General features: G+C 39.8%; 1 protein-coding gene across 6 annotated transcripts; it reads left to right on the top strand.

Moving 5' to 3' along the window:
- Positions 1 to 3998: 3998 nt before the first annotated feature.
- Positions 3999 to 102470, top strand: col11a1a (collagen, type XI, alpha 1a). Of its 6 annotated transcripts, none has more exons than XM_032551616.1 (67): positions 3999 to 4435; positions 12074 to 12235; positions 12461 to 12674; positions 17033 to 17195; positions 25933 to 26058; positions 27443 to 27535; positions 29958 to 30056; positions 33215 to 33496; positions 35051 to 35116; positions 35910 to 35951; positions 36040 to 36102; positions 37441 to 37515; positions 37604 to 37687; positions 38842 to 38898; positions 39899 to 39952; positions 40071 to 40124; positions 42988 to 43041; positions 43143 to 43196; positions 44588 to 44641; positions 45971 to 46015; positions 46117 to 46170; positions 46258 to 46302; positions 47222 to 47275; positions 48199 to 48243; positions 48368 to 48421; positions 50460 to 50504; positions 50791 to 50844; positions 50937 to 50981; positions 52785 to 52838; positions 53374 to 53481; positions 53558 to 53611; positions 55079 to 55132; positions 57716 to 57760; positions 57878 to 57931; positions 58078 to 58122; positions 60804 to 60857; positions 61051 to 61104; positions 65213 to 65266; positions 65756 to 65863; positions 68543 to 68632; positions 71178 to 71231; positions 74925 to 75032; positions 75117 to 75224; positions 76238 to 76291; positions 76820 to 76873; positions 77019 to 77126; positions 80987 to 81040; positions 81127 to 81180; positions 82040 to 82093; positions 83767 to 83820; positions 85399 to 85506; positions 85913 to 85966; positions 86121 to 86174; positions 87516 to 87569; positions 91391 to 91444; positions 92470 to 92577; positions 93444 to 93497; positions 93853 to 93906; positions 94635 to 94742; positions 96182 to 96235; positions 96324 to 96359; positions 96475 to 96528; positions 96625 to 96871; positions 97969 to 98081; positions 98642 to 98710; positions 99545 to 99778; positions 101018 to 102470. In XM_032551616.1, exons 1-67 carry the CDS (start codon positions 4321 to 4323, stop codon positions 101162 to 101164), a joined length of 5430 nt encoding a protein of 1809 aa, XP_032407507.1. In that variant the 5' UTR covers positions 3999 to 4320; the 3' UTR covers positions 101165 to 102470. The 6 variants fall into 6 exon arrangements, with proteins under 6 accessions (XP_032407507.1, XP_032407506.1, XP_032407508.1 ...); XM_032551615.1 differs by having other exon boundaries at positions 12071 to 12235; XM_032551617.1 differs by lacking the exon at positions 27443 to 27535 and having other exon boundaries at positions 12071 to 12235.
- Positions 102471 to 103960: the final 1490 nt, after the last annotated feature.

Here is a 103960-nt window from a genome sequence, read left to right as displayed (position 1 = left end):
CTGCAATTTTGGAAATGTTCAAAAGGCCCTATTAACAAAATACTAATTGTGTGGTTTAACATTTTTAATGTGACTTTTTCTCGTTTTATGAATAGAGAAATTATCTCTTCAAAATCCAGCTGAAGGGCCAAAGGGCTTTCATACAAATCCTGACGCATGAGTCTAAATAACGGCGCTCTGCAGTTGATGCGGCGCATAATTATAAAGCCATCTCGCATCCGAACATCCCAGAAGTCTTGACGTGAAACTTTTAACTTTTATCAAAGTAAGCCATCATTTTGGATGCCTCAAAGCGAGAGTGTGCCCAGACAGGAGAACATTCCTGCCTTCTCAGATGTTATGCTAAAGCAGAGTGTTGAGAGTCTGGTTGCCATATTGCTGCTTTCTGATTCCTTCTGCTGAATGAAGCCACTTCCTATTATAAACACCTGTAGTCCGCACCAAGCTACCCTCACTGAATGGCAAGTGATTTTTACTCTGTTGAAAGCTTTTTTTTTAAATGCGGAGTTATACATGGCCTGATGAGAGTCTGTTGAAATCAGAGCTTTGGCTACATATTTGCATAGATTTACATGTACGATTTATGATGGCTGTCAAAGAGGCCCATGGGAACTCTGGAAGAGATGCAGAAATCAACATCTCAGGTGGGAGATTTCTCCACAGGACAACTATTAATTGTTGTCCTGTATCAAAATACACAATTTTGATCTAAACTAAGTCATTATTTTAAAGAATGATCTATAATTTATCTTCTTTCTCTGTCACAAGTCATGAAGGAGGCAAACCTTTAAAGAAATGTGCTCTGCTCTGATGAAACCAAAAATGTCACACATAGTGGTGGCAGCATCAGGCAGGCTGTGGTATGTTTATTTATTTTTTTTATTTTAATTTATTTTATTTTTTCTTCTTAACAGCGTTAACAGCTAGTCAAAGTTGCTGGTGATTGTAGGGCAGCCCTAAACTTAGAACCGATGCTGCAATTAAAGAGTTCAGGTCAGGGTTCCATCAAGCAAATTATGGAACTTTTATCAACGTATTCATGTGTTTATGCCCAGAAAATGACTCTTGTAGTGAATGTTACCTTTAAATTTGGCCTCAATTCACATACATATTTGTTTTTATATCAGATTTCTGTACGCATATCATGCAACATGCTACCACACTAACCCGAGAGACCACACAGTGAACACAAACGTTGCTACAGGTATGGTTACAAAAAAACACAATATAAAGAGGTTTCCCCGCCTCGCAAGCTAAATCTCTAAACCTCCTTACTAAAAAAAAAAAAGTGTGAAGATTATTCACGTTTTCTGAATACAGTAGCAGCCAAAAATAATGTTGGTGAGAAGTTTGGTTGTATTAGAGGCAGGGGCAAGCCTGAGCGTACAGAAAGAGCCTTTTGTGCTCAGCCTCTGCGCAGTGTGTAAACAGTAACAAACAGTGTGCCTCTGAAAATGCTCAAGTTAAAACTGCTGTTTCAGGCAGAACTGATTACAAATATGAAATCCTATTTTCCTATTTCAATCAAAGCAGTAATAAAAAGAACACCCCGAATGTTACATCAGTCTTCTATATAGCATAAAACGAACATAACTGAGTCTTTTCCCTTAGATGCGTATGTGTTGCCTGGTAACCGCACGCTGACCGCTAAACACGTGTGTGTGTGTGTGTGTGTGGGCTGTAGTTTTACTTTTCAAAGAAGAAAAATGCAATTGATGTAGGTTTAAGTGCACAAAAGCATTTAGGAAGTTGTTTTAACAGCGGTGAAGCAAACAATCCAACAATACTCTATTTTATGTTGAATAACAATTTAGCTGAATTCTGTTTTAATCAGTTTCCAAATAGACCAATATTATTACCGTTCAACTTTTCATCAGTACTCCTAAGTTCTCAGTGCTTTATTCAGACGTGGTTTTTTTTATATATATATATGTGGTATTTTTGTGTCTTTAATAAAGATGATGAAGAGTGATTATTACATGTCAACTGCAGGTCTCCCAACACGTTGAAGAAACACTTTATATCATTAATTTGTAAAACTTCTTGAGGAAATATTTAAAATTACCTCTAGTTTTTTTTTTTCTTCCTATTTCATCCAAAAAGTCAAACTTTGACCTGTTATGATCTTGACCTATATTCTTCAACCTTCCACCTGTTTTGCTTTTTTCATACATACAATTCCTAAAAAAAAAAGTCAAAAATCTAATAATTTACTGGATGTTTTTTTTTTTTTTTTAGCAAGTTGGACATTGGCCACACTTTCAGTCATTAGCATACTCTTGGCACCATTCTGAATACTTTGGCTCAAACAAAAATACGTTGAAGTAGTGCTACTTTTACTTGAGTAAAGTTTTTACGTACTCTACTAACCTCTGGTTGTGAATGCCGTAGAAGAATTTGTGAATGAAAGCTGAATGCGTTCCACCCATTGTCTCAGTCTTTTTCCCCAACAGGATATCTGTCCAGCAAACTTCCAGTTGTGAGCCAAGCGTAGCATTCCTGAGGCTACCATCTGCTTTAGTCTGCCTGGCATCTTTCAGTCACATCCATTTTTGCCGACTCATCCCTCAAAGACTAAACAAAAATGCTTGATTCAAAATATCACTTATGAATTAGTACATTAACACCGAAGTGCAAAGCATAAAATTTGCTCTTAAGTCTTTTTTTTTTCTTCTTCTTCTTGAATTCCTTATTATTTTTCAAATTATTAAAGTATAAAAAGAATTTCTAGCAATTAGGCTTTGCTCTTGATGACAGGAAGCAAACGTTGCTAATGTGCTCCCCTGGAGCGCGGTGCATTTTGCCAGACAGCAGTCGTAGCGTCTGGACGAGGTGGAGGAAATTGATCTTTTTACAGATTATCTGCCTCATAGCAAACTATCACGAGATGGTAGTTTTAACAAACATGTTAAAAACATATTCTTTATAAGAGTTACACACTGCACCTTTTATTGAGTTGTTTGTCCAACATTTATTGATGTTTTTATACCTAAAAAGGCAGGCATATTTATTGGCACCTCTGGCAAAGATGAGTGAAACGCTTTAGTATTAAAAAAACCCAGGAAGTATCATTATTATTATTTTTTTTTAATCCAACCTTTTAACTTGGATTTAAAAGTTAAAAGACTTTGAAAGGTTCAAAGGTCGGATTTAAAAATGGTTGATTAGTAGTCCAGACATCGATACTTTTTGAAACATCCTTACTTATGTGTTAATATGCTGTATATTTTTTTATATTTTCAGTTTTCTGACAGAGTCCAACAGATTTCTATTTGAAATGTTCTATTATTACAGAAAATGCATGATGCCATGCAGTTGTAGCAGGTTTACATGGCTATTATTAAATGAAACAGACCCGCAGCATTACAGATCCTCTACCATGCTTAACAATGGCCGTGAAGTGCTTTTGTGCTTTTTTTTTTTTTCAGTTTTTGTTTTATTCCAATTCCACTTGGAGGATTTTATTTTATTTTTGGCAAGAAATAAATAAACAAATAAATAAATCTGTTCAGCCAACTTGAGCAAACTATATTTGTTCTGACCTTTCATACAGAAACGGGGGCTTAATGGCAAGTTTGTTTTAAGTTTTATTAATCCTGGAAGGAGCTGATAAAAAATAAATAAATTAACAATTCTCATAGTAATAATTAGGTGGAAGTCATTATGAGTGACACGGATTTTTCGTAATGTATACAAACTGATTTAAAGAGTGATTTATGCAGTCCATAAACAATAATGTAGGGCAGAAACTGATAAATGCATCAGTCTGTGCCATATATGTTTAATGAAATCCTTCAACACTTTGTCTGTTTGTTTGTTTTTTTGTTTTATGGACTTTGCCACTTTTTATTGCACACGCACTCGGATAAGACTACTGGGGGCGCATTACGGAGCTAATGGGTGGACCCGGAGGAGAACCTCCAGCCCCGTGATTTGTTAATCGGGGGCTGGTCGACTTGTCAGTCCCCCTGTAAACGTTGCACTGGTTTGCGGAGCTTGTCCAACCCTCCCTGTCCTGGGGGACGCACGAAGTGGAGCGGCTGCGCTTGGTGTGCGTTTTTTTGTTAAAGCCCTGATACCTTCACTGTGAAGGCTGGGCGCCGGGAAAGAGGATCTGGCCCCTCTTTGTGGTGGAGAGAAGAGGCTCAACTCCCCCCTCCTCCCCTCAACTTCCCCCCCTACACACACACATATGGCTCCTCTGTAGGACAGTTTCCATTTTTCATTCGGGATCGTGGAAGGGACGCCGGGAAAAAAAAAAAAAAAAAAGAGGGACAAAAAGGTCACCTGAAGTCGCGCTCACTTTGTGGGACCCCGAACATGGAGATGCAAAGGTGGTCCACAAGGTGGAAAACGAAACGTTGGCTTATGGATTCCACTAGAACTGCATTCGTCACTTTAACACTGCTTCTGCAGGCTGCTTGTGTCAGAGCAGGTAAGGAACAACGAGAGGCGAAGTGTAATGAAGTGTGAGCGGGGCTGAGACGGAGCGCCGGCTGGATGAGGAGGAAAGGGTTGAGCGGGGTAGTGGGGGGGCAGAGTCGGACTTTGCCTGAGCGCAACAGGAACAGGTTTGGATCCTCGTAGCGCGAGTTTTATTGTGGACACCTGCGGAAAGTTTGCACTGTAGCAGACAGCAGAGCGCTCTTCTGCCGGAGACGACAAGTGCGTTAAAGTGTTCTGTCTCGGTGTCCAAAAAAAAAAAAGCAACCAAAAACTCATATTTACGCAGGAATGGAAGCGTCTGCCCAGAGGATGAAACATTTCATTCTGTTAAATTGATCCTAAGCCGCTGGTATGCGCTTAGAAAGACCCGGGAGCAGAGCAGCTTTCTCCTTTTCTTCTTCTTCTTCTTTTTTTTTTTTAAAGATTCACTTCATCTCAAAGACACCTTTTTGTTTAGAGTGGCGGTCCTCTGGGTGGATGTGGACGCGGTTAGCTGGGTGGATATTTGTTGGACCTTTCATTTTGATGACATTTTCCATGTATTTGTGAAGGACTGCTTGGATGCAGTACTTGATAGGGTCCTGATATTTCGGGTGCCATACGCATTAAAACTTTGCTTCTTAATAAGATATTTGGCCACTTGGGTGGCCAAACATCCCCAAGTGGGATATTTGGGGATATTTTGGGGATATTTGGGGGCCACATCCCTTGTAGCGTGTACAGTGCTCAAGATAGTAAGGGGAGCGGTGTGGTCGTCCTGATGTTGGGAAAGGAAGAGAAGCTTGATGAGAATGCAGGTGAACTGGAATCAGCTGGTGATATTTAACAGCATCCATGCTTTCCTGATAATGTCCGTATGGAGTGGCAAGAATGTCACCCCATCCGTCGAGTTGCAGGGATGTGAAATTGCAAGTCCAGACTCACTTTAATTGACAGTAGCTCCATATAATGCTTCAGTGGGTGTAATGCCATGACCCGAAGAGGAGATGGGCCCGACTGGATGGGTGATTAATTGAAGGCTGTGATGCAACCTGCAATTTTTGTTGGCCCACACGGCAGGCAGTCTGTTGGCACATGGCGCTGGGATAACTCCAAACTTCTGGGATGAGGTTTATTCTTTTTATTTGTCAGAGGGGTTACACAAGGTCAGGCAGACGAACCCTATCTCCATGCTGCCCTGGTCCACACTAAAGGCCCAGTCACTGGTGTGTGGCCCGCTACCCTACCTTCACCCCCCACCCCTCGTCTCTCTCCAACTTCTAGCTTTGCACTCTGATGCTTGGTAGGCTGCAGGACAAGGCTGGGTTGTGTGATCGGTGGGACCGCTTCCCCTCTAAGTACTGAGCGCTTATTTGATGAGGGTCCTTGTTGCACTTCCCTATGATTTCAGAGCCTTCAAAGGGCAGGGCCTGCATGAAGAGCTAGCCCACAGTCATAATAGGCACTGTAGTCACATGGCTCAAGATTATTCAGGCCTCACACATTGGACAATGGACAACTGAGGTTTAATTTTGCGGAACATATGACGCAACCACTGGTTAATTCATTGTACTTTTAAAGGATCTCAAAGGAAATTGCGACAATAGCTCGACCAATTGGAGTCGGTTTCACTTAACATCGAGTTAAATTAGGTGTAACATCTAATTTAGCTTGCTGCTGACGCATCCTGCTGGATGACTGCTGAAACTGCACGCCGGATTTGCATAGTCTCACCTTTCCTGTTAACTCCTCTCCAGGTCCTGTCTCTTCATACATACGTTTTCAAGTATGCCGCTGCAGGGCCCATCTGTGTTCCTCTGTCTCAGTCAGTCAGTCCCTTCAGAGCTGTTTATAGCAGCCAGAGCGGTTTCTGCAGGGCGCTCCAGCAGTGTACAGACACGTTTTCTCAGCCCCCGGGGCACAAGCTCAGATGTGCATTCCAACAAAAAGAAGAAAAAAAAAAGGTTTGCATTTTAAGAGGACTTTGCTTAATATGTTCAACTGGAAAGTTCAGAGCTTTGTCCACTGAAGCGTCGATGGATTTATAGCCTTTGACCTACCGGTCGGAGACAATCTGTTTGTCCGCCAGAGAAAGGAGAAATAGATGTCTTGGGTCAGAATTTGAAACAAAAATCATCACTGTCTTCTTTATAGCCATGACAACTAAGGTTTTTGCTTTACCATATACATGAATGATGATTTTCTTTTTATTATTTGTTTTTTTTTTCCAAAGGGAGGCATACATTAGCATGAGTTGATGTGAGGAAAACCTAAGTAGGGGAGAGTGGAGAGAAGGAATGCTTTGAAAAACTGGGTAGGTCTGAGTGAAATTTCCTTGGTATGACACTCAGCATAAAGCCGTCTTGTTTTAGCCGGCAGCGTGATGGAAGCCGAAGGAAGCCAGAGGAGAGGAGGGAGAGCTGGGGGAAGAGGGCGGGGGTGGTAGGGGGTAATATATGAAGGGAGAGACATTCTGACGGAAGACAGTGTTAGAGTCTCAGGGAGCTGCAGGTGAAAAGGTTTCACCTGCGTTTTTTCTTTTCTTTTCTTTTTTTTGCTACTGATTTACCTTGCTGTAAAGGCGTAAAAACAACATCAGCGCTTCCTGTTTGTTTTGGTTTTGTCGATCTCGGGTTTCTTTGGCTTCATCCCAGAGAAATGCCCTTGTGTTATCTCTAAGAAGATAGGGGTTTTACCGTGAACACGGCGCAGGTGTTGTCCAATCTCAAGTTGAAGTAAAGCTGCTCCTCCCATTGTTCCACACCTCCCAAGTCTGCATACGCTTGGACAGAAGAGACAGTCTAATATTTGAATCCTTCCTACTGTGTAGGCTGGAGAGTTTTCCTTCAGTTATGCGGCCTGTTTGCTTGTCCCTAAGGGCAAACACACCGACTCATCAGGTGCAGCCTTTCAAAGCCTGCACACACTCATTTGGGCCGCCTTAATGGATTGGCCTGTGCTTGTGTTTTCTCAACACCTCTGTGTGAGGGTCGCAGGCTGGACAAGCTGCAGCATCTGGACTGTTTGCATCTGTGCACAAACTCAGAGTGAGGTCGCCATTTTTCTAAGAAACACGCTGGTTCTAGGCCTATCACGATAACAAACCTTCCTGGACGATAAATTGTCCCAGAAGTTATCGCGATAAACGATAACATTGTTGTTTTGAGACCTTTTTCAGGGAATATAATGGTAATGGCATAGAAATAAAAGAACACTCTCTAGAAGATCAATAAACCTTAAATTTTAAAGAATATTTAACAATGGAAGTGGGCAACATTTTACATATCCAAAGTAAATAAGCAAAACAACAAATAAAATGAATTGTGAACTCTCTGTAGACAAAAAGGGCTAGTTGAGACCAGACTGAAGACTGGAGACTTTTGTTGAACAGTTTTTGGTAGAAAGAGAAAAATGATTAATTGTGCAAATGGAAATTATTGAGCTCGTTTTGATTTATCATGCAGTTAATTGCTTTATTGCTTATAGCGGCAGACCTAACTGACTCATCCTGAAGTTGTTATTGCCTCTGTTAATATTTCAGCATTCAAACAGACTGGAAGTAATGTTGCTTTGACTTAAATGCATGTTATGATTACTTGCTGTAATCTGCTTACATGGAGGTTAACTCAATGTGGGTATATGTAGGTGATTCTCATTTTTAGTAGCTGAGAGGAAAAGGCTTAAGAGACTACAGTCATGTCTGCCTTTGACAAAATGCAGCCTAATGCTGATCGGCTTGCAGGGTTTTGCATGGTGCATGATGTATTGGCTGAAGCAGGTCTGTTCTTGTCGCATGCAGTTATGCGATGAACGCAGACGATGAAACATACGGTGCTGTAATGTGTTTGGCCTTTTATGTCCTCTATTTTTGCTTTTTTTATTGTCACAATTGAATATATGAGATCATCAAACAAATTTTTGTACAGAAAGAGATGCAGAGCAAGTTCAAAAAGAAGTTTTATTTCGATAAATAGGGCCAACTTGGTCTGGATACTCTACTATGTCAAAAACTAGCTACCCTCTGAGATTAGCAATGATCAGCGTCACCCTATGCAACAACTGCTTTATTACAATATATTTACTTTTTTAGAATTCAGTTAAAATGGAGGGATTTCAGGCCTGGACTTGCTGTTTAAAGTCATGCCAGATCAGCCCAGTGAGGTTGAAGTCTGGACTTTGACTAGGACTCTGCAAAAATTAGCTTCTTGTTGTCACCCAGAGGTGTACGTCGCCATGTGTTCGTCTACATGAACTGAATGCGCTTGAGCTGAAGTTCACAAACTGATGACTGGATGTTCTCTTTCAGGATTTTTTGCTCAAGAGCAGAGTTACTGGTTCCCTCAATTATCAGCAAATCGTCCATGTTCGGAAGTAGCCAAAGAAACCCAGATCATTACACCACCACCACCAATTTTGAATGTCAGCATAATGATTTAAAAATAAGAAAGTTTTTAATGCGTGTGTTATACCTGATGTAACAGAATGCACACATTCCAAAGAGTTCCACTTTGTTTTTCCTTCAGCACACAGAATATTTATTCAAAAGCATCAAGATGTCTTTTAGTAAATGTGAAACAGACCTTTTGTTGTTGGCGGCAGTTTTGGATCTCTCCAATAGATTCCCAGTTTCTTAATATTGAATAATAAAAATAGATTTTCTCAGAAGCAGACGAGGCCTGCAGAACTTTAGGTCTTACTATGAGTTCTTTTGTGACCTTCTGACTAGGCCTGTCGTGGTAAATGATAAATCAATTAATTGTACGATAAATTAAAACTATCGACATCATTTTAATTATCGACTTTATCGCCTTTTTCTCTTTCTGTTGTTGACACTGAATGAAAAAAGGCTCAACTCCGTGCTCTCCACTGACCCTTCCTTCCTCATTTCCTTAGTGTGATGCCCAGCGCACCCTACATGATCTTAAGGCTGTCGGCCGATTGTCGGCCCATTTTCAAAACCTGAGAAACCACACATTAGCCGACAGAAATCCTAGTTATAATGGTTCAATTGGGTTCGATCCTGCCCTGTGGTGTCCAACAATCTGCACAAAATAATGGCTACAAGTTCAGTTAACTAATTTTAAAACCAGGCATTAATCAATGCTTTACTACAATCTACCTGCAATGCATGTGGCTAGTGTCAGTCCTGACTGAATGAAAATCATTAGAACCTATCAGGTAGTCGATGTGCCCATTTTCTCTATTTAAATCTGATAATTTCTGAAGGGCAACATAATATACAGACTTCATAATCTGCACTCTCTTGGCAGTATTTATTTCCACTTTGGCTTTATGTTGTTTAGTTTTTATTCAAGTACATTTTTTGTTAGAATCCATTTTATTTTTGTCTTTAGTTGTTTTGTTTATTTTGTTTATCAGCTCCAGTGTTAAATGTTCTTCTGAAAATAAAGTGTATCTATCTTTGGCAGGAAATCGCATGCATTATTACGTCATTTCCATTAAATCAGTGTAAAAAGGTCTTCAAACAATATTATCGTTTATCGCAATCATTTTTGAGACAATTAATCGCTCAGCAAAATTTGTTATCGTGACAGGCCTACTTCTGAATGAGTTTTTGATGGGTTTGCCACTAATGGGAATGTTCACTACTGTTCAGTGTTCTCTCTAATTGTTTACAATGACATGTAAACCTTTTCAGTCATCGGACAGATGTCATTTGGTTTTTTCTTACAGTTTTCAGAATTGCTTTGAAGTGAGGCACGATACTGTTGCTTGTTGACAGACATATTTGTTCTGAGTGGTTTGTACTGCATTCGTTCAACTAACTGTCCTCAGCTGTAGGGGGAAAAAATTGAGGTAATTACAGTTATTTTATGAACTAACAGAGAGGGGGATTACTTTTTTTTGTTTTTGCATAGGGCCAGGTAGGCTTGAATGCTTTTTTAATAAATAACCCTAATCATGTTTTAAAAAACTGCATTGTAAAAATAATTTTATTTATTTATCTTTTTCTGATATTAAAATTTGTTTGACATTCTGAAACATTCTGGTGTGAAAACAATGGAAGTAGGCAGAAACTTTGTTAGCTTTTAAAGATGGAGGCCATGTTGGTTATAGCAGCTGGAGGAGAAGGTTTGCTAATGCTAATGTAGAAAGGAAACACTGCCTTTTTCTTTGCTGTTGCTGTTTTGTTTTTTTACATAATATTGCTTTATTCTTTGTACATGGCAAGCCTTTTTGTTTTGCTTCGGAGTGGATTGTTGACCAAAGCTAGTTAGCATTAGCATGTGTCCACTATTTTGAACTTAAACAGCTGATATTGGCTTAAGCAGTAAGCTTAACAGGCTAATAATAGCTTAAGCAGCCAACAAACGTTTGCTAGTATGAATTAAAGTGATTGAGACCATCCACTGACACACATTAAAATTATCAGCATCATTCTACCTTCTTATGACGTTTTACGTCAAGTCTGATCAGGTTGTTGTATAGTTCCAAGTCATGGAAGTGAAACCTGCAGCAAGTGTTGTTTTAGTTTGTTTGGCTCAGCTATTTCCCAGACAGTAATGGGCCTCGTCACACCGAGTCAGTGCTTTAGCTTGTCTTCAAGCTAACGCGTTATACTGAGAGGTTATTCTGACAGGAAGAAGAATGATGATGATGCTTCCTAGGGGATTTTGTGGGAACACACAGAGGCTTCTTTATGTGAAGTGCACCAGACTGAAGAGCCTTATCAAAGTAAACCTACCCAGGTGTGATACAATTCCAACTCTGTTGCTACTTTGTTCATTATGGTGGTTGGTATGCTCAGTTATTTCCCATCTAGGGAGCCTGTAAAACCGGGTCCCTGCAGCACTTCCTAGCACAGCTGTTTAGATATGTATGAGTGATTTGCCTCAACACTTTATCAGGATGCTATTCAAATTTTCACTTGGCAAGATAATGTTATTATTAATAGTCTTCATGCCATTTAAAATTTGTTTTCTAGTAAAGAAATAAAAATGGTCAGTTCACTCTTTTATCCATTATTCACTTTTGACATTTGGGTTGATTGTATCCGGCCTTTTTGTTCTATGAACTGTGTCAGGTACCAACCACAAGGTCATATTCTGTCACAAGGCATATTAGTCGTCTTGGTCTGAACAATGATTAGAACAACAGTCAACAGAAATTGAACTGAATCTAAACTATTCAGAAAAAGAAAACGCCTATTTTATTTGAAAACTTTCATAGCTGTTGTTAATTGACAGAAAATACTAATTTACCAAGAAAAGTAAACTGCAATGGCTATCTAGATGTGTGGTTTGTTTACAGGTACAAAGTGGAAGTAGAGCATGACAAAAAAAAGTAACGCATAGTCACAGAATCGGGGTATGAATCGGCACAGAGACAAACTGATCCATGACTGGCTCAGACAAAAACATATTACCTTCACTATATACATAAAAAACAACTCTTCATATTCCGACCTAAAAAATGCTCACTCATGCTAACCAACGTGTTTTCAACATCTTTCCTCCACTGTTGTTTGAACCTGTAGGTTTGGTATGTTGTAAATGTTGTATGTTGTCTCTTGTGGCAAAAAATGAGAACTTGAAGTGAAAATTGTTCATTTTATTTATACAGTCTAATGAAATCAGAAAGTCTCGAGTACAATGAACTGATGTTCCATTGTCTTTTTGAACAGCAGAGCCAGTGGACGTCTTAAAAGCGTTAGGATTTCAAAATTACCCCGAAGGAGTGACAAAAGTAACGGGATTTTGTGCAAACCGAAGAGCATCAAAGTCAGACTCAGCCTACAGAATCGCCAGGCAGATCCAGATCAGCGCCCCCACCTCACAGTTATTCCCTGGTAAGATGAACCGCTTTGTTACTAGTTCGTTTTGGATATGTTGGTGTGCAGTCTGATGAAAGCATAGTTACTCACTGTTTACTGTTTAGTAGAAATCCGACCACAAGGTACAAAACTTTCATATAAATCATCATAAAACTTGAACTACCTTAGTTGGTTGCAGTTACCCAACAAGCTCCTGTAAAAACTTCACCTGCCTGTTCCATCCTTCTGTTTTTCATCCAGGCGGCGTTTTTCCTGAGGATTTCTCCATCCTGACCACCGTGCGCCCCGAGTCTGGCCTCCAGTCCTTCTTGCTGTCCATTTACAATGAGCAAGGAGTTCAGCAGCTGGGTGTAGAGGTGGGACGCTCACCTGCTTTCCTGTATGAGGATCAAACCGGCAAGCCAGCCCCGGAGGACTACCCCCTGTTCACCTCTCTCAACCTTTCTAATGGAAAGTAAGTACATTTTCTTTATTCGATTATGTTTATGCTCAGAAAGATTGGTCTGGACTTACGGATGACAGTCGTACAGAGAAATTTGCATAACATCAACTCGAGCCAATTGAGGGGTCTGAGATTTTGCACGGGAAACAGCGCAAGAAATAACATTTATGTTTCAATGCTGTTTTTTACGGCTGCTTCAGAATGACCATGGCTCCAGATGTTTTACAGATGTTCTTCAGTTATTTCTTCCTTTGATGCATTACTCATTTGATCATAAATGTGTTTTCATGCTACATCTCACAAAGGCAAGACAAGACATGATCATTGCAGTATTTTTGGTTAAACTAAGACTTAACTTTTGTATTTATTCATTTATTTTTTACAAATTGTGAAGGGTGTTTCAATGAATCTCTCATAAGACCAGTTCAAACATTGCAGTGCTTCTGCTCCAAGTTGGTTCTAATGCTCACAAATGCATCAGCAATGCCCTTTTTGTTTTTACAAACAGTTCAGTTTACAATTAAGCACCATCGGTTTGATCAGTATAGCTATTTTTAAAGTTAATCCAATACATTACAGCCGAAAAGCTATGTTAGCATCGTTAGCGGGCAAAAGTTAGCATTTTTCACTGCCTTGTTTTGCTCTGAAGATTTTCCTACATAAACAATTGGAGTTTTGAGGCTTTTTAATGCTATAGGAGCTAGCTTGCCTGATGAGAAATCTTCATGAATTGACATTGTTGACACAACAGGGAAACTCAAGCACTGCTACTTCCTTATTTCAAAATAAGGAGGGATTTCTCAAATAAATTAGATAAAGCTCAAACTGGCATATCTGTAGTTCTTGTAGTTCTCTACATGAAAACGATTCACATTCTGGCAAAAGCTGAAAAGTGCTTACAATGACAAAAATCCACATTCATTCGTAATAAATTTATCATAGTGTTTGTACTTCTTTTTTTTTTTTTAGATTTACAGTAAGTCTTTATTTAAAGCAGGAAGCCAATCCAGTTGCAGTTGTCATGACTTTAATATCTGTCTCGTCTGTGTTCTGTGGGTACAAAACAAGTCAGAGACAAGAAGACGTTGGATTACTGAGCCTCAGCAGTGCTGTTATGGGCAAACTGACCTCATCCATGAACTCCCTGCCTCTGTTATTTTAGAGCGGGGGAAGCAAGGAGGGGATAGAAGAAGCTCTACAGTTCCTTTCTGCCCCCTTAGATTACCTTACCCAAACCAGAAACAGTTCTTCTAACTCTTGGGAGAAAACCTGATTATCCACTCCCAGCTGAGTTGTCACTCAGATCTTTGAAGCTGAAAAAAGGCCCACATACAGGTGCAGGATGAAATGACTTAGCACACTGGACCTTTTGGGAATCGTAAAACTACAAATAGAACTATTAGCCCATTCTGTCTTTTTTTTTTTGGTTTTTAAAATCTGTGTTCATGTCTATTGCTATTATAATCTAAAGTGTTAAAATGTTATTTAAAAGCCTTGGAAATGTTGTTCTTTTCAGCTCGTTTTTTTTTAGTAAATTATACAACGTTTATGAATTTCTGTCTATGAAATCATGTCCTCAGCAGAGGATTTTACCAATTCTTGTTTTGGAGGCAGTCCAAGACTAGATCCTCAGTGACTCAGACTGTGTATTGTCTGCAGTTCCTGTGGAGTCTTGTGTGCTGAGAAATAATAGACACAGCAAATATTCTGACAAAGAGAAAAATACATTACTCTTTTAAAATCTCTATGTAAAGTTAATTTTCACATTAACAGAGATAAAATTGATCAAATCAGTTTTTATCATCTCAAAATTCTACATAAACGATTTGCAAAATACTGATTTGCAATATTTATTGTTTCATATAAGACGTTGCTGTACTGATCTCTTCTGTATTTGTGGACACCGTCAAGTAATACTTTGGTATTTTTGAACTGAGGAAGCAGACGAGCAGTTCATAACTTACTAAGAGGAGTTAACTGTTCATTCTCATTTAGCTCAAATTCAGAATAATTGGTCTCAGATGCTAATGCTAACAGTTAATCTGAGAGAGGCCCAGACCAAAATCTACACCCTTAAAATTACTCTAAACCCCCCAGATACCTCAGTGATTACAGATAGCACTGTTTTATGAACCAGTATCATTTGTCTCAGATGCTAATGCTAGTCTGAGGAGGGCCTTGATCAAAATCTACGGTCCTAAAAAAACTACATCCAAAAAGGTGATTGCGGCTAACACTATTTAATGAACCTTTACACTGTTGACACATTTGCGTTGGGTGTTTATTTACACAGAAGTTGAGGATTATTTACACAGAAAATTGTAGGTTAGAAGCAGTGCAGCCCCACTGATGTTCTTGTGTGAAACGGGCAACATAACAATATAATACAAATGTAAACCGGTATATTTTAGCAACATTTTATTGATTTTTACACATTTTTAATATGGCATTATTAGTAAATGTTTCACACATGAAGATCATTGGTGGTGCACTGCCTCCGAACCTTTCTTTAGAGTGTGCAAATGCTAAAGGGTCATGCTAGTTAGCATGAACCTATGATGCGTTGGTCTCTGTTATGCGAACAGTTAGTTTCAATCTTCAGGTCCAACTTATCTGGATGTATACTAAAATTAAGAGTTACCAACTGCAGGTAAAATTTTATCTGCTTACCTTTTAATAGAACACCCCTTTAAGAAGTCCTGAACTGTTCCTTTAAGTCAGCATTTGTTTGCCTGCTGTATAGGTGACAAGTAATCCTTTGTGCAGCAGTGTTGAGCTTACAGGGTATTGCACGTTTATTTCTCCCTAAGCTCCATTGCCTGCCCTGGAATGTGTCTGCATGGTTTACCAAATGAATGAATGACTATCAGATCAGAAATGCTACTTTTTGGAATCTAAGCTTTCTAAGTTCTCATCCTAAACCATGGCATGGCAAGGGTCTCATCCTTGGCCTTAGGAGAGTGTTTTGACTGCACCTCCTGTTCTGTCAGGAAAAAGGCCTTCCTGGATCTTGACACACACTTTCCACAATGTTCACCACGTCTGTCATGCCGAGTAACCCAGAAGGAGGATTAAGTTTGGAGTTTAATGAGTGTAATCCTGTGCTAAACGGGGCAAAAGTGTGGGGCCAAGAATGTGGTCCGCTATTGCCTGGAATGCAATAGCTCCTGAACGTAGTGACGAATGGTGGAACCGCAGCGGAGGTGTCGGACTCACATGCGACCCTAGGCAACCATTTGAGCTCATGAATAATTTCTACTCTGGTGCTTGAGGATTCTTGAGCCACAATGTTTTTTGTATGTAAAATTAAATTATTCATTCAGTATGTTTCAATACCAGCCCCTGCTGGGAAGCTGGAACCGAGCCCACCAGTCAGAGATCTGGAGGCGTACAGTCTGGACAGACTGCCAGTCTATCACACAGCCAACATGCCTGGTTTTAGACTAGGGGAGGAAGTGTTAGAGTGCCTGAAAAGTTCATATAGAATGGCTCCTGCCAAGATTTAAAGCGGCACTACGTAACTTTTACAAACAAATGTGTTTTATTTTTTACATATTCGTTAAAACTCTCATGTTGTGACAGTAAGTTATGAGACTGATAATCTATGAAAGAAGTCAAGCTCCTCCACTTCCTCCGTGTGCTGCTATTGCTGTCTGAAGAAGTACATTGCTCCCAGTCAAAAACAACCAATCAGAGCCAACGGCAATGTTAATGGCAGGGAAATCACTCACAGTTGCAGGAAAACCGTTTATCCGTTGTCATCGGTGGCTATGCTAACTAGCATTAGCATCCAGGACAGACCCTACTGATGGGGAGGAGCTCACATGACCATGATTGACAGTGCTAAGAAATCTTTAGGTCTAGTTAAACAATAACTAGACTTAAGAATCATAATTAAACTAGAGTAACAAAGAATAACTAGACACAAGACATAAACATAATAAGCTAGAATCACTAAGAAAGGACTGAACCAGAGTAGAACAGAAACACGGCTGATCTAATCACAGAAAAGGAACCAAGGAAGACAGAAATTAACAAAACCTCAAACCAACTCAAACCCAAGATTGTGACACTCCAGTAGTCTTATGGCCTGACTCGCTGTCTTGACTTGATTTCCGTTAAATTTTTTGTTCACAAAAATTGGTCAGACGTTTTCTTTTTTGGGGTTTTGCTCTTGGATCCTTTGTCAACCACACTTTGTAAACACACTGCGGTGACCCCAAGCATTTAATCAGTAGCTTTCAGATTTGTTTTGAAGATTTAGAAGGGCTCTCTAAATGCATTATTATTCTTATTACCACAGTGGTTTATGGAGCTGAACTTTATCTTTTCTGTTTGAGTAACTTCTGCTTCCCCTTGACTTTGATCAGGTGGCGCCGTGTGGCCATCAGTGTTGAGAAGAAGACGGTCACCATCATTGTGGATTGTACGAGGAAGATCACCAAGCCTCTGCTCAGGAGTGACCAAGGCTCCATCAGCACCAACGGCATTACAGTGTTTGGCACCAGGATCCTGGATGAGGATGTTTTCCAGGTAAAGCTTTCAGAGGTGGACTGTCTCAAAGCGTTTCTAGTGAGTTCCTTCGACTTTTAGCAAATCTGCTGAGATAATTTATTCTCTACATGATTTAGGTTTATCTTTTCCTGCCGGTGTGGGTGAGATATCGTACCAATGGATCTTGGAAGCCTGCCTGGCTATACAACAATGAGTTGGTTTTGAGAAACGAGCACTAAAGAACCCTGAACCTTTTTAATTTGTTCTTGCGACCTGGTATAAAAATACAAAACGGTAACAAGTTGGCGAGTAAGACTTGTGTTGTTTATTTATATTTTGTCAAAACTTCTCTCAATTTGAGAAAATCCTAAAAAAGGATTCAAGGTTTCCCCAAGAAAACTTGCTTAGCAGTGATTCATCCAGCAGCCCGTCATGTTTTTGAGTGACAAAATGTTTAAAGTTGACAGGAAATTTTAAAATATCACTTGATAATTATGCGTTATTGAAAGATTAATACCTGATCACCATCTATAAAGTTTTAAAACATGCAAGCATTTTAAAAAGACTTAAATAAATGAGCAATGCTTAGCCTGGCGGGGGCACAAGTAAAGCCTGGTGACCCTCCCAGGCTTATAATACACTGAGGGAAACCCTGTGGTGATGTCATTGCTTTTTTTTACCCAGTTGCTAAAGCGGGGTACACTGTTTAAACTTTCTCATTCAGCACAAAAGGTTTGTTTTACTGATTTTTAAGGATTATCTAAAATACTTTGCTGGCCAAAAATGAAATGGGTATATATGTTTTTTTAACATCTAAAAAAAACAGATCTCTGAAGACCCATCGTTGCTCTTTTTAGGGATCGAGTCCTGCTTGAAAAGTGCAGTAATTACAGGAAGTATTATTACAGGAAGTACAGGCTCAGTAAAACAATTTATGGTTAGAACAACGTTTCTATTTTTCATGAAAAAAATATTGTCTTACAGAAAAACCGCTAAAATCTGTATCCTGTGTTAATCGCAATGTTTTGCTTTTTTTAAAATGGTTTCCAATAATGTTGTCATGTTTGCACACCAAATGCAAATCTGAGACACTTTCACATATTGACAAAACACTGGCTCTCATTTAAAGTAATATGAAAGTGTTTCTATTAAAAACAAAAGAACAAAGAACATACAGAGTTGACGTTTAATGTCGATCTCGAAGACAGAAAGTTATTCCATAATTAAACACGAAAGGCTCTTTCTCTTCAATTTAAAGATCCCCGTAACCGCACAACACTGGGTCAATGGATTTTGATGTAGCTTACGTTTTACACATTTGTCTAACTTGTTGCAGATGCAAAATAATCTGCGAGGATTGTACATGTCTTGATGCAGCTAGGATTAATTTGGTCACCCACCTGTCATGAGACGCACATACTGATAGACTATTGTTGTTCTCTCAGCTATTGCTTCTGACTTTTCTTTGCCGGACACAAATGTAAAGCTATGATTTGTTGATTTTTTTTAATGGGTTTTGTCTCTTACGAAGCACTTAAAGTCAGTAAATATTCCAAATATTGGAGGTTTTGGATTGTAGTTTACCGTATTTTATCACATTGCTTTTTTTTAATAGTTGGTTTGGAATCAGCCCATTTCCCCCCCGCAACCCTTCCTTCTCTGATTGGTGACCATCAGGTTCGGTTCTGAAACATCAGACCATTTTTTCTGTTCATTTAATGCATCACAATTTAAAAAAAAAACTCCAACCATTTTCAGTCTGTAAAGGCATCAACTGAAAGCGTGCGCAAGAAAACTATTAAAAATGAAGTAAAGGATTGTGACATATAGACGTAGTTGGTAACACCGTTGCCTTGCAGCAAGAAAGTCATGGGTTCGAATCCCAGCCTGGGATGCATACATTGGTTCTAATTTGGCTTCTTAACACAGCTGACATCACTGTTAGGCTATTTGGTCTTTATAAATTGTCTTTTGGTGTGTGTATGTGTGTGTGTGCACCCCTGTTTGCCCCATGTGTGTCTGTGTTGCCCTGTGACGGACTGGCAACCTCTCACCCAATGACCGCCTCGGTGACCCATATAGATGATGAATGGATGGATTGTGACATACAGTATGCTCAGATATTTGTGTGTGGCACTTTCATTTTTCATTTTTTATGTATTATTGTCTATACCCATAAGTGTGTTAGGTCAGTAGAACGGCAAAAGCTTTGAAGCTGGAAGTGTAACTGATGATTTCTTTTATTTTCTGTGTCTATTTTTTGTTTCTGCTCTTCTCTGTGATCCACAAAACCTCTTTGTATTCGTGCACATTTTACGGCATTTCAAAGAGAAGCTATGCTGAGACATGACGTCAAATTATTCAATAATTTAACAATGTAGAAAAACCACAACTCTTCAGTGCGATAACGGAACTGATTGACTAGATATTACAAGCTGTACTTTTTTTTAGGAGATGACATTTCTCCTTTTGTTTTTAATCATTTCTCAATTCTTGATTTAATCATTTTGACTAAATATGTGTAATATTTAAAAGCACAACAACATCATCTTTATTGGAAGTAAAGTTTTTTGTGTGTATGTTTGGGATCCATGCTTCATTTTTCATAAACATCCATTCATGCCCTACCTGTCTCAGGTTGGAAGTGACCACCGAAGGGACCTTGCTGGGATGAATGGAGGTCTTTCATTCCGGCTATCAGGCCTCCTTTATTTCCTCAAATATTCCCGTCACTCTCTCTCTCTCTCTCCCCATGCGTACCTCCTCCTCCCTCCGTACCCTTGCTACCTTGAGGCCTTCCCCCGTGTGCCTAACGCATGAGACCGTCTATTCATGCCCAGCGGACACGGCCTGTCTGAGTTGGGCTCACATGTAGAGACATACCTGGGCCTTTACCTGCTGCCTTTCAGTCATCTGAGCTGAAGGAGTACATTGTGCTGAAAGCCTCAGCCACCAGCGTTGCCTGGAGACACATCCGACATACATGCGCTATGGTTTGTGTTCGGAGTTGTCTGCTTGTGATCAGTGAATTCTTATTGAAGTAGTCGCAGTGAAGGATGTTTCCTGACAGTTTTTTCTCCCCCCACGTGTGCATGTTTGTTGATTTTAGACAGCAGATTGCCTACTTTTCACTTCAGTTTAGATCTGTTTCCGCTTGTTTTGTCTACCTGTCCCTATTAACCGTTAGAATTGTATAGCATGCAAAAAGAGACAGCATTTGTAAAAATGTTCTGGTGTCTTGACTGGTTATATATTCATAACTTTTTGGGCAAGAAAGCAATGACAAATTCAGTTTGCTGTTTTCCGGTCAGGAAGGTACCAAAGGCCGAAAATGAACATGCAGGACGTCATAGAAAACATACATTACAAGGTTTCCCCCAGAAAACTTGCTAAGCCCGGTGGTTGGGTGCTAAGGCAGTCATTCATTCAGCGGGCTGTCATGTTTTTGAGTTAAAACATGTTTAAAGTTGACTGAAATTTTGAAAATATCACTTGATAATCATGTGTTATTGAAAGATTGGAAGATTAACACCTGAAGACCAACTATAAAGTCTTATAAAATGCAAATATTTTTAAAAAACTGATATAAATATGCAATGCTTAGCCTGGTGGGGGCACAAGTAATGCCTGGTGGCCCGCCAGGCTTATAATACACTGGGGGAAACCCTGCATTGCACCTCATCCAGCTTGATTATGGCAGCATCGTTTTGTCAGGGAAGGTGGTCAGAGTTTATAAAAAGATTCACACATGTCAATGGAGGCCATTTCTGAAAGACAAAGGCTAAAAGATTGAGAGCCGAAGGTTTGGCAACATTAAACTAGGAACAGATTGGCATTAACGTTGTTATTGTCCATTTTGGGTCATTTTTTATATTGTATTGTGTCGGTCAGATAAGTAGAGTTAGTCTGATATTAACAACCAAAGTTTATTTACACCTTGTTGCTGTTTGTGTTTCTGGAGGTGGAGGGGAGGAATTTTGCCATAATGTTCTTTGTTTGGTCATTTGACAATGACAGTGACACAAAAGTGTAAGTGCTTAGATGAAACGATGTTGATGGTGATCTAATCTTTTCCAGTTTAGAAAAGAAAAATAGATATAATCATGTTATATCGTATTGGTAAATGTTGCTTATCAGCCATAACAGAAATAAAAATATCAGCGATGCACCGACTTTTTTCATTTACGTTACCGATACATATTTCTAAGTTTTAGTTTGGGCCGATACCGATCTCATATTGAAAAAGAGTGCTGACTTGACCTAAATCATTTCTTTTTTTATAAATGCAGATATAAATGTACTGAATTCTAAATTTGTTTGTTAACTCTCCAGCAGTACAGCACACTGAAATACACCAGTAGCTTCACAAGCTTGGTCAAAAACAATGTAAAAACAACACAATCTTAATTTGTAGATAGTTGGAATTAGGAGTATAAGAGCCAACATGGAATAAACAACACAGCATGATGTTGTTTAAAGCACAAAGCTTAGGATGACTAGATCCGCCCTTATGATTCTGGCACATTGTCACCGATACCCAATCCAGAACTTTTTTCAACCCTGGGACTGATACAGCTAATAATTCCGGATCAGTGCATTTGTAATTAACATCGGATATCAATATCAGCCCAAATTTTTAGATCATTACATCCCTAAATACACATTTAGTTCTATAAGGATGCAGTTAGGTAAAAGCATATTCATCTGTTACAGATTAGCCCAATCAAAGACCAGATCCAATTTCAATTTTGACTACTTGGCAAGACTCTTAAAGTGCCGTTCACGTGACCCGTCTGTCCAGTCCAACTGTTCTTGAGCTTTTTTTTTTTTTTTTACAAAAAGGCATAGACAAACATTTTAGTCTCTAGACATAAACCAAAGGATTTGCAGCTGCAGGTTTTTCCAATTTTTATTTTACATTTCGAAAAACCATGCATTTTTTCCCCCCCTTCCACTTTGCGATCATGTGCTGCTTCATGTTGGTCTGTCCCATAAAAATCCCACTGAAACACATTGATTTCTATGGCAATTTTGTCAAAATGTCAAAACAAGTTCAAGGGCTATAATTACACGAAAGAACAGCATGGTGTAGGCACTGTTTTGTCTTCTCTTGGTTTGTTGGTTTTCATGGCCTTCCTCGTTGATGTGGAGACCGCATGGACGTGTCTGATTATAAGTGGCTGTGGCTTTTTGGAGCCATGCTGATTAGTGTGTGGCTTTGATTTAACCAGTTAATCTCCGCTCTACGGCTACAACATGCAGGAGGAATTTAGCGGAGATGTACTGCTGGTTTGTGGATTACTCCTTTTGTGGAGTAATCCAACATTTCCACACTTGCACAGCTGCAACCTTTGACCTTTGTTGCGTACCGTAAGCTGCGATTCCATTACAAATGCGCGTTAAAAAAAAGTACAGCAGAACACATGCAAAACGTAAAAAAAAAAAAAAGCCACAATTTTGTAAATGGGGTGTTTTCATTAAATAAGATATTTAATAATTAAGCACATTTATAAAGTGACGCAGATTTGTCCAACAGTTTTAAGAGTCTCCATTGTCTACTTTAAAGTTGCTCCTCATTTTCACCCCGTCTTTTCACTGACCCCTGTCAGTAGAGCCATTAAGGCTCGCTCGCCTGCACAGCGCTGTTTTCTGGTGAGGAGTATTTTTGAAGTGAGGTGAGGCTTCTTTTTTCAGCAACCCACAATAAAACGATAGACCGACAATCTCAGTGTAATGAACCCCAGGTGTCTTCCTTCACAAAACATCTTTTACCATTTCAGCTGCTTGGTTTTAATCTCTTTTCTGGTTTCTGTGTACTTGTTAATGTTCCTTTCATGAATTTACTGGGGTTTTTTCCCTCTTTAGTCTTTGTGGCTTTGTGAGATGATTCTCATTAACTATGCGTCCTAAGTTGTTGTGACAATCTTGGCAGGTGTGGCAGTGAGTGTTTTATTAACCCGTCAGTCTTATTTTGTGGAAGAGAAACTATTAGTTTTATTTTTATGCATCATGAACACGTACGGCACAGTTTATAAACCTTTGTTTTGACTCCTTCATGATCATTTTTCATTTCTGTTGTTCAATGTTGTCCAGTGAAACCGAGAAGCTTCAGAGATGTAATCATCTGATTACGGACTTTGTCCACTTTGTCCACCGGCGCAAACGTGTGGCTCTCAGATGTGTCCTAGTTAAAGTCGACTCTTTTCAGGGTTCAAGCACTCATGTTGGACGTATGCGGGATAAGCTCGCTCAAAGTGAGTCTTGATCTTTTCTTTTTGGCTTGAGGCCTGTTAACAGCATTTTCTCGTCATAGAATCATAGTCAGTTGGGCCGTTCTAGCACATATGCTTTGATTTATACCATTCATATTCTGGCTTTATGATTGGGGTTGTTGTCCTGCTCAAAAGCGTCTCAAGCCTTTTGCAGTCTCTGACAGGTTTTCGACCAGGATTGCTCCATCTTTTGCTACATCCATTATTCCATTAATACCGGGTCTCAGATTAATACTCCACTTGCATGACTTTTAAATTTAGGGGGATGTCAAAGTCAGATTGCAGTTGGCCTCTTTCCCTTAGAGGGCGATGGATCAGTAAGATATGTTTGTATTGGCACTTGTTATGCTAATTAGGTGTTCAGAGTAAACTTTTTAGATATGTTTTGATTAAAGAAATACACCAGAAATGTATTTATTATTTCTCTTGCACTTCATGGTTGTCCATTAATTTGTGTAGGATTATTATGTATAATCCAAGAGAAGACCAGAGCTGTTTGAGGCTGTAACAGGACAAGAGGTTTTGAATGCTTGTGTAAGTCACTGTATATCATCATTGTGTAATTATTAATTACACAAATTTATTTAAGTTTTGTAATATGTCTTGATTCGGACCTTGACGCTGCCATAACATGTAAGATGTTTTGATCTAGAAGGGGAACTCTTTCAAAACTCATGTTAGAACAAACTGTACATAGGTTGATCATTCTGGGTGGAGTCTTTGGGCTGTCAAAGTAAAGATGTTTATGGATATGTTCACAGAGAAAGTTTTAGGGAATACTGCCTATTTTCTCTTGGAACATGCCTAAGTAACTTGGTTGTTACGCTAAAGTGCATAGTAGACATCCATAAAATATTTTTCTCCTGTACAAAGAGAGGATATACACACTCATACATATACACACACGTTCACACGTCGTTTCGGCATGCTGCAGCCTGCTTCGTTTCTCATGTGTTTCATCCAGATACTCTTCTCCGTCCTCCCGCTTAACGCGAGTCAGGATTTTGTCCTTCTGCAAGAGCAGCTGTGTATGTGTTCTCACCTGCCAGCGGCCTCAACCAAACACCAGCTCGTAACTCCACCTCATCAGCTGTCTGCGAGGAAACGACGACTCAAACACCAGCCTTCAGGAATTCGGTTCAACCAATTACAGACTCCAAAGACGGTTGACATGCGTTCACTACTGTGTTTACTGTCTGACAGAGGAGCTGTGTACTTTGGCTGAAGTAACAAAGCCACACTTTGCTCGAGTGGTGTCATGCATAATGGTGCAACGTTTTAGTAATAAAGAATATGGACGCTGTTCTGAAATAGCGTCCATAAACAGTAAACAGTGTTGTGCAGTTGTGAAATATAAAATATGATTACATAAGTCATATCATATTGCCATTATCAATTTCTTGGGAAATTTGTGCACATTTGCACAAAGTGCAGATGCAAAAATGCTAAAATGCAGGCTTTTAATTAAACACAGTAATAGGATGTATTACTGTTATGTTAATGTGTTTAATATTCAGTTTCTAGTTTTGTAAAGGTTTTACTTGACAGTACATTTATGAAGTTATTTCTTTAGAAATGGAGATATTATGAATTAAAAATAATTGAAATATTGTAAGTTTGATTCTAGCTTTCCCCACCACTGAGTGAATGTGTTTATTATTTTAGAACAAATTTCCAAGAGTTTGTGAATTTAGGTTTTTAAGATCCCGCTAGGATCTTCTGCTAGCAGTTAGCACTGCTACTGTTTCTAAAACAGCAGCCTCAGTGTTTCACATTTTTCCAAACCGTTCATTCGCCTTCATATTAGGAGCTGATGCAACTTCACACTGTGTGAGAGTAGTCAGTCATTATTTTAAAGCAAATACAAAGTGTTTAGCATCTTCCGCCAGCAATTACCACTGCTAGCATTTTTTAAAAGCAGCATCGGTGTGTTTTATACAGGGAATTTAGCTCCTTAAGTGAGATATTTTCAAAATGCTCCCATTATTTCCAAATCCATCATTTTCCAGGGCAGAGTTGAATAGCTCAAATTAATAAAACAATAACTTTGCTAATAAATACATTGAGCCTTTCTGTTATCTGCTGGAGTCTCACTTTAAAGGTTGGTGCCTAAATGAACATTCAGTTCATCTTTTTCATTTCCTAACAACTTCCACCCTGAAGGTTGACGTTGTTAGTGCAAACTGTTAGCAACTCGCTAACCCCTTAGCACCTAATGAGAGGAATAGAATCAGATTTCTGAGTTTCTGATCACTTTAAATATATTTTTTTATAAACTTACTGACTAAAGAAATTGTGTTTTTGATATTCATTTGTGCCACTTTACCAACGCACCCTGCGTTGATAAACGTCCGCATTTAACAGGTCAAGTTTGAATTCTGTCGCACAAACAACCACGCAAACATCCAAATGTCAAAATGTCGATTGTCTACTTAAACCGATAAAGAAGATGATACGTGCAAGAAATGGGGAATAGCTGACTCATATGGTTCTGTTTTCTGCAGGGGGACATCCAGCAGCTCCTGATTGTTGCTGATCCTAAAGCAGCATATGACTACTGTGACCATTACAGCCCAGACTGTGACACGCCGCACAAGGATTCGCTTCAGGCCCAGGAGCCAGACGAAGAGGTCAGCCAACAAGCAGAGCTCCTTATTAATCTAACTCTTACAGTAAATTGAACAGCTGCAGTTGGCAAGTTTTATTTATTTATTTTTTTAATAATTGATTATTCTGATGATTAATCAATTAATTGTATTAAGAAATTTGGCACATTCTGTAGATTTTTCATTTAACCTTTTGAGCGTATTTGATGTTATACTAGAAATGCATATAAATAATTAATTCAATTCTCTTGTCAGAAACTAATCATGCCATTGCCTAAACTGCAATAACGTATCATTCCTTTAGTGCACATTTGTTGATTTGCCGCAAAAGATAACACTAATCCGTCTATTATTTGATTAAATGATTAATAATTGGATATCAAAAGCTTTGTATGAAATTTTTAAAGCTACAATTAAGCCACTTAAGGAATTCTAGGAAGAACATATTTGCAGACAGGTTTTTTTTTATTTTCTTAAATGCAAAATGTATATGTTTTTTGTCAAGTTTTGACTTGATTACTGCTCTGAATGTGTTTTCCTTTCAGCGCATCACTATTATTTTAATCAAAACACTCCAGTTAGCCATCAGTCAATTACCAAGTTAGTTGACTCAACATAAAACATGAAAATCGGACTCGTATATATCTGTGGTTCTTGTGTTTGGGAACCATTCCGAACAGTCAAATTTGTCCTTATTTTGGAACAAATAAAAGGTGTAGAAACCATCCTTCAGTCTGGGAAATACACAGCAACAGGTGGGGGAGAATCATCCAAAGCTTTTAAAACCGTAAATCGACACCGGTTGTCGGTTCCATGCTAGGTCACGACTCGCAGGATGAGAAATACCTCAGAGCTACACGTCACTGAGACGGCGTGCTGCTTCCTACGAGGCTCACCTTTTGTTTTGCAGCTGCTTCCAGTGAGAAAAGTTCCATGACGAGATCGCTTGAACGCAGCTGGTAATTTTGGTTCTGAGGAGTTTTTTTATGAGCCTTTTAAACCCTCCATCTGCTCATGTTTGTAGGTTCAGACCAACACAGCAGGTTTCAGCTGTTATTTAGTTATCCAATTCATGTTTCGGTTGTCTACCTGTAAATCTGAACTGTATTATATCGTGACGTTGTGCTGTTTTGTTAATTAGCATAATTATTAATACAGTCTTTACTTGCTTTTTCTGTTAACGTCTCCATTTTATCGCAATGCATAAAATGTAATTTGGAACTTTTTCCTAAACACAAAACTTTAATGGCTTCAAGTGTTTGAACTTGTAACCTGCTGAAGATGATGCGTACCGTATCATCTTCTCGCTGAAATCACATTTTTTATGCTTTTGCTAGAAACTAAAACCCGCCCACTCTTCTTCTTCTTCTTTTTTCCATCTCTTCTCTGCCATTCTCAACCACTCCAGTACATTACTGACGATATAGATTACAGACAGTTCTATGAATACTCTGAAGGACCAACAGACTCCGTCCCGACTGACGAATACTCTGAAAAACAGGTAAATAAAAAAAGTGAAAAGAAAAGCTGTTTTTGCTTATTGTCGTTCCCCGTTCCTCTGCTTGTCTCAGAGTTGTGACTTCATGTGCGCTCAGTGTTTAAAAAAACACAAAAAAACACTGTGTATTTTGCATAAAAATAACACACAAAAAAAGAGTCAGAGTAAGCGCTCCACTATATTGTCTCACTGACAAGAGTCACATTCATGGATATGAATAATCTCCTGACGGTGTAGAACTGGAGGAGTGAATCTGAGTGTACATGCAGACACACACTGTCTGTCCTTCTGTCTGAAACTGTCTTTGCTGATTCTACCTGCTTCAAGTGTGCTTTTGCATTTCAGCACGTCCTTAAAAATAATGTAAGCGTAATATAGAATATCAGCTGGATTGTATATAACTTAGGAAAATGCAGCAAATTTGACTTCCTAATACCTACATTATTTCCAAAGATGTGCTGAAAGTGTGCTTGTTACATGTTTCACAGAGGCTGCTTGCTACTTCAAACAGTTTTGAAGACGCAGTAGATCTAAGAAGTGTTCACACACCCCAGCCCCCAATATGCATTCTTTCTGAAGTAAAACAATGAAGTCATGGTGGCAAAATAAAGAGACAGGTTTTCAAATCTTATGGTTGTCTAAATCTAAGCTATATCTATATTTAAAGTAGCATTTGACAACCTAGCTCCATAAGTGTGCAAACCATCAGTCTGATACTTGTTGGCCTTTTGATTCAGTTTTCCACCATGTTGGTGTGCATCCTGGATTGGGCTCTTGTTGATTTGACTTGGCGTCATTGTCTTGATGGAAAGTTAAATCATTCTTCATCTCTATTCTAGCAGAGACCTTGTGCTTTTGGGTAAAAAGTGACTGGTGTTTGGATCCGTTCACAATTTTATCCATCTTAAAAAAAAACAAACGATGTTGTTCATGTTTGGCTTCAGCAGGCCGTATAACATGTTCTCCCACGACATTTTTGGAGATTTTAGTCAGGTTTTTATGTTTTCTGGATATGACTTTTCTTAAAAAGGAAATATTCACGCCTGGGAGAGAAAAAATTGTACGGAGAATGCTGGAGATTATTTTCATAACTAGAGCACAACCAGTGTTTGTGCCAGCATTTCTGTTTTGCCCAATTAATTACCAATAATTTTTGGACCCTTCTCCTGACTGATACCTTTGTATATATCATAGTAATCCTGGTTTGCATGCTTAGGCTGAGCTACAACTTAGCTTTCTTAGCTTCCTATGTTACATATAGCTTAGCATTTTTAGCTGAGGAGAACATTTGAGAGAATTCTTACAAGGACACCAAAAGTTTATTTCAGGTTCATCCAATTTAGTATTACCAAAAGCAAGAGTATTCAAAACAACTTGCTCTTGAAATGTGTGAATGTGGAAAAAAAACATAGTCATTTCCTTTCGTTGCATTTAACCCTGCAGCATACACAGATGCAACTGCAAATATCACAGCAGTGACGCAGCTATGATGCGGCTTTAGCATGCTTCAGTTTAATAAATATGAACAAAAGCAAAACGCGTTCCCAATCCTGATGCAGCAGAACACTGTGAATTCCGTCTACACATTATTCAGAACAAGAGCGGATAACAAGCAAGACATGCTTCGTCTTTACATCCTCACATTTATACATGCATGGATTGTTTTTCAATTCGTCAACACTTTACAGATTTACGTTAACCGTTCTCTCTCTCTTTCAGTTTAATTATACATAATATATTTTCTAATAAAGCTGGAAAAGTTTTTAAAGTGGCGTAGCATGATCTTTTATGTTCCGCCTAGCATTTAAAGAGGGGTGTGCACTGTTTTAGATCTACTGTGCGTACTTTATATAAATCTTTTGTGTCAGTTAATCGTCCCTCCCTTTGATTTTTGGACAGGTTCGGCCGATGCGCAAATTTTTCACGGACTCATAATATGCCTGTGCACGAGTTGAGAGGACTGCTGTTGCTGTTATATGTTTGTTTTGTCTTGATTTGTCTTTGTCGCCATCAGCTCTTACAGAGAATCAAACGTAGTGTCTCCACGAAAAAGAAGACGGCCAAAAAGTCCCCCAGTAAAACTAAGCATAAGCCCTTAAAGTCGACCGGCAATAAATCCCCGGCTAAAACGTTTTTCCACAACAAGAAGATGACGTGGGGCTACCAGGCCACAGCACCGGCGCGACCCAGAGGCAGTTCTAGGGTAAACGTTTGTCTCCCGGGAGAAAGAGCCGAATCCGATCAAGATTTGCCCTGAACAACGAAGGGAGAATCTATGATGGCGGATGTAGAGTTCCCCTAACCTCTCCTCTGTAGACGTAGCCTAGTGTGTAGTGAACTCGAGAGGACCCTCCCTCGACCGACCTCTGGTATGAGCCTTGTTTTAACCCAGATTCTTCTTTCCTTTTCTTCCAACATGACTCAGCTAAACAATGTAGAGGGAGATTACTATACAGACATTGACTACGGAACTCTAGATGGTACTCAGACTCAGTCACCTGTTGCCACGAGCGGACCAAGCGAGGTAATTTTGTTTTCTTCCTTCTCAATCTGCATTTCCAAGTAAAAGCCACTGTTTGGTGTTCTGGGACGTTTGACCCGCTTGACGGAGCAGCTGGTATGACATGATAAAGACACAACCATTCAATTGAATTGAAGTGTCTTTTGACTTGTTGGAGGCCTAGAATGTAGCTGAACTTGTGATGGACGTGGGATATGTTAAGCAGTACTTAATAGCAACAATTTATATTCTCCACTGGATGCCAGAGAAGATAACACATGCACCATGTGAAAATGTGTTAAAAGCCTTAAAATAATTCTATTGCAGTAGAATAATCTCAAACCTGAAACAATTGGAGAAATGTGATGTTTTATGTGCGTTAAGGTTGTTTTCACACCTGATCGTCTCGATTTGATTGGGGACCGAGACTATCTCAATGGTTACATGTTACATAACATTTGTTACATCTTCAGTTGCACCAAACCTTTTGGGGAACCTTTTTACCCCCTCGCCTGTGGGGGCGCTGCACCAAGAACCACTAAAGGTAATGACACAAAAAACCTCTGAAGAAGGCACTAATCGCAATTTCCTTCTCCAAGAAATGTAAACAAAAATGGCTTGATGGCAAATTTTAGTGATGGTATTTTTGTTTTGTCTTTGGCAAAAGACCACGTAGCCATTTCTCCAGATAGCTTTTGATTCTCATGTGATTCTCATTGTAATTACCCAGAAGGCCCTGCTGTGTAGTCCGCTGGACTGCTTTTGGAGTGGTGTCTGGTCCAGTTGCATTCAGATGTGGATTCAAATCGCACCAGAGTTCACTTCAACTGAACCAAGACCTTGTTTTGTTCCCTTTTTTGGTCCACATCAGAGATGCGGTTGCGAATTCCCACCAAATGAACCAAATTCTCCACAAATGAACCGGACTTTCCAGGCAAATGGACTAAAGCGGACTAAACAAGGATGGCATCAATGCACCCTTTATCAGTGAGGAAAAAATAAGTACTGGTGGCACGTTCCTCTGTTGTTAATACTTCACACGTCTCTTCCGTTGGTACAGAAATTAGTCAATGTCAGGTTAACATCATTCTACTGCAATAAAAGACAAATGTAAGGTTTTCCACCACATTTTCCACAAGTGCCAACAGCCAAATACATCCTCATCTGTTTTGTTCCCAGCTTCCGTTTTTCTATGGCAAGCAGTTTTCTCAACACATAATGCTTCATGCTTTACTCTGATCTGAGAAATTCCATGTGAATAGGTGAGACGTTGTAGTCCAGTCATCAAAAATGAAATAATTTGCTATTCACGTTGTACTGTCTGTTTTTTCTGGACGCTCTAAGCGCACCTTCAACTAAAGGAAACCTAGGCTTTAAGAGTTTCGTTGTGTGCTCATTATTGCTGCATCTCATCACCAGCCTGACTCATAACTCAATCAGAATGTGGAAATAGATAATGTTCTGTGGCCTTATAAATAACTCAAGAATGAAAGAAGCCAACATATTCCCCCTCGTTGTCCATCACACAGTTTGATCAATAGTTCTGCTAATTATTTCAAATAGAACTATGATCAACAGACTGAAAATCCTCTCACAGCCTGCTATGATCGCGCTTTTGCTGCCTCGTTGTTTTGGCAAATTAGATGTGATTATGCCGGGTATTTAAAATGAATCATTGGCCAGGAGGGATTACTGCCAACAAGTGTGTAATCGCATCTACTTTGCTGCGCTGCAAGGTTAAAGCCACAGTGATCACCATTTGGAATGTGAGAGAAAGTTCTGCCAAGTCACTGTGGTTGCAGTAAGTCTATGCCAGACACAGAGATCATGAGGCAACTTTAAAGGCTGCTAAAACACACTCATCACAATGATTCATTGAGTGTCAAATCCTGATGTCTCGATGCAACATGACGGATTGATTTGATGCGTTTGCAAATATTTGAGAGAGCGATCCGAGGCATCAGGCAGCCTTTCTCTCTGCAGTCGGCACAAAAATGGCTGCTTAATGAGAAAGCAAATGGCTGTTCCACCAATTGGAACGGTTGACGAAAACGATGATAGCACTTTATTTATTATTACTTTTAGTCTGTTTAGTTAGATATGTGGTAGTTAAAAAGCCAACAAATCTTTACTAACCTACAAGTAATATTATCCAAAAATAAAGTGTTATCATTGTCATGATTTCTTTTTTTGTTGTTGTTGTTGCCTAATATCTCAAGTGCTTTTGTAACATTTACAGTGCCTTGCAAAGGTTTTCATACACAGTGGACATATTATAGGATGCTACAATAACAAACTTTAAGGCATTTTAAAGGCATTCTGTGTGATTAAGCCAACACAAATTGTAAAATAGAAGGAGAAAGATTCTCCCAATTTTTGTACCCAAAAATAGAATGGCATTTCAGTCCCCTTTACTCTGATGCAGCTAAATAAAATCTAGTGGAAGCGAGTGTCTTTAGACATCATCCATTTAGCTCAGACGTCCTGTAAAGGCTTCGAAGTTTTGTTGGGGAACATTAGTAAACAAACAAAATCATGAAAACCAAGGAGCACAAACGGCAGGGATGCTAAAAGAGGAAACGAGGTCACAGCATCTCCAATCAAACAGCCACAGCTACGGCCAACGAAATGGTTTAAATCAAAGAATGTTCTATGTTAGAATGGCCAAAGTTCAGATCTAGATCCAAATAAGCACAATGAAAATTAATATTTAGAAATGTTTTGGATCCAGTCTTTCAAATATAGTTCATTTATGTACTGCTGTTTCACAATAAATGTCATCTGAAGACATCTTACTGAACTTGAGCAATCTTCCAGAGAAGAGTCGGGAGCCGTTCTTGTCTTAAGTTGTGTGAAGCTGGCAGAGACATAAAGAAAGACTAAGAGAATTCAAGGTGGTTTTATAAAGCAATTACTCAGAGGGGATGAATATTAAAAAAATAAAATTTAAAACTCTATCATTTTTAACTTCTCTTTTTGCTCAGGAAATTGTCATGCACTACTTTGTGTTGGTCTATCACAAAAAAATCTCAAAAACATTTAATTTTCTGGTTCATTGAATATGAATTCCTTTGCGTTGGACTGTGAAAGTAATTTTTTCCTCAGTTTCATAACTAACAACCTTATCTCTTTAGTTTCTGATTGTTAACTTTCTCCTTCTTCGCTTGTGTAACAATGGGAAGGCTGTAAAGGAGGATTTTATCGGGGCGCACGCCACCGAAGCCCCTACTCTCGCTCCGGAGCCCGGCACTGTGTTGGAAACGGGGGACAACTCGGAGACCGGTGCGGAAGAGTATGACTTTAAGGAGTATGACCTGAACGAGTATGACTTGGGCAAGTTAGACAACAAGTATGATTATGGGACATACGATGAGTACGGCCCCCTCCCATCTAAAGCCCCGACAGCCTATGGTGAGGAAGTGGGGCCCGGGGTCGCTGCCGAAACCGACTTTTCTGAAAGTACAGTAAGTATCGCACGCCGACGGAGGGGTGTGTGCATGAACGGCATGGCAAGAGGACTCCCTCTGTCTCCCAGTGCATGGACTTCTTTTGGCTTGGTTTGGGCAATATGTCATTGACGTGTTGAGTGTGGAGTAGTTCAGTGTTGCTGTTTCTGTTCGATTTGAATCTACTACAGAAAAAGTGCATGCGTCTGTCTGTTAAAAAGAATCAAAACGTATGTATTAGCTATTATACTCTTCCGTCTCGCTTTATCCTATAGAAACATTCAGTCACACTTCATCTGTTTTCACACAACCTACAATCAGTGGATGTTGGCCCAACCTACACCACGCCCATAAATACCTAGGAAAGCCCACTGCCCCTCCCCACCCACTCATCTCTCAGCACTTGGACCCAATCCCTCCGTCTTCATCTGTGCTATTTTAACAAGCAGCCTGTAACATGTAGCTCCCTTTGTTCACTGCAGACAACCATTAAATTATTGGCTCTGCCTGCGCAGTACACACACACACACTCGCGCACACCCCGGACACGCACGCACTTTATTGGATACATGATGTTAGGGTTTATTGCCTTCGCTTTCTGCCAAAATGTTTGGGCTCGGCTTTCACCAAGCAATATGTACAATATATAATTTACCTTGACAATAAACACGTAGGCCAGCATCCCTTCACTCTATGTTTAGTCAGGGTTAGATAATCTTTGTGTTTTCCAAAGGTTCATGAATCTCAAATTGTGTTTCAGAATTTGAAATCAATATGACCAAATGCCATCCAGACTTTTTTTTTTAAGAACTACTCTTTTGTGTAGAAGCTACAAACCAGGTGCTAACATTAGCATCTTTAGAATGCTAATCATTAGCCAGTCGTTGCAGTGCTCCCAAATTATTATTTTGCGACAGTTTCTTATTTTTTTATCTAAAATGCTGCCAGACAAAACATTTTAAAAGCGATAGCGGTTTCTGCTTGCTTCATCAGCAAACTTCACCAACACAGCTAGCTAGCTAGCTAGCTCAGGAGCTACTTCCCTTTATACTTGAGAATAAAGGTCACAAACACAGATATAGCAGGGTGTCTAGCTCAAGTCATTCCCCTAATAAACCTCTAATGTTTAAGTATTTGTGTCCTTATGTGTCTGTAAATATCTTTTTAGAACATTTTAGCTCGTGTTCGTTTGGCTTTTGGGTTTACCAGCATCTTCAGTTTCCCCCACCAATTTATTAGCTCCACTTACGCATCTGCACTCTTTTCCGGTACTGACACCACCAATGAGTTCAGATATGGGTCTTTCTTTAGAACAAATATTTCCCCACACTGCTCAGTGCAATACATTGCGATGCAATGACACCTTTACCTAATTTCAAGCCTTCAAGTCTGATGCGTGTTCTTTCTTTTCAAGACTAACATTTTGTTTCATCTCCTTGTAGAGTCCGGTGTCTTTGTGTTGTACATGATTCCTCTACTGACTATTGAATGAGACTTTCTACATAAAAATGCCTCTTGGATATTTTTACCTGCTATGTAAACAATGTCTTCTTTTTTGTGCTGTGTCTACAGATTGCTGGTTCTCAAGCTGCCTTCGGACAGAAGGGCGAGAAGGGCGAGCCGGCCGTAATAGAACCTGTAAGGTCCAACATGTCCAAAACATGCTAATGCTATGATCTGTGTTAAATAACTTGTGTTTATGATAGAGACATCAGATTTTACTGTGAAATTACATATAATCCAGAGCAACAATTTTATTGGTAGTTTTAGGTTCCTGTCATTCTGACAGTAAGATGAACTTGAATAAGTTGGCTGCATTATATATAAAAAAAAAATCAAACAACATTGTATAACAGAACCTAATTCATTTTTATTTGAAACAGAAAAGCATAAAATAATTCATATTACTACTAGAATATTACTAAATTAATTCATGTTATCCATAAAATGTATTATGTGGATTGTGGTGCATATACCTGAACGAAACAAAAAATATGGATTAAACATTTTTTTAAATTAATGTTTTCAGGTTCTGTTTGAAAAAATATATATTACGCCATTTTGTGATGAGAGAGACAGAAATATAACCAATATAACTGATTAATATGGCTCATAGCTAGCCTGAGGTTGGCCCATTAAAAGACGTAAACCAGGTGTGTCTTTTTTCGTAAGCGAGGGACAAATGCATGAGCTTTATTTCAGCAACTGGTGAGGGAGGGGCAGCAAGGCATAACTCTGTGCTTTTGCTCCATCTTTATGGTCAGGACTTGGTAACCTTTGAGGCGATATTAACAGAATTTCAGCTGTTTTGATACAGAAACATTTTTAAAACCTTGGCCTATCTAGATTTTTCCTTACAGTTTTCATTGAGAATCTGAAATATTGCTGCAATAATGGACGCTCTTCAAAACAACATTTGTGTGTCTCTTAGGGCATGCTGATTGAAGGACCACCAGGACCACCCGGCCCATCTGTAAGTGTGGCGTAAAAACAAAAGTCGGTGTAAATATATGTGGGATTTGACGAGAAGGTAGTAATGCTCACTTATATTTGTATTTCAGGGTCTTCCGGGACCATCGGGCCTTCAGGGACCCCCGGGCACTGCTGGAGATCCTGGTGACAGAGTGAGCAAATGCATACCTCCCCAAACCTGTCCAAATTGTTTCTATTTGCAGTGTAGCATCACAGGTATTATTCCATTGTTGATTAAAAGTCTTGGTTTTAAAGTTTTATCTGCATTTAGTAACTCCATAACAAAAATTGAGACGTTTCGAAAAGGTTTGTATTCAAAGCTTTTCGAACTGAAGGAAGTTCATAAGCCCACTTTGCAGTCTTCCTGTTAAATCTATAAAAGTTTGAACCAAAATCATTAAGCAACGTAAAGATTAATGAGATAAAGTCAATAAAATCTCTTTTTATAAGTAGCTTAATATTTTTAGTTTTTCAAAGCTGCATTTTACTTTAATATTGAAGCATTACATTTTCCAATACAGATAAATCACAGACCAGTTTTGAACGCATAATATTGAAGTAGTTTTGTAGTTTTGAAACAAGATGTTAATTTGAGACTGAATTGTATGAGGTGAAATCTTTTTGCTATTTTCACCCAAATAAAAAAAAAACCTCCAAATTTTATAGAAAAAAAAAATGAACGTGTTGATTCCGATGATACGACTAAACGCATCTGGCTGTTAAATACTGTCTCTTTTTAGGCTTTTGCTCCAATCCACCATCCTACCACTGACTTCCACACACAGACACACACGGGACCTCCAGGTACCATGCTGACATCCTTGCTGCTCTGAAAGGATGTTGGTTTTGGACCAAAAACTGTTTGGCCTACAGAGGGACAGGCAAATCTCAGGGCCTGGTGGAGGGGAGGGGATCTTAGAACATGTAGATTTAATAGAAGGCACACATCCAGCATTTACAGCTGTGTGTCGTCTTCCATACGTTGGCTTCCAGATGTGGGACGGTTCTCAAACTGATTCATATACGTCTACAGAAGGGTCACATTTATATTTGTTTTTTTTTTTTATAAAGAGGACAATGCATATTAGTGTTAATACATATGGAAATATGCCAGATTTAACCAGAGAGGCTAACTTACACCTGTAGTCCCCTAGCAGGTTGATGGAAGAGATTAAAAAATTACAATTAGCTTGTATAACAACATGAATAACCCAAGATTCATGACAGATTTCAACGTACAGCTAAAAGTAGTGTAATTTACTGTACATTATCATTAATAATAAAAATAAAAACAGTCACAACCATAAGGGGGAAAAAAAGGAATATAAAAACAGATCATTTCAAAATTATTCAAAACATAAGTGCAATTTTCGTTATCTAGAATTGTTGATTTAATAGTTTTTAGTTCCAAATGCAAGAGTTTGTACAGTTGGACCAGAGATGAGCTGATCGATTTTATCGATTTGATTTCGTCTCCTCTTCGACATCAGGGTCCTCCTGGCCGCGCCGGTCTCCCCGGCGCCGACGGCTTACCGGGACCTCCAGGTACCATGCTGATGCTCCCAGTAAGTCCACCACAAAAGAAGTCCATCATTTTGATTCCCAACGCTCATATAGCGTACCGAGCCGTTTGCGTCTGTGTGTGCCGGACAGTTTCGCTTCGGTGGGGACGGCGAGAAGGGTCCGGTGGTGTCGGCCCAAGAAGCCCAAGCACAGGCCATCCTCTCCCAGGCCAGGGTGAGTGAAAACCTGCAGACTGTCGGCTGCATCCACTTCTCTTTACACAGTGCTCGCTGCGTGGGGGGTTGGGGAGTAGAGGTGTTTAGATGGGGGTTTTGTTGGGGAAACAGAAGGGGGTTGCCCTGTGTTTTGTTGACTTTGTGAGGCTAAAAGAAGACTTGCTGAGAAAGGGCTGAAGAGCAGCAAAATAAATAGCCACTTTGAACAGATGCTCATGCAGGAGAGACCGCTAAAAATACAACTCGCTATATTTGGGTGGGGTAAACTAACAGCTGGACAAAATGGGGGGAAAACCGCGACCGAGTTGAATAAGACGTAAATTCAGTGAATTATCCAATTAGTTGGCACAAGATTTTTGAAATATTTAAATTGCAAAACTAATTTCAATTCTTTTTTTTTAACCTGTGTACAGTAGTAAGCTAAACAGACAGTATATATATATGAAATTAACTCAATTGTAACTCAGTTTTTGATAAAACTGCGTCTGTGAGTCATCGTACAGCTAGAACATAAAAACGTCTCCTGCACATTTGCCTCGTTACGAAACATTAAACGCTAAAGATTTTTGGATAGATTGTCTCCTTTCATTGTCTAGAAAAGCAAGTCTCAAAGCAAAAAAAAAAACGGTTGTCTGTTTCTGGCATTTGTGCATTTTAGTTGCTCAGTAAAAATAAGCCTCAAAAATATTTCTTAAAAAGCGTCCATCTGCATCGAGCACCTGTGCCGGGGGTCAAATTTGTAACATTCTTGAGCGGTGGTCAGGGCTGCAAAATGGCCCCCAGGCCACGCTAGACATTTCTTGATGAGCAAAATTCCCGAATAAAATATCTCAATAGTGCAAAACCGCCAAAAATAGTACAAAATGTTTAAGTCTAGATATTAAAGGAAACTTGCTCGGTGGTACTTCTAAAAGCCTGCCTGCTCACCTGCAGGAAAAGTGAAAACATGCTAACAACAAATCTTTAAATGTAAATCAATATATTAAAAAAAAAATCATCAACTAATCCTGTTTTCTGTTACATCTGAGTACTGAAGTGCTGCTTTCATTTTGATATTTTCTCTTTCTTTCATATACAATATATATATATTTTTTTGTCTAACACAGTTTCAAAATGAAAATGTTGGTGTTTGTCTCTGTTTGTGGCCTGCAGCTGGCGATGAGGGGACCTCCTGGGCCAATGGGTTTGACTGGAAGATCTGGACCGGTGGTGAGGCTCTCATTTTTTAAAGTTTCACTGTTCACAAATTGTCACATGACCCGTGCCACTCGTCCAGTCGGCTTGGATGAAGGAGAGGCTGTCAGCAAATTATTTTGAACCTTCCAGGCAAAAAAAAACAACAAACAAACACGTTTTAAGGTGTTTAAAATGATTATTTTTAGTGTAGCGTAAAGTTTGTGTCTGATGTGTGTATTATTAGTTTCTCCTGCCTTAAGCAGCTCAGTGGACACACTCCCTGTCTGTTAAGTGGAGCTGCCCCCTACCACACCCAGACCCCTCATTTTTCTTAGGACCTGTTGACACACGATCCGGGGCTTATTACCGTGGAAACGAGACAGAGAATTACACCCCGTTCGATCTGCTCGCGTCTTCTGAGTAGCAGCAGGAAAACTCTGATAAGATCAGATGGGAATAAGTTGATCCAAAGGAATAAGATGAGATGAGAGGAGATCAGCGATTGGTGGATTCTAGCTGACTTGAAATAATAACTTAATAGTAAACAAAGCGAGTTATTATATTCAAGTTGCTTCTCCATAGTCGGCTCTCAAACCCACGCTGATATGAAGGCTGATGTCAGAGCTAGAAGCTGATCTTTCTTGTTTTGTTTTGTCTCATTGTAAATCAATGTGCAACTTCATAATGTAAATAAATAACATGGTTGTTCTATATGATGTATTTTGCGTTTTCTAAGGTTTTGATCGTTCGCACCGATTTTTCAAATTCCGATTTACGCGAAACAAGTATTTTGAATTGAACATCAGTATTTGTAAAAAGAAAAACTTAACAAAATTTGTCACAACAGAGTAAACGAACCTGGAAATTTCACAATTCCATGCCTTGAGTGGAATTCATCCTCTTTATACAAAGCTAAATAATGCCATCTGCTGTCTGGTCTGGATTATATCATTTATTTTGCTCCGAGCTACAGCTGAAGCTAAAGATTCATGAAGTGTGTGTTGGTGTTTTTTTTATTTTTTTTTGTCTTTAGGGTCCACCTGGCTCAGGTGGGCTGAAGGGTGAAAGCGGAGACCACGGTCCTCAGGTGAGTGAGGAATAAAAATTCAACCGGTGAACTGAAGTGTCTTTCAGTTCCCACTAAAGGCTGCTTTCGAACTCCTGCGCGTTGCCGGGCTCTAAATGGGTCTCCTGTGCCTACGCAGGGCCCACGTGGCATTCAAGGACCCCCTGGACAACCTGGCAAAGTTGGTAAAAGGGTGAGTGAGCTCAGTCACCTTCAACTCCCACGTGAAAAACTGTGCATTTGTGTGTGCGCGTGCAGCCGTGTTTTTATTTTTCGCTGGGCTCGAGCGCTGCGAGGATTGTTTTCACTCCAATAAACAATTTCTTGATAAGTGCTTACAGGGATCCACGGCCTCGCAGCTAATCTGTCTGAAAATGGCAAAAGTGGGAAAACTAGCTGTGGATGGGGGGCCTGCAGTCAGTCGCCACGGTGCAGCAGCAGGTCGACTCGGGCCAAACGTCCTGATGTATGAGGACAACAATGGATAGAAACCGTCCAAAAATGTAGGAAATGAACCAAATTCAGTCGTCTGCTCTGAAGTGTTTGAATTAATTAATTCTGAATTTTTAATGTGAATCTAGAAAGCGTCTCTGCGTCCGGAATTTAATACCTTCACATTCACACACAGCCTGCCTGAGGTGTAAGCGAGCTTTGCGGCAACGTGGTAATTTGATTTTACATAGGACAGGCTTACAGATGCACCAGCTCCATGTGTACTGACGCACTAAGAAAAGTTTTCACAATTAGAAAGTGGTTTTAACAGTTACATTTTAATACGTCAAAATGTCAAATTACTTGTTTTGGCATTCTTTGTGCAAACTGATTAAATATAGATCTATGGCTACATTCACACAACAGGTCTTGATGCTCAATTCTGATTTTTTTATTTATTTATTTTTTGCGTGTTCGTTCATACCACTAATTAAATGTGACTGAAATAAAACTTCTGTGTGAACGGTTTATTACTCCAGAGCGACCCGCATGTACAGAAAAGGAACGTTGAGATCGGATTGTTTACAGAAGTATTAATGGAACCCATTGTGTATGGATACATTTTAAAGTTATTCAGAGCCAATAATATCGTCATAAGATCTTAGCGACACGAAGGAAGCTAATTAAAACAGAGCACAACTAAAAGCAGCGCCCTTTTTGTCGAGCGTCGACTGCAACTTCTGTAGGGAAGCCTGTCTGGATGCGCAGTCACAACTAACAGTGGTGTGATTGTGATGTGATGGGCTTCAGTGACACGGACATCTTTCATCATTTTTTCAGAAATCTAATTTCCAGCCATTGTTTACCTCCAGATTTACCACATCTGGCTTCTTCTGGTAAAGAAATGCGACGCACGTTTCACGTCAGTGATGTAAAAGTCGAACAAAATGTAACATGATGGTTCAAACTGCAGACGCTTTAAAAACAATTAGATATTGATTTGAATTAGCACCGCATGTGGATGTTTCAGACATTGGATTTTGTTTGAGGTGACAAGATTGGAATCGGGCCGTTCAGGCCGCCGAGAGAAAGTCGGATCTAGGTCATGTTTTGGATCTGCTATTTCCTCTGTTGTAAACGGGTGGTGAGATATTTTATCGATTATTTCCAGTTACCCTCCCATCACCTTTTCATATAGACCTTATTACTTCTAAAAAATGAATTTCTGTACCGTTACTGCACTCTTAATAATGAATAAAAGTTAGACGGTTTACAACTTTAAAACAGGCGCTGAACTTATTTATTTGTAGAAATGCACCAGTCGAAATTTTGTGGCTGATTTCTGAGTTATGATTTTTTTGTAACAACTTGACCTGCTGATACCAATTATTGCCGTTTGCGAGTTGTCATAATATACTGAGACATGCATATATAAGTTGTTTTTTGTTTTTTTTTCTAGTTCCCGTTCTTTTTGTATGGGATAAATCTCTGCGAGTCAGAGTTTTATGGCAGCTTGTGTGGATTTCCTTTAGTCTCTGAGCTTTTCAAAGGTCTGCCAGCATTTCTGAATCCAGCAACTTCCATGACAGCCCGAGGTTAAAAGCTCTTTAAAGTAAAGCAGAGCAGCTTTGCTGTGCTCTGTTCAGCCTTCCTGTTACTTGCGGAAATGTACTCACAACCTGAACAAAATACAGACATTTCAAGAAAATACAATTTCATTTTAAACTGATTCTTACAAAATAGCTTTGAGTCTTCTTCACTCAATTCCACACTGTAAAGTTGTATTATCAGGTTGCTCCAGTGCGTTGCGTTGACAAATCGGAAAAATGTGTGATTTCTATGTTTCTGACTAATTCTAATTCACTCAGGAACATTTTTTTTTTTGTCTTGGAGTATCTGTAGTTCAGGATTTCTATTCCAATAAAATATTTAACCATTGGGAATGATCCACTTCTGTTGTATTCTACTGTAATTGCTCCTGACAAATTCAGTCATTTAATACACAGTAGTGAAATTTTACAGTTCAACCTGTGCAAAAAAAGTTGTTAAAGACCAAGTCGTTGCTCTTTGCTTCGTACAGAGGATCTGGACCCTTCTCTACTGAGAAACGGCTCGTTCCTGGAGACGTGGACTGAAGTTTTACCTTTTTTACCTTCCTGGAAATTTCCTGCACCTGTAAATGACACCGGATGCTAACGCTAATTCAGTATTTGGATGCCTGGCCAACATGAACTTAACACCGTCATTCACTTCCTGCAAATGTTGCCACTGCTAAATTTGCAGGCAGACTACAATTCTGAAGCAGCGCAGAAAATCAGTGTCAATGTTCGCTTATTGGCCAGTGGAAATTCCACAGTTGAAATCACGCTCAATGGGAGAAATCCCAAACAGAGCACTGAAGGTAGATGCGAATCAAACAGAATTGCATTGGAAAGCAATTTTACAGCCAATCAAACCTGCTAGTAAGACAGAGCTAAACATAACAGACACCATTTCTTCGATTTGACTTCTATATAGATCTTAACTAATCCAAAACACGGTGGTATTTATGAAACATTCATTGGCGTACGCATGAATAGTGTGTAAATATTTGAGTGTGAAATGTGTTTCTCTTTCACATTAAGGGTCGGGCTGGTGCTGACGGCGCTCGTGGAATGCCCGGAGAGCCAGGCTCTAAGGTAAAAACCACCGAACTGAACGGGGGAGAGATAAGGGACATATGGCTGCGTGTCATTCATGAGGATGTGGTTTCATTGTGTGTCACTATTTTTACTCACAGGGCGACCGAGGCTTTGATGGACTTCCCGGGCTGCCTGGAGAAAAGGGCCACAGGGTGAGCACAGGGAGGCTGACGTTGCTTTTTTGAGTTTCTTTAAACTTAATTTTGCCATTTTTTTGATGATGTCGCCGTTTTAGATTAGAGTGAAAAGCTGAGAATCTGACGTGCTGAGAATAAAAAAACAGATTATTTTGGTATGGAACACGTCTTTTAGTTACTTCTGAGCTTCGTGACATAAATCCTGTTTTCATGTGCGATAAGTCACAAAACTGGCATCAGAGGAAAATCTCCTTACTGGTGATTTTTGTCTTTTTAGATGACTTTAATTTACCAACGAGCTGCAGGGGGCTTTTTAACGTTTTGGATTTCCAGTGTCTTTTCATGATCGTGTTGAGTAAGCTGCTTCAATTTGAATGTGATGAGTGAACAGCTGCTGTGCCGGGAGGTATTGAATGAGAAGCTGATCTCTATTCCACTCATTGACCCGCATTAATCAGAACGCGTGAAAAGATTAAATCAAAGTGGAGCGTAGAAGCCAAGTCAATAGTTTTAGAGGGCATCAACCTATCTGCTTATCCCACATCGGTTGTGATTTAATTGATTTCTTACTACAGTTTAATGAATCAGTTTCAAGACCTGCAGATACAAATAGACATAGTATAACAGTTTATTAAAAAGTACAAAGGGAAATGTGTTTTCGAATGTAAACACAAACATTCGAAAGCTAGGCGTTAGCAAACATTAAATGGACAAAAGTGCATGAATGGAAAACCTTTAGCAAAATAATGGATGGTTGAACAAGTATGTAACTCTATGATCAACAATTCAATCGGTTTTCATTTGATAAGCGCTTTTCATACAGTCACGTTTAACAGGAAGTCTTTTATGGAAGTGAAAAATGTCAGATTTAAAATCACAATGGAAATGTACAAGTATTACTGCCACGCTAAGAAGTTAGAAAAATAAAATTGCGAGAATAAAATCAGGACATTTTGAGGAAAAAAATTCATATCATTACGAGAACAAAGTTGTATGAGAATAAAGTCGAAATAATACGAGAATAAAGTCACGATATTATGATTTTCTTTTCATATTACAACTTTGTTCTCATATTACTTTGACTAATTTTATTATTATTATTATTTTAAATTGTGACAAATTTTAAAAAAAAATTCAAGTTAGAGCTTCATCTTTTTTTTTTCTTTCTTTTTTTTGTCAATTCAGTTTGTTAATAGGCAGTTTTATCGATGCATTGCGCCACAACCGGCCGTTTTGAGGGCACTCATGATCTTGATGCTGCCCAAAATGACAATGAGGCAAACCCGAATGCTGCAGGGCTCCCTTCTGCATAAGAGCAACTTTTGAGTTTCAGCAAACGTAGAAAGCCCAGCCGACGTTATGGTAATCGGCTTATGAAAAATGAACCTGTCTGCCGTGGTTCGCAGGGCGAGCCGGGGTCGATGGGACCAGCAGGAGCCCCAGGAGAGGACGGACAGAGAGTGAGTACTCCGTCTGTGTTGGAACCCTTTAAAGTTCCCCCCCCCACCTCTAAGGGAGGTGACAGCTTTGTTTAAATCAGCTGTGCTGCACCCTCAGGCAACACACACACACACACAGGGAGGACACTATAAACCGAGGAGGAGGAGAGTTTGTGTTTAACCTTTCCACCCCTCCAACTAAATACCCTAAACTGCCCACACCGCATCCACCACAAAGCTGTCACAGGCTCAGATTAGATCTCCGCTTGATTTAAAGGGAGTGTCACTCCGCATTATGTAGCAATGTAATAAAATCAGGCTTCAGAATGGAATAAAACTTCAGTAAAACCGCATTACGTACCAATTGACTTGAATTGTTTTGTGCAATATGCTAGTACCGAAGATAATGGTTACGAGTCTGAAAAGGCGACGAAACGACCAAAAGTTTGGAATTTGTTGACCAAAGTTTCAATTAAATAAATAAAATCTACACGATCGTTCTTAGTAGCACAATGATTCGGACGGACGCAAACAGCTTGCGATGGTTTATTATACGATGCGCCACATTATAGTGTCATTTCTAAAAAAAAAAAAAAGAGCTACTTCCTGTAATTGTAATTTAATTAAAGCATCAATGTGGCACAAAGTACTACAAGATGCATTAAAGGGTCTGATTACGTTTTTTGCTCCAATTATTACATAATGCGGTTTTACGATGTTTTGCTACATTCAGAAGGTTGATTTTATGACATTGTTGTTCTCGCTTTGCAATACTTTCTTCCACGTTATGTAATAACGTTGTTTCATTTCGCGTCAATTATTGCGTAATGCGCTTTTAACAGCGTCTCGCAACATTTGGAAGGTCTGATTTTATTACATATCTGCACGTTTTCTGTAATACCTTCCACCGCTTTACGGATTTTTACAAAACGGGGACGTAGCGCTTTGTTAAAAATGCCAACGTAATAAAGTGGCACATCATGTAATAAACAAACACAAGCCGTTTGTGTTCATCCTAATCATTAAATGTGTGTCATGTTGCACATCCCATATGCAGTTAAACTGAAACTTTTGCCGATAAATGCCAAACGTTTGGACATTTATTCAGCATTTTGAGCCTCAGACAAACCCAGAACCTTCAGTACTAACCTGCATGTCATTTAAGGTGAAACGATTCCAAATGCGTTTTATTACATAATATTATACAATTAACGAAGTTTTTTTTTTTTTACATCACAGATTGCTAACGGGTTAAAGATTGTGGTTGTACTTTCATTTCAGCGTTACTCATCCAACCTGCAGCATTTTTTAAAATATTCATCTTTTTTTTCCTTTTTTTTCTTCCCAAAGGGTGAAGACGGAGAGATTGGGCCCAGAGGGTTAGCTGGAGAGAGCGTAAGAGTCGCATCGTTCTACAAAACTTTGGCGTGTACTAGCTCTAATAATTTTATTCCAACTCGTTGTGTTATTTTTCTTTTTCTTCTGTTGTTCTGTAGGGGCCCAGAGGTTTGCTGGGACCTCGCGGTCCTCCCGGACCCCCCGGAGTGCCGGTGCGTACCATGACTGTTATCGTCTTCCCTCCTCCGATAACCCACTTCCTGTAATGACAAGTCGTTTTTCTTATCTCCTCTCCTCAGGGCGTTGCCGGAGTGGACGGGCCACCGGGTCCCAAAGGCAACATGGTACACCCACACACACACACGCTCACACCCCCACAGCCTCCTCTCAGTAAACACACTCAAATGTTCCCTTATCACTTCTGCGAACGTCGAAGGGTGCTGGACTTTTGGTTCAGATTGGGCCGTATGTGACCGGGTTTTAAAAATGCCTGCAGGATGCACAGCTGTGGGGTGAAAGGTCAGCCCAGCACCTCGAAGCAGCTCCGAGGCAGAGCAGATAAAGCTCAACCGCCGATCAGAACCTGGCTCGTAGTTTTCCTCTTTATATTAAACGGACCATAAAAGCGTTAGAGGGTGAAATCGAACAAAAAGACGCAAATATGACCTGACTGTGATCAGCACCACGGCGTACGGGAGACAGATTCTGATATTATTTTTACTGTAAAGCGACTTTATGAAGCCCTATGACGGGTGAAAACTGCTACATAGATCTGATGTCTTTTCATTCTTTTAAAAAATTGGCAAGAAACAGAAATAAATTAATAAATTGTGGCAATTACTGCATTTAACAAATAAAACATAAGAACTTCCCCACCTTATTTGGTTTTATATTTTAACATAAGTTAATTTTTTTGGTTTGTTTTCAACAGTACTAACTTAACTTTCCATTTTATTTTCAATGTTATTAGGTTTCCTTGTTTATTTTATTATTTTTTGTCTATTTTTTCATATTATGTATTTATTTAATATGATTTTTAAAAACTTATTGCCATATTTTATTTTTTATTTTTGTCTTTATGTTCAGAATTTATTTTATATAATTTTTTATGTTTCTCTTTCTCTGTCTCTTTTTTCCATTTTCATTCTTCCTTTCTTTTACAAAGCCAAACTGGACTCCTCCTGGTGCTAGTGCAAACACGCATTAGGTCATTATTCAAACCTGATCAGTTTCCTTTAAACTAAGTCAATCTGTTTCTTTAAGGGACCTCAAGGGGAACCGGGCCCACCGGGTCAGCAGGGAATCCCTGGAACACAGGTGACCGAATCAAACGCACACCAGAAAACATGCTGCGCAGCTGCACACACAAGACGGCGGCCACAAACACATCAGCATTTAAATCAATGCAATTAATTCTAAACCCAACAACCTAATTTACATTTTATGGCGCTTTAGCATTTGCAGTTTTATAAATAAATATGGTTTTTTTTAAAGTTTAGTTTACCATGTTTAGATTACAATCATTCATTTGGCACAAATCTCTTTATCCCCACACACACACACGGGAGCTAAGTGTTTAAACTGACACAAAATCTTACCAAATATGTTGGGTCCACTTTCTAGTGCAAATAAATGAGTGCACTTGAAATTAGTCAAAACTAATGTGAAAGTAGTTTTTCAGCAAAATAAAGGAGCTTGTTTTAAGTTAGTAATTCCATGATATTAATAAAAAAATGATTAGGGATACTGGCAGATTATTTCACTTTTCCCATGATATAAGTGAAATAATCTAGAAGGAGTAACTTTTTTTATTCTTCTTATTCCTCAAAAGTTACTTGTTAGTTTTGCCTTATTTCAAGTGTACTAAGATATTTACACTAGAAACCAGACCAAAAGTTCTTGGTAAGATTTTTCTGCTGTGCTGGCTCTGACATTTATTTATGTTTTTTTATTCCTGCTCAGCTGCTCCACCTGTTGGTGCCCCCATGTATAAACACCAGCATAATCAGCTGCACACATCCACAAATATTTTAATGTGTTCTCTTCCACAAACTGAATGCAAACGTGCCCACACACACACACACGCGCACGCACGCACACACCGCGTGACAGTTCAGTAGCAGCTCCACTATTTACAGCGCCAACAAACTCCTCGGTTTACTCAGCTTGTGTTTGTGGGTTTGAGTGTATTTGTTGATGCCACACAGATATTTATTTATTAAGTGCATCTTGTTTCACAGGGCCTCCCCGGTCCTCAAGGTCCGATCGGACCACCTGGAGAAAAAGTAGGTTTTCTTTTCTTATTCAAATCGATTTAGATGTAAGTTTCCTTGCGTTGTTGCAGTTTACTACACCAGTTTTCTTCTTCTTCTTCTTTTTTTAAATCTTGTTCATGTCTTCCTCGTACAGGGCCCTCAGGGCAGGTCGGGACTCCCTGGACTGCCTGGAGCTGACGGGCCTCCTGTGCGTGCTCACCTAATACGTATATCGTTACTACACACATACGCATCACTTTTTTAAGATAGCGTCTGCCTGCCTCCACTGTATTAATTTACTGAGGTCCATCTCAGTAAATTAGAATGTCAGCAAAAGGTTAATGTAGTTCAAAATTTGAAACTCTTATCTTGATGAGTATTGCTTACATATCCTGGCTAAGATATCATATAAGACGAATTGGATTTAATTGAAAAAAAATGCTTTTGGTCACCTAATGGACTTAATCATGGGAAGGACTGGTTCACTGTTGGAAAATTGAGTGGAAGAAAAAGGTCTACCGAGATGCAAATGTAGCTGCTGTTTTGAGAGACATCCTTGTTCTCAAACAAGTTAGAATGTTGTGGAAAATAAAAATAAAAAAGCTAATTAGAGGAAACTATTTAAAAATTAGTAAGACCCATTTAAAAAAAAAAACCAGAACAAATGTGGAAAATTTAGAGTTTTTTTTTTTTTTCTTCTGGCAATTAAAACAGACTTAAATGTGTTGTTTTCCAGTGCTGCTTCTTTTTCAAAATGATGCTGTAGTTCAGAAAATTAAGCAGGATTTTAGCTTTGTCACTTTTTTTTTTTTTTTTTAGCTTAATACCTTAATATTTCTTTGAGCCAGTGTAGCTGTTGATATTTTTATCCTTATTCAAGAAGAAGCGATGAGTGGCTCCATTTGATACTTCCCATCATATTATGTTCCGACCTACCAGAAAAAAAGACATCTAGGATCCACATTCTTTGTTCTATTGTCAGTTAATTAATTCAGTCTGAAAATCCTGCATCTGTTATAGTCCTGCCTCTAACAGTTTGCAGTACAAAGTTTATGGAGACTGGATTAAACTAGAACAAAGTCTTAATGCTGTTAAATGAATGGATTAGCACAAATTAGCTGAAAAAGCTGAAGTAAAGTAGAACACGTTCTAAATCTTCTAAAGTAGTTTAAATCTGCACAGAAGTAAACATTCAAACTTCAAGCTGTTGGATTGCAAATTTGTTTTGTCTGCAGTAATGCTACTGGAAGAATTTGCTGGAAAATTAGCAAAAGAGGCTGATGTCCTGTAACCCACTAACGTTTTTGTTCCAGCTCAAAGCAAGTGGAAGTAGTTGCCCTTTAACGAACGTCGGATGTTAGACGTGATTTTAAAGCTTCCTTCATTCGCTTCCATAGAGAAAAACTCAACATTTAATGAAGTGTAAAGTTTTTAAATTACAGAAATCACGGCAGACGCTTGCTACAAAACAAGCGAGTGACGCTGGACGTCACGTACATTCAGTTCGGACTATAAAGAAAAACGTCATCCATGCTACCCAATGAAGAAATACGCAGACAGAATATACGTCTTCTTCTTTGGTTTACGACAAACGGCGAACCTTTTAGGCAGGCCTATGCCTCTGAAACCTCTCAAGGTGTTTTTTTTTTTTCACAGCAGCAGTAAAGCGCCTGTGGGGCTTTGTTACCCAGACCCGTTGTTGCACCGAGTCGTCGGCCGAAGAGGCAAACACCCTCAGCTGCCCTCGGGCCAAAGAGCTCCCTGACTTACAGCTCTCTGCCTCCATGTCCATGTCGCGAATAACAAGTTGCCGGTTGTTCCTCACCAGCTAGTTATCCACTAAGAATGAATCACTTGTTACTATTAAAAGTAGCGATTTAAGCGTCACAGAGCCACAGTTGCGCTTCGGAAAAATTACCCCTCGCACAGTTCAGACGTCCTGTTCATAAAACCGAAGCTTGAAATGGACAAAAAAAAAAAAAAGTCTGATGTTTTATTCATGGATTCTGCAGTATTTGGCCTGGATCTGGCCCACAGAACCACGTTTTGCTTCGTCGGCCATCTGCAGCAGATATCCAGTGCAGCTCAGAGACTTCCTGCTGGTGGCAATACCAGCTCACGTGTGTCTCAGATAGTTCTGAGGAGCTGCTGCATAAGAGTTTGGTCACAAGTCACTGTGTGCAGCGTTTTACTGAGCAACATTATTGAAGCGAGTCTTTTCTGACGAGTTTGACATTTTTTCACAGGGTCATCCTGGCAAGGAGGGTCCACCCGGAGAGAAAGGTTCTCAGGTAATATTTACAAATTAAATAGTGTACATAAATAAATATGGTGGCACAAACCCCCTTCCTCTGTCAAATAGGAGATCGGTTTCCAATCTATTAGCAAATCACAAACATCAGCGTCACACGGTAGAGTCTCATTCTATTAAAAGATATTGGACTGATCACCTGTGTATTGAAAGACAATTGCATAAATGTAACGAGATCTTAAAACGAAGTTGATATTTTAAAAAGCAATATTAGAATTTTGGTTTGTGACACATTGAGCTATCACTGAACTATGATGTTGCTGTAGGGTCCACTGGGTCCTCAGGGTCCTCTTGGTTATCCTGGCCCCCGGGGTGTAAAGGTAGGATTGTTTTAGTGAATGTTTTTTTTTTTTATTAGAAATCCATCATTTTGTTTTTGTGCTGGGTTTTAATTCTGGTTCCTGTCCAACAGGGGGCCGACGGAGTTCGTGGGCTGAAGGGATCAAAAGGAGAGAAGGTAAACTTGTTAATGAGCCAGTTTGAGTGCAGACTTTCATATACAATACCAAATGCAATACCAAAACATATGGAATTAGATTTCAGAATCTGTGAGATAAGTAAAGAAAAAAAATACAAGTATAAAAAATATTTTTACTTCTTTCCTTTCTCCATTCCTTCCACCCTTACTTCCTTCTTTCCTTTACTCCTTCCTTCTTCTAATACTTTTTCACTGTTTAGCTTCTTCTGTTTGTTCCTTCCCTCTTTCTGTCCTTCCTTCCTTAGTTCCTTTTTCTATTCCTTGCTTCTTTTCTGTCTTCCTTCTTTTCCTCCTTCCTTCTTTTAATACTTTCTCACTGTTCCTTTTCCTTCTTTTGTTTGTTCCTCCCTTCTTTCTGTACCTTTTTTTTCTTCCTTCCTCCTTCCCTTCCTTACCTCAATTTTTTTCCTTCCTTTGTTCCATCCTTCATTCTGTCTGTAAATGAGTTTTTTCCTTCCTCTCTTCTCTTCTTAGTCGCCACTTTTCTTTCATCTCTTTCTTTTTCCTTGTGTCCTTCCCTCCGTTTTACCTCATGTCTTTTCCTTCTGTCTGTCTTTCCCTCATTCATTAATTTCTTCAGTTTCTCCTTCCTTCCTGTCTGTCCATAGCTTTTGTATATACACTGACTGAAAGCTCTGGAAAAGTCTGGATTTATATATTTTTTTACATATAGGAATTGTGCATATCTATATATATATATATATATATATATATATATATATATATATAAGAATTTAAAATAATCTCTGCTGTATAATTGAGCTCCCTGATAGCACAAATATACCGAGCAGGTTTCTAGCAGTCTCGACACGACGGACAGCGAGGGGTGACAGTGAGAGCAGCAGAGAAGGTGTAAAAAGTTTGAGAGCGGGCTGTGAATGCATTCATGTCACAGATGTTCTGTCTGAAGCTGCCGCCGTCTACCTGTCGACTGTGTTTTGACTCTCCTGAGCTGAAGTGGATGCTCGGCGCAGGCCGAGCACGACTCGGCAGTCAGTCGATAGGCATCCTCAGAGGGAGGAGGGCCGAGTCTTGCTTTGAAGTGACCCTCAGTCACTCACGGCTGGATGCGAAGCTGTCCTGCTGAAAAGCTTCTGCTGACAGAGAAACTCAGCCGTCAGTGCCACTCCGGTCACCAGACGCCACAATCTGAGCCGGAGTTTAAACCAACTTCAATATTCAGGATCGGTACGGTTATGCAGCGGTATACATATATAAAAAAAAAAATCTATTATCTGACTCGAGGGACTTGTTCCCACTGCAGTGGCAGGCATTTGTCTGATTTTTGTTCTGAATTATTAATGATGAGGGGAGAAAAAAAAAACAGACCTTGAGGAGAAAAATGTATGAGGAAACGATGCGCATTACTTGAAGTGCGTATCCAGTCAGGATGCAGGGTGGTGGCAAAAACGTGTTCGGCTCTGCATTATGCATCAGGTACTGCTGGAACACAAGAGGTCAAAAGAAGAAAGAAAGAAGGAAAGAGACGAGTTTTCCCTTTGATATTGACATGCATATGTCACATATATTAGATAGACAGACAGACAGACCTTGATGTTAACAGTATTTGGTATTAAGTATAAGAAAAAAGAACAGTAAATGGATTTTTGGATATGCTATTCCACTCTTTGGCCACCAGATGGCAGCTCTAGTCCTCCGTTGCCCATTAGGAATTGGGAAATGTAGCGAAGTGTTAGCTAGCTCAGACCTTTGTGGTGTTTATAAACTCTTTTTTTTTTTATCAGTATTTTAAAGAAGTGACCAAATATTTGTTTCTCTTAGGGCGAGGACGGTTTCCCAGGTTTTAAAGGAGATATGGGAATCAAAGGTGACCGGGTGAGGAGCTTGAATAAAACATCTTTTTTTTCTCCACCACACAGCAAAAACACAGAATCCTACCAAGTGTATTTGGTCGACTTTCTAGTGCAAAATGTCTTGGTACACTTGAGATAAGACAAAACTATCTAACTTGTAACTTTTCAGCAAGATGAAGGAGCTTAAGTCAATAGTTCCTTAATATTGATGAAAAAGTACTAGTTCCACTGGGAGATTATTTCACTTGTAATATGGGGAAAATATCTTGTTATAAGTGAAATAAAATGCCGGTGGAGCTAGTATTTTATTTTAACTTATTTTACCAATATTAAGGTTTTTTTTTTAAAACTTACAACAACCTTTTATATATTGTTGAAAAGTTACTCATAAGTTAGTTTTGTATCATTTAAGGCGTACAAAGATTTGCACTAAAAATAGAGGATAAATACTGTGTTTTTGCTGTGAACTTCATAGGTCAAACATTCACTCTACTCTGTACATTGAAACACTGATTTGAACATTTTCTATATATATTTTTTTTTTTTGTGGATGGCAGGGTGAAATTGGCATGCCTGGGTCCCGTGGAGAGGATGGTCCTGAGGGACCTAAAGGCAGAGCTGGTCCCAATGGAGAGTCGGGGCCTCTCGGTCCAGCAGGAGAGAAAGTAAAGAAAACTCTTATTTTTCTAGCTTTAGCTAAGTTGGACTTTTGCCCTTGCTCATCTTGTCGATGTGTCCCAGGGTAAACTTGGTGTCCCAGGATTGCCAGGTTATCCCGGACGACAGGGACCAAAGGTAAATATGAGTTACTTTCAACACAAGAAGCACCACGATGTATGTTTTATCATACCTGATAAAACATCACAGTGGGTCCTAGCAGCCATTATGTAGACTATGTTTAATCTTATTCATTTAGAGTTCTATTTTGTACACCTAGAAATGTATTTCAAGGTGAGAGACATTTCAGAGTTCATGTGAAATGCCATAAGTAGGAGAGAATTACCTGATTCAATAAAAAATTCCGGCTGAGTAAAAAAAAATTACATTTTCTATAAAAATAACTGCTTATTAGACATGGGATTATAAACAAGCACTTGCTAAATGGCGACTTCTTAACATTTAGTGGAAAGGAAAGTTTTGATTGGTTTGACTTTAATAACATAACCTTCAAAGATATAAGATAAGATTTATTCATACCTGCACAAGGTATGAATAAAACATTGCTTTGTGTTTTATAGATGTTTCTTGCTCAGATTTTGGACAAGAAATGCAACTTTCACAAATTTGTGGCCAATTTCTGATAAAGCTGTTTTTGAGCTTTTATTCGCTGACACCAATTTTAGCTTCTTCTGGAATCTCTTTGAAAACTATAACATATAATAAGAACAGCACACAAAATACCATATTGTTTTTAGCCCTCCAGTACAACAATTACTTAGTAGGAGCGTAGGTGAGGTCATGTAGTCTTGAACTGTTTTTTAGCATCTTAGCTTTCATTAGCAGTTTGCTGTTAGCATAGGTCTCCTATAGTGAATTCCCTGTAGAATGTAGATAGTTACCTTCCATCTCAGATCTCCAAAAAGGTTAGCAACATGTTCTAATCCAGCATGTTTCGTAGGCAAACAAAGTAGAAAACTGAGGAAGATGGGTTTTTTTTAAAAGCCTTTGCTAAGCTCCAGTCAGTCTTCCTATTATCAGCCTAAGTTTGTCTCTCTCTCTGAGGCTGAAAAAAACGCAGCCATATAGTAATGTTGCGTTTTCTCTTAAACAGCTTCCTACATCTCTGACTTCATTTCTAAGGACGTCGCTGATACTGGAAATGGCTAACTTTGAGTCTTGTTCAGTCCTCATTGAGGAGTGTTGTTGTCAGCTGGACTGTAGCATGATGGTGTGTTCACTGAGTTGGAAAAGACCCAGAAAAATAAATGGTCTGAATCCACATAGTGTTGTCCTGTTGTAGGAGGATGTTCTCCTTAAGATGAATCAAATAAACATCGAGACTAAGAAATATCCTCCTCTATAGCCTTTATTACAGTGCATTAACTTTAACAAATTAGAGGGACAAAAAAGCATTTTTGTTGTAAGTTTTACATTTGCCACTTTAAGAGTCTGACACAGAGAAGCTCGGCGCTAACAGTGGAACACTGAGAAAGATGTCTATCATCTCAGCAGATGAATGCAACATAATCCCTTATTGTTATGGATGCTCTGACCCATGAAGCCTCATCTGCCTTCATGATATCTCCCTCTGATTTTTGACAGGGCTCGAGTGGATTCCCCGGCTTCCCTGGAGCAAACGGCGAGAAAGGAGCACGGGTGAGGGGAAACACACACCCATAACACCTGGAGACATAAAAAAACTCACTTATCATGCGCAACATAAAATTTGTTCCACCTTGAAGGCATTTTTGTCAAATAAAGCTAAGGTAAACTGCATGTTGGGCGAGAGAACGACTGATTTGGAAACAGTTATGGAGCCTCGAGGCTGAGCTTGTTCTCACGACTTTGGGTTTTATTTCAGATCAAATTCAGGACACAGGTTTTAATTTGATCTTTTAAGAGAGCACCAAACTCTTTAGTGTTGCTTTTGAGTCGTAACCCAGGGTTTGGGGTTTAGTAGAGATTATTTCCTGTTTTCAATTACTACAAACTGTGAAGAATAAGAAATGGTGTGAAGAGATCTATTAAGGAGTTTCTATAGACTTTTACCAAGCAGATACATTATTGCAGTGGTTCCCAAAGATTTTCTTCTGCCCCCCCCAAAAAGGAATAAAAAAATCAACTGGGCACACACATCGTTCAACCAGACATAAACCTAAACACATATTTTGTTTTCAAACTCCACCGAAGTTTATTTCACACTTCAGGTTGCAACAAAACAAACTGCAAACCGTCTTTACAGTGAAACACTTTTGTGTAACTGTTTTGTTTTTTTTCATTCATCCATACCGCTTCCCGTGTCCTCCCCCCACCCCCCTGCAATGGCACTGCGCCCCCCCATAGGGAGCGCACCCCACACTTTGGGAACCACTGCATTATAGCAACATTATAGGACTGCGGTCTGCTTTCTGCATGTTATCATTACCTTAGAAACACGGACACTAATGGTGTAACCGAACAGCTTGACTTTGGTTACATCATTGTTGATTGTGTTAGCTTTCTCTCTGAGGTAACAGCATTCAGCAACGGTTGCATCAAACAGACCCAACTAAGAATATAGCAGGTAAAAGAAATGTTTCTTCATCCCCAAAAAAATCTTTATGGTGGGAGGTTCAGCTACGGTGAAGATGGCTTTAATAATGTCTAGAATCAAGACAATTTCTTATTGAGCTGTGTTGCCACCAGTGCAGAGCTTGCTCGGATGCTTGGACAACACTCTTATAAGAAGAACCGCTGCTAATAATAAAAAAAACAACCATTTCAGTTAGAAAAAAAACCCCATCAATACCAGCTGCAAATCTACCAGAAATATCAGCATGGATCTAAGAAGATTGGTGCAAAGAATGATTTCCGTGTTGAAATTCTTCTTTTAATTGGTTGGAAACATCTACAAAAGAATGTCTGGAGAGGAAAAGTCGAGCCGTACCACAAACACTGTGCCAGACCAATCCTGTGGCGTGAGCGCAAAGCATCCAGATACAGTTTATATGTGGATTTGTTAATAATCCAAGATGGCTTGCTTCCCCGCAATCCTACTCTAGAATACTGTGGGGTCCAAACATAGTCCAAGAACTACTTCTGCTGACCATCAATGTGCATCATGGTGAGGGTCCATGTCATCCGACATTAGTGAGAAAACAGCTGAAAAATCAAAACACTGAAGTGTTTATGGAAACGGCTTAGATTTTCAGCCCACTGCAAACCGCTTGGTCAAATTAAGGCATGTTGACTAGCAGATGGCAAAAAAAAAAGAAAAAAAAAAGCTACGAGCAGAAGTAAGAGAGTAATGGATGGGATTTAGCTCGAAAGTTCACATCCTGTACGGAGAAGTTAACGCTCCAAATGCACACTCTAACTTCAATTTTGATGAGTTTGGTTCTAATAGCCTGTAAAGCTAATAAAAGGTTTTATGTGTTCTTCATTAAAAACAGCAGAATTCCATAAAATAATCTTAGGCTCAGCTACAAAATATTTGTGTTTATAGTCAAAACCTTGGGGACTGACTCCATAGAAACAAATCGCCCTGCAGCCTGGCCACAGATAATTGCTTTTGCATATTTTGTAAAACAACAGAGGAAGCATCATTAGCTTATTTTTATTCTAAAGTTGGGTATATCACTTGTGTTGCTTATTTTTCTGATGAATAGCAGCTAATAGTTAAAACAGATGAGGCCGGATTTCTTCTCCACTCTTAGCTGTAAGCCTGACCTACTCCTCTCCAGATCTGAACAGCACACTGAATTCATTATTTTTCAAAACTTTGACGGCATTGTGTGTCGTCTTGGCGTTGATGTAAAATTGACTTGGCGTGCATAAACAGGAAAACAAGCAGAATAGAAGGATTTTATATATTTTTTCCTTTCGCCGTCTTTGCTCTTGTCTGTAAACTCTGCAGTCCTCTAAGCAGCTCCACCCACACAACGCTTCCCTGCAACGTGAGCCACCTTATTGTTGGCATTTTTCAACAGCATACTGATTAAACAAACAAAAAACATCCCACTTCTACTTCCTTTGGCACAAAAGTTTTTTGAAGCCAATGCAATGCCCTGAAAATGACCGATTTCTGTTTAATGTCTGTGTTAAGAAATAAAACCAGACGTTTGCTTTAGACAGTGCCGCAAATCCATAAGGTATTCTCTGATCGATGATATCGATTCTTGTCTAATAAATATCAGGAAAAAGCGTGGAACAAAGACAAACCTCATAAAACTGACCTGTTTCCTTTTGGCTATCCAACAGGGCATTGCTGGGAAATCTGGTCCTAGAGGACAGAGAGGTCCAACGGTATGTCCTCCTCCCTCGATGAGTTATTTATTGACTAATTATATACCATCAAACAATCTGAAAAACGTCAAAGACATCATATTAATGAGCAGTTTCTCTCTCTCTTCCTCTCTTTAGGGGCCTCGTGGGGCTCGAGGAGCCAGAGGTCCAACTGGCAAACCCGGTCCCAAGGTAAACCCGTCGCAACAAAACATGATTGTTTCACGGAGTCCAGAATTTCTGTGAAGTACTTTATCCTTCAGTCGAAGCCCATCTGAAATAAGTTTATACTCTTAACTAAATGTTGACCAACAGTGATGCTGTGCTGTGTGTTTCAGGGCACAGCAGGAAACGACGGCCCCCCTGGCCCGCCTGGTGAGAGAGTAAGTCCTCTACGCCCGTGTTTCGTGTCCGTGTTGTAAGTCTCAGTGCGCATTAATACACACTGACTACAAAATCAATCAATCAGCCAACGACAACCAGGGCTAGCAGAGAGCTCCTCCATACAGAGACACCTGGGGCTAACGGAGCAGTCTGAGCGCAGGTCTGATGCGCCATCTGCTTTGTGCTACAGCCGCGCTTTCCTTTGTTTATTCTCATCATTTGGTCTGATGTTGGTGCTAACCGGATGACTTAGCCCTGCAATACGGTGGCGGCACTCAGAACGTGACATTTGCTGGCTGCTGAGCTGGAGCTCCTGGCTGCCGTCTGTCTGCCTGCCTTAACATCTCCGTGAAGCCGTCGGTCAGAGCGTGTGGGGCTGGCTGAGGGCATGAAAGTGTGTCAGCATCCCTGATTTCTTTCCAGAACTTTCTTAAACCTTTTTTACTTCTTCTAACCCCATTTTTAAGCCCCCTTTTAATTATACTGAAAAAAAGCAAACTGAGTTTTCGATATCAACCCATGTATGGTGTGTTTTCTGGTTGGGGAAAAAAAATTAGATTTTTAAGTTCCAATCATTACTGATTAAGTTAAAAATTAATTGATTTTCCTTAAAGTTTTTCATTTTAAAACGTTTAATAAAAGTGAATCTGAATATGTTGCAGACTACAGTAAACCGTGTGTAGCACGTCTATTTTTTCCCTTTGGTGTTTCTCACGGATATTAAAAAGAGCTTTATTAAAAATAATAAAGAATTTAATTAAATCAATTAAATTGATCCCTGAGGTCAGGTCTTTATGTTCTATGCTTTCTACATCAATTTTTTATTTTGGTTTCCTGACATTTCCTTTAATCCAAATCTCAATAGTTGTATTCCCAGTGTTGTAATAAAGTGTATTTCTCCAAGAAATGAAAACACTCCCAGTCTAAACATTTCAGCCCTGGGTGACCCAACTCAGCAGGAAAGTTAAAGTTGCTGCACAATAAAAGTGTCCCAGCAGTGGTGCGCTGTATTTAATAACTTTCAGAGGATTTTTTTGTCTTTTCTTGAATTTCCAGCGTTGTTCTGGCGCTCTTTGATTTCACTCCGTAACAGAGGAAATGTGACATTCCGACGTGAATCCGGAGTCAAAATCCACAAAGGAGCGGCTTTGCCCGATAAGTCAGCTGCGGCATGTTCTTCGTTTGTATCCTCATTTGCATTTCAGCTCAGGATTATCTCCTGGTACTTCGCCTCAAGTCTCGTGATACCTCTTTGTCCAGTGAAATGCAATATTTTATTTACTTTTGTTTAAAGTTTGCTCGTAATACGACGAATCTTCAATATTCAAAGCTCAGTTTCTAAAAAAAAACAAAGAAATATTTTCTTCTGTTGATTTAAAAGAAAAATGTTTTTCCCCGAAGCTCTTTAAAACTTCCCAAAGGGCGCAGCTTGATAAGACACTTCTTGTGATTCCGATTTTGCAGACGCCGACAGGCGGCCATCAACCTTTTCAGCCCTGCGACTCTCTGTGGGCGGAGGGCAAGTCTGAGATTCAGTGACGTGACCTTTCACTTGGCTAAACTGGACGGTCATAAACTCCTCAGTCCTGACCGTTTATACCCTCTTGACTTGAAACTGAGCAGTTTATTTCAACATCTTTTGCATACACAACCACAGAACAGGTGAATAAAAAACAAAGCTGACGGCAAAGACGATATTTGGATCTCGTGTCAGGATTAACGTTTCTATTTTGGATCGCAAAAATCGAAGTCTGTTTTGTTTGACTTGAGCGTTCTGTAAAACCTCTGTTCTTTTCTGAAATGTTACATTATTTTTTACATATAGAGAAGCAAAAATATATTGAAAGAAATTCTAGCAGTTTATCTTTTAGTATTAGGTTTACTGGCTATTTAAAGAGACCCAGAAAACGGTTTGCTTGATCTTTTCCGCATTTTGTCACATTGCAACTTTAAACTTTATTGTTTTGCTTCGGTGGTTTTGATGACAGATCATACACAACATGGAAGAACTAAGTAATTATTTTACTTATGAATTAATAATGACTGATTTCATTGAATAGTATCAGGGTAGAGAGGACAATTCACAGTTATGCACTACATGTATTCTGGGTTGATCTGTCATCAATGGATGACTGTCGAAGTTTGAGGTTACAACATGACAAGATGTGAAGAAATGTAAGGGAAACGCTGCGTTTGTGAAACACTGAAGGTAACATGGAGTCTTTTTGTTATTAGCAAGAAAACTATTATGTGGTCTAGTTTGGCGATATCAAATATATTTTTATGTCGGGGCTTGATGAGAGGGAAAATGAGATGACTTTATTTTTATAAGCTTTATTACAATCTGGTGTTATATATATTATTAAGTGTACAAGGCCAGAAAACAACACACTAACATATGCAAGGTAACTCGTAGTTACTTCTCATACGTTGTATGAAAGAAAGCAATAGAAAAAAATTGATTTTATCACTCAGAAAAACACCAAATGAGATTCCACTATAGCATAGTATAGTGAGAAATAATTTTTGTCTGTTAATTGTACAGATTTTATTTGCTTTACAGAACGTTTGGTTGAATTGGTTATAATCCACTCAGCAGTTTTCCCAGTTTTTGCACTAACCCGTATTAAATACTGTGTAGTTTCTGCAGTTTAATAGGATTTCTGCTTGCTGGTTGCAGGGACCTCAAGGACCTCAGGGGCCAGTGGGCTTCCCTGGACCAAAGGGCCCCCCTGTGAGTAACACTTCTCTGGTTTCACATGAGAACCTCTGACAGGAACTCTCGATTAGCTTCTCTTCCGGATTCTGAGTCTTAACCGTCCGTTCATATTTAAACTCAGCCCTTTTTGTAAATAATCTGATGGTCAATAGTGTTAGTGTTGTTAGTGTGTAATACTTTTTCTTTTCTTTTTTTTTTTCTCCAAAAGGGACCATCTGGAAAGGACGGCCTTCCCGGACACCCTGGACAGCGTGGAGAGACGGTGAGGACACCAGAATGGGAATCTTTCAGTCACTCAATCCAAAATATGAATAATCTCATTATTTGTAAATGCGTTTATTGCAAAGATTTACTCTCTTTTTAACACAACTGCAGAATAAATCTGACTCAGTATATGATAGAGCTCATTGTTGAAATATTCATTTAGTATTATTATCATCAAAGGAGGCCCTGGTTACACCAGGGTAAAATAAATTATAAAAATGTATCTTTTATTGCAGCAACGAAATTTTCTGACATTTAAATTGATGTTTTTGTTGTAAGTGGAAGAAAAAGAATGCTGAGAAAAGATAGATTTTTAATAAAGTCGTCATTAGTAATTTATATGAAGTAAGTGCAGGTGAAATTTAAATATAAGTATTGTATCCTTCTCCTGACTTCTACCTTTGTACCTCACCATTATTTCTGATGCTGTAACCTCTCTGGAAAACCGTGTTTTTAGCTAAATGAGCAAACGTCAGGAATATCACAAAAAAAAAAAACCAACTGAACTTTAATTCAGGTTCATCAGATTCACTATAAATGGTGGCAGGTGTGTACGAAAGAAAACTGAACACTGGAATCGAATCAAAAGGCGATTCAACAAAGAACGGTTAAAAGGTGGGCAGACTTACGAGATGTGGCACTTTTAAACAAAGTTATACATTTTTCTGTCCAAAAAATGTTTTGTTTTTGACTGAAACAGAATCTGAACATGCGCATCATGGCCTTGTTAGTTTACGTTCAGGTTAGGTTTTAGTAGATTTTCTGTTTGCTGGTTTTGTAAGCTGACATGCAAACAGAGGCACATTTCTCTCAGCCGCTCTTCAAAATGGCAAAGAGGAGAGAACATGGTGTTCAACAAATGCAGATGTGTTAATTGGTGACAAAAAATGTCTACTTTTCTAGATTTGACCCAGTTGTGGAAAGGATGAAAAAAAAAAAAGTTTTATCTTTCTACCCGCATCCAAACAGGAGGTAAAAATATCCCCAGAACTCACTGTTAGACAAGTTTCTACTCTGCAAAAACACAAAATCTTACCAAGCATTTTTGGTCTCGTTTCTAGAGCAAATATATCAGCACACATGGAATAAGATAAAAAAATAACTTACAAGTAACTTTTCTGCAAGATATAGTAGTACTTTATATTAAGAATTAGTTCAATTGGCAGATTATTTCACTCATAACATGGGAAATAATCTGCCAATGGAACTAGTTCTTTTTTTAAAATTAATATTAATGAAATATTGCCTTAAGTGTTTTAAGGCTGGAGTCTTGCTGAAAAGCTTCTTGTAAGCCAGTTTTGTCTTATTTCAAATGTAACAAGATATTTGCAGTGGAAACTAGACTGGAAATACTGGATTATTTTTAATTTTTTTTGCAGTGTAGTGTAATTATTTAGTGTGAAATTATGTGAATACATCAGAAGAGTTTTAAAGACTTTTTTTACTCATCCGTAGGGTTTGCTTATATATATATGTTGATGCTGTGTGTTGCTTAGCAGAACTTCCACCCTTAAGGTAAAAGTAACCTGAAAACTGCTGCACTGTGCAACATGGATTCGTTGCAGCTTCCTCCAGCAGTCCCTGTTTACCCCTAATGACTAATATCTTTACTAAATCTCAAGTAAAGCTGCACTGACACGCCAGGAATGTCCCAAGGACTCCTGTATAAGAATTACCCCACTGCAAGGAAGAAAGAAAATCTGATTCGATCCCATCTTGCAATTGCTGCATTCCCCCTGCTCTCGTCTTCGATCCCTGCACTTAGTATGCGTCAGTGAACCTTTGCTCGACGAGTCTCTGAGGACGATAAATTTCACTGCGGGCCTGACGGATCGTCAACCCCGTTATTGGAGCTCCCGCTTCCGCCCGTCCCCTTACCTGTAGACAACGTAGCACACAACAAGTGAGCTCTTCCCTCCGCCGTCGCGCCTCGAGCCGTAACGATTGACTCCTAAGCGGCGTTAAGGGCTGCAGATTTACGTCCTGGTGAGCAGGCAGCACGAGCATCCAATATGAAAATGGATCGCGGCAATAAAGACGCTCGCAGGCGCCCCGATCCGAGCAAAACACTCCGAATTTCAGGAAGTGCAAATCAAGCGTCGACGCCCGCGTCTCCTCTGCGACGCCGTCGGCCTGAAGGCGCTTCATTGAATAATGCATCGCCCTGAATGACAAAAGCATTGTGATCAATAAGCCCGGGGACACACCGCGTGTCAGCCGGGATTGGCTTCCTGAACGCCTGGATCTAAGTCTTTCTCTGGTTTTAGGATGATAAGTTTCAAATCAACTTATCCTCTGAAAATTGCTTATGGATTTGAGAACTGAGGGATTGGGCGATCGCATCAAGCTGGAAAAGTCAGGTGAAAGTCAAAATGAAGAAGTCGGCATGAGCTCAAAGCTGTTAGTACAGTTAAACGACTTCGCTTTAGCCTCATCATTCTCAGAGATTAGGAGCAAAGCAGATCTTTAAAGTGTTTACTGGTGGCTTCCTGTTTGCTAAGGCCATGTGTGTGAGAATAGCAGCGCTTAGAGTTGAAAAAACACAATTTCCCAATTGCGGTGTTTCCGCTACACAAGAAACTCAATTAGAATCGCACGTGAAAACGTTTGTTCACACAATAAGTCAATAAAAATCATGTCAAGCCATCATCCTCTAACTACTTCCTGTCGTCGTAACACAAACTGGTGCATAATTGTCAATCAGAAGCAAAAATTATGCATCGCATTTAACATTTTTCAAATAAAAATCTGAAAAGCACAGTACGGGTTTGTGTTCAGCCCCTCTGATGCCGTGAAATGAAATCCTGTGCCTCAGAAAGTCACCTAATTAGGAAGTAGAGGGTTTCTTCACTGTAGAGCACCTGATATTGCGACTCGAGGGACGTAAAGGAGATCAGACCTTTGCTTTGATCCTGAGATCAATTAGGGACGCCAGACTACACGGCGCTCTCGAGGGGCCGCTGCTGCTGAAAACCGTTGGATTTGAAAGGTTTCCTGTAGATGCGCAACATAATTATCACCTGAGCAGAGTTTTTATTGTTCTAGCGTTTTCCTTACAGCTTAAAATCTCCTGAAGTTTCAACAGAGACGTCAGAATACTGTGGAAAGAAAGCAAAAGGAGTTCATTTTTGGAAAAATGTACCTAGCAAGAGGTTGTTTAACAAAGTACATTTTCAAGGGTCTTTGAAATTAGCGAAAGGCCTGAGGTAACTGTGTGGTTATGCCATTAAAATGCAAACCGAAATGAGTAAAATTGCCCATTTCTGCCCAATTACTGAGAATGTTGTGGAGTTTAGAACCGAATGCTAATGCATTTTGCTACTGAGAGGCACTCTTGTCCTTTTCAATGTCAAGTGTAATTTTCTTCTCTTTTATCACAATTTTTACTATTTTACTGTCAGTCTGAACTCCTTACGCTGCATGTTTGATACATCACAATAAATCTCCAAGTTGTTTTGCTTATTTCGCAGTCACATTTTTTTTTTATATCCAGCGTCCAACAACCCGGAGAGAACAAAAACCCCTCTGAATCCTGAAAAGTCTTGAATATTGAACTGATTTCAGAGTTTTTTCCAAATCAGTTGAGATTCTTATAGGGGGGGGGAGGGAAGAAAACAAGGATCTCCTCTGCAGAGAACAATATAATGTATCTAACATTGAAACATAGACATGTACTGTCATCATCAGTTTGGCTTTTTGTTTTGAATGCAAAATATCAAATCCTACACAAGAAAAAAAGCCACAGTTTTAACAGCTGATGTTCATGTTAACATATTTTAACCTGCTCTAATTCAATTTATATACTTGATCTAATTCATATGTATTGGCTTTTAGGTCAAAATATTCAATGTATGTCATAGTGGTTTATCTCATTTCCAACATGCATGGTATTCACGTTTCATCTCTTGTTAGATATTAAATGTTTTATCGCTTCAAAACGAGTTAGCTGAATTATAAACTTTTCTGTTTCTACGTTTTAAAATAAAAACTGCTTACGCTACTTACAGATTTTAATCACTATTGAGTTGTTTTCAAAATTTAGGACGCCAATATTAAATATATAACAAATGTACAGTGTATTAAACCAACATCCGTTTTGATTTCAGGGTTTCCAAGGAAAAACTGGGCCCCCAGGACCAGGAGGTGTTGTTGGGCCTCAGGTAAGAAAGATTTTCAAACCACAGGTTTATTATTTGTTATATATCAGTTTCAGCCATTTTATGTGACCAACTGTTGTACTTATAAAGGTGTTTAGCTGTAAAGGAAGCACCTTATATTTGAATATTAATTATTTAAATAGAAGAAGAGAGTGTAGCGTTGGCTCAAAGAAAACCTAAATACTGTTGTGATAATTTAAGCATATTTTCTTCATTGTAAGTGAAAGTTTGTCCACAAACGGACAAACATTCATGAATGTTAAAGTGTAATTGATAACTTTACCAAGGAGATATTTTCATTCCTCAAAAAAAAATGTTTGCATGAACATCATTCAGAAAATTGCGCAGATACGCTTCCCCAAATTTCTTCGTAATGCAAAACGCATCATCCATCTGAGCAGAGGTCTAATGATGAAAGTCCTGTATCGCTGATAGGAGTGAGTCACGTTGTGTTGAGCTAAAGGTAATGATCTAAACATGTGATCATCTAAGGGACCCACTGGAGAGACCGGTCCTGTTGGTGAGCGCGGACATCCTGGACCCCCAGGCCCACCTGGAGAGCAGGGTCTTCCGGGTGCTGCTGGCAAGGAGGGAGCCAAGGTATGGTAGTAGCATAAAATACTAAAAATATACGTATGCAAACAATAAATGTCAAAGCTATGTAAGGAAGATGCCTAAACATTTGGAGATTCATATTAGATGATGCCATAAGTGTGTTTCATAGGAGATCGGACAAATAAAATGAAAACTGTTCAGTGTGTGACTGAGTTTAGATGTTATGAACACTTCCAAAGAGTTATGACCTCTTAGTCTCATGAACACTCAACGGGACAACTGGATGTTCTGGAGTATCGTCTCTAGAAAGAAAGCAAAACAGAGATTCGGATAAAATCAAATGCACTATTCTCACTTTTCCTTTCTGCTCAAGCAGCTCAGATCTTTTCACGTCGTTCCCAGTCAGGCGATTTAGAAGAGCCCATTAGCAGCGGAGAACACTTTTTTTTTGTAAAGCAGAGCCAGAGACCTGAGACCAGCCCCTCACTGTCAGGAGCCTCCAGCGTGGCCCCGCCCCTACGCCTCTCTCTGAGCTTCTTTTTTTTAAATTTTCTTCCCATCTCCCCCGAGCGGACAGTTTAATCAAGTCTGTCGGCTCAATCCAAACCCCGAGCCACTCGCCACCCCGCTTCTCTCCCACCTCGTATGCCAGTGTCACTTTGGCGAGGCCTCGGCAGCAGAGACCAAATCGTCTAAACCCTCTCAGGCCCACTCGTCTGGGCTTCACAGTGTGCAGATAAAGTCAAAACACACACACACACACACCCACAATGGCAGTTTGGTGAATTTTTTTTCCCCCCCACTTCATTCAAATATCATTGCTTTAGAAAAGCAGTAACTTTTGTGGCGCTTTTTCTCCCCTCCTCCCCCCCCCCTTGGAACAAAATATAAAAGAGCTGTTAAAATAAAAACTTTAAATGAGAATGTATGAACAGTACAGACAAAATGGCTTCCTTTTTAATATATATATTTATACTTTATTGCGTTAATGAGTTTTCATTTGAGTCCAAATCTTTTTCTCTATATGTTCGTTGACCGAATGTTCACACCGTGGCTGTTTGTTTGAAAACACTGATAGATTTGGTAATGCCTCTTCATTGACTGTGCTGTAGCAGCGCTGATGAATAGAAAATAATACATGCTCCAGGTAAATGCCACTAATGGGCCATTAGGGTTTGCTTGGTGCTTTTGAAACACGTACGCCTCTATTCCTACAGGAAAATCCAAAGCCATTAGTTGATGCACAGTCAGTGTTTAGACATGGAGGACATAATAAATATAGAGTCTTTGTGGACTTGATGATCTTTGTGAGTCCTGCGTAAGTAGAATTGAGTTCAAACGCACCAGATGCAAGATAAATAAAGATAATATGGACAGTAATTCACTACTAGAAACAAAAAAAGTGAAGTTGCATTAAACCTGCGTAGAGTCACATCAGGTAAATTTGAATGTGTTCCGATGAGACTCGTTTTTTAGATTAAAATTAGCTTTTGAAAATAACCATATGAAATTATGCTGTTACTTTTATGAATACCAAATGTAAACCTTCTCACTGGAGAGCGTTCCATCGGATATTTTGTCATGGTAATAAATGTAACTCATTTCATCTTTTTTGTTGTTGTTTTTCTCATTTCAATGCGAGTGAATGCGGTATATTTCAGTTGACAACTTCTTTTAAGGCATAACTGTAGTTTGTGTGGCTTACCTGAAATAATCGGTAAGAGCGACTCATCATTCAGCTAAAAACGTCGTTCTGACATTAGCCTTTAAAGTTAAATGTTGGTCTTGAAGTTTGGTTAATCAACGTAATAAAATTAAAACATAAGAATAATTAAGAGCTGATGTAAAAAAAAAAATCAATGCAAATTTCTCCCATTGTTGAACCTGTTTACATGTATTTAGTATAATTTGCTTTGTGAATCTCAGTAAAAAATGAAATAGCAAAAGCCACACAAATGTATTTATTTCTTTTTTTGATGATTAGTGATCCATTTCTGGGTTTGTCGTTTTGCACAGACTTTACCTTTTTTATTCTGGGGACTCAGTTGAAGAAAAACAAACAAAAAAAACCCAGTGATCTCACATATGAGTCGCCAGCTACTTTAAGGTCGGCTCCATGGCAAAGCAACAAAGAAGAAATAAACTTTTGAAACTAATTCAGTAAAAACATTTTAAAAAAATCTTAATTTGTACTTTACATATTCCCTGTTGTGAATCCTCACCGGTCGAAATATGTCGACTTCTGGAGCTGATGTGATCAAAGGCAATCTGAACTGCTTTAAAAAAAAATTAAATAAAATAGTCCTCTGCACGATGATGAGCAAAGAATGGTGCAAAATAGCACTTGATGCAAATATGAAATGGAAAACTCCTTCTGTCTACAATTGGCAGCTTTTTTTTTTTTTTTTTGCTGCGCCCTCCCAGTCCGTGCCGCCCTGGGCAGAAACCCACGTCATCAAAAGCAGTAACTGTTTAAACCAAACAAGTGGCTGCAATCTAGAACTTTTCTTCAGATAGTGATTCTGTGAAGCTTTTGTCAGACATTGTCTTAATAGTAGCTCACAGTTGTCGTACATATGCAATAAACATTTAAACGTTGATATTAATATATGATTCCTTTTCTTCATCCAGTCATTTTTTTTTTATATTTCAGCTTATTTCCTGCCACTTTGTGAACAATAATAATAATAATAACAAAAAAAAAAACAATTTCTGTGGATGCAGGGTGATCCTGGACCGCAAGGCTCCCCTGGTAAAGACGGTCCGCCGGGCCTTCGCGGCTTCCCCGGAGAGAGAGGTCTACCCGGTGCCACGGTAAGAACCGGATTTCGCCCCCAGCTATCCATCACAGTTTTTCTCCAAATGCGCCTGCTGGTAGAAAGTGATGGACCACAGCTACATAACAAATGAACCCGCACCTATCTGGAACTCTTCACTTCATTAGGGGCAGCAGCCCTGGAATGCACTTGCAGCAATCAATCCGGTGGGAGGAAATCCAAAGTGACATCTAACAAATGAACAGGCACTGCTCCTGCACTGCTCCACCGCCGCAGAATCCACGGCTTGGACCGCTGCAGTGGATAATGGGCCTCCTTTTTTCTTCTTTTAGAGAACTTGGGATTTGTTAGGGACTTATTTTTTTGAAAAGTCTTTTCCCCAGTTTAACTCAAGGACGTCTGTTGCGTCGTCATTTGTCAGTGCCAGCGCTTTGGAAGGCGCGGCATTTTGTCGCCGCATGCATTATTTAGTAAATAAATTAAGTCAAAAATGGTGGCAATTAGACTTGAGTTGGTACTCGGATACACTGTCGGGGAAGCAAAGTGTTTCCTCAAGGTCAGCCGAACTCAGCAGGACATGCGGGCCCGCCTGATTGTTTCCTGCCGTCGTAATTTAGCCCAGCATGCAGCCACAGCCTGCAGAAACTCATTACCCATACTGCCTTGTGCTGCTCTGGAGCTCACTGGGGAGCTGCACACACATACAAACACTCGTGCATGCATGCAAAGCACATGTTGGACAGTGATAGATATGTAATAAAGCACACTCCATGCAATGTTGTTTTTTTTTTGCCACACAACCACAGAGGCAGGAATATGGATTTGAGTCGTTTACACGCTCTCGCATGCAGTACGGCTTTTAAACATTTGGATGACTTCTGAATTTTTGCCACCTCGCTATAAATTCTGCGTCCAGAGAGCAGAGATTGGAAGAGTACCCAAAAATTGTACTCCAGTGAGAGCAGCAGTCCTTCCAACATATTTTTACTCGAGTAAAAGTAAAAAGTAGAAATTACTCACGCACCGGTAAAAAAGGTATTTGGTTGAAAGTAGCTGATCACATTATCAATGGTTTAATATTTAAAAGTGACATCATCAGATGGACCAAAATGTAAAGTTAAGTGGAAGTTTTGGTTATTCGAGGAGCAAAATGACAAAAAAAATAACAAAATCAGGTAAAATAATTCTTTTCCAAATCCGTTTCTTTCAACATAAAACTTATGAAACTCTTAAGTTGACTGGTGAATTTTAGGTTAAAACATATTTGCTTGATATTCTGTGGATAACAAACAAACAAATAGATAATCCAGAAATGTTACTCAAATAAAGAGTAGCAACACTTCATAATAAAATTACTCAAGTTAAAGAAAAAGTACAGTATAGTAAAAATACTTCGTAAAAGTATTTTTTCCCCCTCAAAATGTCACTCAAGTAAATGTAACTAGTTACTGCCCAACGGTTCCAGAGAAGGACATGTACTGTATAAAACATACCATGTGTATTTCACTTATAAGCAAAATATACTTGTTTGAATTTTAAAAAATAATTCAAATGTTCTTGGACTTTTAAAAAGTCCTTCATATCCAACTTCACACCTATAAAGTTAACATTTTGTTTCTCTTTAATTAAGTAAAATCAACACAATCTGATAAGAAAATTACAACTTTAGTCAAAAGAGACTAATTTTATGAATAGAATTTTAATAGTAAGTCAACTTAATCTGATTAAGTTTCTTCATACATTGATCCATTTTAGTCCCAAAAGTCCAAGATTGAGACTCATTTATATGTAGCTCCAACAACTTAGACGAATTGAATTCTAACAAATACCACAACCAAGAGTGGTGGTTCTTTTGCTCCTCCTTTTGCCACACCCAAACCAATAAAAATGGAATAAATCATCTCTATTCCCCATTTCCATTGCCACCCTGGGCAACCGCCCATTAAGCCACTATCTAATTTTTTTAAAACCTTTCTCATGACTCAGCTTCATAATACTAAGAGATTTTGAAGAAAGCAATGAGAAAGAGCTCCAGTAATTGCCTCATGTACCATTCCTCCATCTTTGTTTCAGGAGGAGGAAGTCCCCTCTCCCCATTTTTAAGTTTTATAAACACACGTTAAAAACAGCTAAGCCAAACAGCATTTGTTAAAGTCGAAGTCATTTTTCTGATTTTCAGTCGGACTCTCTTATGTGTTAATGCACCAAACCTATTTCAAACATTCTCTTTATATGAAGCTGTTCAAGCCAACTCCATAAATTGAGTTTTATGATGATGATGATGATGATTGTCAACCTCCTTACTACTCTTTTTTTTTTTTTTGGGGACTTTCTATTCGAGCCAGTGTTTCTGCCAGAATGAAAAAGTCAATCGTAATTCACGGCTTCGAACTCGGAGGGTGAAAAGCTCTGAACTTTCTTCAGCGCTCATTTCTTGCCGTTTTGGGAACCAGAGGCAGACAGTTGGAGCTCGACTGGCATTTAATGAAACCCTGTGCTGAGATCCAGCATGGAGGCTGCAGCGTTATTACTGGCAGATGTGGAGATTGTGACGGTCAGTTTTGTTTCTCTCTTCATTTCAGGGCCCATCTGGTCTGAAGGGTGGAGAGGGACCCCAGGGTCCACCCGGTCCTGTTGTAAGTACTCTGGTTTTTACTCCCTGAATTAACTCATTAATCCATGTTAAAAGCGTCACTAAGGTTTACAAGTGCACGTTGCTTAGAAACCTGTACTTGTTTCTAAGCAACAAGTACAGGTTAGTATCATTTAGATTAAAAAAAGATCAGTGGTGCGTGTTTCAATCCATTTCTGGCTTCTGACTCAAAGATAAGAGTGTGATAAATTTATCCACTTGTCAGGTTTTTTTAATATCGTCTAACCTCGTCATACCATGTTCTTCTAAAGTGGAACTGAACTATAAACTTCACTCACACGTGCACCGATGAATGAGCGTGCAGGTATTACAATGCATAAAGTGTCAGAACAATCATCTGTTGTTTTTAGATGTTTTACAAATAACTTTTAAAAGTATTTAATGCATGTGAATTCAGCCTCCTTTATTCTGATGCTGCTAAATCCGTTGCCACAAATTGACTTCATAAGTCGCCTAATTAGTAAACCCAGTGTACAGTTAAATCTCAGCGTTGAAACAAATATAGCATATTACTGACTAATCAAAGCACTCGCAGTTCAATTAAAAGTAAATTAAAAATACTTTATTTATTCAGTCTCCCTGACTGAAGGCTATTTTTTCTTGTCTACATGTTACAGTAGTTTCTTCAAGTTACTGGTGATCCAGTGTTTGTTATTGGGGAGGAGTGTCACTGCTCTGGTGGGGACGACGTTGTCCCAAAACTGTCACACACTCAGTCATTGACTTATCTTCTCCATGTGGCTGGCACAAAGCAATCCAGTCCATAACCTCTAAGCAACCCTGCAGGCCTTCTTCAGCTTCTTCTGATCACTTTCTTGGAGTTTTCTTCATTACAGATGTGTTGTGAACCTGGCATTTATATTCTGAGCAGAAAAACAAAACACAAAATTGACAGATTAAGTTTCTCTTTGGAGATATATGAATCTTTGACGTTTGTATAACACAAATCCAATGTCTCTGGTAGAGCAGCAGACAAACATTTGAAATTTCGGAAGTATAACAGACAGCAAGGCATGCTTAAAATCATTACATATTGCCACAAGTACATAGGGGTGTCGTGTTTGCAGCTTAGCAACTACTGAACTGCTGACATCACATTCATTGTCTGATACCTGAGGGCGGGATGTCAGAGGCCGCTTTAATAACTAACGAAGATAAATGCTAAGAGTTAAATATCAGGGTCACAGAGACAACAGGTGGACATGTTACAGACGACACCATCTGTTGTTGACTTCACTTCTTTTCTTTTGCCGCTCCTCTTCGAGTCCCTGTCAGGAAGCCCAGCAGAAAGACATCGGAGTCGGGGGACGTAGTCCTGCAGTCGTGTCGCGGTGGCTACTTTTGGCAGGTTCTTCGTTAGGGCACGGAGGTTCGCCAACTAGTTTGACAAAGACCTCACGATTGTTGGAAGAGATGGTTTTAAATTCCTCCATCTCTCTCTCCTTTTTGCTCCTGCTCTGCATCCACGACGTCTCCTTCTCTGCTAATCTGGGGTTTGTTTGAGCAGTTGAGGTATTGTTTGAGCTTTTGCGATGTTAATCAGCTACTCCCGGTTGTATACCGCCTCGTTGCTATGGCTGCGTGTCATAATAAGTGTCCAAAAGTAGAAAATACTGCCAGCAATAATAAATGTCCAAAGAAGAAAAACCTCTGTAATAAAGTAGCAGTTCATTACAAAGTAATAGCTCAGTAAATATTGTTGTAAAAAGGTGGAAAAAGTACAAGGGCTGTAAATAATCTTGCAAGGTACTGGATGTATTTGTCAAAAGGAAAAAAAACTCACTGTCTTAGCTAACTACAGCATTAGAAATCTTAAAATTCAGTCAGCGATTGTATGATAAACATTAGGGGGTATTAAATGTAGTAAATGAATTCTGTTGTTCGGGGTCAACTAATTCAGACTCGCTGTGCCACATCTCCTGTGCCGTTCCCTGCAAAAACGGCAGCGTATTCTATCAAGACTATTTGCTCTCCTGCCTCCTGGCACACGAAGAGAGACGCAAACAAACAAATGCACTCCCAATAAAACCACACAGCCATGAAGCATCCATATGCTGAGTCAAAAATATTGAGTAAGCCTGGGAGTTCCTCCTACACATCCCAGATCAATCCCAGAGGTTTCAGCCGGGGAAACGTATACACGCTCCTTTCTTTTCTCCTTTTCAGAGGACCGTGCTTATTTAAGTCGTTTTTTGATGACTTCAAACTTTTCTTTGAATTCACATTCAACAGCAGTCCTTAAAAAGACCAAGCAAACTGAGATAATGGCACGGCGTAGCCCGTAACGCCGAGCTGCGACTGAACAGAAGCCCCGTCCGTGTTCAGTTGCTTTCTCCCTTGAAGTGAAATTGTACAAATTATTTAAAGGCTAATATACATGTCCACATTGTATTCAAACGGCCTGATTTTTGCCCCTGGAAACGGTCTTTGTTATTTTTTAACAAATTACAAAGGTTCCTATGATCAAAACATCCCGTTCCACGACGTATGTTCAAATTAATGCAAAGTTCTCCGTGAATGTAACGAAACACGGTGGATGGATATCGGGATAGAAAATCAGTGGAACCGACCTGGGCCTGACCCGAAATTCAGGCCAGGGCGGGCCAAAATTACAAGGTCGAGGGTCAGCTTTCCCTGTTGGGCTTTTAGTAAATCTACAATACATACAGCAGAGAGAAAACTAAACGGGAATGCATGACATAAAGTTATGCCGATCCATTTATTCTAGTCTAAATAGAGGGGAAGATAGATTACGCTGTGAAAGAAAGAAAACACGGAGCAGGAGTTAACTCAACCGTAACAAGCGCAGCGCGCTGCATGCGAACTCCAGAAGATTTGCACTTGGCTCACCGTGTTGTTGCAACAAGCGACAAAATGGAGCTAGAAGATGTTAGACAGCAGCTAAAAATGGGAGAAGTTATTCTAATAAACCAACACAGCGCAACGTCAAAGGTATGGAAGTATTTCAAATTGTCGGGTTTACTTACTTAGAGTTACTCGGATGGATGGCGCCTCGGACACACTCATAGATGGATGGACGGATGGATGGACAACATCTTGAAACATTTGTTTCCTTTTTCTCAAATCAACTCTTTTAAGCTGATCATATCATTTTTTTCTGTTCATATGTTTCAAGGAAAACTGTGTAATCAAAAAGCTAATGATGAATAGGTACAAAGTCAGACATATTCCAATGAGAAAAATGTTAATGTTGCATGTGGTAGTTTGCTTCTGTGGACCGATCTGAATAGGAACAAAAGGTGCATGGAGCCAAGCAGACGGTGTATTTACCTATGTGTTTTATGGACAAAGGTAAACACCGACTTCCTGTAGCTCCAGTAAATACAACAGTCTGTTTTTGTTAAAAAAAAAAAAAGAAGGTATTTTCAGCAGCAGGCACGAGTCCCTCAGAGCGAACAGAAGCACCGAGGCGTCAGCAGATAATGCCAACTGCATTATAAAACAGCAGCGCTGCTTCATTAGAACTTAAAAGGCACCTGTTATTGTGTGTTGCCTCCGCTGTTTTCTCACTTTCCTTTAAAGGGTTTGTTTGTGTGTGCATTGATCCATTAGTGGTAGAACTCAGCAGGGTCTGCCAGGATCTTAATGGCAGAAGCTGTTGTTCAGCAAAATCAGGGATTTATTTACAGAATGAATTTTTTTTCTATGCTTGAAGGGTTCTCCTGGTGAAAGAGGTAATGCTGGTCCAGCCGGCCCAATTGGTTTATCTGGTAGACCTGGTCCTCAGGGTCCTCCAGGTCCTGCTGGAGAGAAAGGTGCTCCTGTGAGTATGTTGTTCCTGAAAATAATGTTTTGATGTGCGGCTTGTAAGTATAACTTTTAAAGTAAAACATCTTTGCGCTTCTAGGGTGAGAAAGGGCCGCAGGGCCCAGCCGGACGTGACGGGGTCCAGGGTCCCGTCGGTCTTCCTGGCCCCGCTGGACCTCAAGGCCCACCTGGAGAGGACGGTGACAAGGTCCGTCTGCCGCACCTGATCTCATCAGCTCCATATTTTAATACTTGGGTCTAATCAAGACAAATTAAACAAAAAACTCAGCTGATGTCTGGTTCACACGGCAAGATTTTGAAGTTGGTGTCCAATTTTCAAAACTTGAGAGAGCACTCGCCACACGTGAACTTGACATTCAATCACCAAGACACAGACACAGACTTGACAGGTGCGCCCCAAGATTCAGATGTTGGACGGAAAATCTTTTGAGACCAAGCATGAGTTCAGAGTTAACAAACATGGCCAACCGGGAAGAAGCAACGGCGATAGTTTCTGGACTATGTTTACCAGAGAAAAACAATACAAAGTCTCTAACGTCCACCGGACTTTCCGGTCCGCCATCAGCAGTTGTTTTGTGTTTTTTGGGTTCCCCTCTGTTTCCCTCTCTTTCTGATTGGCTACACGTCACATTCAACACGTTACATTCTCGTTGATCCAATCCAACATATTGAATATCCAGGATTTTAGATCGTAGTGGCCCGACGTCTTTTCCGAGCGAAGCAGGTCACTCTTAGCCCACCACACATGGCAGGAATATCTCTTAAGGTTATCATAAGAGCCGTCCCAATAATCAGGGCATCTTTAAGATTGTCAGAAGGAGAAAATCTGGACAAAAATTGATTAAAGAAAAAAAATAAAAATTTGCCTTGTGAAGTAGGCAAAACTCAGCTGAAGGAAATGCAGAACTGAAACACCGATTTAATCTCCCGGTGTTCTCCGGAGCTGCCAATCAGCCGTCACTTCAGAGGCTTCCTGCGTTCTAACCTGGACAGGAAATGGACATCTCCATATCTGTTCATCCACACAGAACTTCCAGGATTATCGTCACACATATTGGCTTTTTGTCTGAGCTGCGGGGTTGTCAGTGATTTTGTTGACATTCACAAAAGAAGAAAATTGGATCTGAGACTGTGTGTGTGTGTGTGTGTGTGTGTGTGCGTGCGTGTGCGTGCGTGTGTGTGTGTATTTGTCTTTTCTAGGGAGAGGCTGGGGAGCCGGGCCAGAAAGGAAGCAAAGGTGACAAGGGAGAGCAGGTGGGTTATGAAAAGTGCATGAATCTACATCTCGTATTCACATGAAGCTGTCCGTGTGTTTTGATCAGATTACGTTTCAAACTAGAGGAATAAATCACATCCACTATAAGAATTAGCTGTGTTTAACTCGATTGTACAATGTGGTGCAAGTGAATCAAATGAATCTTTGTGAATTTGTTGTGTGGTTAAAAAGCATGAAACAGAACAAGGCGGCAATTTGCATCGTAAAAAAACCCCAAAACGACCAAATTGATAATAGAAAACACAAATAAGATGTAAATCAGGTTCAATAATGTAAAGCACATCATCCTATTAGCAGCTCAGCATATTTTTAATGAAATCTGCGCCGCTTTTGATGCTGCGGGAACTTTTCGCTGATGTCGGCAGTTTTAAAAAGTTCAGGATCGTGTTCCTGCGGTGGTTCTGACACAGAACCCGGCCTCCTTCGCCTGCCACGCTGCATATGGAGTACTGCATTTTATTATTTCTGTGTTTTACTCCCAACACGTTCTTTACTCTGTTTTCTAGGGCCCCCCCGGACCGGCTGGCGTTCAAGGTCCTGTTGGAGCCCCAGGTCCTGCTGTAAGTCCATGTCAAATTCAGTACATTTTAACATCCAACACATAAAGAACGGCTGACACCAAAGGTGTAAAATAACTTATGATGAAAAGTACAGATTAAACATCATCACGTGGTTTACAGCTGTAACGTGTCTGTCGTTTGCCAGGGAGCTGACGGAGAGCCAGGTCCCAGGGGTCAGCAGGGCATGTTCGGGCAGAAGGGAGACGAGGGTCCGAGAGGCTTCCCTGGACCCCCGGGTCCCATTGGTCTACAGGTTGGTACTGCACTCTTCTGTCATAAGATAATAAATCAGCATTATTGCTTAAGGATCGTAGTTTAAATGATTCTCTGTTCAGCTTGTTTTGGACGGTAAGGTCATAGTTAAGAGAGGTTTTCTATTGACACAAACCACAATGGACTAGTCTAAGTTAACCATGTCATCTCTCATTCGGTTGTTTGTAATTTCTCTCCGAATTGCCACTAGTGATTGTTTCAGTGTTTGATTATTCTGTTGTTTATTTTGACGATTAATTAGTTATCCAGATAAAGAAATGGGCACTTTCTGCAGATTTTGTATTGAACCACTTAAGCCCATTTTTTTAAGCAACAAGAAATACATTAAAAGATGCAAATAAATAATTCAAATTCCTTTTTTAACTAAGAAGGCAAATATTGTATTGCCTGAAATGCAATAGCAGCATTCCTCCAGCGTAGAAAGGGATGCAACTGCAGCAAAAAAATAATAAAAACACCGACATGTACAGTACAGACCAAAAGTTTGGACACACCTTCTCATTGAATTCAATGAGAAAATGTGTCCAAACTTTTGGTCTGTATTGAGTACAGACCAAAAGTTTGGACACACAGTTGTGTCCAAACTTTTGGTCTGTACTGTACATGTTTGGTGTATAGGTCAAGCATGTGTATTCCTGGTTGACCTACCATCAATACAGAGTAGGCTTTAATCTTTTGATCATTTTTAGATGAATCGATTAACAACTGGATAGCAAAAGTCTCACCAGAGCTGAAAAGTCCTTGGGCTTTTGCTGTTACCTCCCTATATTCTGGGGTAAGAAAAATAATAGTTCACCGCAATAACTCTCGGTGCACACCCCGGATTAAAACAAAAAACAAAATCACTTCCTTCCTGTTTCATCTTCTCCTCTCGCCTGTCAGCCCCAAACTACTATTTTGCATACATAAAACAAAACCCAGTTTCATACATCAGTCCAGAATATATAACGGCTGCCCTACAGGGGACGATAATTAATAATAAATGGCCACAACACAAAGCATGCAACATTATAGAATGATGGGGAGAAAAAAAAAAGAAAAATTGCATCTGGAGCTACAGCTAATGGTTATCGGTCGACGTGGCGCTAGATTAGAGCATCTCGCTGAAAGGTCTTCAGCCGGTGAAGGACATTAGAGCAACAAAGATTCAAAAAAGTTCGACTCTATAGTTTAACACGCAGGAGTGCAGTCAACAGCAATGCAAACCAAAAATGCACAACGTAATGTCTGAGAAACAAACGGAAAATGTCCACGCTATTCATAAATAAGTAGCATTTCTCTGTAAAGCTGCATGTAAAAAAAAAAAAAAAGAAAAACACCAGGAAGCACTTTAACGTGCCTTAATGATGTTTTGTTGGCCCAGGATAGAGATCTAATGACTTGCAACCTTTCCCACGGTTGTGTTCAATTTATTTGTAATTATCCATTTATTAGGAATCGACTTCCGAAGCGTCGTGCTTTGGAAGTTTGCTGCGGGGATCGAGGTCGTTGTCTTGATGAAATTACACACGCCGCTGACCGTCGCTCCTCTGCGCTATTCTTTCTCAGCAGGATTTGCCTTCGATGGACTTTTAATTGGGAGTAATTCACTTCCCATCACAATCCCATTAATTGCGCGGACTGACCTACTCCAGCAGTCTGTTCCTCATCAAGCTCATTTACCGGGGCTGCATAATTAGCACCACTGCTACCGATTTTAGCATTAGAGAAGACCTTTCCACAAATGATGCTTCTCGGCGAGAGGCGGGAGCTGATGTGTGGCAATCAAGCTAGCGACAATACTCAAAAAAACAACAACAACAAAAAAAAACCAGGCATGAACATGAACAGAGACAATTAGATGAAGAGCCGTGTTGGTGCACAAACGAAACTTTGTTTTGTTTTGTTTTTCACCGTTTGCTCGAGGTCCTGCAGCAGAATGAATTCTTTTGATGTCCTCCTTTTTTCTTTTTCACAACCTTACACCTTCTTTTGACAACAAACTGCCCCCAGATCAAGAGTAAACACACGCACACACCTGCACACACACACACACACGCCCACACAAAAAAGCAAGCCGCAGCAATTTAATCACACCAATTACCGGGAGAAAATGCCAGGGATCAAACACACGTAAGGTCGCCAACATGCTGCTCATTTGCTGTGCGTGAGTGAGCCAGATTAATTACTGCACCTTAGGAGTCAAGATATATGTATATGTACATGTATGTACAAGTTACTGACAGCAAAAAGGAGAACAAACAGCAGCTTGAGTTGAAACGGTAAGAGAGCCGTATACAAGATGCCTGATGCACCTCATTTTCTAAAAACACGGTTTAATTGAGCAAACTTAGTCTCAACCCCGCACTGTTGATTACTTCTTCTTTTTTTTTTTAAATAATTCAATAAACACGTAATTGGGTGAGGCAGCGCCGGCTAAAACATGAATTTTGATTCATTGACGCTGAATAATTTATGCTGTTCTGAGTCGCAGAATCACAGCAACGTATTCCCGTGGTCAAATTACATCTCAGCAGCAAAGCAGGCAGCTCTTGTGAATGCAGTTAATGATGCAAACACATTAAAAGCCTTCTTCACACGACAGCTCATCGATGTTGCAGTACAGATATTATCAAAGGTGCACTCTGCAGAATTTATTGCAGAATTCCAACGTTTCTTTTAGAGATATCGTATGTAAAGGTGAAAAATCAACACATTTTTAGTTTACCAATCGAATGCGATTATTACACTGCAAGAACACAACATCTTACCCAGTATTTTTGTCTAGTTTCTTGTGCAAATATCTTAGTACACCTGAAATCAGACAAGCCTAACTCAGACGTAACCTTTCCAGCAAGATATACGAGCTTGTTTTAAGGCAATATTCTTGAATATTGATTAAAAAGTGCTAGTTCCACTGGGAGATTATTTGACTTATAACAAAACATTTTCCCATGTTATAAGAGAAGAAAATCTGCCAGTGGAACTAGTACGTTTTAATCAATATTCAAGCATTATTGACTTAAAACAAGATCCTATTTCTTGCTGAGAAGTCTCTTGTATGTTAGTTTGATCTTTATTTCAAATGTGCTAAGATATCTCCACATCAAACTTGACCAAAATACTTGGTAAGACTTTGTGTTTTTGCAGTGTAGGAGCAGAGGTGATGTCACACCATGTGTGTGAAAGAGGAGTTATTTCACAACAAGAACAAAATGGTTAAAGTTGACATTTTAAACTATTAGCATCTTACAGCAGCAATTAGCACAGTTAGCATTGCTGGCGTGCTTCAGCTTCGGCCTCCTGGGAATTTAGAATCCTTACTTAACTTGCCCAATTCCAGCTGCACGACAAAAAGAAGCTGAAAGTTTAAAATAATAAAGGAAAGCAACTTTGCTGTACTCTGTTTAGCCTTCCTGTTATGTGCTAAAAGTTTTGCTCTCTCTCTCTGTTCAATTCAGCTTATTGATGTAGCGCCAGTTCATAACACGTAACACTCCAGGCACTTTACAGAAGTTGTCAAACAGTGCGGCCAAGTTCGGCTTAATATTCAAATTGGTTTATAAAGGCTTTTAATAAATCTGTAGCAGGAAATACAATTTCCTTTTAAGTAGTTTTTTTACATCGTTTTGCTTAATTTAACTTGAATATTTAACATCTTGCTGATCCACCAATCAGAACAAGTTCTAAGTTGGAGTTGCCAAACAACCGATTGGGACCAATCGAGCTGAAACTCCTCCAGTTCAAATAGCTGGAGGATTTATTGTTACGTTTCTAATTATTATTGTTGCCGTTTCCATTTTTTGGCATGCCAATAAATGCGCAATCATGTTTTGTTGTGTTTTTTTTTTCTGTCTCCAGGGGCTTCCCGGACCTCCAGGTGAAAAAGGAGAAAACGGCGACGTCGGGCCCATGGTAAGAGAAACTCCCAACTTTTTACGAGTAAAACTTGAATCCATTACCGCAACATCACATTTCTTCGCTTTTTTTTTTCTGTACAGGGTCCCCCTGGTCCCCCTGGTCCCAGAGGCCCTCAGGGTCCCAGTGGAGCCGACGTACGTATTGCTTATGAACATAGATAAAATTTTCAGACTGTCCTTCCCGAACGATTTGCTGCACACAACTTTTGCAACACCACGCACCCCTCAGGGTTTTCCTCAGGTCTTAAAAATCCTTAGCACTCAATCATCTAAGTTTTAGGGATTGGAGAAAAATTTTTTTTGAAAAGTGTCCATTTGTACGCCTATTGCTTCCCCCCCCCAGCCCCTGAACTTTGTAAAGAATTGCGGCGGTGCTGTTCATCTGTTTCATCTGCTGTTGCCCGAGGAACTCGGGAGTTACTGTGCTGTGAAAACCCCCCCCCAAAAAAAACGACAAGGGTCGTGATGCAGAGCAGCAAAACCACCCAAATTTATCATAAAATCCATCAGCGTTTACCTCAAGCCTGCAAAAAGAAAAGAAAAATCCACTCCTCGTTTGTTCAGGGAAAAGAAGTCAATAAGTTCTTGTTTGCTGATCCACTGAGGGCTCCTTCGTCAAGGCAGCGTGTATTTTTAATAAGGTTCTAATTAAAAAAGTGGGATTTTATTAGTTAGCTAAAATCGAGAAGTGTTGCCATGATTCTATACTGTGTGAAAGATGTAAAAGCAATGAGCTACCATGCCAGAGGCAAAAAGCACAAATGTGGGTGGACAAAGTTATGTTCAACTTAAATTAATCAGCAAGTTAGTCAAGCAAATTATTAGAGTAGCTTTCATAATTTAACATTTTCTTCAATTTAAATTTCAACAGCCTTAAAAATATATATCTTAATTGAATTTATAGCAACTTGCAGGATGTCTAATCAGTAGTTGCTCATGTGTCATATCATGACTCCAAAATGAAGTATGACTGATTTTTTCTGTGTCTCCTTAGGGTCCTCAAGGTCCTCCAGGTGGTGTGGGCCCCATAGGATCTGTGGGTGAGAAGGTAAGGCCCCAACAGGACCCCAGCAGGGCCCTGCAGGGTGTTTTATCTGAACAATGTCGTCATGTGAAATGGAGTTAAAATTCTGCACTCGCTTTAATGCAGGGGTGTCCAAACTTTTTATAGCACGTTCCATAAATGTCGAGTTGGAACTCCTCTGGATTTTTCTATATAATTATAATTTCAAAGACGACGACGAGAGAGCTGAGTCAAAAAGCGAAGCTCTCGATTTACCAGTCGATCTACGTTCCTACCCTCATCTGTGGTCATGAGCTTTGAGTCATGACTGAAAGAACGAGGTCGCGGATACAAGCGGCCGAAATGAGTTTTCTCCGTAGGGTGGCTGGGCTCTCCCTTACAGAGAGGAGCTCAGTCATCCAGGAGGGACTCGGAGTAGAGCCGCTGCTTCTTCACGTCGAGAGGAACCAGTTGAGGTGGCTCGGGCATCTGATGCCTCCTGGACACCTCTCTGGTGAGGTGTTCTGGGAAGTCTGGGTCCAGACTTCCAGAAATTGCCCCCATCCGACCCCAGATAAGCGGAAGAAGATGGATGGATTTCAAAACCTTTTTTTACCTGCTAAATTAGCGATAAACTCAACACCCAATAGTTTAGTGAAATAGGCAAAACAATCAGATTTGTGTAGAAAATTACTGTAGAGCCTAAACAAAAACAGGTTTGCCATATTTTTAAAAAAAAACAACAAACCACATCCTACATTTTTCATGTTGATCATTCTGTTTTTATGTCTTTTTGACAACAAGAACAGAATTTTGTTCAGTTTTGTTGTATTCTTTTTTTCTAAGTTTATTAAACAGTCATGCCGAAGTCTGAATTTTAGTAGAAACCACAGAATGTTTTTTGATCCCCATTATTAGTAAATTGCATGAAATTGAAAGCAAAAACCTGGATGAATACTTTGTGTTGCACCTCACACTTTCCATTTTAAGATTTTTATTGCATCTTTTTCTGTTTTTAAACTTCCTGCCATCAGTGAAAACTTCAAATTTGGACTATTCTTGAATAGCTGTCAAGCTGTCAAAGTCTGCCCGATTGAAAAGAATATCGTCTCTTTCTGAACTGGTGCTTAACCTGTTACTGTAGACCAACACTTAGTTTTATACTTTTAATATCAGAGCAAGACCTAGAGTAACTCCTGCAAGTTTCTAAATTATGGAGTACTTTGCAACCCAGAACATGGAGAACCAACATTTACCTTTATCTTTTTGTCTTTCTTTTGGTTTTGTTGTTTCGTCTGCATTTTCTTCCAATTCAGTTAAAGCACTTTGAAATGCCTTGTTGCTGAAAATGTGCTATATAAATACAATCACCTTTAATCAAAGGCCGTACTTTGGACACCCCTGCTTTAATGTCACCGGATGGTGTTGATTCACATTCTATGACTTTGCCTAAATAAATAATCTCGAATGAGCAGTAGTTTAAAAATAACTTTATAGGTATTACTACTTAGCTAATTGCTTTACGTTGTTATAAATATGGAAATACTGAATCGTATCACATGCTGTAACACTTAGTACGACTGTAGTCTATGTCAAACTTAAATGTTTAGCATTAAGAGCGCAGACTTTTACCCCAAAGTTGCGTCTGAATTTGAGAACTCTCCATGCACCAGCTTGAATGTTTACCTGTTCAGACGCTGACATTTATCTAACCACAGGGCGAACAAGGTGAGGCTGGAAACCCGGGACCACCTGGAGAGCCTGGAACTGGGGTAAGAATACACCGTCTTCTGCTGTGCTACTCTGCCAACACGAATAAGTCCACCAGCGCTGTCCTACATTTTCATTCAGACGTTTCGGTTCGTGTCACAGGCTCTCAGTTCAGACCACTCGTCTACCGTACCCGGTGCTCTGCGGTTGTTTTCGGGGCGGTCGGGTATCCCAGATTGAATATTCTGCACCGCTTGAGGGCGGACATGAAACGGCACACAATCTAATGAGAGGGAGGGCTTGCTGTGCGTCCGTCACAATAGAAGTAATTGCCACTCGCATTCAGATGGTTGGTTGGTTGGATCGGCTCAGCGTGGCTCCGGCGCTCTGCACAGCATGTGGACATGTCCTGCCAACATCAGCCTCCTTCCAGACTCTTAAGGCGTAATTATCAGGAAGAGTTGTCTGATGGATCCGATTTAAAGAACAATGTTTAGAGAAAACAAAAAAATAAAATCTAATCCAAACACTGATTTCTGAGTACATACTCCTGTTAGGCTGAATCGTTTGTTCATTGCAAATTATTGGAAGATGTTTATTTATTTTGCCTGACTTTTGTTGTTGCTGGATGGAAATTTCTGAGACGTACAACAGCAGATTGAAAAGGTAGAAAAGGAGGACCAGGTGAAGAGTAATACCTTCAGATCGCAAACTTGCTGTCCTTGCCTTTTAGACTCTGTATTTACCTACATTTTACATGATAGGAATGAAAAGTGTGGAAAGTGGAGGAGATATCTGTGGGGAAAGGAGGCGGTGTAAAGCTGGAGCAGCTTTAGCCCTTCTGGTGACAAATGTGAAATGTGTGAAGGGTCAGTGTGTGGGCAGTTTTTTCAGACAGGAAGACCAGTCATTGTACAGCAGGTCTTAGTAACTGTAACTGTTTGTTTCTGTTGGACAAGATCTAAATTTAGCTTTAAACTTTACATGCAAAATAATTACTTTGGGGGGAAGAAACAAACTCTATGTACACCAGAGTTATAATTGTTTTGGGTTATTCACTATGGTTTAGTTTTATTTTGCTGTAACTTGTTGTTTACCTACTTCAGCTAGTTTTAATTAGCTTTAGAGTGTTTGCTAGGTTTTATTGGTTATCATGGCGAGTTTAGCAGAAGGAACAAAAAGCTGCTGCAGGAATCAGCGTCAGTAAACACAAACTCTATCGGCTGTACAACCAAATCACTGGTGACTCAATCTCCTGTTTAACTCTTTTTTTTTTTAAATGTGCTAATCATCTGTTGGTAACGCTAAGACTTTCGGATTATAGCAGAAGATGAGATTTTATACTTTCACAAATATAATGTTCCATAATGTTCTTTTTTTTTCATATCACCTTGGAGATTAAGTTCCTTATTTATCGACGTCCGTCGTCTCAGAGTCCATAAAAACATCCTGACCTGTCAACTCATTTCATTTCTGCAGTGTTGACCATCTAGGGTTGCTGCCCTCTGTGAAACAGTCCAAGATCTCCGTTAGATCCAATATCTGTCTTACCCTCCACTGAGTGTAATGAAGACTGAAAAACAAAAAAAAAAAACTCAGCTTCTTTTGATGTTGACATAAGAAATACCCCATCAATGTAGGGACCCAAAGGTGAGAGAGGAGAGAAAGGAGAGGCCGGACCCCCCGGAGCTGCTGGACCCGCCGGTGCCAAAGGACCCCCTGGAGATGATGGTCCAAAGGGCAACCCTGTAAGTCTGACAGGTTTGCTATTAAAGCCAGTGAAGTGTGGCTCCTCATGCTCAGTCACAATCTGCTTTTTTAGAAAAAAAGATCACACACCTCAACGGTGGGTCATTTCACCCAGTCTCATATTCAAGAGCTAAAAAGCCTTTTTATTGAGGGAGATTAGATTTTATGCCTGCATGGTAATGGGAGGCAGTGGGGTCTCCTGGATTTGCAACATCATCATTAAGTTCATTACATTACAGGTTGTAACTAAGTACGCCAGGACGAAATCACGGCCCAAATGACCTCCCACATTCCAAATTCTGTTTCCAAGGAAATTATTTCTCAGCAGCTGCTCCTCTGGTGTTCTTTTTAAAAAATTTTTTACCTATTTAATTTTTTTTATTATTTGATTTTTCTCTCTTACAGGGACCTGTTGGGTTCCCTGGAGACCCAGGACCCCCTGGAGAGCCAGGTGTCGCTGTAAGTATGAAAGCACACCGCTTGCTTTGTACGAAAAGATAATATCTTTGTTTTTTGGTTCATGTTAACATTGTACACTGGCTAGAGTAAAGAAAATATATTTGTATTTTGATTTCTTTTAGCCTTTTTTTTTTAACCTACGCTTGAATTACAGGGTACTGATGGAGAATCAGGAGAGAAAGGAGAGGATGGTGAGCCTGGTCAACCTGTAAGTTGTCAATACTGTTTATTAGTTAGAATGAATGAATTATTCAATATTACCTTTGACTTAGAACCATAATAAGGAAGTACGAGAATCAAATTGTCTCTCAAATTTTCACTGTGTATATTTATTGGGGTTTGTCATCATGATATCACAAGGCTATTGGTAAAGATTAAAATAATATTCATACTTTGTAGATCTATTGTGTGTTATTAAAAAAGAAAGGCAAACAGCAATGAGCTCATGTTGTGAATCAGCTTGAAATGACGCCTACAAGGCTGCCAAAAGAAAAACATGAACATAATTATAATAAAAATGTATTCAGAGAAGTGACTGTTTACAAAAAAATCTAAATTGAAGAACAACAGTTCAAAAATAACATATAACATTTAAAGTTGATCAATTTAGAATCAAAATGCACCTTTGCTATTTCTTTCTTGAAGGCGTCGGTTTGTCCTCCATTTTGAAAAGAACAAAACATATTTATTAATTTGAGCTTAATGCATAAAATGGTACTTAAATAATAATAATAATAATAAACTTAAAATCAATTGTAAAAGTCTTTTTTTTAAATCTGTAACCACAAAAAAATATATTTTTCTCGCCAACAACTGCTTCACTTTCAGGATAGTCAGCTTACTGGACGTTAGCATTAGCATGGTCGCTAAGCAAGCTAAAACCAGAGACATACTTACATTTTTGCTCCAACACAGAAACCTTCTCAATCACAAGTCTTATAATAGTTCTTACTTATTCAAAGTTGATATTTTAAGTCATAAAATAATTTTTTTGTAAAAAATGAACTTGTTCCGGTTCTGAGGCGGATGCTACACACACAGTTAAGCGTAGAGTTGACTGAACCAAAATGTTTAGGTAGGGTTTGTTACCTAAACAGTGCTGCTTAAATGAACATTTCATGGTTAAAATATTACCAAAAGTCTCATTGGGAATATTTCACATCCATCAAAATCCCTTTTTAAGGTGGATTTGTAACTTTTCTACTCATCTTGTCCTTCTGTCAGTTTCCTAAAATAATGCAAGAAGACAATTTAGGCAAAAAACTAAACACACTTTTGGCAAAAGCTTAAACCATCATTTTAGGAAGGTGTTAATATGAAAAAAAACAATTGATGTCAATTTCTGACCAGCATAAATCTTGAACAGCTGCTATCATTGCCTGCACTTTACTGGAACAATAACAGCATGAAGAAGTGCAGCCATTTATCAAAGCACGAGGTAGTGTTATTGACTGTGTCAGGGTTACTGAGCTGTTACTGTCCAGTGAGCTGTGCAATTTAATGACCCATGAACCCCTCTCATCAGTCTTTGTTGCACGCTTGTTTTCAGGGACCCCCGGGTCCTTCTGGAGAGGCCGGTCCACCTGGTCCACCCGGCAAGAGAGTAAGTCCTTGGCTCTCCTAGCTCATTTCCTTCCAGTAAAGTTGTGTGTGTGCATCTCTAAATGTGCTTCCAGCCACCTTCAAGTCTCGACTAGATATCGATCTAGTGTTAAAATTATTAATTACTGAAAAAGTCGATTCTCCTGATCAGTAAATTCTTTGGTTAAACAATGCAAAACGTATCTTTTAATTAAAAAGATGATTTTGTCGCGAGTCGGTGGGCTATTTTATGCCAGCCCCCGCAGCCAGCGGTGGAATACTGCTTCGTCTGGCAGCAACTTCAACTCAACAACCCACTTTGGCTCTAAAGCTGGAGAGATTCGTTCTCATTAAAGGCAGAGTGGCAAAAACAAAGTGGGTGATTTACGGGGTCAAGGTGTTACGCTATCAGTGAGGTAAAGCCTTTTTAAAGCCCACCAAGAAATGAATGTCAGGATGTGAAAATCATGAATCATTTTTTTCTTCCCCTTGGTGAGAAATTGAAAGGCTTATTTAAAGGGGGAGGGAGGGAGGAAAAGATCACAAAAAGAGGGCGAAAATGGAGTTTATGTCGCCGTTTCAGTGGGGGGGGGGGGGAAAGATGTGCGGCAAGTCTGACACGTTATTGATCCCGCGGCCGCCTGACGGACAGCATCTGCAAAACAGAAGCATGAGACGCATCTTGCAAAGTGGTTAAGAGGTGATTAGGAAAGAGGCGCAGATTCAACAGCTAATAAAAACAAACAATAAAAGCTCCAACTGTCGAACGTGTGCACCGCGACACAATCATCTTGTCGTGCATTGTCTGGTTTTACGTGACCTGTCCCGTTTAAAGCCTTCAATCATCTTTGAAGGGCAGATCTTGAAACGTCAACGGATACGACTCACCCCAATTAACACGTACCCTGACCAGCACAGTGCACACCGATCAGTAGTGATTCCTGACAGAAACGCCATCAGATGTTTGCCTTTTAGCCCTCATGGCGCCACTTTTCAACTTTTTCTTTGTAATTGTTAGTAGCGGTGACGGTGTTGATTTCCACACGCACAAAAGCATGAGAAATGAAAAAAGTCTGCCAAAAGCTGCCGAGAAATCTTCAGTGATGATCAGAGTAAGATGTCCAGCGCAAATGTGAGTTAATTAGCTCAAAATTTTATTCCCATTCGTCTTTGAAAACAAGTTAGGAGAAATATTATTTTAGAGACCTAATAGACCTGAAACCTACACAGGAAATTAATCAAAAACTTTAAGAGCCCAGTCTTCTGCAATAATGTTGAATGACTGCTTGTGATGCAGAAATGTATTTAAAAATGTAATCACAATACTCTATATGCCATGTGGTTGAGTAAAGCAAATCATTAGTGAACGGAAGCATCTGGAAGTCCCACTTTCTTACAGAAGCAGTAAATGTTTTTCTGAAGAGAATCATTTGAGTTTGTAAATTAACTAAACTATCCAAACATTATGATGGAAGTTGCCGACAGGGTTGCTACGGTAACAACTTTTCCCCGTGTATCTTTGCAGCTTGTTTTCCACGTTTGTAAAAAAATAATAATAATAATTAAAAAAAAAAAAAAAGAAAATAAGAAGTTACTCACCAGAGTTGAAGATAGTAATGAGATTTTTTTTTTCCTTTTGGTCCAATGAGAAAATGTGCATGTGCTGCATTTTCAAACCAAGGCTGATTGCTTCCCCACTGCGTCGACAGAAATCTGTATTCCATTTGTTATCATGGTATAAACATACGCAGCCCCTGAATGGCCAGGGGGGGATTATAGTGAGGAAGGAGCTATTTTGTAACCACACACAGGTCTTAGGTGGCTTAGGAAGAAAAGTGGGTCTAAAATGACCAGTGCTCCTCTGCAGGTCTGTCCTTTGAATGTGTAATTTCTAAGATTTTTTTATTTTTTACCTTTTGAATTTCCTGCTTTCCCTTCACTTTGCCCATACAGTAGCAACTATGTGTTTCGAAGCATTTCTATGGATTCTTGAGTGAAGGCCCGTTTAATTTCTCAAGCTCGCGTGCGGCTCTTTACCGGAACCGCGTTTCCATTTCCAGTTTCACTGGCAGTTCTGCACTTTTTATCTGGAGAAATGTTATCCAGCGAAAACCTTGGTAATCAGCATTTGAAGCACAAACCCAATAGAACGAACAAAAAGAAAAAGAAAAAGGGGCGCTTTGGGGGGAACCTTGACCAGTGAGAGGTACAAATCAGGAGAAGATGAAAGCTCCCGGACCTGAAGAGAGCTCGCATCGTGGGCTCTCAGTCAACAACACTCAGCCTGCCCGTCGGGCAGATCAGAGCAGAATCATGGCGAAGGGCGGTTTGAAGACGGAGACTAGAGGCGGAGTTGAAAGGGATCCTCGAGGCCGGGAGAGAATCTGACCGGGGGGTGGGGGAGGGGCGAAGACGCGGCCGCGCCGGCGTTGGCGTGATTGAAGAAGGCCGTGCGTTCCCGTTTGAATTTCTCAGCGTGATTGTGTGTTTCTGTGGGGCGGACAAAGGCCACTCACTCCAATGGATCTTGACATAGCTGAAGCGGCGCACGTTTGATGTCACCGGGCTACTTTCCGCGCCTACTTTGCATTTATCAACTGGGACAAATAGTCAGTAAGAAATCTAATAAAAAAGAAGGTAAAAATACCAAAACATTCGGAAGCTCAGGAGACGGTCCGATGAAATCTCTTGTAATAAACGTCCTGGGTTTTTGTTTTTTTTTTCCCCCCCAAGACAACAAGCCGTGAATATTTTGTGGTATTTTATTTAAGTTTTTTTATGGTTTGCTTGCTTTTTGTTATGCAAATTTAGGTTTTACGTTTCTATTTCATTTTTTATGATGTTTTGAAGTGGTGTGACCAGTCTCAATGTGAATCTGAAAGAGAACATGTGAAGTGTTAGAGATGTGAAGTTTTCCAGCCTCGAAAGACTTGAAGGATCCTCGAGGTAAATTAGTCAAGATTCCAGCGGAAACATCCAAAAAGCTGGTCCGCAATAAAAGAATGGTTTTATTTCCTGCCGCGCTAATCAAAAAAAATTTCCATTAGTCGGTAAAACTAGGAAAACAGAGCACATAGCAAAAGTTTTAAAGTCCTTCCAATGGCTATAAATCACTGAATTTACTGTAAATTCACCTGCTGTGGTACCAAACGTCCAGACCAGCCCCTCGAAATCCAAACTGAAAATTTAGTTACCTTTGATTAATAATTGCTGAAAAACAGGTTTATTGTGATCCGGATTACAACTTTTCAATACTTTCCTTTATTATTGCACTGCAATGTAATGTTGTTTTTTTACCTGATATTTTGTGTTTTGTTATGAACAATACTTTAAACTACCTTGTTCCTGAAATGTGCTACATTAAAAACTTGCCTTTTTTTTTTCCTCTCCTCTGCTTTCCAGTTGCTAAAAGCAGCTACATGGAGTATTGAGCCTTAGTAAGAGAAAAAGACATTAAGCTTGCTTTATTTTGCTTCTTAAAACATTTGAGCTAAATTCTGCAATTGAGATCAAATGAATTTCTGATGTTTGATCCTTAAATAGATCAATGAAGTATTCCTTCACGTATCAAATCTATACATTTTTGTAATACGACTAAAGCACATTACCAGACCGATTGGTTGAATTTTTTTTTTTTAAATCCACTTTTCTTCAGTCAATTCTGATTTAGTTCAGACGAACCATGACTGTAACCTGCAGCTGCAGACTGGCTGATAGTAACATACCCACTGTACTCTACTGTACTGCGCTATTACAGATCTGAGAAGACCATCTGCTTACGTGCATGTTGGGGTTTTACGGTGTCGTGTTGAAAAACTAAAACATTCTCCTCTGGCCCCTCAGGGACCTCCTGGAGCTTTAGGAGCCGAGGGCCGGCAAGGAGAGAAGGGCGCCAAGGTAAGAAAATCACTCCCTGCTTCAGGTGAGAGTCATCTCCATAGCATGTCACCTGATTTAAATGTTTTCCACAAAAAAACAACGCAGTTTTTTCCATGACAGATTTCATGGAAATAAACATGTTGGGAGTAAAATGAAATTCCATTGTTCTTTGCCCCGACCAAAGAAAAACAACGCTGCTGTTTTTCTTTGTCTTTCTTTGTTTGTGCTCCAAGGATCGGTGACATTAAGCTGCAATTTGCGCGACCATCAGTGTGGAGACAACACGCAGGTCGTTTTCAGTCTCGGCTCCCGTCGGCAGCGACGATCCAACTCTTCGTCGCTGCCTCCGTGGCTACTCGAGTCTGATCATCAAAATTAGTTTTTGCGATCCTTCGGTACTTTTCGTTCGCTAATTTAACAGCTGTTAGGAAAAGCCGGGGACAATATGAGACGGAGAGCAGCGCCGCCGAATCCAACCGCAGCAGCAAATCCAGCGAAAGCTGTGTTTAGAGCTTTGTCGTGAGCCTGTAATCTCTGCTCACTTCTCAGCCCAGACTTGATTTCCTGTAACTTTTCTCCATGTTTGCCGTGTAACTTTTAATTCCGACGTATTCAGCTATTCTTGTGCCCCGCTCTGAGCCTTATTTAAAGCGTCAGAAGCACATATTATTCCAGGCCCTCGCTTACTTGTTGATATTTGCCGGATATGCAAACTGCACGTTTATTTTAAACTCTGTGGCTGAACTCTGATAAAATAAAAAAAAGAAAAAACAGTCTGAAGCCCTGAGAGGCTGCAAAGAAGTGTTGACAGCAAAGTTGCAGTTTTTTTTAGGCCGCCACGCATGCTGTGTTGATATCAGTGCTCCTTTATGTCCTGTTATTTTGCTCTACATTCATATTTAAATACTTGCCAGCAACTTATTTGGATTATTTGGGCAGTGAAAACATTGTAGTCCTTTCATATGTTGGATCTGATATGAAAATATTACTTATGCACATGTTTAGCGTCCTGTTTTGATCCTTCTTTCTATATCCACATGCAGGGTGAAGCGGGTGCTGAGGGCCCAGCTGGTAAAACAGGACCTGTTGGGCCCCAAGGACCTCCTGGGAAGCCCGGTCCAGAGGGTCTGCGTGGAATCCCTGGCCCTGTGGTACGTCCTTGTTTACAGGCTTACAAAGCCTTGATTGTTTTTTACAATCTGTTGCATTTTAAATGAAAACTCCAGTGTTATACTGGGATTTTATCTTGCAGATAAAAATACCGCATACAGTAATGACAGTAGTACAGTAAATCAAAGGGAAATGATGCAGGGTAAGACTTTGTGCATAAGACTGACAGGACACTGTCATGAACATGAAGGAGTCTTCATGAATATTTATGATTCTGGTCCTGAAGTGTCATTTGGTAAATAATAACACTTTTAATGCAAAGTTGTGCTGACACTTTCACTAAAAGTCCATTGAAAGTGTCAACTTTGCATTAGAAATGTCATTATTTAAAAAATGACATTATTATGTCAGTCTTATGCACTCCCTTCAAATAAAGTGTTTCCTGATTTTAAAAAAAACGTTTTCACAAGTAAAAATGTAAAACCTGTGTTGGGCTGTGCCCCATTTACCCCAGCATCCCAAAATAAATCAATTAGAATCAACATAAAGATATCATTTCTCTTTCTCTTCGGTTAGTTTATCACATAAAATCCCAACAAAATCCAGCGAAGTTTGTGGTCAGAACATGACAACATGTGAAAATGTTCAGTGAATACTTTTACAGGCCAACTGAGACACACACACACACACCCACACACAAACGTACCGCGAAGGCATGATGATAGACTTCATGGAATAATCGATACTCCCATTTGGCTTATACTTTAGTTTTACTTGTTTATTTCAGCACACTTTTCCTCCCTGTTTGGGCTATTAATCATGGAGTCGCACACAGGAAATCAATGGCGGAGCGGTGAAAATGCAGCAGCCCCATAATGCTCTCTTCAATTGAATGGTTTTTTCACAGGGTGAACAAGGGCTGCCCGGTGCTCCAGGACAGGACGGTCCACCAGGTCCAATGGTAAGTATTCAGAGTCCGTCCCGTCTTCTCTCGCCTGTCTGGATTTATTCCTGCCACCAGTTTTCTCTCTCTCTCTCTCTCTTTCTCTCCTGTGAGCTTTTTGAACCCACAAAGTCCCACTGTAATAAAAACGCATGCTGACCTCACATTTTATGGATTTGTCTTGTCCGAAAAGCTTTTTTTTTTCTTCTTTTTTTAATTCAATGTCTTTTGTCGCGCTCTCCTTTTTTCCTCCACACCTTTTCCGCGGGAGTGTTTTTCCTAATTGCTCCGATCGATTTTTGTTTTTTCTTCTTCTTTTTTTTTTTTTTTTTTTTTCCCCTCAGCGTAATGTTTCAATGTGTTCGTCACGCAGGGTCCGCCAGGTCTGCCGGGCTTGAAAGGCGACCCCGGCTCCAAAGGTGAAAAGGTGAGTCCGTGTTTTGTTTTTTTTTTTCCCCTCCCCTCCATTTTCTTGCATCCATCTGCAAGCTTGTCTCGTCCTAAACTTAAGGCGGTATTTACAAAAGCCTCTCTGCAGCAGCGTGGCTCGGAACACCATTGTGGACTTTGTGCGTCATCTCAGAATAATTGCCATCGTTTCTTTGAACAGTCTTTTTATTTCGTTTTCTTTTTGTCTCTTTCCCTGAAAAGGAAAATGTTTTCATGGGATTGAAAAAGCAGCTGAATGTGATGCATCACTCCAATCTTTCTATTTTCCTTGCTCCTACTGTCACATTTGTTTGGTGAAGAATAACTGCTAAGGATATTCAGACGGGGCACATTACTCTATCTAAATTGCCTCCCACACCCTGACATGATGGCTTGAAAGAAACCATTTGGAAGCACACAACTGAATCTGTGTGTGGGGGGGTGGGGGTGTGTGTGTATGTGGTCTACATCACCAATGCAGTTGAATCACAGGACCCAGCAGGAGCTTGCTTATTTCAAAAGTCCTTGGATCTGTGGTGTGAAATGACCTTTGCGTTTGCACCGACTTTCTTTCATATATGTTGCCGAAGCGGCCATTGCTGTTAACACGCTTAAAGTGTCTCTCTCTCTTTCTCTCTCTCGTGAAAAGCATCTGAGACTGCAGGTATTTTTATTTTGATTTGACTTCCTCATCTGTGTGTGTGTGTGTGCGCTTTCGCCCTGCAGGGTCACCCAGGTTTGATTGGCTTGATTGGACCCCCTGGAGAGCAAGGAGAGAAGGGAGATCGAGGTCTTCCCGGACCCCAGGGCACCCCTGGTGGCAAAGGTGACTCTGTAAGTGCAGCTCGGCCTTCGACTCGTACTACCTGCATCCCGTTCGCCCTTCCCGGCTGTGGCCAAAGGTCGAGACACGGTCGCTGTTGTTTGAACTCTGCTGCATAGCAAAGTCCTGCAGCAGGCACCCTCAGACTTTCGATCTACTTCTTCTCAGCTGCAGTCGGTGATGTCATCGTTGTTTTTAGACCGTCTTCAGAATATGTAGAACGATTACAGAAGCACCAATAGAAACGTCCGAGCTTTAGACGTCCCGGAACCAATTCTAGCTAATGCCGATTATTTCTCTTTGGGAGCTGCAGTGGCAGACGATTTAGGAGCAGCATTACTTTTTCTCGCCGTCCTGCAGTGAGCCATCATTAATAATTCATATTTCAAAAAGTATGTTTATATTCCTATCTTCAAAGAAGGAAATCATGATTAATGCTGGTGCTAGCAAACAGCACGGCTAGCGTGGCTAGTATTATCAAAATCAAAAGAGTCTGTTGTTTAGTGTGCTGTGTTGAGCTTCTGTTTTACCTGCCGAAGAAAGTCTCGCTCTCTCTCACCTTCTCGCAGTACTGCAGACATGTCTGGACATGTTGGAGAAAACACCGTGTTGCCTGAGCTGCTTCTGGAAATAGCTAACTTTGAGCCTTCAGTCAGTAACAACATCCACAACAAAGAGTTGTCAGCACAGTAGCGTAGCCAGATGAGAACAGGATGAGTTTCTCACCATTAGGTCGCCGTGTTGGAACCGTTCAAGCTAAAATTCTTGCAATTTTCTTTCGGTCGTAAACTGTATCTAGTTGTAGTTCAGTAGTTAAATATTATGTTAGCATCGTTTTTGTGTTGTTTTTTTTTTCTTTTTCCTCAATCCTCCCACAGGCTTCCTGAAATCTCTGTAAGCAACATCCATGCACAAGACTGGGATTATTTTCAGGTTGTTAAATGTTTTCAGAAGCGATTTCACACACCAGATCACTTTATGCTACAAGTTTGTTCTTACAAAGCCGCCACAGTATTAAAAGCTCTGCTTTCAGTGGTACATGTTGAAAAGCAGGTGAAGCTTCTGGTGTAACAGCAGCGTTGATCCAGTTTTACAGAAACCTTTCTGAGAATTGAACTAAGTATTGTCTCTCTTTGCTTTACTCAGACGTAGCTTTATGAAGCCGAGATGTTTTATTTTATCAAAGGGCTTAAGAGTCGTTTTCTTCACGTTTAATTGTGGAATTGGATTGAAGGTTTCATTATTATTCTCTTGATAAGGTAATTACCTCACTGATTCAAATGAAAACGACATAATATTAGAATTTCATTTGCTTTCTTTTCATGAATACTAACATTCATTTAACCTCTTCATTTATGCCGTTTTGTTTTGTTTTGTTTCCAGCTCTCGTTACGAAAGCCTCAGACTGAAATTTATTTTGTATCTATTGACAAATCTTTTTGTGTTTCAGGGCATCAGTGGAGCCTCTGGTCCCCTTGGTCCCCCTGGTCCCCCTGGTCTACCTGTATGTATTATATTTCATAGAATGTATATTTATTTCCTGTATATTGCTGATCGAATACCAAATTCCTGTTCTATCCCATGTGATCCAGGGTCCTCAAGGTCCGAAAGGAGCCAAGGGTTCAAGTGTAAGTACAAGCTAAGCTACTACATATAACCTATATGTACTACCAGTTGGCTTTCAAACCAGCTTAAATAATCCATCTTTGGTATGTCTGTTTTTTGGGGGTTTTTTCCCTTCAGGGTCCTGCCGGTCCAAAAGGAGACACTGGTATAATAGGTCCTCCAGGTCCTCCTGTAAGTGATTTTAGTTCTTCTTCTATTTCCATAAGTCAAACTGATCAAATCTACACAAGGCCGAGTCGTAAACCTAGCCATGCTGTGTGATGCCAGGGCCCACCAGGTGAGGTCATCCAGCCCCTTCCCATTCAGTCGCCCAAGAAGACCAAGCGCTCCAGTGACATGCAGTCAGACGCCGCCGGCGGCTTCGTGGATTACGGCGAAGGCATGGAGGACATCTTTGGCTCGCTCAACAACCTCAAACAGGACATCGAACGCATGAAATACCCCATGGGCACGCAGAACAACCCGGCCAGAACATGCAAAGACCTCCAGCTGTGCCACCCTGAGTTCCCCGATGGTGAGTAATCCATGGCCTTCAAGTGTGGCCTACAAGTGAAAGGTTTGCGCACTTCTGCTAATTCCTTTTGACGAAAACAAGTCTTCAGTCATTTTATTGGCTTGGTTTTACGTTCTATGAAAGGAGGAACCACATTTTGTCATGTTACAGCCACGGATTTGTATGTACCTTTTCTATATGTGACAGAACAGCACAAAGCAGTTAATGTTTGTCCGTTATTTTGAAAATATCTTAAGCTGTTGGACAGAGAGCATATTTGAATGTTGGTTTTCATGTTTTGTCACAGATTCTCAATTGGATTTAGGCCTTGACTTTGACTGGACCATCCTAACACACAAATATGCTTTGGTAAACCCGTGTTTCGTAGCTCTGGCTGTGTGTTTAGTGTCATTCTGCTGCTGAACAGTGAACCTCCTGCCTGTCTCAAGTCTTGTTCATCCTGTAACAGGTTTGCCAAGTGGATGGTGTGTTCAGGGTGATTTTTCTTGGTGGAACAAATGAGTTGCAATGCAACTTGTCTAACCCAAGCACTTACATAACTTATGGCAAACTTTAAATGGAAGTTTTTACAGCATTCTTTCAAGAACGGCTTCCTTTTGCCGCTGCGTCTAACTATATGCAGATGACTGTGTTCTGGTAGATTGTCAGCTTTGCAAAACTCTTTACATTTTCAGGTGATAAATGAAGTTAGGCTACTGTCACGGTAGCATATTTTACTGAACGATAAATTGTCCCAGTAAATACTGCGATAAACGATCACATCGTCGTTTTGAGATATTTTCTCAGGTAATGTTTGGATAACGGGATAATAATGCAAGTTTGTCCTCTCAAGGACCAATAAACATTAATAGCGTAAAGAACATTAAAACAACAAATAAAACAGAAATAAAAGCCCACACACTCACAAAACCATAAATAAAATGGATTATAAAGTCTCTGTGAACAATATTTTGAAACAAAATTATTGATCATCAGAAAGAAAATTGTTGAGCTCATTTCAATTTATCATGCACTGAATTGATTGTGTGTTGTCCCTTTTTACTAAATATGTGATGTCAAGAAATGACTTCAAATTGATTTTTATCCGTTCTCTTCAGGCGAGTACTGGATTGATCCCAACCAAGGCTGCTCTGGGGATTCATTCAAAGTCTACTGTAACTTCACTGCTGGGGGTGAAACCTGCATCTATCCGGATAAAAAGTCCAATGGGGTAAGCGACTTTGGCTTCAAGGCATTAATGAACTCCTGATTTCACCGTAGTCATCAAAGAAGGTTTTGTGGGCGTGCCGTGGTGGCGTAGTGGATTATGCGACCCGTATTTGGAGGCCTTCAGTCCTCGACGCGGCCGTCGCGGGTTCGACTCCCGGACCCGATGATATTTGCCGCATGTCTTCTCCCCTCTCCTTCCTCGTTTCCTGTCAGCCCACTGTTATATAAGGGACACTAGAGCCCACAAAAGACACCCTGGAGGGGTAAAAAAAAAATAAAGGTTTTGTTTCGGCTCGGAGAAACTTTTCAGAGCATCTAAATGTCTGCAAAATCCCACAAAAGTCCTCTGGCATTAAGTTTTGTTTTTATGTTATGTTATTTCAGAAAGAAAAGCAAAGAAAACTTTCTCTTTTTTTCCTGAATAATAAACTGTGATTTTTACCCCAGAGGTTTCGCTTTTATACTATTACCATGTTTTGTTCATGACTGAGTGCAGGTTATATTACCCATGACAACGTTCACTCCTCTCCACACTCCGATGTTCTGCTTTGTTGTCTGCAGGTCAGAATATCCTCGTGGCCTAAGGAGGTTCCAGGTTCATGGTTCAGTGAATTCAAGCGCGGTAAAATAGTGAGTGTTTTTGTTTTTCACCCGTCTCTTACTGCTCCCGCCACACTCCAGTCCGCGCCGCGTCTCTTGGGTTCCGTCTGCGTTCTCCCAGTTCCTGCGGTCGGATCTTCAGTTTGAGTTTATGAGAAGCTTCTGTCAGGTTTTCATACGGTAATGTCTCATTTTTCATAATGAAAGTCAAGAGTTTGAGCTTCCCCATCAGACCGATTTATAGCTTTGTGTATTTCCGTAGGAAAAGCATGAGGTTGAATGTTTATCTGTGTGTCGCCGCTGAACTTGAAGAACTTTTAATACCTGTGGTAACCGATAACAACGGTCATGTGCTGCTCAAAGTGAGGTGTACTGTCACTAGATACACTGGTTCACCAGAAGCATTTTGAGACAAACATACTGTTTTAAATTTATTCAGTCTTGAATGAAAATGTGTGTTTAAACAAATCAGCTAAACAGGTATGGCATCTAAACAGTTTTTTTTCTGTGTTCACAAGAGTAATTGTAGTGATCTTTATCGTTTTATATAAATAGTTAGTTAGTGGAAATTTTTATCAGAGAGGTTTATAAATCAAACGGCAAAAAGTCTCCTCAAAAGGAGATAATACTGAGTTTTAAAAAACTACCTATACATATTTTAGTATCTATGCAATAGCTTAACTATGGAAAAGATCTGATTTTACTTCTCTCTTTTGCAAATAGAAAAGCGATACCTAAACCTATTGCCGCAGAACCAACAAAACATTGACTATTACATTTATTGAGTGCAATTATTAAATTATGTTAAACATAAAAAAAAAAAAAACTTTTCATAATCTTCTCTTTCTATTCCCTCCCTGACAGTTTTCCTACGTGGATGCTGACGGAAACCCCATCAACATGGTACAGATGACCTTCCTCAGACTACTGACCGCCTCAGCCAGGCAAAACTTCACCTACAGCTGCCACCAATCTGTGGCGTGGCACGACGCGGCCAGCGACAGCCACGACAAGGCGCTGCGCTTCCTGGGCGCCAACGACGAGGAGATGTCTTTCGACAATAACCCGTTCCTTCAGGCCATCTCAGATGGATGTTCGGTAAGCGGCGTCCGTAGATCAGACTTTGGATGTTGGTAGTTCAGATGCGCTGACAGGTTTCCCAGTTTTTCCTGATTTCCAACAGGGCATCCTTAAGAAGTCTTTAATTTGTAGATCTAAAATTAAGGCCTTAAAAATATCTTAAATTCATTCAAGAAAATGTAAGTCGGGCTTAAAGGCGTTAACTACAGGTCTTAAATATTGCCATGGCAGGATTATTTAATCTCGTAAATTGCATGTAGGTTTTTATCTCATGGGACTTTTCTCACATTTACATGTTTTACTAATATAAAATAGAGCAACTTTGTTTTACTTCAACCGTCCTGTTATCTGGTAGATAGTCTTGCTCTCTCTTACTCTCTCGCAGCCTGAAGGAACAGCAAACTAGCTAGCTTTGTCAGCAGCATCTTTTATTGGTAATTCACGTAGCTACTGTTGCCAGTCTCAGTTCTCTATATGTTGGTCTTTGTCCCAACGATGAGATTTCCAAAAAAAACACGTCCTAGAAAATCAAGGTTCCTTTTAAATAGCTCCTTACATCGTTTGACTAGAGTTTTGAACCAGCCACTGAAATTGGAAGAAAGCTAACTCTCGAGTCACCTTTGCTCAGTAACAACATCCACATCAAAGAGTGTGGTTCACTGAATTGTGGCATTCACTGAACAGAAAAGGCCTGAAAATAGAGGTTTAAAACCAATCAGGCCAAAACAAGCTGAACATCATCCATTTTTCCTATTATCTAAAGTGTGGTCATAAGCAGCTAATTATCTTAAAACACAAATTCGCTTTTGAACTTTATCATTTGTTAATTTACTCCCAGTACATTAACGCTCATTTTTAGATTTGACCCTTTCTCTTGAGAGCTTTAAAAAAGTACCTAAAACCATAAGAAAATCATGTTTTTTACCATTTGGTGAGCATTTTCTTTTTAAATACCCATTAAGGAGCTCTTCAGTGTTTCATCCTGTAAGCGCCTGCCTGACAGAGCTATTATTCCCGACTGAATGAGACAGCGTTGAAAAGCTGCGATTGTAGCTAATGTCGGCTGCTAACTGTGAAAAGTCCTCTTTTGTCTGGCACCTTATCCTGCTGCTGAAGTGTGTTTTGAGATTGCTGTCTTAGTTTGGATTTTCATTTTAACAGGCCTATTTATTCCCAGAATGCCTTCCACCGATTAGCTGGTATTGAACTTTGCCTCATGTCCTTTTTTTCTGTTTTCTTTTCTTTCCTATCCTGCAGACAAGAAACGGCTACGGAAAGACTGTGATGGAGCTCAACACTCCCAAAATCGACCAGGTTCCAATCGTCGATGTCATGTTGACTGATTTCGGGGACCCGAACCAGAAGTTCGGGTTTGAAGTTGGACCTGTCTGCTTCCTTGGATAAACAAAGTTAGAAACAAAAAAAAAAATGTAAAAATTAAGGACTTGATGAGGACAGGAAATAAAGTCAAGCCAGGACATCCTGGGTGCCACCAAATTTTAAACTCCCCCCTTTACCTCCAACCCTTTTTCTATGCCACATGCAAGTTTTGAATGAGCGATGGCGTGGCAGACGTGTCTTTCCATCTCTGCACGGAAGCGCTCCGTGCCACGCGTCGTAGTCGTCGTACCACACGACTACAGCACGCTACGGAAGGAAGGCGAGGGACACGGGAGCGGCGTGGCAGACGAGGAGGAGTCGGAGGTGACCCGACGGACAGGGCCTGGCGACACGAGGCGAAGCGGATCTCTTCGCCAAAATCCCCCCCCCAGGTGCTGTACGACAACAACAAATGGTGCTCGATCAAAAACACGACACACACAAACAAAAAGTACATAGTGGTGCTAAGAAAGAAGGTGTATTTTGATAATTATATATATATATATATATATATATATTAAAAAGAAAAAATGTAATTATTATTTTGTACAATACTGTTATCTCTAAATCCACTTTCAAAACTTGCATGTGTATCAGAACCTGATTCGGGCTCAGACATATACAGAGTAAGTTGAAACCATACGTACGTACATTCTGGGTTTTTGTTGGGGGGGCGGGGGGGGGTTCTTGTTGTCATTTCCTCTCTACATTCTGTGTACTCGTCATGAAGCAAATAAAAACAAATCTGAGCATTTCAACAATCCTTCTATTTTCAAATTAGACTGTATGCCCCATTGTATATAATGACTCCAAAACTTGAGGTTGTTTTTTTTTTTTTTGTGGGTTGTTTTACTCTTGTGACTGCAGGTAAAACAACTGCATTTATCACACCAGCACAAATTACGGCGACATCTCCCACTAATGTTGCGACCCTGTGCTCCTAGAAGGCAATTACGACCTCCGTTTTCTCTTTATTTAAATATATTTGTTGTTATTATTTTATTTTATTTTTTCCAGTTTCACTTTTTGTTTTTGACTGGCTTTTGCTTCGGTTGTATACCTCAGACTTTCTTGATAACCTTTAAAAAGCAAGGATTCTGTGCCCCGACTAAGCGAATAAAATTAATATTTTAGGGTGGGGATATTTTTAACGGTAAGAGAAACCTAAACTTGCTAGACGTCCACTGTTCAGATCCTTCTGTGAATGCATTGAGAAGCCCTTGCAGTAACCCATTTTTGTTGCTAAAAATGAGCAAATGTTTTATTTGTGCTGTTTTGTTTTTTGTTTTTGTTTTGTTCATTTAAATATTAAAAAAAAATGGATTCTAAACTATAGCGAGCCAAATGTCTCAGTTGTGTGTAAAAGAGTTTGGATTGTAGAAAATGTCTAAAGGCTGGATAAAAAAAAACAACTGACACACACATTTTGATATAAATGTGTTTGTGTGTGATGGTTACTTAGTTGCAGGAACCATTAACTTAGTACAAAAAAAAAAAGAAAACTTTCTCATATACCTCCTTAAAAAATTACATTCTCTCATTCCTATTTTTGTTTGAAAAGCTCCAGAAGTCATTATATAGAGAAGTCACAGAGGTGTCAGTGAATGTGTTGAACCGTGGTGAAACAATTTTATTTGCTTCTTTTGTGGGGGGCGCAGGCGTGTGTGTGTGTGCGTGGGCGTGGGTGTGTGTGTGTTCAAGACACCTTGAAACCAAATGTGTGGGTTGGCAAAAAAAGTAGAAAGAGTCTTCAGGGGATTAGAGAACAACAAAAAGGAAAAAGCAGACATTTCTTCTAGACGGCTCACCTGAGTGTGTGTGAAGGGAGCGAGCCGTGCAAACAGTGTAGAAAGGAGGGCGAATCCTCTTACGTACTTTTTCATCCTGTGACATTATAACCAAAAACGTCAAGTGTGTTTTATTTAGGTTCATGTCATGGACAGTATGTAGCACGCAACAACATGTTGTGATGCTGTTCCTGGAGTGCTGCTTTGATTCGTTCAGGCATGTTTGAGGAATATTTGGATCTCCCGTAGCGACCGTTCAGAGGCGCCTAAACACCCGCTCCTACAAAGCCCCGCCCCTTTCCCCCAAAGCTCCGCCTCGGAAGTGAGCTTCTTCTCAGTCTGACACTCGTAAGAAAAGTTAAAAAACCTCATGATGGCGGCGCATTGTTTAAGAGATGGTGTCTGAAAGAGGAGGAGGTTCTTAAAGAGACAACGGCTAAGTTCAAAGGATTAGATATGGTGAGAAGTAAAATTTGTTTTCAGTTGTTTTTAACATATGCAACACTTTTGTAACAGAACGTTTGAGCTACATTTCAGAGTTTTTGATATTTTTCTTTATCTAAAAACCTGCTGACCTGTCTGGTGGGTTCCCTCTATTTAATGACGACTGATGTCCTCCAACAAAACCCCTTTATAAACCGTGTGGCTTCTGAAAGCAACAGGGTGCAGCACTGATTTTTATTTGGTGGTATCAAAGCAAATGGGGAGGAGGGAGAGAGGGTGCAAAAACATACAAGTAACTTTTTGGGGTTTTATTTCTAAAACAAATCTGAAAACCATGGATATCATTTTTCCCCCCCCCTTCTACTTCACAGTCCTGCACGGCTCTGTTTTGGTCCATCAAATTAAATCCATTGAAGCTTGTAGCTCTGAAGTGCCAATATGTAAAAAAAAAATAAATAAATAAAAAGATTTCTTTGATTTTACTGAAACCTTGCAATGCTGCTCCATCAAACTTTGATGTGGGAGAGAAAGAGAAACGACTAATTAGCATTCGGTCGTCCTGCGTCTCCATGAAACAAAATGTTAGCCG

This window comes from Xiphophorus hellerii, chromosome 21 (assembly GCF_003331165.1).
Source record: "Xiphophorus hellerii strain 12219 chromosome 21, Xiphophorus_hellerii-4.1, whole genome shotgun sequence".
NCBI lineage: Eukaryota > Metazoa > Chordata > Actinopteri > Cyprinodontiformes > Poeciliidae > Xiphophorus > Xiphophorus hellerii.
This window is presented reverse-complemented; position numbering and strand designations above follow the sequence as displayed.

What these genes read in the sequence shown, in the direction of transcription:
- col11a1a (XM_032551615.1), top strand. Translation starts at nt 4,321, where the DNA reads ATGGAGATGCAAAGGTGGTCCACAAGGTGGAAAACGAAACGTTGGCTT. An exon ending in CGGGTCCCAAAGGCAACATG is followed by an intron (nt 46,303 to 47,221) that starts GTACACCCACAC and finishes TGTTTCTTTAAG; the next exon opens with GGACCTCAAGGGGAACCGGG. An exon ending in CCACCCTGAGTTCCCCGATG is followed by an intron (nt 96,872 to 97,968) that starts GTGAGTAATCCA and finishes CGTTCTCTTCAG; the next exon opens with GCGAGTACTGGATTGATCCC.